Genomic DNA, 144,179 nt, shown 5'->3' with positions numbered 1-144,179 from the left:
TTGAAAATTTTCAGAAATTCTTCCATTCCATTCCATTGCATTTCCAAGTCGCCACCTTGCAAAATTCCTGGAATGATGTTGCAAATACATCAACATGCATGAAAATGCATGCAATAGTGCTCACTGTCTCCCATGGAATGAGATTGCAAATGCAAATGCATGGAATTTCCATGCATGGACTCCATTTTAAACAGCTTCCATTTCCATGTTGCTCACATTCCATATTCCTTTGCAACAATTTCAACTTCCATGGTGCTCACTGTCTTGCATGTTGTTCCCTTCACTCCTTGCTTCAGTCCTCCCAGTCGAGCTCACTCTAGCATACTGAGCCATTTTCGAGCACTCTATATTCTAGTTTGAGTGCTCGAATTTCATGCCCTAACACACCCAGCTCACTGCTCTCATTTCGAGCACTCGAGCTCCCTCTTCCAAGTGCTCGAACTCCCCATACAAACCACCCGCGCCTACTGTCTCCATGCAGAGCACTCGACCACCCCCTTGCGAGTGCTCGAAGCACCTCAACCCAACACAGGTACCTCAATCCATGTAGAGCTTTCGAATCACCAACCTCAACCCTCCTGCATGCATGCATGCACGCCCATGCATGCATGCCCCTCAACCAACCCAACCCATCTCCATCACCATCTCTCTCTCGCCAACACACCCAACACTCACCACCTCACCAACCTCACACAAACCATGCAGCCTTGTCTGCATCACAACCACCCCACCCTAACCCATGCAAAACAACTTCCACCTCCTCACCAACCCAGCCTCAACCATGACAACCATCCCAGCCACCCCCATGCACCAAAACCTCCACCAACTATCACATGCATGCATGCCCCACCAAACTCCATGCACACCCCATGCATCCATGCATGCATGCAACCTCCATGCATGCATGCCAAACCAAACTCCCTCACCATCCCACCCCCAAGCTCACCACCCTCTCGGCATTTACAACCCACCACAACCATCCCAGCCACCCCCACGCACCAAAACCTCCACCAACTAACCCACCTCCCAACCTCTACCAACTCATACAACCTTCCTCATCTCCTCTCGACATCATGCATGCACACCCCATGCATGCATGCCACCCACAACCCACCTAAGCCTAACCAACTTACCTCTCGGCACCACCTCTCTCAGCTACCCCATGCATGCCCCTCAACCAACCCCCCCAACCACTTCTCCACTCTCCACTCTCCACCACACAACCCACCCCTCCCCACCCAAGCATGCAAGCCATGCATGCTCCCCACCACCTTTCTTCCCCCAGCAACCAACCTCCTCTCAACCGCAACCCACACCAACCCACCTCCTCCATGCACACACCACACCAAACACACCCACACACCATGCAGCCTTGTCTGCACCCAAAACCACCACCTTCCTTCCTCCACACTTCACCACCCCACCATGCAACCCACACCAACTACAAAACCCACACCAACACACACCCAACCCTCTCTGCCAAATTTTCGAGCACTTGAACCCAAGCTTCGAGTGCTCGCAGCTGATTGAGTCCTCTCACCCCTCGGCTCCCAACTCTCTGCCCCATTCTAGAGCACTCGAAGTCTAACTTCGAGTGCTCGAACCAAGCCTTCCTCTTTTAAAACCCACTCCCCCCAACCACACACCAAACACCACCCCACCACCTTCCCCCTCCCGGCACCCAACCTCCTTCTCTCTCTCTCACAAGCACCCATCCTCAACCCAACACCCACACCACTTCTCACTCATCTCAATACCCCACCCCCCATCCTCTCACCTGCCTCTTCCTACCTTCCTTCTTGCTCTCGGATACCCTAAAATTCAGGTTTGTGTCCTCTTCATTTGTTTTTCTTTTCCTTTGTTCATTCATGGTGTTTTACAAGGAGGATGGGCTTGTAATGTTGGAGTTTGGTTCTGTTGATGCTTTGTTGTTGGTTTGTTGATAATAGGGCTTGTTTGTTTGTCAAAAATTTTGGGTTTCCTCCTCCTCCCCACTCATTTTCACCTTCTCCTTTTTGTGGTGCACGCCAGGTGTTCGCTGAAATTCCTCAACCAAGTCCACCTCTCTAAATGTCTCGTGCCGGTCCTTCTCGCCCTCCTCGACCCTCTTCAGGTGCCCGTGCTGTCACTCGTGAGCGACCACGTGATCCTTGGGATCGCAAACAACTCAACTACGAACTCTCATTTCCGCTCACGGATGCCTTTGACATTCTACCCACAACTTCGTGGGCTGTAGCCGAATTGACTAACCGGCGTCTGCAACACATTTGTGCACCCCTTGCCAGGGTTGCCTACCCCCGTGTAGTGCGCCTCTTCTACCAGAATCTCCAATGCCTTGAAGAGCCACCCATTTCTCTCACTACATCCATTGATGGCACCGCCTATGCTTTCACTATGACCGACATCATTCAGGTTTCTGGTTGCCCCATTGAGTGCCCCGATGACATTGTCAATCGTGAGAATCTCCCTTTATATGAGGAGCCGGATACATTAACTGTGGCGCAGATTGCTGCTGCCATTTGCACTATTGACGATCCTACTCGGCCCCGGTCTTTTATCCGCAAAACCAATCTTCCGGAACGCCTATGGTTCATTGACACTGTCTTCAAGCACAATGTCTGCCCTTTGGTGCATAGCACCGAGCGTCGGGGCCTATTTCTGCAAGCCTTATATGCCATGGACCAAGGCCAATGGTTCTCCATCCCAGAGCTCATTTGGACCACATTTATGAAGTTTTGGCATGATGCTCATAATACACGGGCTCCGCGAGTTGAAAATCGAAAATTACCTTTGCCGTTTTTCATCACTCGGCTCCTTCAGCACAAGGGTTTCGTTGTTCCTCCCCATAAACCAAGAGGCGACAAAATTAAAATTTTTACCCAGCGCCGGTGGATCAATGTTCTGAGCCATTCTAGTACCCCTCCGCCTCCTGCCCCCCTGTTCATCCACGCTCCACCTCCTCCTCCTTCTGAGGCAGTTTCCACCGCCGCAGCCACTGCGAAGGTAGAGCCTCCGGTCGACTCTCACCAGGACCAGGCTTTCATCCGGGCTTCCATTGCCGGTATTCATGAGCGACTAGATCGTTTTGAGAATTCTTTATCCGCGTGCACTCAGACTCTGTGTGAGACTTCTTCACGTGCTGAAGAAGATCGTCGTCTTGCTGCTGAAGACCGCCGTGTCGCTGCTGAGGACCGTCGTTTGGCTTCCGCTGAACGGCGTAAGACTCAATCTCTCCTCCATTCCATCCTCGCCCGTTTACCTTCTGGACAGTAGCTTGTTGCGAGTGTGGACCTTCTCTTTTTGTTTCATCTGTAACTATTTCTCTTGTATCTTTTGTTTTCCTTTTAAACTGTAAGAATTTGCTATGTATAGGTTGCTCTAGTCGACATGATCCCTGTACAACTCTTTTTGTCATCATGTAAACTCTTTTTGCAATGCAAATTCTTTCTGTTCTGTTAACTTTCGCTACATTCTTTTTCTGTATTTATGCTTGTGCTATTAATGTTGTGTGTGGTTGTTTCTTTTTGTTCTTTATCTTGCTCTCCAGGTTGCGCAGTCCAATTCAAGTTTGGGGGTTTTTGTCTCAAAATGCCGTTCCTCCCCCTGGGTATTGTTGTTCCTTTTATACTCTGTCATTTTTGTCTCTAACTTGCATCCATGTCCCACATTGAGGACACTGTGTAGTTTAAGTTTGGGGGTGCATCAAAGCATTCTTGGCATATTTTTGGTTCCATAATTTTTGCTAAGCAATGATAGTATAACTTGACACTTGTCGGAGATGAACCATATGTTTAATACCTTGTGTATAGAAGCAATTGAAATTTTTGAAAATAAAGAAAAATTTGAGTTGAAATGATCATGTAGATTCAAACTAGTCTGTATAAATGTTTTAATTAGATTCTTGCTGGATTTACACTCTTATAAGCTTCACAATGCACAGATGCACATTGGAAACTTAACTGTGAGGCATGCAGCTGATTAACCTTGACCTTGGCCTAGTTAATCTGATTTGATGGACCTGATAGATGAATATCTTTGGCATGATTTAAGTCAAAAAAAAAAAAAAAAAAAAAAAAATGAAAAATGACCAGTTGACGTTCGTAGCCTTTCCAACTCCCCTTTGGAGTGTCTCTACACTTAACACCCTAAAGCCGTCTGGTTTGGGAGTTGTTGGCCTAACGCTTGCTACAAGGATTGGTTAGAAAGCTTAAAGGACTTAAACATTGCAGGGTCATTCAAAAAAATTGTAATAAACATGGTATGCTGAAGTTCGTAGCCTTTCCAACTTGAGCTATTAAGTCCTTTGGAGTGTCTCTACACTTAACACCCTAAAGCCGTCTGGTTTGGGAGTTGTTGGCCTAACGCTTGCTACAAGGGTTGGTTAGAAAGCTTAAGGGACTTTAGCATTGCACAACCATTCTATGTTTCGCTTATGTGTTGAAATAAATTGTTAACAAGCAACAAAAGTTGTCTTGAAAATAAAATCATGCCTTAGGGACTTCATGTAAAAGGGAATTCAATGATTTGAAAACTTATGCTTTGGAATTGGAAAAGAAAGTAAAAGCCGCATGTTGAGAATCCAATTCACTTTCACTGAAGCTAGAGTTGATTTCCATTCAAGAGATGATAATTGAGTTATTTATATAGACTTTGATGTTGATGCATGTATGTGGAAATGTATTTAGCCAATTTTTGTGTCAATGCTTCATATATGCAAGGTAGTTTTCCCAATGACCCCATCTCCAGTTTTTGTCTGTTTCAAGTTGTGTTTGAGCTATGTATCTATCTCATTTTACCATGGATGATATTTTTGTAGTAGCATGCCCATGGTTGTCTTTTCATTGAAGTATTCATTGTAGTTTTGCTAAGGGACTAGCAAAATGTAAGTTTGGGGGTGTGATAAGCGCCGAATATTGTATATTCAAGCGCCCTAAATTGCATTAGTAAAGTCCGTTGTATGTTAATTTATGTAGATTATCTTCATTTCGATGTTTTTATGCATTTTCAGGTTCATTGGCCAAAATGGAACAAGAATAAGGCCTTGTGGAATCTTGAGCAACAAAAGGTGCCAATGCTGAATTCTGGCAGCAGTAGAACCTGGGCTTTGTCGCCATTTTCGACCTAGCAAACTCAAGAACTAGACTTCCATCATAACATGAAAGATTTAGATCTTTGAATCAGCTTTCCAAATCTTCAAGTGGTTCATCATTCGGAGTTCGTAACAGAGGTGTGCAGAACTGCCTGGCAGCACTGAAGTACTGCCTTTCTCCCCATTTTCGACCAACCAGACTTGAGAATTGGGTCTTCATCAAAACATGAAGTTTTTAAAGCACTGAATCAGTTCTCCAAATCTTCAAGTGGTTCATCATTCGGAGTTCGGGGTACAAAGTTATAGCAGTTTTACCAAAATAGGTCAGCGCTGAGCAAGAGGAGCATGTTGCACATTGCACTAAGTTAGAGTGCTCGAGATCACCAAGCGAGTGCTCGAAAATCAGGCAGAATGCCCTTCGGAAATGGCTCATTTCAGCCCACTTGCACATTGGTTTCCTCAATGCCATCTTCCTTCTTTATGAAGTGGTTGGAGGTGTTCCTTGGAGGAGAGAGGGTGTTGTTGGAGCATAAAAAGCTACCCAACGGCCACACATTAGGAATCTTTGATCTTTAGCAAGATAGAGGGGAGAGAAGAGAGCAAAGGAAGGAGAGTTCTTGGAGCAAGAAAGGGGAGCTCAAAAATGGAGATGAGGATCAAGCTTCTTCTTCAATCTAGGGCCACCATGGGTAACTAAACCCTCTTCTAGGGAGGTGATGAAGCCTCCCCTTTTGCTTATGTTCTAGATTAGGATCTATTTTGGGGATTAAGATGTATCATTTTTGGTCTTTTCATAATCTAGAGCATATTACTTCTTGTAATGAATTCTAATGTTTATAAATGATTGTTGTAAGTGATTTATCTTGTCTTAGATGATTTCTTGTAGTAATCATAATGCTTGCTTCTTCATGGTGACAATGGAGATAGGATTATGAATAATTTTCAAGGCATGTTGATAGAGAAAATGGATAGTCCATTGCTTAGGAACTTCCTTTGATGGGTCATGCTAGTTTCTTACCTCATGTGCTTTATCATTTGATTACAAACTTGATAGTTCTTGCTTGAGTGAGTATGTTGAAGGCTACACTTTAGTTTAGGTAGCTCAAATGTATTAATTTTTGAGGGATTATTCTTGTTTAATGATTTAATGAACTTCTCTAAGGGTATATGGTAATCTAGTGTTGCTATATATTCCGTGACCATTTTATACATTGTACTTCCCCAATTTAGCCTTAATCTAGCATGTACTTAGGGTGTAGTGTGGATTCATCTCCCTAGTCTTTTCTACTTGTATCTCACTCCTTTAATTTCCTTGTAATTTATTGTTTTATGCACTTCAATTACTAGCTTAGTGACAAACACACAAACCCTTTATAAACCCCTCATCACTCTATAAGAATTCTAGACGCTTAGGTTGCCTTAAACTAACGCAGTCCCAGTGGTTCGACTTACCCGACCAATAGCCCTATTTTACAATGATTCGTGCTATTGCGAAGGTTGATGTATAGTTAATCAACCGATCAATTATTTGGGAATTGATCTCTACACTAGTTTTTCTATGTTGGTTGCATGTCTATGTGTGATTAATTAAGGATCTAATGATGACTATGCATGGTTTTCATTGAATGGATTTGTCAATTAATTTGATGGATTATTCTTATGCTTGATGGATTGTTCTACAATTTAATTCATGCTTGTAGGTAGGTAGACAATCTTCACTTGATTTGATATTCCATGACTTATTATTGCAAATTCCATGATTCTCTAGATTGATGTATGCTACAATTGTGACTAGTTTGATAGGTTATGATTAGAATTGATGGGTTGTGCTACACTTAGTTTATTTGTTGGTTAGGTAGACGATTCATTATTGAATTTGATGGTCCATGCTAAATAATGCAATTGGTAGTTGCATTTTATTCACAAGAATGTTTTACGCAAATTAGTTAAAAGTGTGTGGTTTGGTGAACGAGCTTGGTGGCGATTCCAATACACCCCAAGACCTCATTTCTCATCTCTTAAATCCCTATATCAACTTATTTTATTTTAATTGCATTTTAATTTCTTGAATTTTACTGTAATCAAGCAATCAATCTCTCCTTTGCAATCTTGTGATCCACTAGAGTTGAAGTTAAATTTCAACACGTATAATCCCTTGTGACGATCCCTACTAACTCTTGTTACGTTAGTAGTAGTGGTTTTTTATAAATTTAAAGTTGACCTAAAAGGCTTTTCTTGAACCGCACATTCACTACATTATTTTGGCATATACAAGTGGCCATCGTCAAACCGAATGAGCCTCAGCTAAACCGGATTGGCCACCGGGGCCAAAAAAGGAGAGATATGTCAGTGGAAGATCTCATCATAAGCCCACTTGGTCGTGATTGACCGGGTAAAGAATGTCTCATCAAAAACTGACTCATGCGCCACTGAAAGGCGTGAATATCGACTCTTAACTTTGTTACAAACCATGCTGGGTTGTGCCGGTGGTGGTGCTAGAATATGTGAAGGAGGTAGATTGTGCTCGGCCTCCTAAGATAATGAAGATGAAGAGGCAAATAAAGAAGATAAAGAGTGCTCGGACTGAGTAGGAGCTGGCTCCTCAAACTTCTCTACTCGCTGCCTGACCCGGCGGTCATATGTCCAATAGGCTATGGTCTTAAACCGAGTCATGGTCTGCAAAAAGAAAGAAACACATGCAAATATAGTTAGTAATAGGAAACAGTGTATAAGATACAGAATTTAAAGCACAACAGATAGAAACATGGTTGTCAGATGAAGATAAACAACACAGAATATAAGTACATGAATCTATCTGTACAAGTGGTAATGCAGCCAAGTATAGACATTGAATGTTTAAATATGTGAAACATGCTAAACATGATAAGTATGGAATGCAACCAACGTGGAAAACACAGGCATTGGGCATAAACATAATAACATGGACACAAATGAGGGTGCAGGGGCATCAATATGCAAAAACAGTGAAGTTCGAACGATTAGAGAAAACTGTGATCGATCTAAGTTGGATCAATCATGATATGTATTGGATTGATCGTGCTCTGATCGATCAGAGCACTAGTGTGATTGATCGAACCTGCTAAAAATTGAAAAGTCACCCGTTTGTGACGTGGATGACACGGGGCAAGTCCAAATGGTCACTTCAAGACTCGTAACTCCCTATACACCTCAACAATGTAATTTTGGTAACTTAAAACAGCACGTCCCTCGAAATCAAATTTGGAAACAAAACAATATATATATATATATATATATACATATATGTATATATACACATGCTTTCAAGCTTAAAAATGGAAACAAAATCAAACATGGAAGCTCAAAATCGAAGCATTGCAACATATAACACTTGATTGAACATCAAAAATGGAAATAAATTAATAAATTACCGAAAATAGATGAGAGAAGAGCACTGTGTGTGTGTGTGAGAGAGAGAGAGAGTGAAGATCGAGATCGGAAATGGAGTTTTGAAGTGTTGGGAGGTCGTTGGAGTCTCGCCGGAGGTGGGGAAGACAGGGAAGTCGTCGGGAAAGAGAGGGAACTTTGGATCGATGTAGAAATCGATCCAAATGACCCTTGGGTCTCTTTTTTAAAAACTGGTCCTGACTTGTTCGATCGATCACATGGGTCAAAGGATCGATCATGAAGGTGCTCAGATATATCGAACCCAAAAAATGACAAAATATTTTTGAAATTTTTGGAATTTTAAAAAATTAAAAATATTTTTGGATTTTTGGAAATATATATATATATATATATATATATATATATATATATATATATTAATTTGTTTTGAAATTTGAAATTCGAAATTTAAAATTTAAAAAGAAGTCAAAGTCTAACGGAAAATCAAAGATCGATCGAACAATGATCGAGCAAAACTCGATCGATCCAATAGGTGAAAACCTATAGAGAACTTCGAACGTTACACAGAGAGATGATTTTTCAGAGATTCAAAAATTTTTCCAAGTATAGAACTAAGATTGATCCAAGGGAAAATTGGATCAATCGAGGGATACTTGGATTGATCGGAAAAAAAGTTCGCACGATACACAGAGAGATGAAATATGGAGAGAATTTTCATACCATGGAACAGAGACTTGAAAATATGCAGAGATAATGTTCGATCGATCAAACTTCTTTTGTGATCGATCGAACAGACACTAAATGCCTAATTTGAAGATGAAAGCACATGCATTGCTATCAAAGTCTTAAACAATGTATATGATCCCAAAGTATATCTAGACGGCGCAAGGAAAGAAGGTAAAATAGAAATGGGGAAGGAATAGGGTTGTAAACCCTACGAATCACTAGTGTTTAACGTCTCTAGCAAGACGTTGGGCTCTTTTAGCCTAGATAAAAAATCTTGTTATGCATCCCCTCTTTAATGGGGTGAAAAGAACTTTGAACCCCACCAACAAACGATTCCCTAAGGAACTCATTGGATTTGATTCAAATGGAATTGATGGTCCTTGGTCAAAGCAATTTTTGGGCTTCCATGCCCTTGCAACACTTGGTTTAAAAACATTTTTCCTTGAAATCTTTTTAGAAGACAAACCATTGGAAGTTTCAACATCAAGCAAAGACTCAATTTTTTCAAAATCATTTTCAAGGCATTTTTCAACAACATACACTTCTTCATGCTTATTCATGGAATTGGGGGTTGGATTGAAAATGTTTAACTTCACCTTCATATGCCCAAATGAAAATTTCATTATCCGTGTCCTATAATGTGATGACCCTGGTTTTTTAGGCCAGCGTGTCCTATGATGAACCGAAGATTGACCTGATAACGGATCCGAATGCGGAGGCGAAAACAGAAAACAAGATTCTAAGAAGTCAAAGTGACCTTCCATGAGGTCGTGGAACTCAACAAGAACTGATGCGGAAGCAAAAGATCAAAAATATGACAAATAAGCCCCCAGGGGCAAAATAGTCATTTTTGAAAACCGTAGATTTAGGTGCCATGGAGCACACCGCTAGAAGGACAACGAAAAACTAATCAAGATGGACTCAAGAATCGCATGATTCGAAGTCCGGACGAAGGAGAAAAGGCATGACGATGAAAAACGGACACTTAAAGCTTTAAGGGCAAACTGGTAATTATCCAAAAATATCCGGGTGTAACCGAGCACACCGTTGGATAGACGACGAAAAATTAATCAAGTTCAAAAAAAAAAAATTAACTTGAATCGGAGTCCGGATGAAGGAGAAAAGCCCAAAAGAAGAATTGACGTCGCGGCGGCCCAACGAGGGGCCATGACAGCCCCATGCGCAAGCCCATGCGCGCGCCCATGCACGCTGCACGTGCTCTGGGTGTACTATGGCTGGCAGCAGCAGCCCATAAAGCTGCTGTGGGGTTATTTTTCAGAAAAATCCAGAACAGAGGCTGAATTTGGAGGCCTAGATGAATTTTTTTGCAAAAACACAAAGAAGAAACCCCCCTCAAAATTGAGTTTTCTACGTGATGCGTGAAATTTTTTTTAAAAAAATGCAATGTAGAATGCCCGAAATGCCCCTCCATTAAATCTGGTCATGGAGGTCCAAAAAGCTGCTAAATTGAAAAACTAAGAGCTGAACTTCGTAAGCGATTTCTGATATCAAGACAACATTTTCTGGAAAAATATGGAAAAGAAACCCCCCCTAAAATCATGTTTTCTATTCAACCATATTGAAAGAAGAAAACAAAACTACCATGAAAAGTCTATAATGCCCCTAGATCAGAATATGCAAAAAAAGTGCGAAATGAATTCACAAGAGGCTCAAAACACAAATGATAAGGTTTTGCCCAGAAATGACCATGCACGCAAACATAACTTACCTATTTGGACATGGTACAATGGTCCATGACTTAAAAATACCACCGATACAAAATCCGACCCCCCAACGAGCAAAAAGGCAAAAATGGAACTTGGAATGAAAACTCGGAATCCAAAAATACAAAATGGGATCAAATGACCGTTTGGCCCTTAGACACACTTCAAACATGATTTATGAGACCCTATAAAAGAATGAGAATGGAATTCCCACACCCGATGCAACTATGGTGAAACAATAACTTGCGATTTTTCAAGATTTTCACAATATTTCATGAAGTTAAAAAGTACATAGAATACAATAAAATGGTCATTGGCCTCCGGCCTCATCTTATACATATCTAATACATTGAAAAGAGTGTACTTAAGTACATATTACATACATAGAATCAAATATACATATTTTGACGTATAAGTCTAAAAATTGACATTTCATGCTAACATTTGCATGAAATGGAAACTTGAAAGCTACACGACATCCAAGGAATGCTAGGCGTCACGAACCAAGTCTTCGTACATGAACTATGCCCCAGTATCGTAGGGGTGAGTAACGTAAAGCTACTCGTAGGAGATGAGCATGCATCGACCTAGCATTTTACAAATTTATCACCTTAAGGTGAAGCATGTTAAAGGGGTTCATGCCACCTAACGTCTACGTCCAAATGAGACTCAGGGAGCATCCTAAGCTACCTTAAAACATTTCTAGCATAATCACATTGTTCATGCAATTCAAACATGTAACGACCCAGAAATTTCCTTTCCTTTTCTTTTTCCTGAAATTTTACGGATAAATTTTTTCCGTTTAATTTTCCTTTCTGAACTCTGTTTCTTGTCATTTAGTGTCATCTTGAGTGCTTGGAAATGATTTCTGAGACTCTTTTCCATGGATTGACAACTTCCTTTGAAGATCGAGTCATTTTCACATTTTTCGTTTTCTGACACTATGCACTATTTCGTCCTTTTCCCTATTCTGTCTTTTCCCCGTTTGTCAGTTTTTGGCACAACCTCACTTTTTGTGCTCGGAGTTAGTTTTTGACTTCACATATCTTGATCTTGCATGGTTTCCACGAAATACGTATCTTCACTTTTTCAAGAAAGTATTATGGTTGTTCCCGGCGTCCATAGGGGCATGGATGCACAATTCTTTGGAATTCTTTTCTTTTCTTAGGGTGTTTTTCGTAAATATCTTTTGAAGATATTTTATTTCAGGGGTATCTAAGAAAATATATTTTGGAAGATATTTTCATTCTGTGGCAGTTTTACAGTTAACCCATTTTGTAGGAGTCATTGTGCAATTAACGAAAGTTATTGCAAAAAAATCTTTTTTGGAGCCTAGATCCTCGTACAAGATTCATTTTCACATTTCGTCGAGTCATGTACTCATAGAATTCCGTTCTGGTCGTTTTTCTCCAGCTTCAGAGTTCTAGACCCGGTTGCCGCCGAACTTGTTTGGGACATATCTCTCTACTCGGGACTCAGTTTTTGACTCCGTTTCTTCTGTTGTTCATATTTTCTCATTTGAAATCTTTTTCATTCATGGAGTTTTGTCGTTTGAGTGCGTCTACTCAAAATCCACTTTTCCAGACCTGGTGGGGCCCTTTCAAGGCACTTTTCGAGATTTTCTATAAATAGGAGGCCTTAAGAGAAAAAGTCAGATTTTTCTCTCTCTCTTCTCTTCTGGCTGGAATCCATGGCAGCCATGGCTGCCACCTTCTCTCTCTTCTTTTGGTCCACTTTTCCTTGGTAGAAATCCTTCGGCCTTAACGTTTATTGTTCCCCTCGACGTATTCTACCTTATGCCCTTATTAGAATCCATTTCCGACGATTTTTCGAGTTTGGGTTTGGAGTCAAGTTGAGATTTTCATGGGGTTTCTTGTGGATTCTTGTTCACGGTGTTGTCCCCGACAAAACCTCTCGGCATCGTCGAATTCAGAGCGCTTTTATTTCGGTGGGCCTTTGAGGGTTTCATCTCAAATCGAGGTAGGGGATGTTCTAGGTTTAATTTTTTGTTATATAGCATGATATTGATGCTTATACAACTTGATTACATGCTTAAATATGAAATCTAGAGATTTTATTATTTATTTTTCTTGTACGGGATCTGATTTTCCCGGTTGCTCATGACTTGGTTTAAACACGTAGTATGATATTATATTGCCCCTTGATATGCTCATTGTCGTGTATTAAATTTGGAACATTTGAATAAGTATTAAAGCTTTTATTTAATATTTATCTTAAGTGAAAGATTAATTCACATGGCCCTAATTAGCTTGAAATCAATGTGTGTTAGCATATTAAATTAGGCCCTAGCATGCTCTTCAACATAGATTAATTTAAGAGTAATCGGATGTGTTTTACAATCTAGTATTCATTAACTAATTTGATTAATTAATTTGCTCCGGGTGTACTATTCACTCCATTGGAATTCCGACTTGACATTCTTGATATGTATGCTATATGGTTTCACATATATTAAATCTAGAATATTTGATTAGGTTTTGAAACCTTTCATTTATTTATTTTCTAGTATTAAAGTTTAATACTCGGGGTCTTTTCTTGCATGGAATTCCCTTGTGTCGTGTTTTTAAATCAAGTCTTGGCATGTTGTATAACATATATTAATTTGAGATCATTTAGATGAATTTCAAAACCTAGAGATTTTAATTAAATGAAGTAATTAAAATCCATTTCATGGTTCATTGGTCTTGATTCAGTTTCTAACCTTGTATTCATGATTTTCTAGACAAGTTCATTCACGTGTATCAAATCGAGAATAATCGGATAAGTTTTGAAACTTATATTTAATTGATTTCTTTGTATGGAACTTAATTTACATGGTTGTATCTTTCTTAGAATGAACTTGTAACTTGACATTGGACTTGCCTTGTGCAATGATTTGCACGCTTCGCATTAAACATCCTTCATACATAGCGTGTAACGAATTGCACACTAAAGATTCAACATTCATCATATCATATTAATGCGAACTTAGGGCATGACTTGTATGTTTCAAAATCTTGGTTATGCATGAGACGTGGTTAATGTGTTTATAGTATTTTGATACAATCTTGACTTACACAACTTGTTGATTTTAGGACTTGGGATATCAATCAAGAATAGGGGAAAGTACCCTTGGGTGATAATCCCTAAAGTGATCCCAAGAATAGGGGAAGGTACCCTTGGGTTGATAATCCCTAAAGTGATCCCAAGACTAGGGGAAGGTACCCTTGGGCTGGTAACCTTAAAGTGATCCCAAGAGTATGGTTTTAATCCGGGCCATATCCAAGTTTCCACAATGGTTGATTTCACTCTTTAAATTTCAAGTTGCCATTCTTTGAAGATTTAAAACTTATTGTATTATGTGGAATGCTCCAATCTTGTTAATTGCATAGATATTATGCCTCATTCGTGATTTGAAGTATACTTCATGTCATGTAAATTGGTATAGTCCAACCATGTAAATTGCATTGATAACGCAATTCTTATTAACTTATATCCAAGTATACTTATTGTCGTGTTATATGGAATATTCCATCCTTGTTTACCTGCATAGATAGTATGCCTTGTCCTTGATTCCATATGTTACCTCTTGACGTGTTTTATGAAATGCACAAACCTTGTTAATCGCATAGATATTATGCCTTTTTCCTAATTTCATGTATAACTCTTGTCTTGCTAATTGGATTATCCCAATCTTGTTATTTGCATAGATATTATACCTTATTCGTAATTCAAGTATACTTCTTTTCGTGTTTTATGGAGTGTTCCTTCCTTGTCTACTTGCATAAAATCTTGTTAATTTCATAGATATTATGCTTCGTTCTTGATTTCAAGTATACTTCATGTCATGTATTCTATCCTTGTTTACTTGCATAGATTTTATGCCTAGTTCTTGATTTCGAGTATGCTTCTTGTCGTGTTCTTGGGTTGTCCCAAATCTTGACTTGTTTCATATGAGTATATATCATGATTCTTGTTGTTAGTACTCTAGGGTAGCTTAGGATGCTCCTTGAGTCTCATTGTGACATAGACGTTAGGTGGTATGAGCCCTTTAACATGTTTCACCTCAAGGTGCTATAAATTGTAAAATTCTAGGTCAATGCATGCTCATCTCCTACGAGTAGCTTTATGTTGCTCACCCCTACGTTACTGGGGCATATTTCAGGTGCAGGACTCAAGACTTGAAGATTTCATTGCTTGGGTGATTTGTGGCTTCACATAACAAAACTTGTATTCTTGATTCTGTGTATATAAAGTGTACATAAGTACACTCTTTTTAATGTATTTGACATGTATGACATGATGCCAAGGGTCACAAACCTTTAAGTTCGTATGTATGTAAATTAAACTTCAAGTTTTGCCATTAAAATGTATTTTGTCAACTTTTGAGGTTTGACATGTCAAATTTTGTAAATGGGATGTAATGAGGCCATAGGCCATTGTAACAGGTTTAAATATCCATATTACACTTGCGTGCATGTTCACATCATCACACACTTGCATATAGTGCAAATTGAACATGCCAGGGGGGATTCCAGGTAGACCTTCAGCTTTGAGTGCATAACATGAAATTTTTGCACCTTCTCGAGTCATTTCGGTCGACCGAACGAAGCCTTTTGGTTTTTGATTGAACTTCAAAACATGCATTTCCAGTAGCTATTTTCACTGTTTAGGGCCATTTCGGTCGACCGATGGCTTATTTCGGTCGACCGATGGTTCATTTCGGTCTACCGATACAACCAAGCCTTGAAAACATGATTTCAGCACAAAATTAAGTCATTTTGGTCATCCAGTGGGTTATTTCGGTCAACCGAAATAGCTTGATCCCGAGAGTAGCCTCAGTTCAGTTTCAGCACTGCTGCTCCGACTTTGAATGGCCATAACTTCTTCGTTTCTAACCCAAATGGGGTGATTCTTGAGCCTAAATTCATGAGCTTGAAGTCAGATTTCCAATGACACCAACCATGCATTTAAAATCCAATTTTGGTGAGAGTTATTCATGTTTTAGTGAGAGCGTGTCAATTTTTACGTCAACCGGGAAGGGGCATTTCATGGGATTCTTGTCCAATGTTCTTAGAACCTCTTGGAATGTTGTAAAATAATTGGATTAGGTTGTGTGGACCTCATTTGACTTGTTTAGAGTCAAATCTCCCCTTTTTAATTGAAAATTGACCACTTTGCCCTTGATTAAAGGGTTTTGCTTGTTCCTCTTCATCTTGTTGTTTCTCCTTCATTCGGACTCCGAATCATGTGATTCTTGAGTCCATCTTGATTAGTTTTTCATTGCCTTTCTAGTGGTATTCTTGGTGACACCTGAATTCATACTTTCAGAAATGACTACCTTGCCCCTAGGGCTTAAATTGTCATTCTTCTAGTCCTTTGCTTCCGCACCTTGTTTCTTTGAGTTCCATGACCTCATGGAGGGTCATCCTAGGGTCTTAGAGGTGTTTTATGCCTTGGAAGACCATCGTTTTGTCTCTTGCTTCCGCATTTGGATCCGTTATCGGGTCAATCTTCGGTTCATCACTGTAGTACCGGGTTGAATCCAAACCCGGGTCGTTATAAAACAACATGGAAACATGTTATACAAAGCAACAAGATATAGATTCTCAATGTCTTCAACTTGAAATCTAAGATACGAAAACAACAAGAGTGGGTCATGCCACCTAACGTCTATGTTCAAAGTGAATCTATAGAATCATTTATAAACTACATTTAAATATCAAAACATGAATTATGATATCGATGCAATTTAACCAACATTGGAACTTCCAATACAACGCTTAAAGCATGATTTCTCAAGGTTAACATCTTGCAACTTAAAATGGGAAATCAAACAAAGAACAACAAGTTACGATATCATCTAGTTATCAACTTGAAATAAAATACGAAATCAAACAAAGTGGGTACTCGGACGTCACGCCGGATCAGACCGACAACATAGTTACTTTAGGGTTACTAGCCCATGGGGAACCTCCCTATGTGCACACTAGACTATATAGAGGGACAATCCCCCGTACTAGAACCAAGTCCTAGCCGTAGCCAAACAACGACATCCCCAAGTTTCCAAAATCAACAAATTGTGCAACAACGTATATATATCAACATGTATATACAAGATATCAACTATTTACCAAGCACAATCCAATTTTGGAAGCATATACAATACATGCTCAAAGTCTATAACTACTATGGCATGAAAGATGTCAAATACACGGTGCGCAATTCCTTACACATAGCGGCAATATATCCAATAAGGAAAACATATTCTTATGAATATAAAAATAACAACTATGTTATCCAATGCTCAAAAGTAATCAAGTGAGCATACACCGAATTCAAATCCATGATTTAAATATAGAAACAACTTCCAAAATGCAATTAAATCCATGGAGTAATAAAGTAGAATTTAATTAAACATAAATAGTTAAATTCTCTAAATTCCAAGTTAATCCCAATTAACCTTAATTTAATATATATTAAAGGACATGTCATGGTCATCACATATGTAACATCAAATGACAAGTTAAGTGATTAAAACACTTAAAACAAAATTAATCAAGCTAATTAATTTATTTCCTCTAGATTTTTAAACAATTCCAAATGCCCTCAATTTAATCTATGTTAGAGAACATGCCAAGGCCTATCCAAATGTCACATTACGTCATGATTTCATGCTTGCTATCACCATGTGAATTAAATTTTCACAAAAGATAAATATTAAATAATTTTTGTAATTCTTATCCAAATGCTCCAAATTTAATATATGTTAATCAACATACTAAAACTTAATTTCCTAGCATGCCATAATTTTATTCCATGTTATACACAAAACCATATGAATTAAATCTCAAATATAGAGATTAATTAAATTAAATTCTAAATCTTAAACAAAACATGCTCACAAATTGTATATGCTCATATAACAATCAATACAACATAAATATAATCCTAAGACACCCCCCTACCTCAATTTGAGATGAAAATCTCAAAAGCCATCAAAACGAAACGGCTCCGAATCCTACAATACTTCGGGGTTTTATCGAGGACAACGCCGTGAACAAGAATCCCAAAGAAGCCCCACGAAAATCACTACTTGAACTCAAAACCAAACTCAAAATTTGGTCGGAAATGGGTTCTAATAAGGGTAAAAGAAGCGCGTAGTCAACACGAATATAAAACGCAAAGGCACTTCAACTTTTTAACAAATGGAAGAGGGTTTAAATGGAAGTAGAAGGGTGGCAACCCCTTTTGGAAGCCATGGGAGCTGCCGATCGTGGATCAAGGAAGGAGATGGCCAAAAATGAAATATCTCACTTCCCTTTTATAGGAAAATCTAAAAAGTGCCCCGAACGGGCCCCGTCGGGTCCGGAAAAGTAATATTTGAGCAAACGCGCTCAAATGGCAAAACTCTATGAATGAAAAAGATTCACAATAAGAAAATATAAACAACGGAAGAAACGCCCAGAAAGTTATGCCCCGAACAAGTTCGGCGGCAACCGGGTCCAGAAATTCTAAAACTGGAGAAAAACGACCAGAATGGAATTCTATGAATTTACAAGTCAACAAAAAGTGAAAATGAATCCCGTACGAGGATCCAGGCTCCAGACGAGACATTTTGCAATAACTTTCGTTAATTGCACAATAGCCCCTACAAAAAGGGTTAACTACGAAACTGCCCCAGAATGAAAAAATCTTCCAAAAGATATTTTCTTAGATGCCCCTGAAATAAAATATCTTTAAAAGAAATTTATGAAAAACACCCCAAGAAATGAAATTAATTCCAAAGATTTATGCATCCATGCCTCTATAGGCACCGGGAGCAACCAGAATACTTTCTTGCAAAAGTAAAGATACGTATTTTGTGGAAACCACTCACGATAAGGATACGTGAAGTCAAAAACCAACTCTGAGCACAAGAAGTGGGGTTGTGCCAAAAACTAACAAACAAAGATAAGACGAAATAGGGAAAATGACATAATAGGGAAAAGACGAAATAGCGCATAGTGTCCAAAAACGAAAAATGCGAAAATGACTCGGTCCTCAAAGGAAGTTGTCAATTCACATGAAAGAGTCTCAGAAACCAATTATGAGCACTCGAGATGACACTAAGCGACGAAAAACCATCCACAGAAAAGAAAAGACAACGGAAAAAATTTATCCGCAAAATTTAAGGAAAAAGGAAAAAGGAAGAAAATGATTGGGTCATTACAGTACTAGAAAGAGATAAAAGGATAAAGCCACTTTCATAAGGAACGTGATTCCATTTAGCATATGCAACAAGCCTTTTGAACCCCTAGGTTACCCCTAGTCGACGAGTGAAGTCTCTTGAGGGTTTTCAAAAATGATACCTATAAACATTGAGCTCTTTCTCATAAGAGAGGCACCAATATACAAAACAAGCATTGGGAGAAAACTACCTTAAGTATGCAATTTTTTAACCCTTTCCAAGCAATCTCCCAAAATCTCAACATCAAACAAACAAATATGGTCCTCCACACATCAAGACAATGATTTTGAAAATCAAAACAACTCTAGAATCCTTTTCAAGTGAACCGGCATCAAATATGTTGCTATCTAAGCCAACCAAAGAAATAATCACATCTGGCCTCAAACTAGCAATCCATGAGGTCGAGTGTCAAGTCAATGACTCCCAAACCGGACGGCTTTAGGGCATTAGTTGTTTAAACACCCCTAAAGACTTATAAGCTCAAATCAACTAGGCTATAAGTCAAAACAACCTCCATCTAATCATTTCCCACTTCTCACCGTTTGGGAGAAGTCCTCACTTTTTTTATTTGCTTTTACAACAAATTTTTTTTTTTTTTTTTTTTTTTTTTTTATCAAGTTATTAACCTAGAGTTTGGGCCTTTTACCTTTTAGCGTGAGAAATTCAGTGCTTGATGAGGCTAGAATCCCGGCTACTTAATGGAAATGGTTTGTTATCCATTTTTATCAAGAATGAAAACTTTTAATGCACTACTAGCTCAATTAGGATATAACTAAATCAATAGTCAACAAAACATGTACCCCACAAATGAATGCTAGTGTGCACCTATGCTAGGGTAGAATCCTAGAGTGAATCTCAAAACAATCACAAAATCAGGATGATGTGGACCACAAATCCAAGCAAGATATCAATCTTTCAAAAAATTTACTCCTAAATGGCATATCCACAAAGCATACAAGGAGTATTGGACGCTCAAGTCAAGCAATTTTTAAATTCTAAGTATCATGATCCTCAAAAGATCAAAATCATAGCCCAGACTCTCAAATCATACCACATGCATAGAAAGTAAGTGCGACATGTAAAATATGCTAACACACCCCCAAACTTAATCTATGCATTGTCCTTAATGTTCAAAGAAGCAACAGATAATGGAAAGAGTATACCAAATGGGTGAAGCAAAAGGGACCCGGTAACGAAAGCTTAGCATTGGAAGGCGCACCCCCAAACTTAGATTTCAAAAACCTGTTTGAAAATGGTCACACTAACAACTATCAAAGCATATGCATCAATGATATAAATGAGAGGTGAAACTGAGAACTGGGCAAAAATCATGGCATATAGCAGTATAAAGTGTAGAATATCCAACACTAATAACAAAATCCCAAAAATCCATAGATAACAGATAAATCCAAAACCAAATATCCAAGATCAATGTATAGCAAGTATAGTGCAGTAAATAATATCCAAAATCAAAAATATCCAAAAGAATATCCAAAACCAGTGCTAGTGTCAAGATGGTGCAAAAATATCCTGGTCATAACAGTGCAGATATCAATGATAGATAATAAGTAAGAGATAGAGGATAGTAGAGTCAGGTAGTAGGATTTAGAGTCATCATATCGGCAATGTGCTGCAACATATCGGACATCTGGGTGCTGTGGTGAGTGAGAGAAGTGGTAAGGTCAGTCCTCAAAGTGCCAAACTCATGCCTCACCTCAGCTACCTCAGCTCTCATCTCATCAGATCACTTGACTAAATTATCGTGTCTCCCCACCAAGTTATCATGTCGCCTCACCAGGTCATCATGCCACCTCGTGACATCTTCGTGTTATCTAGTTATATCAGCTCTAAAGGAAATGAAGTCCGTGTGCAGCTGAGCAACCTCAGATATGTAACTAGAATTAGTGCTAGTATGGTGGGAACAAGTGTCAGTCTATGGTATTGGGTCAGCAGAAGGGGCATGTTAAGGGTCAGCCTGCTGAGATATAGTAGGTACATCCGGCTATGAAGTAGAACCTGAAGTGGTAATGCGACGCCTCTGTCTGGGAGGAGATCTATCTGCTGTGTCATTTGCAGCGTCATCTGCTGCTGCTCTATCTCTCTCAAGCTACCTCTTTATATTATGTTCTTCTGGCAAGAATTATAAGTCGTATTCCACCTGGGTGTAAGCTTGCCTCTCTCTATTTACATCAGTCTCAGGAATCTCATCCGGGTTAAACTGGTAACCCTGATCGAGGAGCAACTATGTAATCAGATGGCCAAAAGGTAATAGCCAAGTCGTAGCTCTAGAATTATGCGTATTTTGCATATTTTTCCAGAACTTGTGAATAAGCTCCCAAATCAATGCAGGAAAGAAATCTAGTAGCCCTGGCTCAAACAGTAAAGAGCCTAAAAAATCCCCTCGTGCCTCTGAGTGCCATGGCCTGATGGAAAGGCATTGAGGTGCAACACTGAATCAAAGAACCAATATCGGGGATTAATCTCAACCCGGTCTGCAAAGCTGTGGCCCTTAAATGCAGCATGTGGCGATAATGTATCTACCATGGTTGTCTCAGGGGGAAAAGGTGGAGTAGTACAATATAGAGGATCTTGAGAATCAACAACCAATGGGGATGAGTAGGGGCATCGGGTAGCAGCAACTATAGCCGGGAGAGAAATATCAATCTCCAGACCGTCAAGAAGTCAGTCATCCGGATCCATCCGGAGGTGCAGGTAGAATAGGGTAACCAACCGGGGATAGACAACAGTGTCTGCCGGCGTCATAATAGCATTAATGCCCCTACGCACAAGCTCATCATAGGACCACTTGGTTTGGTCTAATGCGAAGAAAAGATCACGGTCAAATCTATACTCGGTCTCCCACGCCTTCTGGGAGTAAGACTCATGAGGAACCTCTCGAATAATAGCCTGCTCGGCATCCAAAGAAGATGTCTTAGAATGGGCTGATGCAGAAGATAAAAAAGACTCTGCAACTGGAAATGGAGGAAGTTGTGGCACTCTGTGTACTCTTTTCCTAGCAAGAGTCTTCCGTCTGCGTTGTATCTACAAAAGCAAGAAGAATAAATCAGTGCACAGGTATAAGATAAGGTAAGCAACTAATAAAAAACACAAAGCATGCCTGAGTCAGATAGAAACAAAGAATAGACAAGAAGGATCATGCTTGTGCAAGAAGTGATTAAGAAAGCTTCAATATCATTATTCTACATACTTCAGCTAAACAGAATAGATTAAATATACAATGATGGCATAGAGGGTAGAAAAGTCACATGTGGAACATTTTAAGCAATTATATGATAATAGGGCAAACATAGGCTATAATGTACATAAATGAAGCAACGTGCATTCACAAACCTAAAACTTATGTAGATGTTGCAATGACATGACAAATAGACCCTAGGATGACATCGTATCAATTCCTATGCAAGAATGTCTACAAGTGCAATGTTAAAGATTAAATAGAGCAAGCAGGATAACATGGAGCATATAGTCATGGCAAATATCAACCTAGGACTCAAGAATTAGGCATATCATATAATAAAGACTAAGTAAAATGCACGGTTGCAAAACACTACAATCCAAGGCATGTTATGACTGGCAAGTTCAAAAAGAATCCTGGACATGGTATGTAACTGGATGGCATATATCAGAATGATGCACAAATATAAACAAAAACTCCAGATAAAGAAATATCCTGAACTGCAATGCAACAAAATCAACATCCTATGATTACTCATGGCTCGTGACCTTCTCTAATACTTAAATGAAGTAGAGAATGGTCAAATATTGAGAATACAAGAAGCTTACCAATATGGAATCAAAATCTAGACTGGAAAGAACCTCGGTCAATAAGAATGGATCACAAGTGTATAAGATCAAGGACATGGCATTCAACAAACAAATATCAAGATCAAGGAAACATATTCCGAAACTTGGTTTAAATTGCATTTCAGAATTCAAGTGAAGCTCAAGAATTGATACCAAGCCAAAGAACAGAAGCATCATCCAAATCATGTATTTTAAACTCCAAGAATCCATAACACACCCCCAAACTTAGTTAGAAATCAATTCCAAGAACATAGGCTCAAAGGATGCACAAAAACTCCCAAAAACTGTTAATGTTATATAGGTGTGCGCAAAATGGTGTATATACAAGCAACAGGTTGCAATAAATGCACACAATTATTCAAAAGAGATCATATTTGACAAGTTTCAAAGTCATTTAAGCAATAATGTAATCATTTGACTTTAAACAGTAGGGTTGGAATGGCAATTCAACTCAAATTTGTAAGAGAAGATCAAAAATCATGATAAGGAAGGTCAAAAGACATCAAACTTGTGCCCTAGCATGGCAAGAATCAAGAATTACATAACAAACAAGTTCAAAGGCACCTAGAACATGCAAATGGATGGAAAGGAATCAAATGGAACAACCTTCAACTCAAACAAGGGCATTTTGGTCAACTTTAGGATTACTCTACACTTTTGGGGCAAAATTGGAGTTTTTGAAAACTTTGGGTCCAAGACATTCAATTGCATTGTAGAAAAACTTCATGACAATAATCATGCAATAAATGAACAACAAAAGAAGTAATCATGCAACTCGACTTTTCATTTTTCCAACAAAGTTCAAAAAAATTTCTTTTTAACCATTTAAAACCAACAAGTGTGATCACAAAGCATTTCAACATTTAGGTTCATTTTACCAATACAATGCACTTGATTCAAGAGCAAAAGATAATTGAAGATCAAAGAAGTCCAATTGAAACACAATTAAGCATTTGAAACAAGACTTAGAATTTTCAATTCCAAAGCACAAAATTCAAGTCAAGATATGCTTGCAAGCAATGAGGACAACCTAGAACACATCCATGCATTTCACATCTAAGACAAACAAATGGAATAGGATAGGACTATGCTCACAACATTTCAAATTTTCAATGCCATTAAAGGTCAAAAATATATCAAGTCCAAAGAAATTTTCCTTTCATTCAAAATATCAAGACAAGAATTCCAATTTGACATTCAACTTTGCAATTTAAATTAACAAGCAATTTTTGATCAATCAATACATTGCCAAAGTCAAAAACTATGCATGTCAAAATAATTTGGATTTTTAAAACAATTTAAAATTTATTTCTTTTCAATCCAAATTCAATATCTTAACTTTGAAAATTATTTTCAAATTCCATCTCAAGTCCCAAAAACAAATCACATGCCCTTTTTGAAATTTTAAAATAAAGTTCGAAAATTTTATGGAAATCTGGCATTGTTTCCCTTTAAAAATAGACATCCTAAAATTTTTCAAACCCAAGAAATATCAATCAATAATCAATTTCAATAATCAATAAGGGACACCGCCCACTATCAATCCACAATATCCAAGTAAATCATATCCGTTCTCATTCTATCAACTACAATAACCACAATCCATCACCTATTTCTATTTTGTTCCCATCAACATTCAACTAATACCTAAGGTCAATCCAAATCAAATGTTCCCAATTTTTTTGTTCTTTAAACAATATTTTTGCATTTTTGCATTTTTACTTTTGATTTTGATTTTGATTCTTTTTTAATTTTTATTTGTTTTCAATTTTTACACAAGCATAAGACAGTAAAATGAATAATACAAAATAAAATAAAAATTATCCACAAGCATATGAAAATAAAAATGGATAATGCAAAATAAGAACAAAATAAAACAAAATAAAAGAATAAAATAAACAAAAACAAAAAGAATTAAAAAAAAAAAAGAAGATTTAGAGGTTACCGGTTCCAAAAAGAGAAGGAGAGAGTGAAACTAAGAGATTTGGATCAAAACAGGTGTTTTCAAGCCTCGTCGGTGTCGGAGGAGGTAACCGGAGTCTCGCCAGAATTTCAGAAATTGCCAGAGCTTGGAACTGAAATCTCCTTGGCCTAAATCGCCCGGAGATAAAGACTATGATGGAGATTGAGAGATTGGAGAGCTAAAGATAAACAAGCTTGGCCGAATGGTAAAAAGCTTCGCCAGCTTTAATGGAGGTCGGCGGCCGTCTTGGGCCATTTTTGGGTTTGCCGGCGAGAAAGAAGAGAGGTGGGGTTGGGTTTGGTTATGGAGAGTGAGAGATTAGGAGAGAGTTTGAGAGATAGTGAGGTGGATTGAAAGGGAGACGAACAATCAGGGAGAGAGAAAGCGAAGAGAATGAGAGGGAGGAAGAGAGAGAAGAAAGAAAGAAAAAGAAAAAGAAAAATAGGGGAGGAGGAAGAAAAGAAAAAGAAAAAGAAAATAAAATAAGGGTTAGGGGTTGAAGTTGAACGGCCAAAGGCATTTTCTAGAATTTGAAAAGACGTATTTTCGATCGATCGAAGGACTTCGATCGATTGAACATTTATCTTCGATCGATCCAGAATGAATTTTGATCGATTGGAATGGACTTTGATCGATTGAGATGGATTTCGATCGATCGAATTCGAATGGGAAGAGTCCTCAATTCAGTGGGTTTGATTGATCGACGTGGAATTTCGATCAATCGAACCTGAGTTCGATCGATCAAAACCTCACTAGAAGTGCACAAAATGCAAAAAAAATTCTGAAAACTAGATTTTTCAATTCAACACATATCTCGGCGACGCAAAAACATATAAAAACATAAATAAGGTAGGAATAGGGTTATGAACCCTATGAAACGCTAGTCTTTAACATCTCTAACAAGACGTTGGGCTCTTTTAGCCAGGATTAAAAATCTTAGTATGCATCCCCTCCTTGGCGGGGTGATTGGAATTTTGAATCCCACCCAACAAATTGTTCCCTAAAGAACTTGTTAGATTTGATTCAAATGAAATTGATGGTCCTTTGTCAAATCAATTATTGGGCTTCCATGCCCTTTCAACACTTGGTTTGAAAACATTTTTCTTTGAAATCTTTTTAGAAAACAAACCATTGGAACTTTCAACATCAAGTAAAGACTCATTTTTTTCAACTTCACTTTCAAGACATTTTTGAACAACACACACTTCTTTATGCTTGTCCATGGAATTTGGGGTTGGATTGAATATGTTCAACTTCACCTTCATATGCCCAAATGAAATTTTCATTATCCCCAATCCTACAATTTAGGCATTAGAGGTTGCCAAGAAGGGACGGCTAAGGATAACGGGAATTTGGCTCTTAGGATTTAGGACCGGTTTTGTGTCAATTTTAACGAAATCAATCGGGAAGAAGAACTTATCAATTTTAATCAAGATATCCTTGATAATACCCTGGGGTTTTTTGATGGATCGGTCGGCTAGTTACAAAACTACCGACGTCGGTTGTAAGTCTCTTAAGCCCAATTGAACATACACCGAATATAAAAGAAGGTTCACACTTGCCCCTAAATCAAGAAGAGCCCGGTTAATGACATGGTCACCATTGATGCAAGAAGTAGTAGGTGAACCGGGGTCTTTGAATTTCAAAAGAGTGTTATGTTACAAAATGGAGCTTACTTGCTCGATCAATACAACTCTTTTTGGTGCTTGGCTCTTGTTCTTCCTCTTTAGGGTGCAAAGATCTTTCAACAATTTGGCATAAGCCGAATTTGTCTAATTGCATCCAAGAGAGGAAGATTAATCTTCACTTGCCTAAACACTTCAATTATCTCATTACCTTTGGTTTGTTGTTTTTCAAGAGAATTGGATCCTTTTAAGGCATTCCGGAAATGGAGCCTTTAGCTCAAAAACTTTTTCAAATTCCTTTTTGGAAGCATTTTCAACACAAGAATTTTTCAAATCATTTTTCAAATCTTTCCCAGCAAAGGGGTCATTCACATGCAATGAAGAAGGAATAGGATGTGAGACGAGATGGGTGTTAACCTTTGGTTGCACCAGTTCACTCTCTTAATTTTGAATACCACTTCTCAAGGTTGTCACTGCATTGACATGTTCAATTGTATGACCTTCCAAGGAAGAATTGGTCTCTACAACAAATTGTTGCTTTGGTGGTGGATTGAAAAGCATTTTCCCTTTTTCCCTAGCATTTAATGTACTAGCTATTTGCCCGACTTGGGTTTCTAGCTTTGCAATGGATTGGGAATGAGAATAAAGTAATTGGGTATTTGCCTCCAAAGTACCCAAAGCGGTCAAAACTTTTTCCTCAAAAGCGGGACTCCCAGAATTTCCTTGAGAATATGAAGATTGATTAGGAAAACGAGAATTTGAAAATTGCACCAATTGCCATTTCAAAATGTCATGATGTGGACACTTCCTAAGCAAATCATTTAGGCGCTCCCATGCCTCATGAAACAATTTCCCATCCCCTTGAGAAAACTCTCAAATTGAGGTTCTCATTGCATTGATCTTTTAAACTAGATAGTACTTTTTCAAGAACTGTAGTTACATTTCTGCCCAAGAAGTTATTGAAAAAGGCCTAAGATTGTTTAACCAATATTTTTCCTTATCTTTAAGGGTGAAAGGAAAGAGTTTTAATCGTAAAACCTCTTCGGGCATGTCTGTGTATTTCACGATGGAACACACTTCAAAAAACTCATTCAAATGATTGTAAGGTTCTTCACTTGGAAGTCCATGATAATTAGAAAGCATTTGAATAGTTTGTGTTTTGATTTCAAAATAGTGTGATCTAAACGGGGGAAGTTGAATGCATGTGGGTGCATTATATTTATTTGGCACATAATGATGTCTCAAAGCAAGAGGAGGATTCACAACTGGTGACACTACATGAGCACCATGGTTGCCTTGAATAATGGGAGGTTGTGGTGGAACAAAAATTGGCCGAGACATTCCGAATGGAACATGGCATTGGCATGCCTAATGGTACTTGAATGTTGTCGTAATGCACATTAGGGTGGAGGATACCTTGTTGGTCGATGTGACCAAGGTCCTCCACATGGACCTCATTAATATCTTCCATTGATGAAATGGAATGACAAGAATTACCCCTTCCCTAAGGATTGCGAATAATAGATTCAAGATTCACATTAAGTGGGATAAGAGTAGGATTTAACAACCAACGATTATGCATGCACTATCAAAACAAACAACAAGTCAACAAGCATATAATAAGCACTTCTCCTTCGCAACAAATCAATCAACAAACCTCTACATACATTGAAAAATAAAAATTGCCTCCACGCGGGCTCACGAGCTATCTAAGAAAAATAAAAATTGCCTCCACGCGGGCTCACAAGCTATCTATGAAAAATAAAAACTTGTCTTCACGTGGATTGACGATTTAACTAAGGATAGAGTTTAGAAAAGCTCACAAAGGGTCCTTAAGCAACTTTAATTTATTTTTCAATTTTTTCTTTGCCTTGCCTTGCTTTGTTTTACAAATTTTTTTACTTTTTGCTTTTTATACTTTTGCTTAGCTTTGCTTGGCTTGCTTCTTTTGCTTTAGAATTTTCCCTTTGCTTCACTTTCTCGGCTCAATACACCTAACTAATCAAGAACAAACGCAATAAGTAACAAAAATAAAATAAAAAATAAAGACAAGATCAAAAGAGTACTAATTTCTAATTGATTTCCAAAATACGACGTTACCAAAATCCCCCGGCAACGGCACTAAAACTTGGTATGGTCGAGTCAAGCAATAGTTGCAAAAAGAAGTGTGTAGTGTGGCTAAGTTTATATTTGCAGATTGCCACTACCACTACTAAATATTAAAGTAGCTAAAGTGAGTAAGTGTGACGGCCCTGATTTTTCAAGCCAGTGCGTCCTGTGATGAACCAAAGATTGATCCGATAGCAGATCCAGATGTGGAAGCAAAAGATCGAAAAAAATAACAATTAAGCCCCCAAAGGAAAAATAGTCATTTTACATGGAAATAATGTGATACCCCCGGATTTCCGGATGCGGGTTGGCCAGGCCCACGCCCAATTACCCGAGGATATCAAACCAATTAGCATTACTCGAACACAGAATACAAATAAGAAAAACAAGAATAAATAAATTGCTGAAAAGAAAACTAGAATAATAATCCAAAACCTCAGAATAAAATTTAATTAACAAAGAATGATTCTGATACATCCTACTTCTCCATTTCTATTACAACTCGGCAATCCATCTAGTGGACCTCTAAAATATCTCACTGAACTCAAAAGATTGGAAATAAAACCCAAGTCTAAAATATGAAATAAAACCCTGGTCATCGGTGGAGTGAATAACTGTATCTGCTCAGCACGATCCAGCTCCAAGTCTGGAACTAACAAACACCTGTAAAAATAAGAGTGGGTCAGGCCCACATGTAAATTCTTCTCTAACTACAATCCAAACAGTGACTAGATACGCAGATACACCCTAGATATCTCAACAATAGCTATCTAGTCCATACATATAGATATATCCACACTAAGGGACATTCACTGGACTACAGTAGGGGTCTCAACCTGAATAGAAGGCAACATGCGAAAACGCACCCAAAGGTGGGCATGAGTACCTAGACCTAACAGGGTACACCTCAACTACTATAGCTAGCTATGCATCCACTGCATATACGCACCCTAACCAACGAGTCTGAGACTCAAGCTCACCTCGTGGTACCATAAACATATATATAAAGTCTGTCCAGAACCAGGGTATGTAGTTCAAATATTTATTGAACTGACATACAATAAACCAGCTAGTTAGTCTCTCAACTTATTCAGTTGATATGACTTAACTATCATCCATTAATCCAGGAAGTCACCCAACTTGATTACAGCTGATCTGACTTAGTCACAATTAGGATTCGATATCTTTTAATCCATTCCATTAATCCATTAGGTTAGGTTTATGCGTTTTGAGCTAAACCGTCCCTAGTATGTCACCGTCCCATACCGGTACATATAATCCTCCATATCCATGTAAATTACAACATATATAACAGTTCAATAATTTACAGACCCAAAAACCACCATCCAAATAATTGCAGAAAAATATTTAAAGCTTCAGCAATTTAAATCTAAGCATTTACCTATATAGTTGCAGGAGACTATTTAATAAATCAACAACTAACATACAGAGCATCCATAGAGCAAATTTAATATGTCAGGGACTCCATCATGCATGTGAATAGGTTAAAGAATCCTATTATTATCCAATAAATTGCTAAAACAACTTCAGAAGATTGTTTAATATTCCAGCAATTTAAATCCAAGCATTAACCATATAGTTGCAGGAAACGATTTAATAATTCAGCAACTAGCCTCCTAAGCATGCATAGATCAAAATTAATAATCAAATGACCTTATCATGCACTTGAATGCATTCTAAAACAAGTTTTATAAACACATTATATTCCATCAAATTGCTGAAATTTAATTCAACAATTAATTTATCTTCCATTTGTTAACAACATAGGGAGTGTCCTAATTTTTACACTGTTTGTCCCGACAATTTAGAATTAAACCCTAATCAATTTAAGGTCCTAAGAACACCCAAATTCAACCTTCTAAACTCTCTGTGGAACCCCAGACCCAACAGATTTAAAACCCATGCACCAATAGTAAGCACAGTACGTAGAAAATTAAAAAAAAAAATTAAAACAAATCATAAATTAAAAAGGGAGCATCCCTAAGGTTGTTTACAATAACTGGGACCAATTACAGAGGTTAGATTTAGCCATTAAACTAGCACGTTTACAGTACGAAACTTAAGCTAACTTGCACCGTCCATTCCATTCTAACTCCTATGTTCCTCTTTAGCCCTGAACCTAAAGATCTTATATCATCATAGTAACATCCCCATGATTTATTTACAGAGGTTAAAGGCAATTACAAAGACTAAAATTGCTTAACAACATAACATGCTTAAAAGAGAAAACTGATCAAGGCTTGAAACAAGCTTGCACGCATTATACCATAATCAAATTTAACACGTAAAGATCATCAATATATTATATAGCAAGCATGTAAGTTCCGATTTAAAAATTAATTAAACCCTAGAGATTATCTAGGTGCACAGAACACAAGCCAGAGGGAAGGAGGAAGAGAAGAACTTGCCTGTGATTTCAATAATGAAATTTCAGCGTCGTCTCTAAGTTTCCAGCAACTGCTAGCTTCCTTCAAGCCTCCTATGGGTTTGACTTAATCCACCACAACCCTCCCTTGATCCACTCTATTCTTCTCCTTGGTAGCTCTTATGATTTCCTCTGTTCTCTCAACTCTCTCTTTGTTCTGTTTATTTCCACTGTGCCGTAAATAAGGTTCTCCCAACCCTCAGTAAAAACTCATACACGTATATATATAGGCACTTAGAAAACCCTAATTAAACTAGAGCTAAGACAGAAACCCTAATCAAACTAGAGTCTGCCGATAAAAATCATAATCATATACATATATAACAGATACCTATATGACGTCCCAATAAAACCCTAATCTTAAATAAAGAAATGAAAACAAATAATTAAATTGAAATAGTAAATCAAAGAATTAAAACTACATCATTTAAATCAACTTACCAAATAAACCAATTCAATTAAATCAAATAACCAACTAAATTACACAATTAAATCAAATAACCAACTAAATTACACAATTAAATCAAATAGTGAAAGAAAACAATTAAACACCCAAGCAACTAATCACATAAAAATGAAATGAAAATAATTAAATTTTAATTTTATCATTTTTAAAACTAGGGGTATTACATTCTTCCCCCCTAACAAACGGAATTTCGTCCTCAAAATTCACGAAACCTTGAATTATTTTAAAATTCATTTCCGTTTCGTTGTGGACTCTGCCTCTGTGTATAGCCTCCCCCACATTCCAAATCTTCCAAGAACAATTTATGGGTCCAATATAAAGGAAACACAAAAATTATTCAACACTTAAATCGTATGTAGCAACTACGCATTCTGACCCAAATTTTCATATAGGGTAAATATCCATATTCTGCCAAATTCCATAGCATAGATGTGTAAAACTTCTATGCAGCCCATCCCAATGTTGAAAACACTAACCAATAGGCTACCGCATAAATGAAGAGAAACCATCAATGAGAAGGCAATTTAATTAATACATAAGAACTGACCTTCCTTAATAACGCTCCTTGCTTTCGATATGGAAGACATTCCAAATCAACTGTTTCCTGATAGGAAAAACTATAGTGTACAAGCGGAACTAGTTACCACATCCTACTACCGCCTCCAAACTGCGCGCAATCCAACATAAAGAAGCGTATATCTCTCAAACGTATCATTAAATGAAGTTAGGGTCTAATTGTATAACCCCCGCTTCCATGTCAAACCAACAGGTAAGAGGTCTGCACCATATAAAATACAAAACCTTCTACGTTGTCATACTATCCTCCTTGTGCCAACAATATGAGAAGTGAAATAAGCACTTCCAACTTCCCATAAAAACCTAGGATACCTATCCCAAGTATCTCCTCCATGATTGAATATACATTCCCGATTCAATCCCTCGTCGAGAGATATGAAGCACAGCTATACCTACGTTATAAAGGCAATGTAGAACTAATCCGAAATACCAAAGTGAACATTACGAGTATTAGGTCTAGCAGCAAACTTGCTCTATCCGCCACTCTTAATTCGTATGGAATTAAAATTCCAATAAATACCGACAAGTTCTACCAACCTTCCACTTCTGATTAGTCCTACTCCCATTTTAATTTAGGCAATGGCAAAAATCACTAATGAGATTTGGTTATCCATTTACTAGAACCGACATTTGATGTCTTGATGTTCCTTATAACCGTCCGTGTGCATCGAGAAAATTTCTACGAATTTTATACCTCAGTCACTCCCGATAACACTCACCGAGTCAACGAATCCTACCCTAGTACCTTAAGCTCTTTTCTAAATAAGGTAACACTGCCTCCAGGGTCAGCTCCGACATTGGAGGTTGACCCCCCCTTAATTTCCCTGATAAAAGCAAGTGTCATTAGTTCACAAACTAAGATCCCCAACTCCTAATGTAACAACTAACGACAAACTCCTATCGGTTGTTACAAGCATCCTCATCCATGTTCCTTTCCACCAGACAGAACTTAACGCAAAGTGTGAATCACCACGTTGATGCATCTAAGTCATCTTGTAATCCCCTCTATTCATTTGAACTAATAGTTCACTAGTTCGAAATAAACAAGATCTGAGCTGAATTAATTTATAACTCAACCCTTGACAAAATCTGTAATGATGTTCTATCATTTCCACCTCAGTACAGAAAATAACTGCAAGGATTTTGTAATCTCTGATGATCCATCTCGACCATCTAATTTTGTTAGACTAGAAGAAAACCACTTTGTCCCTCCTCCTGACCCTTAAAAACTGCTTTAGACCATGAGTGCATCATATTATCTGCCAGAATGAAGAAAGAACTAAGTGTTGTAACCCTCAGTCCTTGCATCGTCCTTCTATCCTGCCTACCGAAAGTAGCATTAGTTTGGTACCACCAGTTTTCGTCTGCACCCATTATATAAATTGGAGCATCTACCAAACTAACTCCGCAAACAAACATGTAGATACGGATCCGTGATAACCTTACCGATATAGAAAATCAATCGGTAATTCTGTTCGCTAATAGTCAACTAACTATGACTTTTTCATGCACATCGTGTACCGCTCCCTTATGATAGGTGACCGGTCTCACCATCCTATCTTCGACACACCCTACCTTGGTACCATAAGTAGTGTCAATTTGACTCCTTGTCCCGCTTCTAAAACTTATGAAACTTTTTCCATCCTCCATATAGTCATCAATGTCCTAGCAACAACTAATTGTTGCCAATTATGACCCTAAAAATTTCAACATTTTATATAGTGTAGAAACTTTGGTTCCTCCTCCAAGTGGAACACCAACAACTCCTCCAAATAATGCCCTCATGAATAGTGTCATTACTACGAATAGGCTGATGAAGATTTAATCAATTCCACTATCCTTTCTCGGCGTCATTCTAATAAGTACCTACCAGCACAAAATCCTCCATCCGAACCATAATGGCATTACAGTGATCTTCACCTACCACATCCTCACGAATCCCCCAAGACATTCACAACCACCATTCTTATAGTGTTGTAAAAAAAACAAATCCCTAACTAGCGTAGAATATATCCAACTAATCATTGCAAATTATTGGACTCGTATTGGTAGTTAAGCTATCCCATCCTAATTAAGGTACCCTATTGACGCACATCCAAGTCCAATAGATTGGCTAGGAGTTTGTGTTTCTACCCAATCATATGACCATTTATTTACAAATCCAAGCGTACATAGCGCTATTATCCACGTCATCAAAATAATAATTGGTTGATCACATACTTGTGTCCCCAACCACTTCATACTCCCAATCCGGACAAATTAACAAAAATAAAACACGCAACAACAAAATGAAACATATCATAGTAAAATGCAACACAATATAACAAAATTAAACACATACATACACACAATGCAACAAAACAACCAAAATATAATTTCTTAATTAAAACATCCTCCATTCCAGAGAAGAAAACCTCATTTGAACTCAAGTTCACAAATTATGTTGCAAAAGTTCATTTCGTAGTTTCGTTGGTAATCATCTAACCTTGAAACCTATCTGTAACTATAGCTTAAAAGCAACATTCTTTTGCCTAAGCAAATACCAAAGGCTTACCCCTTATCCTCCTTATATGCGGAATGTAAACCTTCTATCGTGGTTTTACAACGTACCATAGAACGTCACAACCTAATCCCCATTCGCTCCAGAATGTGATATAAAATCATGTTTTTGTTCTAATAAGAACTCTATCCGATTTCCAACTGCCTAAAGAGTACTGTTTCAATTGACGCTCCGAGAGACGACAAAAATTTATCCACATGTAGATTGATCTACTCCAATTCTACTAGTATCATTCACCATACTGCTGCTGAATGAGATCACCTCCGTGCGATCCTTCATCTTCAAGCTTTAACATCCCCTTTCTTGGAGACACTAAAATTTCCTCCCTTAGGACCCTTTTCAGAATCCTACTCTTCGATTGTCTCCTTTTTGAGAATATCTGAAATTATGTTGGTCCCGATAAGTGGTGACCTAACACTTACACCGTAATCCTTCCATAGTGTATACTTTCTAAGTAATACCAACCTTGGAACAAAACCTTCCATCCCAAGTTCTGCTTCTCGCAAAGAACTCGATAACCTCCTTCTTTACTCCGTTGGGTCCATATCGCTTTCGCCCTGAACCCGATCCTCCTCCTAGTGTCAACCATTCCTTAACTATGGAATATAATTGACATTAGCTCCTCCTACCGAACCGTAACAAGAGTACAACGAATCCTAATATGGCTCTAAGTTTTTAAGAGATGCAACGCGGAAGTCTTATAACGAAAACACTCCTAAGGACACTAGAACCTGGAGTGCTCTGATACCAACTATGATACCCCCGGATTTCTGGATGCGGGTTGGCCAGGGCCACGCCCAATTACCCGAGGATATCAAACCAATTAGCATTACTCGAACACAGAATACAAATAAGAAAAACAAGAATAAATAAATTACTGAAAAGAAAACTAGAATAATAATCCAAAACCTCCGAATAAAATTTAATTAACAAAGAATGATTCTGATACATCCTACTTCTCCATTTCTATTACAACTCGGCAATCCATCTAGTGGACCTCAAAAATATCTCACTGAACTCAAAAGATTGGAAATGAAACCCAAGTCTAAAATATGAAATAAAACCCTGGTCATCGGTGGAATGAATAACTGTATCTGCTCAGCACGATCCAGCTCCAAGTCTGGAACTAACAAACACCTGTAAAAATAAGAGTGGGTCAGGCCCACATGTAAATTCTTCTCTAACTACAATCCAAACAGTGACTCGATACGCAGATACACCCTAGAAATCTCAACAATAGCTATCTAGTCCATACATATAGATATATCCATACTAAAGGACATTCACTGGACTACAGTAGGGGTCTCAACCTGAATAGAAGGCAACATGCGAAAACGCACCCAAAGGTGGGCATGAGTACCTAGACCTAACAGGGTACACCTCAACTACTATAGCTAGCTACGCATCCACTGCATATACGCCCCCTAACCAACGAGTCTGAGACTCAAGCTCATCTCGTGGTACCATAAACATATATATAAAGTCTGTCCATGTAGTTCAAATATTTATTGAACTGACATACAATAAACCAGCTAGTTAGTCTCTCAACTTATTCAGTTGATATGACTTAACTATCATCCATTAATCCAAGAAGTCACCCAACTTGATTATAGCTGATCTGACTTAGTCACAATTAGGATTCGATATCTTTCAATCCATTCCATTAATCCCTTAGGTTAGGTTTATGCGTTCTGAGCTAAACTGTCCCTAGTATGTCACCGTCCCATACCGGTACATACAATCCTCCATATCCATGTAAATTACAACATATATAACAGTTCAATAATTTACAGACCCAAAAACCACCATCCAAATAATTGCAGAAAAATATTTAAAGCTTCAGCAATTTAAATCCAAGCATTTAACCATATAGTTGCAAGAGACGATTTAATAAATCAACAACTAACATCCAGAGCATCCATAGACCAAATTTAATATGTCAGGGACTCCATCATGCATGTGAATAGGTTAAAGAATCCTATTATTATCCAATAAATTGCCAAAACAACTTCAGAAGATTGTTTAATATTTTAGCAATTTAAATCCAAGCATTAACCATATAGTTGCAGGAAACGATTTAATAATTCAGCAACTAGCCTCCTAAGCATGCATAGATCAAAATTAATAATCAAATTACCTTATCATGCACTTGAATGCATTCTAAAACAAGTTTTATAAACACATTATATTCCATCAAATTGCTGAAATTTAATTCAACAATTAATTTATCTTCCATTTGTTAACAACATAGGGAGTGTCCTAATTTTTACACTGTTTGTCCCGACAATTTAGAATTAAACCCTAATCAATTTAAGGTCCTAAGAACACCCAAATTCAACCTTCTAAACTCTCTGTGGAACCCCAGACCCAACAGATTTAAAACCCATGCTCCAATAGTAAGCACAGTACGTAGAAAATTAAAAAAAAAATTAAAACAAATCATAAATTAAAAAGGGAGCCTGCTCCAAAATTTGAAGCAAGCTCTTTTTAGAGCATGGAGCCGGCTCTAAACATCATAGAGCCGGCTCTTTTAGATGGGGGAGCCGGCTCCTTCCATTGTGGAGCCGGCTCTCTCCTCTTTGAGAGCCTACCGTCCGTCTGTTCTTCGTTTCAGTCTGTTTGCTCTGTCTCTGGACCATCCCTACCATTCTGTTGATTTCTAAAACTCATCTTAAGAGTCTTATTTAAGTCTAGAAGCATCCCTAAGGTTGTTTACAATAACTGGGACCAATTACAGAGGTTAGATTTAGCCATTAAACTAGCATGTTTACAGTACGAAACTTAAGCTAACTTGCACCGTCCATTCCATTCTAACTCCTATGTTCCTCTTTACCCCTGAACCTAAAGATCTTATATCATCATAGTAACATCCCCATGATTTATTTACAGAGGTTAAAGGCAATTACAGAGACTAAAATTGCTTAACAACATAAAATGCTTAAAAGAGAAAACTGATCAAGGCTTGAAACAAGCTTGCACGCATTATACCAAAATCAAATTTAACACGTAAAGATCATCAATATATTATATAGCAAGCATGTAAGTTCCGATTTAAAAATTAATTAAACCCTAGAGATTATCTAGGTGTACAGAACACAAGCCAGAGGGAAGGAGGAAGAGAAGAACTTGCCTGTGATTTCAATAATGAAATTTCGGCGTCGTCTTTAAGTTTCCAGCAACTGCTAGCTTCCTTCAAGCCTCCTATGGGTTTGACTTAATCCACCACAACCCTCCCTTGATCCTCTCTATTCTTCTCCTTGGTAGCTCTTATGATTTCCTCTGTTCTCTCAACTCTCTCTTTGTTCTGTTTTATTTCCACTATGCCGTAAATAAGGTTCTCCCAACCCTCAGTAAAAACTCATACACGTATATATATAGGCACTTAGAAAGCCCTAATTAAACTAGAGCTAAGACAGAAACCCTAATCAAACTAGAGTCAGCCGATAAAATCATAATCATATACATATATAACAGATACCTATATGACTTCCCAATAAAACCCTAATCTTAAATAAAGAAATGAAAACAAATAATTAAATTAAAATAGTAAATCAAAGAATTAAAACTACATCATTAAAATCAACTTACCAAATAAACCAATTCAATTAAATCAAATAACCAACTAAATTACACAATTAAATCAAATAACCAACTAAATTACACAATTAAATCAAATAATGAAAGAAAACAATTAAACACCCAAGCAACTAGTCACATAAAAATGAAATGAAAATAATTAAATTTCAATTTTATCCTTTTTAAAACTAGGGGTATTACATTCTTCCCCCCTAACAAACGGAATTTCGTCCTCGAAATTCACGAAACCTTGAATTATTTTAAAATTCATTTCCGTTTCGTTGTGGACTCTGCCTCTGTGTATAGGCTCCCCCACATTCCAAATCTTCCAAGAACAATTTATGGGTCCAATACAAAGGAAACACAAAAATTATTCGACACTTAAATCGTATGTAGCAACTACGCATTCTGACCCAAATTTTGATATAGGGTAAATATCCATATTCCGCCAAATTCCATAGCATAGATGTGTAAAACTTCTATGCAGCCCATCCCAATGTTGAAAACACTAACCAATAGGCTACCGCATAAATGAAGAGAAACCATCAATGAGAAGTCAATTTAATTAATACATAAGAACTGACCTTCCTTAATAACGCTCCTTGCTTTCGATATGGAAGACATTCCAAATCAACTGTTTCCTGATAGGAAAAACTATAGTGTACGAGCGGAACTAGTTACCACATCCTACTACTGCCTCCAAACTGCGCGTAATCCAACATAAAGAAGCGTATATCTCTCAAACGTTTCATTAAATGAAGTTGGCGTCTAATTGTATAACCCCCGCTTCCATGTCAAACCAACAGGTAAGAGGTCTGCACCATATAAAATACAAAACCTTCTACGTTGTCATACTATCCTCCTTGTGCCAACAATATGAGAAGTGAAATAAGCACTTCCAACTTCCCATAAAAACCTAGGATACCTATCCCAAGTATCTCCTCCATGATGGAATATACATTCCCGATTCAATCCCTCGTCGAGAGATATGAAGCACAGCTATACCTCCGTTATAAAGGCAATGTAGAACTAATCCGAAATACCAAAGTGAACATTACGAGTATTAGGTCTAGCAGCAAACTTGCTCAATCCGCCACTCTTAATTCGTATAGAATTAAAATTCCAATAAATACCGACAAGTTCTACCAACCTTCCACTTCTGATTAGTCCTACTCCCATTTTAATTTAGGCAATGGCAAAAATCACTAATGAGATTTGGTTATCCATTTACTAGAACCGACATTTGATGTCTTGATGTTCCTTATAACCGTCCGTGTGCATCGAGAAAATTTCTACGAATTTTATACCTCAGTCACTCCCGATAACACTCACCGAGTCAACGAATCCTACCCTAGTACCTTAAGCTCTTTTCTAAATAAGGTAACACTGCCTCCAGGGTTAGCTCCGACATTGGAGGTTGACCCCCCCTTAATTTCCTTCATAAAAGCAAGTGTCATTAGTTCACAAACTAAGATCCCCAACTCCTAATGTAACAACTAACGACAAACTCCTATTGGTTGTTACAAGCATCCTTATCCATGTTGCCTTCCACCAGACAGAACTTAAAGCAAAGTGCGAATCACCACGTTGATGCATCTAAGTCATCTTGTAGTCCCCTCTATTCATATGAACTAATAGTTCACTAGTTCAAAATAAACAAGATCTCAGCTGAATTAATTTATAACTCAACCCTTGACTAAATCTGTAATGATGTTCTATCATTTCCACCTCAGTATAGAAAATAACTGCAAGGATTTTGTAATCTCTGATGATCCATCTCGACCATCTAATTTTGTTAGACTAGAAGAAAACCACTTTGTCCCTCCTCCTGACCCTTAAAAACCGCTTCAGACCGTGAGTGCATCATATTATCCGCCAGAATGAAGAAATAACTAAGTGTTGTAACCCTCAGTCCTTGCATCGTCCTTCTATCCTGCCTACCGAAAGTAGCATTAGTTTGGTACCACCAGTTTCCGTCTGCACCCATTATGTAAATTGGAGCATCTACCAAACTAACTCCGCAAACAAACATGTAGATACGGATCCGTGATAACCTTACCAATATAGAAAATCAATCGGTAATTCTGTTCGCTGATAGTCAACTAACTATGACTTTTTGATGCACATCGTGTACCGCTCCCTTATGATAGGTGACCGGTCTCACCATCCTATCTTCGACACACCCTACCTTGGTACCATAAGTAGTGTCAATTTGACTCCTTGTCCCGCTTCTAAAACTTATTAAACTTTTTCTATCCTCCATATAGTCATCAATGTCCTAGCAACAACTAATTGTTGCCAATTATGACCCTAAAAATTTCTACATTTTATATAGTGTAGAAACTTTGGTTCCTCCTCCAAGTGGAACACTACAACTCCTCCAAATAATGCCCTCATGAATAGTGTCATTACTACGAATAGGCTGATGAAGATTTAATCAATTCCACTATCCTTTCTCGGCGTCATTCTAATAAGTACCTACCTGCAAAAAATCCTCCATCCGAACCATAATGGCATTACAGTGATCTTCACCTACCACATCCTCACGAATCCCCCAAGACATTCACAACCACCATTCTTATAGTGTTGTAAAAAAAACAAATCCCTACCTAGCGTAGAATATATCCAACTAATCATTGCAAATTATTGGACTCGTATTGGTAGTTAAGCTATCCCATCCTAATTAAGGTACCCTATTGACGCACATCCAAGTCCAATAGATTGGCTAGGAGTTTGTGTTTCTACCCAATCATATGACCATTTATTTACAAATCCAAGCGTACATAGCGCTATTATCCACGTCATCAAAATAATAATTGGTTGATCACATACTTGTGTCCCCAACCACTCCATACTCCCAATCCGGACAAATTAACAAAAATAAAACACGCAACAACAAAATGAAACATATCATAGTAAAATGCAACACAATATAACAAAATTAAACACGTACATACACACAATGCAACAAAACAACCAAAATATAATTTCTTAATTAAAATATCCTCCATTCCAGAGAAGAAAACCTCATTTGAACTCAAGTTCACAAATTATGTCGCAAAAGTTCATTTCGTAGTTTCGTTGGTAATCATCCAACCTTGAAACCTATCTGTAACTATAGCTTAAAAGCAACATTCTTTTGCCTAAGCAAATACCAAAGGCTTACCCCTTATCCTCCTTATACGCGGAATGTAAACCTTCTATCGTGGTTTTACAACGTACCATAGAACGTCACAACCTAATCCCCATTCGCTCCAGAATGTGATATAAAATCATGTTTTTGTTCTAATAAGAACTCTATCCGATTTACAACTGCCTAAAGAGTTCTGTTTCAATTGACTCTCCGAGAGACGACAAAAATTTATCCACATATAGATTGATCTACACCAATTCTACTAGTATCATTCACCATACTACTGATGAATGAGATCACCTCCGTGCGATCCTTCATCTTCAAGCTTTAACATCCCCTTTCTTGGAGACACTAAAATTTCCTCCCTTAGGACCCTTTTCAGAATCCTACTCTTCGATTGTCTCCTTTTTGAGAATATCTGAAATTATGTTGGTCCCGATAAGTGGTGACCTAACACTTACACCGTAATCCTTCCATGGTGTATACTTTCTAAGTAATACCAACCTTGGAACTAAACCTTCCATCCCAAGTTCTGCTTCTCGCAAAGAACTCGACAACCTCCTTCTTTACTCCGTTGGGTCCATATCACTTTCGCCCTGAACCCGATCCTCCTCCTAGTGTCAACCATTCCTTAACTATGGAATATAATTGACATTAGCTCCTCCTACCGAACCGTAACAAGAGTACAACGAATCCTAATATGGCTCTAAGTTTTTAAGAGACGCAACGTGGAAGTCTTATAACGAAAACACTCCTAAGGACACTAGAACCTGGAGTGCTCTGATACCAACTATGATACCCCCGGATTTCCGGATGCGGGTTGGCCAGGGCCACGCCCGATTACCCGAGGATATCAAACCAATTAGCATTACTCGAATACAGAATACAAATAAGAAAAACAAGAATAAATAAATTGCTGAAAAGAAAACTAGAATAATAATCCAAAACCTCAGAATAAAATTTAATTAACAAAGAATGATTCTGATACATCCTACTTGTCCATTTCTATTACAACTCGGCAATCCATCTAGTGGACCTCAAAAATATCTCACTGAACTCAAAAGATTGGAAATGAAACCCAAGTCTAAAATATGAAATAAAACCCCGGCCATCGGTGGAATGAATAATTGTATTTGCTCAGCACGATCCAGCTCCAAGTCTGGAACTAACAAACACCTGTAAAAATAAGAGTGGGTCAGGCCCACATGTAAATTCTTCTCTAACTACAATCCAAACAGTGACTCGATACGCAGATACACCCTAGATATCTCAACAATAGCTATCTAGTCCATACATATAGATATATCCATACTAAGGGACATTCACTGGACTACAGTAGGGGTCTCAACCTGAATAGAAGGCAACATGCGAAAACGCACCCAAAGGTGGGCATGAGCACCTAGACATAACAGGGTACACCTCAACTACTATAGCTAGCTACGTATCCACTGCATATACGCACCCTAACCAAAGAGTCTGAGACTCAAGCTCAGCTCGTGGTACCATAAACATATATATAAAGTCCGTCCAGAACCAGGGTATGTAGTTCAAATATTTATTGAACTGACATACAATAAACCAGCTAGTTAGTCTCTCAACTTATTCAGTTGATATGACTTAACTATCATCCATTAATCCAGGAAGTCACCCAACTTGATTACAGCTGATCTGACTTAGTCACAATTAGGATTCGATATCTTTCAATCCATTCCATTAATCCATTAGGTTAGGTTTATGCGTTTTGAGCTAAACCGTCCCTAGTATGTCACCGTCCCATACCGGTACATACAATCCTCCATATCCATGTAAATTACAACATATATAACAGTTCAATAATTTACAGACCCAAAAACCACCATCCAAATAATTGCAGAAAAATATTTAAAGCTTCAGCAATTTAAATCCAAGCATTTTACCATATAGTTGCAGGAGACGATTTAATAAATCAACAACCAACATCCAGAGCATCCATAGACCAAATTTAATATGTCAGGGACTCCATCATGCATGTGAATAGGTTAAAGAATCCTATTATTATCCAATAAATTGCTAAAACAACTTCAGAAGATTGTCTAATATTTCAGCAATTTAAATCCAAGCATTAACCATATAGTTGCAGGAAACGATTTAATAATTCAGCAACTAGCCTCCTAAGCATGCATAGACCAAAATTAAAAATCAAATGACCTTATCATGCACTTGAATGCATTCGAAAACAAGTTTTATAAACACATTATATTCCATCAAATTGCTGAAATTTAATTCAACAATTAATTTATCTTCCATTTGTTAACAACATAGGGAGTGTCCTAATTTTTACACTGTTTGTCCCGACAATTTAGAATTAAACCCTAATCAATTTAAGGTCCTAAGAACACCCAAATTCAACCATCTAAACTCTCTATGGAACCCCAGACCCAACAGATTTAAAACCCATGCTCCAATAGTAAGCACAGTACGTAGAAAATTAAAAAAAAAATTAAAACAAATCATAAATTAAAAAGTGAGCCTGCTCCAAAATTTGGAGCAGGCTCTTTTTAGAGCATGGAGCCGGCTCTAAACATTATAGAGCCGGCTCTTTTAGATGGGGGAGCCGGCTCCTTCCATTGTGGAGCCGGCTCTCTCCTCTTTGAGAGCCTACCGTTCGTCTGTTCTTCGTTTCAGTCTGTTTGCTCTGTCTCTGGACCATCCCTACCATTCTGTTGATTTCTAAAACTCATCTTAAGAGTCTTATTTAAGTCTAGAAGCATCCCTAAGGTTGTTTACAATAACTGGGACCAATTACAGAGGTTAGATTTAGCCATTAAACTAGCATGTTTACAGTACGAAACTTAAGCTAACTTGCACCGTCCATTACATTCTAACTCCTATGTTCCTCTTTACCCCTGAACCTAAAGATCTTATATCATCATAGTAACATCCCCATGATTTATTTACAGAGGTTAAAGGCAATTACAGAGACTAAAATTGCTTAACAACACAACATGCTTAAAAGAGAAAACTGATCAAGGCTTGAAACAAGCTTGCACGCATTATACCATAATCAAATTTAACACGTAAAGATCATCAATATATTATATAGCAAGCATGTAAGTTCCGATTTAAAAATTAATTAAACCCTAGAGATTATCAAGGTGCACAGAACACAAGCCAGAGGAAAGGAGGAAAAGAAGAACTTGCCTGTGATTTCAATAATGAAATTTCGGCGTCGTCTCTAAGTTTCCAGCAACTGCTAGCTTCCTTCAAGCCTCCTATGGGTTTGACTTAATCCACCACAACCCTCCCTTGATCCTCTCTATTCTTCTCCTTGGTAGCTCTTATGATTTCCTCTGTTCTCTCAACTCTCTCTTTGTTCTGTTTTATTTCCACTGTGCCGTAAATAAGGTTCTCCCAACCCTCAGTAAAAACTCATACACGTATATATATAGGCACTTAGAAAACCCTAATTAAACTAGAGCTAAGACAGAAACCCTAATCAAACTAGAGTCAGCCGATAAAATCATAATCATATACATATATAACAGATACCTATATGACGTCCCAATAAAACCCTAATCTTAAATAAAGAAATGAAAACAAATAATTAAATTAAAATAGTAAATCAAAGAATTAAAACTACATCATTAAAATCAACTTACCAAATAAACCAATTCAATTAAATCAAATAACCAACTAAATTACACAATTAAATCAAATAACCAACTAAATTACACAATTAAATCAAATAATGAAAGAAAACAGTTAAACACCCAAGCAACTAGTCACATAAAAATGAAATGAAAATAATTAAATTTCAATTTTATCCTTTTTAAAACTAGGGGTATTACATTCTTCCCCCTAACAAACGGAATTACGTCCTCGAAATTCACGAAACCTTGAATTATTTTAAAATTCATTTCCGTTTCGTTGTGGACTCTGCCTCTGTGTATAGGCTCCCCCACATTCCAAATCTTCCAAGAACAATTTATGGGTCCAATATAAAGGAAACACAAAAATTATTCAACACTTAAATCGTATGTAGCAACTACGCATTCTGACCCAAATTTTGATATAGGGTAAATATCCATATTCCGCCAAATTCCATAGCATAGATGTGTAAAACTTCTATGCAGCCCATCCCAATGTTGAAAACACTAACCAATAGGCTACCGCCTAAATGAAGAGAAACCATCAATGAGAAGTCAATTTAATTAATACATAAGAACTGACCTTCCTTAATAACGCTCCTTGCTTTCGATATGGAAGACATTCCAAATCAACTGTTTCCTGATAAGAAAAACTATAGTGTACGAGCGGAACTAGTTACCACATCCTACTACCGCCTCCAAACTGCGCGCAATCCAACATAAAAAAGCGTATATCTCTCAAACGTATCATTAAATGAAGTTAGGGTCTAATTGTATAACCCCCGCTTCCATGTCAAACCAACAGGTAAGGGGTCTGCACCATATAAAATACAAAACCTTCTACATTGTCATACTGTCCTCCTTGTGCCAACAATATGAGAAGTGAAATAAGCACTTCCAACTTCCCATAAGTACCTAGGATACCTATCCCAAGTATCTCCTCCGTGATTGAATATACATTCCCGATTCAATCCCTCGTCGAGAGATATGAAGCACAGCTATACCACCGTTATAAAGGCAATGTAGAACTAATGCAAAATACCAAAGTGAACATTACGAGTATTAGGTCTAGCAGCAAACTTGCTCAATCCGCCACTCTTAATTCGTATGGAATTAAAATTCCAATAAATACCGACAAGTTCTACCAACCTTCCACTTCTGATTAGTCCTACTCCCATTTTAATTTAGGCAATGGCAAAAATCACTAATGAGATTTGGTTATCCATTTACTAGAACCGACATTTGATGTCTTGATGTTCCTTATAACCGTCCGTATGCATTGAGAAAATTTCAACGAATTTTATACCTCAGTCACTCCCGATAACACTCGCCGAGTCAACGAATCCTCCCCTAGTACCTTAAGCTCTTTTCTAAATAAGGTAACACTGCCTCCAGAGTCAGCTCTGACATTGGAGGTTGACCCCCCTTTAATTTCCTTGATAAAAGCAAGTGTCATTAGTTCACAAACTAAGATCCCCAACTCTTAATGTAACAACTAACGACAAACTCCTATCGGTTGTTACAAGCGTCCTCATCCATGTTCCCTTCCACCAGACAGAACTTAACGCAAAGTGCGAATCACCACGTTGATGCATCTAAGTCATCTTGTAATCCCCTCTATTCATATGAACTGATAGTTCACTAGTTCGAAATAAACAAGATCTGAGCTGATTTAATTTATAAGTCAACCCTTAACTAAATCTGTAATGATGTTCTATCATTTCCACCTCAGTACAGAAAATAACTGCAAGGATTTTGTAATCTCTGATGATCCATCTCGACCATCTAATTTTGTTAGACTAGAAGAAAACCACTTTGTCCCTCCTCCTGACCCTTAAAAACTGCTTTAGACCATGAGTGCATCATATTATCTGCCAGAATGAAGAAAGAACTAAGTGTTGTAACCCTCAGTCCTTGCATCATCCTTCTATCCTGCCTACCGAAAGTAGCATTAGTTTAGTACCACCAGTTTTCGTCTGCACCCATTATATAAATCGGAGCATCTACCAAACTAACTCCGCGAACAAACATGTAGATACGGATCCGTGATAACCTTACCGATATAGAAAATCAATCGGTAATTCTGTTCGCTGATAGTCAACTAACTATGACTTTTTCATGCACATCGTGTACCGCTCCCTTATGATAGGTGACCGGTCTCACCATCCTATCTTCGACACACCCTACCTTGGTACCATAAGTAGTGTCAATTTGAATCCTTGTCCCGCTTCTAAAACTTATGAAACTTTTTCCATCCTCCATATAGTCATCAATGTCCTAGCAACAACTAATTGTTGCCAATTTTGACCCTAAAAATTTCTACATTTTATATAGTGTAGAAACTTTAGTTCCTCCTCCAAGTGGAACACCAACAACTCCTCCAAATAATGCCCTCATGAATAGTGTCATTACTACGAATAGGCTGATGAAGATTTAATCAATTCCACTATCCTTTCTCGGCATCATTCTAATAAGTACCAACAAGCACAAAATCCTCCATCCGAACCATAATGGCATTACAGTGATCTTCACCTACCACATCCTCACGAATCCCCCAAGACATTCACAACCACCATTCTTATAGTGTTGTAAAAAAAACAAATCCCTACCTAGCGTAGAATATATCCAACTAATCATTGCAAATTATTGGACTCGTATTGGTAGTTAAGCTATCCAATCCTAATTAAGGTACCCTATTGGCGCACATCCAAGTCCAATAGATTGGCTAGGAGTTTGTGTTTCTACCCAATCATACGACCATTTATTTACAAATCCAAGCGTACATAGTGCTATTATCCACGTCATCAAAATAATAATTGGTTGATCACATACTTGTGTGCCCAACCACTCCATACTCCCAATCCGGACAAATTAACAAAAATAAAACACGTAACAACAAAATGAAACATATCATAGTAAAATGCAACACAATATAACAAAATTAAACACATACATACACACAATGCAACAAAACAACCAAAATATAATTTCTTAATTAAAACATCCTCCATTCTAGAGAAGAAAACCTCTTTTGAACTCAAGTTCACAAATTATGTCGCAAAAGTTCATTTCGTAGTTTCGTTGGTACTCATCCAACCTTGAAACCTATCTGTAACTATAGCTTAAAAGCAACATTCTTTTGCCTAAGCAAATACCAAAGGCTTACCCCTTATCCTCCTTATACGCGGAATGTAAACCTTCTATCGTGGTTTTACAACGTACCATAGAACGTCACAACCTAATCCCCATTTGCTCCAGAATGTGATATAAAATCATGTTTTTGTTCTAATAAGAACTCTATCCGATTTCCAACTGCATAAAGAATACTGTTTCAATTGACTCTCCGAGAGATGACAAAAATTTATCCACATGTAGATTGATCTACACCAATTCTACTAGTATCATTCACCATACTGCTGATAAATGACATCACCTCCGTGCGATCCTTCATCTTCAAGCTTTAACATCCCCTTTCTTGGAGACACTAAAATTTCCTCCCTTAGGACCCTTTTCAGAATCCTACTCTTCGATTGTCTCCTTTTTGAGAATATCTGAAATTATGTTGGTCCCGATAAGTGGTGACCTAACACCTACACTGTAATCTTTCCATGGTGTATACTTTCTAAGTAATACCAACCTTGGAACTAAACCTTCCATTCCAAGCTCTGCTTCTCGCAAAGAACTCGACAACCTCCTTCTTTACTCCGTTGGGTCCATATCGCTTTCGCCCTGAACCCGATCCTCCTCCTAGTGTCAACCATTCCATAACTATGGAATATAATTGACATTAGCTCCTCCTACCGAACCGTAACAAGAGTACAACGAATCCTAATATGGCTCTAAGTTTTTAAGAGACGCAACGCGGAAGTCTTATAACGAAAACACTCCTAAAGACACTAGAACCTGGAGTGCTCTGATACCAACGATGATACCCCTGGATTTCCGGATAAGGGTTGGCCAGGGCAATGCCCGATTACCCGAGGATATCAAACCAATTAGCATTACTCGAACACAGAATACAAATAAGAAAAACAAGAATAAATAAATTGCTGAAAAGAAAACTAGAATAATAATCCAAAACCTCAGAATAAAATTTAATTAACAAAGAATGATTCTGATACATCCTACTTCTCCATTTCTATTACAACTCGCAATCCATCTAGTGGACCTCAAAAATATCTCACTGAACTCAAAAGATTGGAAATGAAACCCAAGTCTAAAATATGAAATAAAACCCTAGTCATCGGTGGAATGAATAACTGTATCTGCTCAGCACGATCCAGCTCCAAGTCTGGAACTAACAAACACCTGTAAAAATAAGAGTGGGTCAGGCCCACATGTAAATTCTTCTCTAACTACAATCCAAACAGTGACTCGATACGCAGATACACCCTAGATATCTCAACAGTAGCTATCTAGTCCATACATATAGATATATCCATACTAAGGGACATTCACTGGACTACAGTAGGGGTCTCAACCTGAATAGAAGGCAACATGCGAAAACGCACCCAAAGGTGGGCATGAGTACCTAGACCTAACAGGGTACACCTCAACTACTATAGCTAGCTACGCATCCACTGCATATACGCACCCTAACCAACGAGTCTGAGACTCAAGCTCATCTCGTGGTACCATAAACATATATATAAAGTCCGTCCAGAACCAGGGTATGTAGTTCAAATATTTATTGAACTGACATACAATAAACCAGCTAGTTAGTCTCTCAACTTATTCAGTTGATATGACTTAACTATCATCCATTAATCCAGGAAGTCACCCAACTTGATTACAGCTGATCTGACTTAGTCACAATTAGGATTCGATATCTTTCAATCCATTCCATTAATCCATTAGGTTAGGTTTATGCGTTTTGAGCTAAACCGTCCCTAGTATGTCACCGTCCCATACCGGTACATGCAATCCTCCATATCCATGTAAATTACAACATATATAACAGTTCAATAATTTACAGACCCAAAAACCACCATCCAAATAATTGCAGAAAAATATTTAAAGCTTCAGCAATTTAAATCCAAGCATTTAACCATAGAGTTACAGGAGACGATTTAATAAATCAACAACTAACATCCAGAGCATCCATAGTCCAAATTTAATATGTTAGGGACTCCGTCATGCATGTGAATAGGTTAAAGAATCCTATTATTATCCAATAAATTGCTAAAACAACTTCAGAAGATTGTTTAATATTTCAGCAATTTAAATCCAAGCATTAACCATATAGTTGCAGGAAACGATTTAATAATTCAGCAACTAGCCTCCTAAGCATGCATAGATGAAAATTAATAATCAAATGACCTTATCATGCACTTGAATGCATTCTAAAACAAGTTTTATAAACACATTATATTCCATCAAATTGCTGAAATTTAATTCAACAATTAATTTATCTTCCATTTGTTAACAACATAGGGAGTGTCCTAATTTTTACACTGTTTGTCCCGCCAATTTAGAATTAAACCCTAATCAATTTAAGGTCCTAAGAACACCCAAATTCAACCTTCTAAACTCTCTGTGGAACCCCAAACCCAACAGATTTAAAACCCATGCTCCAATAGTAAGCACAGTACGTAGAAAATTAAAAAAAAATTAAAACAAATCATAAATTAAAAAGGGAGCCTGCTCCAAAATTTGGAGCAGGCTCTTTTTAGAGCATGGAGCCGGCTCTAAACATCATAGAGCCGGCTCTTTTAGATGGGGGAGCCGGCTCCTTCCATTGTGGAGCCGGCTCTCTCCTCTTTGAGAGCCTACCGTCCGTCTGTTCTTCGTTTCAGTCTGTTTGCTCTGTCTCTGGACCATCCCTACCATTCTGTTGATTTCTAAAACTCATCTTAAAAGTCTTATTTAAGTCTAGAAGCATCCCTAAGGTTGTTTACAATAACTGGGACCAATTACAGAGGTTAGATTTAGCCATTAAACTAGCATGTTTACAGTACGAAACTTAAGCTAACTTGCACCGTCCATTCCATTCTAACTCCTATGTTCCTCTTTACCCCTGAACCTAAAGATCTTATATCATCATAGTAACATCCCCATGATTTATTTACAGAGGTTAAAGGCAATTACAGAGACTAAAATTGCTTAACAACATAACATGCTTAAAAGAGAAAACTGATCAAGGCTTGAAACAAGCTTGCACGCATTATACCATAATCAAATTTAACACGTAAAGATCATCAATATATTATATAGCAAGCATGTAAGTTCCAATTTAAAAATTAATTAAACCCTAGAGATTATCTAGGTGCACAGAACACAAGCCAGAGGGAAGGAGGAAGAGAAGAACTTGCCTGTGATTTCAATAATGAAATTTCGGCGTCGTCTCTAAGTTTCCAGCAACTACTAGCTTCCTTCAAGCCTCCTATGGGTTTGACTTAATCCACCACAACCCTCCCTTGATCCTCTCTATTCTTCTCCTTGGTAGCTCTTATGATTTCCTCTGTTCTCTCAACTCTCTCTTTGTTCTGTTTTATTTCCACTGTGCCGTAAATAAGGTTCTCCCAACCCTCAGTAAAAACTCATACACGTATATATATAGGCACTTAGAAAACCCTAATTAAACTAGAGCTAAGACAGAAACCCTAATCAAACTAGAGTCAGCCGATAAAATCATAATCATATACATATATAACAGATACCTATATGACGTCCCAATAAAACCCTAATCTTAAATAAAGAAATGAAAACAAATAATTAAATTAAAATAGTAAATCAAAGAATTAAAACTACATCATTTAAATCAACTTACCAAATAAACCAATTCAATTAAATCAAATAACCAACTAAATTACACAATTAAATCAAATAACCAACTAAATTACACAACTAAATCAAATAATGAAAGAAAACAATTAAACACCCAAGCAACTAGTCACATAAAAATGAAATGAAAATAATAAAATTTCAATTTTATCCTTTTTAAAACTAGTGGTATTACAAATAATGTCCCTAGAATATATATCATTCCCGAGACACATCCGTGACTTCCCATAAAGTCGCAGAACTCAAAAGTAACGAAAGCGGAAAGCAAGAAAAATCGGACAAAAACAGTCCCAAGGGCAACATAGTAATTTCTGAAAATATGGATTCGGATGCCACCGAGCACACCACTGGAAAAACAACGACAAACTAATCAAGATGGACTCAAGAATCGCATGATTCAGAGTTCGGACGAAGGAAAAACGGTATGACGAAGAAAAACGAGCACTTAAGGCAAAAAGGGTAAATTGGTAATTATATAGGAAGATTTGGGTGGAACCGAGCACACTGTTGGAAAGACAGCAAAAAATTAGTCAAGTTCAAAAAAAATTTCACTCGATTTGGATTTTGGGACGAAGGAGAACGAGTGAAAACAAAAATCGATGTCACGACGTCGAGATGGGGCACCACGAGCACCCCACAAGCATCCCATGAGCATCCTGACAAGCATCATGACATGCTAGAGGGAAAAAAATTCAGCCAGAACTAAAAGCCGAAACGAGGTCTGAAACGAATTCTTCTGGAAAAACATAAAGAAAAAATGTACACACCAAGTACGCTAAGCAATATTGAAATGGAAATGCGATTCTTGGAGTGTACATTTGGAACATCAATGCCGAATTACCTCAATGGAAGGTACACACCAAGTATGCTAAGCAATATTGAATTGGAAATGCGATTCTTGGTATGTACATTTGGAACTAGTAATGACAAAGGAGAACTTGTGTACTTGTATATATGTAGTATTTCCATTTCAATATTGCTTACTGTACTTGGTGTGTATATTTGTATATAGATGATTTACCTTCCAAACTACAAATTAAGCAACAATACAACATCAATGCCTAATTACCTCAACGGAAGCATAAAGGGGAATTTAATTATCTTAACTAATTAAATTCTCAAGATTACAAAGCAATTTCAAATATTCTACAAATCATATATGTCAAAGGTCATATCAAGGCCTATCTTAATTTCATGTTACAAGTTAATTCTACACTAGGCATCACTAGGTGAATTAAACTTCATACAAGGAAATAACTAAACAAAGTATTCAAGGCTCATTCAAATATTCTCAATTCAAGGTATGTTAATGAACATATCAAGGCCTACTTTAAAACCACATTACAAGTTAATTATACACTAGGTACAACTAAGTAAATTAGATTCAATGCCAAGAAAATAAATAAACAAAGTTCTCTAAACTTATCCAAATATTCTCAATTTAGTAAATATGATAGTACATACCAAGCTCATCAACAATATCAAGTTAAAAATCCATTCAAGTGACTAAAACACTTAAAATAAAATTAATTAATCTAATTAATTAATTTTCTCTAAATTTTAAAACAACTTCAATTCCTCTCAAATTAACATAGGTTAATGTACATACCAAGGCCTATTTTAATATCACATTACAAGTTGATTTCATGCTAGTTACAACCATGTGAATTAAACTTTCATACAAGTGAAAGATTAAATAAAAGTTTCAATACTTATTCAAATATTCCCAATTTAATATATGTTAACAAACATATCAAGGCCTAATTTAATAGCATGCCACAATTTAATTCTAAGCTATATACAACCATGAGAATTAAATCCTATATAAAGAAAATAATTAAATTAAATTCTAGATAAAATACTTAGGCAAGCATTCAAGTTGTATAAGCATAAAATACATTCAATACAACATCCCCTACCTTAATTTGAGATGAAATCTCAAATCCCCACCGAAAGAAAAGTGCTCCGAATCCGACGATACTCCTAGGTTATATCGGGGACAACGAAGGAAGCAACTTTAACCTTTGAGACACCATTAAATTTTAAACCTAAACTTAAAATCCAAACTCAAAAATGGTCAAAAATGATTTCTAATAAGGGAGAAAGGTGCACCTCGCTAAGGCCTTCGATAAACACTAAGGCACTACGACATTTTACACGAGCGAAGAAGATAGAAAAGAAAAAAAGAATGTGGCAGCCCCTTGGGCTGCCAAGGGGCTGCCATGGCTGGTCTAAAACGTGGGAGAAGAAGAGGAAATCATGTGATTTAATTTTATAACCCCCTGTTTATAGTAAAACCCTAAAAGTGCCTAAAAAGGGCCCCGCCGGGTCCGGAAAAATGGAATTTGAACAGACGCGCTCAAACAACAAAATTTCATGAACGAAAAAGAACTCCAATGAAAAAAGATGAACAACGGAAGAAACGGCATCAAAGACTGAGCCCCGAGCAGAAAGATAGACCCTAAACAAGTTTGGTGCTAACTAGGGCCGAAAACTCGAAAACTGTAGTGTTCGACCGCAAGACAATTCTTAGAGTACACGACTCGATGAAATGTGAAAATGAATTCCGTACAAGGATCCAGGCTCAAAACGAGGTATTTTGCAATAACTTTTGTTAATTACACAATGGCCCCTACAAAAAGGGATAACTACAAAACTGCCCAGAATGAAAATATCTTCTATAAAAGATATTATCTTAAAAACCCCTGAAATAAAATATCTCCAAAAGATATTTACGAAAAACATCCCAAGAAACAAAAATGTTTCTGAAGAACTTTGCATCAGGAGCAACTAAAGTACTTTCCTACAAAAGTAAAGATACGTATTTCGTGGAAACCACTTAGGATGAAGGTGCATGAAGTCAAAACTCAACTCCGAACACGAAAAGTGAGGTTATGCCAACAAAGTGACAAACGGGGAAAAGACGAAAAGTGAATAGTGTCCAAAAAGTGAAAATGTGGAAATGACTCAGTTCTTAAAGGAAGTTGTCAATCCAAAGGAAAGAGTCTCGGAAACCATTTCCGAGCGCTCAAGATGACACTAAGTGACGAGTAACCGTACTCAAAAAAAAAAAATCAACAGAAAAAAAATTTATTCGTAAAAATTTGAGAAAAAAGAAAGGAAAGAAAATGACCGAGTCATTACAACCTACCCTCCTTAAGGAAATTTCGTTCCCGAAATTAGGAACATAATTGGAATAACTGAACAAGGACCGAACACAAGGTGACACCGAGGAAAGGATCATAAAGCACTAAAGGACAACTCCGGAAGCCCCAAGATCCAACTGAAGGAATGCGAAACCACGAACTGAAAGACAACACCTTACTAAACGAATTGACATACAACTCAACGTCAACCTCCCAAAGGAAACCAAGGCAACAACACGACCAGAAGCAACATGGCAGCACGAATAACGACTAGAACCCACGCACAACGTACTTAAGGTGCGGTAGCATCGACAGCGTCTAATGCCCGCCCACACTTACATTACTAGCTAGGTAATGCAAGGCAGCATCGACAGCAACTAGCACTCGCCCACTATACATAACTTGTACGGTAACATGACAGTATAAAGCCCTAATTCATCACCTACCCCAAACAAGATTACTCGTGAAACCTACCGATACAAATGACATCAATGTCAAAACGATCATTACCAAAAGCACAATGAAAACCAAGCATTTTCTGAGAGTTAAGATATGGTCCAAGATGTCCGACCAGACCATCCTAGCCAATCCCAAAACTCTGACAACAATGCCATAGGTACCACTAAACTTAAGGCCCCAAATCCTCAATACCAGAAAACTGACAAACCCAAGTCTCAAAACACTATTGTCAACAACACCAGTTACAAATCCAAAGCCTGATAAGTCTGTGCCCTCAAGCCAATGGATCGAAATTTACGAAATCAAACAACATCACCATTGCCCTAGTCACAACGACTTTCAACAAGGAAATCAACCCAAAATCTTCTACGTCGTCCTAAAGCTGACCTACTACAAAGCTACGCCTAGGAATCAAGACACCGGATCAAGCTCACACATGCAATACCGACAACCAGGGTCACACAACCCCAGGCAAAGTACAAGAATGATAAAAGCATGAACTAAACAAAATAATCAGTCATAAGACATACATATATAAGGTGACCATGTCACGACTCATAAAATCAAATCATAAAAACCAGATCGCACCATACAACTAAACACATAGTGTACCAGGGCAATCAAATATGTTACCTATCACATAGGGGTCAAGCATCAGAGACACACTACATATCGCCTACGGTGCTAGCATGCTAAACAAATTTAGTAAATGGAAAATACATCATCTATATCATCACATAACTACCAGATAGTCACGTATCCTAAACATGTTTCTACGGCATCCTAAGGCATACAAACATGTAAAAAGGACTATACAAATAACAATCCTACAAGTCAAAAGCAAGAAGGGATGAAATGCCTCTCAAAAGGATGAACTCACTGAAAGTTAATCCCAAAAACCAGGGTGGTTCCAATCTCTCACCGTAAGGAAATGAGTCATCTCCTAGAGTGAGCACTAAGGCTCTCGAAACAAAGAGTTTACAAGTCTTTCCTAAGACTAGCTCAAACCCAAGATAGAATCCCAATGCCATACAAGACGAAACAATGACGCAATGGATAGTTCCAACACTAGCCATTACGAGGCATCAATAGAGAACTCAACTCAAAATGCCAACGAGTTCGATAAGAACTGGACAGGATTCTAACGGAACCCTAAAACACCACCCCAAGTCTTAAATGATAAAGGAGATTAATTAATTGCACTAATGTAATTAATTACACAAAACCACGCACACCCCAACAGTAGCTCGTAAGAGCTATCCGGGGCAACACCAGAAGGATCCTAGGTTAACACACCTATCCAGATCCCGAAACCATCACCCTAAGAAGGTAAGACATGAGAACCTCACCGCTGAGGCTCACAAGGCAACTTCCCAAATCCCCAAGGAAGGACTCGAGTCAATCCTGACTCATCGCTCCATGACGATTGAAACAAGACCCCAATGACCTCATCACATCCAAGTCACCACGAAATCCCAAGAGTCGAAACCAACACCCCGGACACTCCCTGACCACATTATGAAGCCACGAAGAAAAAAAGAAATGAAACGGTGCCTCCCTGGCCTACGTCTCACTCCTCCAGGCAAGGACTGCAATTCTACGCTCACATGAGTCTTACTTGCATCAACCATCAAACAAAGGTCTAGAAATAACCAAACCGACAAAAGGGACAAAAAGGTTCCCATCGTGGGTTCCTTATAGAATGAATTTCTTTTGCCCAAGGAAGAAACTCCTCAAAACAAGAATATATCCAAGGGATACGATAGACCCCAATAATCTCTACCAACCACACTAGAGCAATATGCAATGTCAAAACAAGACATAAAAGTAAATGGCTAGTATACAGCATAGCAACAGGCTACCTACTCACACAATTAGAAAAAATCACATAAGGCATGTCAGTTGTAATGACCCGGTCATTTTCCTTCCTTTTCATTTTCGGCAAATTTCTTTTTTTCATCTTTGTCCCTATTTCGTCCTTTAGTCATTTTTCATTTTTCCTAGCATAACCTCACTTTTTGTGCTCGAATTTGATTCCAACTTTGCATACATCCATGATATTTGAATACTATGATATCTACATTTGCACTTTGTAGAAAAACATGTTAAATGTTTACTTTCATTGTAAAGGGCATAGATGAATAACTTTTGGTAATTCCTTAAACTTGAGGGGTTTTTGTGTAATTAAGTAAAGTAATTATTTTTCGTCTCAGGGACCATTTTGCAATTTAATTTGGAAGATATTTTCAAAAATGACCTTTTTGCAATTTCCGAAAATGTGACAAGTGTCACATTCCTAAGGTGCCACTTGTTGGCTTGGTTGTGAACCCACTTGGAGCCATTATCCCTTGACATATGGAGGGTAGAGATCCACCCATTTGTTGGCCTAGGATTGGAGCACATGTTGGCTTAAATTCATGACAAGTGTAGGCTAGGGATTTAGTGTAGGGAGAGACCTTGGATTCATGACAAGTGTAAGCACAAGATTAAGTCTTGCAAGTGTGTGTGTGAGAGGTAGTACAAGAGCACCTAGTGAGTGGAGAAGCCCACCACCTTATTTAACTTAAGGTTTGTATTTCTTCTTGCATATTTCATCTTTTCCTCTCAAACCCTAACTTGACCACCATTAGAGCAAAGCTCGAGTCATGGTTTAAAGCTTCATTTTGGTGCCCTTCCATTTGCCTTAGATCATTGAGCTTGGAATACAAAAGCCTTGCCTCATCATCATCTTCATAACCCTAGAAAGAGAACTTGAATTTCCTTTGCTTTCATTGGATTCAAGAGGGTCAATCCTCTTATGAGATAAGGGGTGTTCTAATGTTTATTTTTCAAGTAAATTATTGTCTTTTTAGTGATGTATTAATTGTATACATGTCTAGTACTAACTTGAGAAACTGAGGGTTTAATTGTAGCTTGCATATAAATCACTTTAAACCTTGTATATGGCATGATCATGACTTTAACCATGATATATATCAAGTTGGCATGATTTGAATAATCTTTTAAATCTAGAGAATTAATTAGTATGAATTGGTTTAAATACTACTTAATTGTATCATACTTGAATTCCATCCTAGACTTGAAATATGGCGTGATCATGACTTATTCATTACTATATATTTAATTGGAATCATTTGGACAATTCTTGAAATCTAGAGAAATTACTTAGTTGGTCTATTTAATTTCTATCATGTTGATCTTATGATTAAATCATGGAAATTATTGTGTGTTAATACATATTATGACTTGTTGCTCTATATGTTGATTTTGGGAACTTAGGATATCATCAAGAACTTGACATGGCTAGAGCTTGGTTCTAGTACGGGGGATTATTCTCTTAAACTATAGTGCGCACTAGGGGAAAGGTACGCATGGGTTAATATCCCTAAAATGATCTCAAGAGTACGGTTTTAATCCGAGCGATGTCCAAGTATCCACCTTAATTTGATTTCACTCTTTAATCCTTAGACTTGATAATCTTGTGATATTGCATTTTAATGTGCCATTTTAAAGTCTCAATGTCATTTTAATAGCATGGACCAAATACTATTAAATTGCAAACTTTGTAATAAGTTAATCATGTGCATGCTCATCCCCTACGAATAAACTCGTTAGACTTGTTTATTCACCCCAAAGTTATTGGGTGTTATGCAAGTAAAAAAGCTTTGTTGTGGGATACACAACACTCTTAGACATGCTAGAAGTCTTGAAGTATTTTTGATGACATTGAATATGCACATGTTAGCATATCATGTTTACTTTTGTTTATTTTAACAAAACTTGTACTTATTGTCTAAGTCATGTAAGGTGCACTTAAGTGCACCTTTTGACACTCTTTTGATATGTATGTAATGAGGCCAATGGCCAAAGATACTTTGATGCCATGTATATTATTTCATCTTAATAGTTTGTATGTGGAATTTAAGGGATTTCATCCATTGAAGGGTCATATTTTGCATACGACCTACCATGAGGCCGTAGGCCGTCCTAGCGCGACTAAATCATCATTTTACACATGCGTGCATGTTCATATCTTACAAAATACATTAATTCAAACTTTTGAACTATTTTTGGAGGATTTTATGAATTTTCATGAAAAAATTCATGCATTGGGCTTCATTCAAAGTTCTCTTTTGATTTAGCATGCAAAGGTTGTTCATTTAAGGTCCAATGATGTTTTGAAGCTTGTTTGAATCAATTAGAAAGCATGCATAACCTTAGAATTGATCCTAGTATCTTTCCCTTGGATTACAGTGAGTTATAGCAGACATTTTTGCAGCAGCAGGGTCCATAGGTCGGCTGATGGCAATCATCAGTCGACTGATGAATGTTTCGTAGCATTCCAGTAGCCATTTTTGAGAAAAATGGAGTTTCAGCCGACTGATGATTGGGTTTAGCCAGCTAATGATGGAGTTTCGGTCGACTGGTACTAAAGCACCAGCTGGCTGATCCTCCCTGAAGCATGGTTCACTCTCAGCATCTCAGACATAATTTTTGGGTCAACTTCAGAGGGACATAACTCCTTCATTTATGATTCAAATTAGGTCATTCTTGAGCCTAAACTTAAAATCTTGAAGTCAGCTTTCCAATGACACCAAGAACACTCAAAAAATCCATTCGTACTGAAAGTTATGACTATTTTAGTGAGATAGGGTTGTGAAATCTCTAAATCGGAGAATGCTTCTTATTCTAAAATTCATATCTTTTCCGTTCGGACTCCAAATTAGGTGATTCTTGAGTCTAAATTCATTTATTTTTAGTTGTTTTTCCAATGGTGTACCTGGTAGCATTCAATTCTAGGTGAAATGACCATTATACCCTTGGTCCATTTCTTATAGGATTTTAAAGTCTTTGTTCTCTTCTTACTTCCATTGAGTCTTGGGACTTCTTAGGAAGCCATCCTAGTGTCTTAGGGATGATGTAAATCTCTAGAGGCCATATTTGACTTTAGCTTCCGTATTCTTGATTCATTCTTTGATTTTCGTTCGGTTTAACATAGGATGCACTGGCCTAAAAACTAGGGCCGTCACATCAGTGTATGTAGGAAAAAGACATGAAGTGTGATGATATGCTGCATATAATCATGCTAAGATGAACAAACACATATGACACGCTAAAGCAAACAAGCATATACAACATGCTAGGCAGACAAACGTAAATAACATGATAACATAGACAAGCATGGACAATGTACTAAAGCCTATAAGCATATGCAGTATGCTAAGGCAAACAAGCATATACAACATGCTATAATAACTAAGCATATATTATATGCTAAGATAGATAAGCATAAATCATATACTAAAGCAGTTAAGGTAAGTTTCTAAACAAGTTGCCGCAGAAGCAAACAGACAGTTCTCAAGAAGCAATTAAACACATAGAGCATGGCAACACAAGCATGATATGCACCCAAAACCCGTCGTCTAAGATATTCGAACCTAGGAGCTCTGATACCACCAGTGACCACCCTAGTTTTTCAAGCCAATGCATGCTGTGATGAACCAAAGATTGACCCAATAGCGGATCCAAATGCGGAAGCAAAAGATCAAAAAAAATAACAATTAAGCCCTAGGGGTAAAATAGTTATTTTACATAAAAAGGACATCCCTATAATGTATATCATTCCCGAGACACATCCGTGACTTCCTATAAAATCGTAGAACTCAAAAGAAAGTACCAAAAGCGGAAAGCAAGAAAAACCAAACAAAAATTCCCCAAGGGCAACATAGCCATTTCTAAAAATATGGATTCAGATGCCACCGAGCACACTGCTGAAAAAACAACAACAAACTAATCAAGATGGACTCAAGAATCGCATCATTCGGAGTCTAGACGAAGGAAAAACTGCATGACGAAGAAAAACAAGCACTTAAGGCAAAAAGGGTAAACTGGTAATTATTTAGGAAGATCCGAGTGCAAGCAAGTACACTGTTGGAAAGAAAGTGAAAAATTAGTCAAGTTCAAAAAAAAGTTCACTCGATTTGGAGTCCAGACGAAGAAGAACGAACGAAAACAAAAATCAATGTCACGACGTCGAGATGGGGCACCACAAGCACCCCACGAGCATCCCATGAGCATCTTGACATGCACCATGACATGCTCGGGGAAAAAAAATTCAGCCAGAACTGAGAGCCAAAACAAGGTCCGAAATGAATTTTTCTAGAAAAACACGAAAAATAAAACCCGCCCCCCCCCCCCCCCCTAAAATTTAGTTTTCTACCTGATTATGCAAAAGAAAACAAAAAAAAAAACTCATTGTGAAATACCCAAAATGCCCCTAGATCAGAAGAGGGTCAAGAGGGCAAAAAGCTACTACAGGATCTGTCCATAACTGAGAGCAAAAATGGGCTAAATTTTTTTGGAAAAACATGAAGAAGAAACCCTTCCCAAAATCAAATTTTCTACCTAGCTAAGCGGGAAAAAATAAAAACACACTGTGAAATGGCCAAAATGCCCCTAGATCAGTAAAGGCTTAAAAACTCAAAAAATGCAACTTTGCACCAACTATGCATTTGACCCTAAATGCATTTCTAGGTTGAAACGAATGTGCACCCAAGTGTAATAAATGATTTTAAGCATGCAGGAATGGTCCGCGGCTCCCGAGAAGCCCCGACTCAAAATCTGACCCCCCGACGGCCAAAAATGATAAAAATGAACTTGGAATCGGAATTTTGAAAACTAAAAATAAAAAATGGAGTCAAATTACCGTTTGACCCTTGGCCATACTTCATACATGATTAATGAGACTCTATAGAAGAATAAAATTAGAATTCCCACACCCGATGCAACCATGGTGAGACAATGACTTTGTGATTTTTCAATATTTTTATAATATTTCATGAAGTTAAAAGTTACATAGGATACAAGATACATGTCATTGGCCTCCGGCCTCATCTTATACATGTCAAATACATTACAAAAGGTGTACTTATGTACACATTACATATATGGAATCAAGGATACAAGTTTTGACATATAAGGCTACAAAATAACATTTTCTGCTAGCATTTGCATGAAATGGAAACTTAAAAGTTACAAGTCATCTACAGAATGATGAGCATCACGAACCAAGTCTTCGTACCTAAAAAATATCCCTGATAACTTTGGGGTGAGTAATATAAAGCTACTCGTAGTAGATGAGCATGCATAGACCTAACATTTTACTATTCATTAAATTGATATAAATCAATATATAAGGTCCATGCCACCTAGCATCTATGTCTAAGGTGAGACTCACGGAGCATCCTAAGCTACCTTAAAGCATTTCTAGTATAAACCACATCATGCATGTAATTTAAACAACGTAGAAGCATACGGTACATGCAATAAGGTAATTAATATACAAGTATACGTACACAAGTATATAATCAATATTGAAATGCACTTAAGACAAATATACATGACACAAGTATACTAGGTTATCTAGAAGGTAAATCATCTATATACAAATGTACACACCAAGTACGCTAAGCAATATTGAAATGGAAATGTAACATATATACAAGTATACACTCATAAGTATAATAAGCATTTTTTATTTACGAGGCATAAAAGTATACAAATCCAAGTATACTAAGCAAAAAATGAGGTATCATGCATCCTAGCACAAGTTAAAAGCAATCCAAGATTTCAACTAGGAATTGAATACGAAATCAACAATTGGAGAAAAGACAAAAGACATAAAGTCTCAATGACTAAGCAAGTGGTTCTGGGTTACCAACCCGTACGATACTACCTAGTGCACAACTAAACCCGGACTAAAACCGTTATATTGGTGATTTTGGGTTACTAGCCCTCAGGATACCACCTGGTGCGCACTATATAAAATAGAGGGAACTCTCATCCCCCGTACTAGAGTCATGCTCTAGCCGTAACAATTTCCAATGTCCATACAAGCCTTCAAAAAAATCATTAAGTTGTGCAACAAGTATATCACATATACACAATGCACCAAAATCAATTACCACGCACAACCAAGTCATAGAATACACATATGCCATACCCTAGGCATTCAAGTTACAATGGCATATTAAATGTCATATAAGTAAAATGTGTATACTTACAAATTAAATCATAACTTCAACTCATGCAATACTATCATGCAATCATATTACAAGTTACAAACTACAAATTAAGCAAGAATACAACATCAATGCCTAATTACCTCAATGGAAGCATAAAAAGGAATTTAATTATCTTAAGTAATTAAATTCTCACGATTACAAAGCAATTCTAAATATTCTACAAATCATATATACCAAAGGTCATATCAAGGCCTGTCTTAATTTCATGTTACAAGTTAATTCTACACTAGACATCACTAGGTGAATTAAATTTCATACAAGGAAATAATTAAACAAAGTATTCAAGGCTCATTCAAATATTCTCAATTCAAGGTATGTTAATGAACATATCAAGGCCTACTTTAAAATCACATTACTAGTTAATTATACACTAGTTACAACTAGGTAAATTAGACTCAATGCCAAGAAAATAAATAAATGAAGTTCTCTAAACTTATCCCAATACCCTCAATTTAGTAAATCTGATAGAACATGCCAAGCTCATCAACAATATCAAGTTAAAAATCCATTCAAGTGACTAAAGAACTTAAAATAAAATTAATTAATCTAATTAATTAATTTTCTCTAGATTTTAAAATAACTTCAATTCCTCTCAAATTAACATCGGTTAATGTACATACCAAGGCCTATTTTAATATCACATTACAAGTTTATTTCATGCTAGTTACAATCATGTGAATTAAACTTCCATACAAGTGAAAGATTCAATAAAAGTTTCAATACTTATTCAAATATTCCCAATTTAATATATGTTAACACACATATCAAGGCTTAATTTAATAGCATACCATAATTTAATTCTAAGCTATATACAACCATGAGAATTAAATCTTATACACATAAAATAATTAAATTAAATTCTAGATAAAATACCTAGGCATGGATTCAAGTTGAATAAGCATGAAATACATTCAATACAACATTTATATAAACCCAAAACATCCCCTACCTCAATTTGAGATGAAATCTCAAATCCCCACTGAAAGAAAAGTGCTCTGAATCTGACGATACTCCTAGGTTATGTCGGGGGCAACGAGAGAAGCAACTTTAACCTTTGAGGCACCATGAAAATCCAAACCTAAACTCAAAAATGGTCAGAAATGGTTTCTAATAAGGGGGAAAGGTGCACCTCGCCATGGCTTTCGATAAACGTTAAGGCACTACGACATTTTACACGAGGGAAGAATGTGGAAAAGAAGAAAAGAAGGTGGAATCCCCTTGGGCTACCATGGCTGGTTTGAAACATGGGAGAAGAAGAGGAAATCGTGTGATTTAATTTTATAATCCCCTATTTAAAGTAAAACCCTAAAAGTGCCTCGAAAGGGCCCCGCCGGGTCTGAAAAAGTGAAATTTGAGCAGACGCGCTCAAATGGTAAAATTCCATGAACAAAAAAGAACTGTAATGAAAAAAGATGAGTAACGGAAGAAACAGCGTTAAAAACTGAGTCCCGAGCAAAGAGATATACCCCAAACAAGTTTGGCGCTAACCGAGGCCGAAAACCCGAAAACTATAGGGTTCGACCGCAAGACAATTCTAAGAGTACACGACTCAACAAAATATGAAAATGAATCCCATACGAGGATCCAGGCTCAAAACGAGGTATTTTGTAATAACTTTTGTTAATTGCGCAATGGCCCCTACAAAAAGATATAACTGCAAAACTGCCCAGAATGAAAATATCTTCCACAATATATTTTCTTAAAAACCCCCAAAATAAAATATCTCCAAAAGATATTTATAAAAAACATCCCAAGAACAAAAATGTTTCTGAAGAACTTTGCATCCATGCCCCTATGGACACCAAGAGCAACCAGAGTATTTTCTTACAAAAGTAAATATACGTATTTCGTGGAAACCACTTAGGATGAAGGTGCATAAAGTCAAAACTCAACTCCGAATATGAAAAGTGAGGTTATACCAACAAAGTGACAAACGGGAAAAAGATAAAAATTGAATAGTGCCCAAAAAGTGAAAATGTAGAAATGACTCGATCCTTAAAGAAAGTTGTCAATCCAAAGGAAGAGTCTCGAAAACCATTTCCAAGCACTCAAGACGACACTAAGTGATGAGTAACCGTACTTAGAAAAGAAAATTCAACGGAAAAAAATTTATCCGTAAAAATCTAAGAAAAAGGAAAGGAAGGAAAATGACTGGGTCATTACAGTAGGGATCATCCCAAGGGAAATTAGAGTGTATTTAAGCATGGAAATCAATTTTGGATTAGTATGTCGAGTGATCAAAAGATGGTTTGATTGATTAGTTAACCTAATATGTAATTAAAACAATGCAAGAAAACAACAATCTAGAAATTAGGGAAAGATATAAGAAAGAGAGGTCTTAGGGCTTAGAGTTCACCATTAAGCTTCACTTCACCAAACACTAGCAATTGTAAATTAATGGGGAAATTTAAGTTGTAACTTGTGTGTGTGTGCCACTAATTGAAAACAAAGCATGTATGATAAATAAGCATAGATTGTCTAATCATTCTAGTGAGTAGCACAAACTATCAAATGAACCCATTATCCATTCAACTAAACCATAATTAGTACACACACAAATATCTAGAGACATGCACTTTTTGCATTCATAAGTATGGAACATCAAACAACAAGAATGGATTGTCCACCTACCTAAGAAGTTAAAGCAATTACACTACAACTAAGCTAGAGACATGAAAATTAAACTAATTAAACTAGAGATGTGGCACAATTCATCAAGAAATAAGTATGAACCATCAAATAAGCCATAAGAGTGTTCAATTAAGCACCATGCCTTGATTATCACTACATTAACAACATGAACACATATAGACATGCATCAATTTCATTAACTCTAGAGACATAAACATGAACATTAATTCTATACATATGGATAGAACTAAATGGTCAATTGAAAACATTAATCCATACAAATCAAGTAAAAATTACAAGATCTATATTTATTTATGATCAAAACATCTATTACAACTAAAATCCCCAAAAATAAACAAAAGCTAGGTTTAAGAAGCAAGCCTAAGGGCTATCTCTAGACCCAAGAGAAGGATTTAGCCACTCATTGTAGTGCTCATGAAACCCTCAAAGACTAGCTTAGAGGTTGGCATCATCATCTTCATCCTTGTTTTCTTCCCAAAACCCTAGTTCTAGAGAGAGAAATAATATTTCTATAATTGGTAATATCTCTATGATGATATTTTTTACAATAATGGTTCCATGAATCAATTAAATCCTACTCTGAGTAGGCACCAAGTCAAAAAAAATAGCCTATGATTGGAGAAAATTCGCAGCTACACAAGTTAGGTAGAAATCGGTGCGCTCGGGAATTAGACAGCTCACTGCCAGCAGCATTTTCGATCGATCAAAGATTCTCGATCGACCCAATACTTAGCTTCGATCGATCGAAGCTGACGTGGCATCAAAATATCTTTTGGGCCTTATCCACTTTGCTAAACTGGCACTGCCTCATTTCGATGGATTATAAACCTCTTCGATCGATCGGGATTCCCTTCGATTGATCAAAGCTCCTTTAGTGCATTTTTTTGGCTTCTTTCCAACTTTGCTCCTTAGCTCCAAAATTGAGCTAAATGGCTCTTATTAGCCTGTTTAAACTTTATTAACCTGAAATAGGCAAAAACATAAATAAGTATCTAAGACATGAAAGTAAGATAGATGAATGGACTAAAATACCCTAACTTAGGTGCTAAAATGCGTCACATTTGAACACTTATCAGTGTGATACCCCCCGATTTCCAAATACGGGTTGGCCAGGCCCACGCCCGAATACCCGAGGATATCAAAACAAATGGCAATAAATGAACACAGAATACAAAATAGATAATAAAAATGAATAAATGACTGAAAGAAACTAAAATGATAATCCATCAATAAACCTTAAAATAAAATTTCATTACTAAATTCTTCTGATACAAATAATCATCCAACTTATACAACTCGGGAATCCATACTATGTGGACCCCTAGAAAACCAAATATACCCAAATGACAGCAGAAACTGTCAACATCATAAAACTAAAACATAAAGAAACTCCTAAGTAACATAATTCGAAAGAGTGAAGTAGATGATCCCTACTCATCATGAACAATCCCTACTCCTGTCGAATACCTGAGAAATGATGGTGGGTCAGGCCTACAAACAAGTTCTATTCTAACTACAGTCCAAGCAGAGACCCGATACGCAAATACATCCTAGATAACTCAGCAATAACTATATAGTCCATAACTATATATATACATATCCACACTAAAGAACTTTCACTGGACTATAGGCCGGTCTCAACCTGACTAGTAGGTAACATGCAAAACGCACCTGAAGTGGGCATGAGTACCTAGACCTATCAGGGTACACCTCAAACCATCATAGCCAGCTACGTATCCTACTGCATATACGTGCCCTAACCATCGACTCTGAGACTCAAGCTCATATCGTGGTACCATAAATATATATTTAAATTCTATCCAAATACAGAACATAAAAATAACAAACATCTGGTATGTCATTCAACTGTTTTAGTTGACCTGACATGAAAATATGTAGGTTTTAACTTTTTAGTTAATCCATTACGTTATGTATGAATAAGAAGGAATTAGTGTTTTGATCTAATCCAACCCTAATATGCCATCGTCCCATACCGGTGCATATAATCCACAAAATCCATAAATGATGCAACATTCAAAGTAATACATCAAATAAAACCACAAATCCAGGAATTGATGCAACAATTAGTATGAACATCAAATACATCAAGAAATAAGCATAATGGAAGTCAGATATATACAGGATCCTATTATGCAACCACTATATGATTATAATCATATGACCTCCGTTTAAATTACAAGAGTAAAAATAAACAATTTAAATCATCCATATCGAATAATTGATAGGCTAAAATAAAGTAACTCATCAATTAACATCCAGAGAAGAGTATAATAAAAATCAGATACTTAACTAAGTATATTATACCGTAGTTTATAATAGTAAATTTATATCCCTCCATTTAACTTGCTAACATAACGACAAGCAATTTAAATCCTTCCAAGCCATTAACAGCATGCAAATTTAATTTTAGATCTCATGCTGTTCAAGTTCATAGCATAGATTATTCATTTTTGGACTTTATCATGCCTATTCAAACCATTTAAAACCATCCATACAAGTTCCAAACTACGCTGGAGCCCTTGAAATCCCAAAAATTAACAAAAACACACCCATAGGTGTTTTCCAGCAAGGGAGCCGGCTTCATTAAAATGTAGAGCCGGCTACATTACAAAGGAGCCGCCTCTTTCTAGTGTGGAGCTGGCTCCACTTCAATTGAGCCGCCTCCATTGAAGGGGGAGCCGTTTCCACTCCTCCCAATCTCCACTTCAATTGGCTACTTTCTAACTTTCTGATTACCCTTGTTAAGATTCCTAACCCTCTCTTCTAAGTCTTAAGTAGTCCCAACTAATTATAGAAAGTAATTATGCAATACTTACATGAATCAAAACAAGTTTACATTTAAGGAAAATCAAGAATTAAATCAAAAGCACATGTTAATTATCCAATAGTTTTAATTCGATTAAATACAATTCAACTCCATTCAATTCAAGCATGATTAAAAGATCAATTTTAATGTCCGTTAATATCCTGGAGACTACCTAGGCATGCACAGAACACAAGTCAAAGGGAAAGAGCAAGAAATAGAACTTGCCTCTAGGTTTCGAATTGAAACCTTTAACTTCTTCTTCCTAGTTTCTTTCCGGCTATCTTTGGCCGCCGTCCAAGCCTCCTACTACCCTGGTCCTAACCCTCGAACAGTCCTCGACCTTTCTCCTCGGTCCGGCCTAATTATTTTGCCCAAACCCTCTCTCCGATCTTAGGGTTTCTCTTCTCTCCTCTCTGTTCTTTCTCTTAATTCTCTGTTACCACTCTCGTCTATAAGGGGGCACGAATAGGGTTTATGAACCCTAAGGCAAACAACACTACAAATATATATAGGTTTAAACCAACCCTAATCCCAACCCAATACTAAGTCGGCTAATTCTAAAATAAAAGAAAATAAAATAAAAATATAATTACATATACATATACTACCCTATACATATTAACCAATTATATACATATAATTTCTCATTAATATATATATATAACCTAGTAACATAATAATACTACTATTCTCATTAAAATAAATAACGACCAATAATAATCATCTATATTCTCTAATATATATACCCAAGTATATATATATACAACCAACCATTTATGGGAAGTGTTCATACCCATCTGCAACCACTATTCAAGTAGTCCATGAGACTTACTGTTGGTCCATTACTACTATCCAAATCCATCCTTTTAAACTAAAAATAAAATAAAATAAAATACACATCAAAATCAGATAACAAATAATTTCATTCAATGCTTAATGTAAACAAAACACTTAAGCACACACAAAATTAAACAATTAATTCAATGACACATATATCAGGAAAGCATATCAACGCATAGCCATATAAGCACCTAAAATACAATAAAATAAAACAATTAATTTCCAATTATATCCTTTTGAAACTAGGGGTATTACAATCAGCCTCCTCAGAAGAGCTTACAGAAGTGCGCGGACGCTTAGAAGCAGAACCAAAAGCCATTTGAGTGAAGAAATTTGGTTCAAGACTTTTGTCATACACGTGGTGTGCAAGACTGAAAAAAAGGGAACAAGTATAAAGATTAGAATGATTTGAACCCAAAATTTATGAACCTAGAATGGAAACACAACAAATCCCCACACAATAGATAAATCCTCCACAAAATCAAGCCCTAACCTCCATGAAATACTCATGAATTGAAAGATAGAACAGAAAAGAACTTACCTCAATTTGGAACTCCAAATTTTTGCCCTTTTTTATGGAATAATGATGATGGAAGGTGATGATTTGGTGATTAATGGAGATGGTGAAAGAAGAGATTAAGAATGTGAGGAAGGTAGGGTTAGGAGATGGAAAACATAGAGAGAATATAAAAGATAGGAAGTGAAAATAATATAATAGGGGAGCAAATTATCGAGCCCATGCTGGGCTCGGGTTATACCTGGTGGGCCTTAGCGTTCGGATGCGAGACATGGCGTCCGGACGCGAGATGCTGATGGCTGTGCGCTGGAAGGTGCTTTACGCACGCTATGAAGCTATATGGCATGGCGTCCGGACGCAAGAAGTGGCATCCGAATGTGGAAGGTCCTAATAATTGGCGTTTAGATGCGGTACATGGCATCTGCATGCGAGTGGAGTAGGTGTGGGCATCTGGACATAGGGGATAGCAGGTTTTGGCGTCTGGACATAGGAAGTGGCGTCTGGATGCGAGTTTGGCCAAAGATTAGCGGCCGGATGCAAAAAAATGGCGTCCGGACGCAATTATACCCAGGTTTTTGTATGGATATGAGCTTGAAAATTCCCGAAAATATTACAAAAACCATATTATGACTCTAAAAACCCATGATAACCACTGAAATTGAAATGTAGATGATTCATGAAGAATGCAAAGTGGAGTTTCTACTTAGTCATTTTCAGAGATTTTTGGTTTATAGTAACAAAAAATGAAGGAAGCTTGGAATAGAAATAATTGCTTCCTTCGAATACTAAATTTAACGTCGATAGCTAGACGATATGGGAATCTAACTAGTCCTTATAGATTTGATCCATCAAGATGGAATCCACATATCCGACTGGGACTAGGTTGTCAATGTAAGACTTAAGCCGCTGGCCATTGACTTTAAAAAGATTCCCATTCTTTGGATCTTGCAACTCAATTGCACCATGGGGGGAAAGCAGAAATGATAAGGAAATGACCCTCCCACCTTGAACATAGTTTCCCAAGAAAGAGTTACAATCAGCAATTGAAAAGTCAAACTTTCTGACCCGAAGCAAAGACTTTTTAACGATATGCTTATCATGGAATGCTTTAGTCTTTGCTTTGTAAATTTTGGCACTTTCATAAGCCTCGTTCTAGATTTTCTCTAGCTCATTAAGCTGTAATTTCTAGTTAGAGCCGGCCTGATCAAGATTGAAATTGAACCTTTTTATGACCCAAAAGGCTCGATCCTCTAATTCAACCGAGAGGTGACATGCCTTATCGTAGACAAGCCGGTATAGAGACATGCCAATTGGCATCTTAAACGTAGTTCGGTAAGCCCAAAGCGCATCGTTTAGTCATAATGACCAATCTTTGTGGTCCAGTCTAACCGTCTTTTCAAGAATATTTTTGATTTCCCAATTTGAGACTTCTACTTGACCACTCGATTGAGGATAGTATGGCATGGCAACCTTATGAGTGACAGAGTACTTAAGGAGGACGGATCGAAGATAGTGATTACAGAAATGAGATCCTCCGTCACTTAAGAGTGCTCTAGGTGTACCAAACCGACTGAATATGTTAGTTTGAATGAACTTGACCACTGTATCATGGTCATTGGTTATAATTGCCTCAGCCTCTATCCATTTAGATACATAATCCACCGCTAAGAGAATGTAGAAATAGCCATAGGAAGATGGAAATAGTCCCATAAAATCTATTCCCCATACATCAAAGATTTCAACAATTAAAATTGAGTTCAATGGCAACATGTCTCTTTTAGACATAGCCCAAGCTTTTGATATTGCTTACAAGACTTGCAAAAATTATAAGCATCCCTGAATAATGAAGGCCAATAAAATCCACTTTGAAGGAGTTTAGATGAAGTCTTTTTAGCACTGAAGTGTCCTCCACATTCAAGAGTGTGGCAAAATTTTAAAATATTTTGGACATCATTTTCAGGAATGCATCTCCGGATTATTTGATCCGGGCAATACTTGAATAATTCCGGGTCTTCCCAAAAGAAGTTTTTGATTTGGGCAAAGAACCGATCTTTCTCTTACTTAGACCATTGGGATGGAATTTTGCCAACTGCAAGATAGTTGACAATGTCAACAAACCAAGGAAGCAACACATGAGAAATCTGAAACAGTTGTTCATCCGGAAAAGAATCATGACCTGGAGAAAAATCAAAAGTGTTCTCAATGAGAAGCCGAGAGAAATGGTCTGCTATAACATTGTCAGTGCCTTTCTTGTCCTTAATCTCAAGGTTGAACTCTTGGAGTAAGAGTATCTAATGAATGAGTCGAGGTTTAGTCTCTTTCTTTGCAAGCAGATGCCTTAACGCGGCATGATCCGTGAAGACAATGACCTTGGATCCAAGAAGATATGAACAAAATTTGTTCAAGGCATAGACAACAGCTAGCAACTCTTTCTCAGTTGTCATATAATTCAATTGAGCATCTAAGAGGGTTGTTGTGTCTAATTTTACCACTCATAATAGAATGATTCTGTGTAGGATAGCTCTATATAAAGAGGATGTCGAACCCACGGGGAGATGAGATTTATGTTAAGTTTTTACTTTAGTTCTAATGGTCTACAGGTAACTGGTTGAAAAGTTTGATTGGTTGTCACGATTAAAAACAAACTAAAATTGAAACAAAATATTAAACTAAATTAAATTAAGTGATCAGAGAGAGAAATCTTAGGGCTTTGACTTCACCACAAACATCATACTATGGTTAATTGAATCAACTCTGGGAATTTAACAAATTTTGTTTTTAAATGAATTAAACTTAATAACATTCGTTCAATTCGAGTTTTAAAGAAAGATGTTTTATAAAGTTCAGTTAATTATAACCTATCTGCGGTTAGCATGGACTATCCACCTACCTACTTTAACTATTCTAACTACTTTAACTACTTTGCAAATAATCCATCTTTCCTAAGCATAGACTATGAAAACATTCTTTTATAAAAAAACATTGGAACACCATTATATAACCTCTATTCTCATGTCCAGCAAGGCTCTGCTAGATACCGTCCAATAAGATAGGTTGAGAATAGAAAACAAACAATTATATCTAAGACAAAGTAATAGAGTTTGTAATCTATTTAAAGCATGAAAACCAATTGAGTTGTCTCAATTGCTCATAGTCATATAATCAAAACATAATATACATTAAAATAATCCCATAGTTAAGAACAATCAAACCATAATACTAGATTGGGTTACATCAGTGCCCTAAGAGAGGAATTAGCTACTCATGACAATGTCGGATGTCATCTATGTTGGAGTTGTCTCCATTGTCATGGACAGCACTTCTCTTCTCATGATCTTCACCTTCTAAGGTTCTGGAAACCTTAAAAGCCACCACCACAGTATTAGCCTTCTAAATTAACACAAGAAAAAAAAACTTCTTCTATCAAGGCTTGTGCATCCTTTTATAGAAGAAAATAAAGGCTTGGTGGGATTTTAGGTCTTCTGGCTCATCTAAAATGAGATACGACTTGTAAAGAGAGAAATCCAGTAACTTAATCTAAAATGTCATGGAAGGCTCGAGCTTTAGGAACAAAGGCTCGAGCTTTGAGGCTCAGGCTCGAGCTTAAGGAACAAGGCTCGAGCTTCTCCAGATTGATGCTCGAGCTCCAAGGTTTGGTGCTCGATCTTCACTTTAATACTTAGCCAAATTTCTTCAACTATTTTCTAAAGCGTCTTTTTCTTTAACACTTAGAATATTCTCGGGCTTCATCTCTTTTAACATTGCTTGATCCAAGTTTCATGGGCTCAAGCACTAGGTACCAGGCTCGAGCTTTAGGTACTCAAGGTTCGAGCTTTGGGGAATGGTGCTCGATCCTTGGGGTGAAGCATAAGGCCCTGGGAGCTTAGTTTTCCAACAAATTAACTCTTCAAATTCCGATGCCTTGCGCTCGAGCTTAAGGGTCAAGGCTCGAGTACCCTATGGTCAGGCTCGAGCACCCTTTTGTTAAGGCTCTAGCCTAAAGGTGCAAGGCTCGAGCTTTAATGCCTTGTTGACTTTTCTTCTTTGGCTTGTAAGGCTCGAGCCTCAAGACTTGGGCTCGAGCTTTGGATCTTGAATTCCTCCAAACTTCACCATTTAAGCTCTCGACTTGCTCTGGATGACCGGCAATGACTCTGTAAGCTTCGATATCAGTCTTTCCATCTTAAAATTCTAGTTTTAACCATTTCTCTAGAAAAGTACCTATAAACACACATTAAACATAAATCAGTCTAACAATAGATAGAAGTATCACTTTAGGCCTTAACATATGTATATTTAAGGGCTCAAATATACAAATATTCAGCGCTCATCAAAAGTCTTGCTAGAGTAATAAATGGCATGAGGAGCTTTATCCACACACTGGCCCAAAACAGCACCTAATACATAATCGGATGCATCACACATGATCTTAAAGGGAAGAGACTAGTTAGGTGGTTCTATGATTTGGGCAGAAAAAAGTAATGAATGGAGCTTCTTAAAAGCTTCCAAACATGCTTCATCAAAGTTGAAAATAGTGTCCTTAGCAAGAAAATGGCACAAAGGCCGAGATATCTTGCTAAAGCCTTTGATGAAGCGGTGATAAAAGCCAGCATGGCCAAGAAGAGATCGAATTTGTCTCACCGAAGAAGGAAGAAGAAGGTTGTGAATTAATTTAACTTTTGCTTTATCGAACTCAATCCCTCTTTTAGAGATTATGTGTCCCAAGCCAATCCCTTATTGTACCATGAAGTGACTCTTTTCCCAACTTAAAATCAAACTGGTCTCCTTACATCTTTGAAGCACAAGAGAAAATTTATGGAGACAGGAGTCAAAGACAAAAAATCGTCCATAAATACTTCAAGAAATTTTTTGACCATATCAAAAAATATGGACATCATACATCTCTGAAAAGTGGCCGATGCATTACATAACCCAAAGGGCATGCGACGATAAGCGAAAGTTCTAAAAGGATAAGTGAAGGTGGTCTTCTCTTGATCTTGAGGATCTATAGCCACTTGGTTATAGCTGGAATAACCATCAAGAAAACAATAATAACTTTGTCGGCTAGCCTTTCTAGGATTTGATTAATGAATGGAAGTGGAAAATGATCTTTCCTAGTTGTAGAGTTTAGTTTTTGGTAATCTATGCACACACGCCAACCAGTAGTGGTGTGTTATGGCACAAGTTCCCCCACCGAATTTTTAACAACGGTGAGACCGGATTTCTTTGGAACAACTTAAGTGGGGCTTACCCACTTGCTATCCGAGATAGGATAAATGATTCCCGCATCTAATAGCTTGATTACCTCTTTCATGACAACCTCCTTCATGTTAAGATTCAACCGGCGCTGCACCTCTCAGGGAAGTGTCGTATTTTCCTCCAAAAGAATGCGATGCATGCAAATAGACGAGTCAATTCCTTTTAAATCAGCCACCGACCAACCAATAGCTTATTTTTGCTCTTGTAGCACCGCTAAAAGGCTGTTTTCTTGGTCTTTGGAAAGATTCGATGCAATAATGACCGAAAGAGTTTTATTTATACCAAGAAATACATACTTGAGATTAGCTGAGAGTGGCTTTAACTCAAGTTAAGGTGGAGATTTCAGTGAAGGAATAGGAGGAGTACTAGAAATTAATTGAAGAGGTTCCTTTGGCAACTTCCAAGAAGGAAAGTCCCAGATTACATTGGCCCCAAACAAAGAGTTAACTTCACGAATGGATTGATCAATATCATAATCTTCAAAACCAAAATGAGCCAAGCAAGTTTCAAGAGGATCTTGACCTAGAACGAATAGGAGAGATTCTTTGACCATTTCATCTATGATGTTAAAAAAGAAACACTCATATTCTTCCGGAGGATGATGAGAAGCACTAAAGATATTGAGCTTTACTTTCATATTTCCAAAAGAAATGTCCATCACACCAATTCAGTAATTAATTGAAGCATTAGCCGTGGCTAAAAAATGCCGACCAAGGATCACAGGAATGTATCTTTTGGGATCGTGAACTGGTTCAGTATCTAGAACCAAAAAGTTTACTGGAAAGTAGAACTTGTCCACCTGAATAAGTACATCCTCTCTGATACCATAAGGTTATTTGACAGATCTATCTGCAAGTTGCAAGACAACCATGGTTGGTTTGAGTTCTCCTAAGCCAAGTTGCAAGTATACTAAGCAAGGGATCATATTTACATATGATCCTAAGTCAAAGAGGGCCTTTTCTATCTCATTGTCGCCAATGACACATGAGATTGTCAGGACCCGGATCCTTAAACTTCAAAGGTGTATTATGCTGAATGATAGCACTTACTTGCTTAGTTAACCTCACCTTCTTAGGAGTATTACTCATTGAAATGCATTTTTGAGTACACAGATCTTTGAGAAATTTAGCATAAGGTGGAATTTGCTTAATGGCATCAAGGAGAGGAATGTTGATCTTTACTTGCATAAAGACTTCAAACATTTCTTGAATTTTATCGCCCTTTTTCCCAAGTGTGTAGACTCTTTGAGGCGTTAAGGAAAAGGAGCCTTGGGCTCATAAGATGTCTCAACATTTAAGATGTCTCAACATCAAGGAGAGGAATGTTGATATTTACTTGCTTAAAGACTTCAAACATTTCTTGAATTTTATCGCCCTTTTTCCCAAAGTGTGTAGACTCTTTGAGGCATTGAGGAAAAGGAGCCTTGGGCTCATAAGATGTCTCAACATTTGGGATTAGCGAATTTGGAATTTCTAGACTCACATTCAGATTTTTGGGTGAAAAACTTGAATTCTTGGGAGCAAGAGTTTCAATTCTTTCATCAACCTTATTGTCCACAATTCTTTCACTCTGAAGTGTGGTGATTATTTGAACTTGTTCAAGATTTGAACCATTCGGAGGAGTGATTTCATCAATCATATATTGCCCTTTCGGGTTCACCACAGGTTGAGCTAGAAGTTTTCCCGTGTCCCTCTTGTGAAACTGGTTCACAAAAGTAGCCAATTGTCCTAGTTAGGTTTCAATGTTGGCTATTGATTGGGAATGAGTATTAACCAATTGCACAGTTGATTGTATACCACTAATGGCAGTCATTATTTACTTATTGGAATTCAATACCTCATCCAATTGAGATGGGGAAGGAGCAACAGGATTTTGATTAGAAGAGCTCGCATTATAGGAAGGAGGACGGTAGCTTGAAGAAGCTTGGAATGGTCGGTTCACGGGCTGAGAATTAGACTGAGTTGATTACCTATAACCTTGAAATGATGAATTTTGTGGGGCTTGTTGCCTCCGTGAGAAATTTGGATGATCTCTCCAACCCGGATTATAAGTATTGGAATAAGGATTCTTTCCGAGGTAAGAGAACATGGCATTGGCCTGTTCTGGCATACCTCCAGAAAATTGCTCCGGTGTGGGGCAATCTTCTTCATTATGAAAAGTGCTTGTGCAATGTGCACACACAGCACTGGACGAAGAATTCTGAGAAGATGAGAGATGTGGTGCCATAATCTGAAAAAATTTGTGGGGTATGGCATCCACTTGAGAGGATTCTTCCCTAAGAGTCCGTGGTTGTCACAGATTAAAGGTTTCACTACATTTGAAGTAGAAACTCTACAAGAACTATGTTGCATAGAATGTTTGCTTATATTCTCAAGTAGAGTCCAAGCATCATCAGGATTTTTAGACATGAATATACCCCCACACGAAGAATCGATTAATTGTCTATGTGGTTTTATTAAACCATCATAGAAGGCTTGCACCAATTACCACTTTGGAATTTGGTGGTGCCAACACTTCCTTAGAAAATCTTAAAGTCTTTCCCATGTCTCATAAAATTTTTCCCCATTAATTTGGGGAAAGCTAAGAATGAATCGATGCATTTGATTGGTCTTACTCATAGGGTAGTACATTTTAAGAAATTCTTGTTGCAATTGGACCCACGAAATGATGGAATTTGCAACAAGAGAGTTCAACCAATACTTTGCTCTTTGTCTTAGAGAAAATGGGAAGAGAAACATATAAAGTGCATCTTGGGGGAAGTCCCTCATCTTGATGGTGGAGCAGATTTCCAAGAACTCATCAAGATGTTTATAAAGATCTTCATTATCAAACCCATGATAAATTGGAAACATTTGGATTGTGGTAGATTTGATCTCATAATGATGAGCCTCAACATTGGGCATGACAATACATAATGGAGATATATATGTGGAGGGTACAAAGTGATCCCTTAGAGTCATTGGGGCTAAATTTTCATTTTCAGCTCTAAGATTTTTAACTCTAGCATTTTTTAGATTAGCTTGTTCGAGATTATCTTGTTCATCAGCCATATTGTCTACTTCAATTTTAAGTTCTCTTATAGTTTCAGGTTCCCTAAGGTTCCATCTTTGTTGCCTAAAAGTCCTTTCCAGTAAAGCAATATTGATGAGTGCTCAAATGTGACGCATTTTAGCACCTAAACAAGGGTATTTTAGTCCATTCATCTATGTTATTTTACCTTTTAGTCTAATTTCATGTTATTTCCCTTTTCAGGCACTTATCCCCAAAATAAGTCAATTCAGCTAAATTAGAGCATAAAAGATGCAATCTCAAGCTTAGTGGAAAAAATGAGCAAAGTGGAAGCAAATTGGTGAAAAACAGCATTCTTTGATCAATCAAACCATGCTCTGATCAATCACACAGTGATCGTTCCAACCACACCATGATGAATCGAGCCTTTTGTCCTTATCCTCAAGAAATTTCCCTCTTTGATTGATCCAACATTCCTTCTGTGACGGCCCAGGTTTTTAGGCCAGTGCGTCAGTGATGAAGTGAAAGGATGATCCGATAACAAATCCAAAATCAGAAAGAAAAAACAGAAAACAAGACTCTAAGAAGTCAAAGTGACCTTCCATGAGTTCGTGAAACTCAATGAGAATTAATCCAAAAGCAAAAGATCGAAAATATGACAAATAAGCCCCCATGCGTAAAATGGTAATTTTTTGAAACTATGGATTCAAGTGCCACCAAGCACACCTCTGGAAAGACAACGAGAAACTAATCAAGATAGACTCAAGAATCGCATGATTTGGATTCCAGACGAAGGAGAAATGGCACGATGAAGAAAAACAAGCACCTAAGGCAAAAAGGGTAAACTAGTAATTATCTAAGAAGATATGGGTGTAACCGAGCATACCGTTGGAAAGACAGCGAAAAATTAGTGAAGTTCAAAAAAAAGTTCACTCGATTTAGAGTCCGGACAAAGGAGAACGAGCGAAAATAAAAGTCAACGTCACGACGTCGAGATGAGCACCCCACGAGCACACCATAACATGCACCATGACATGCTAGGAAAGAAAACAATTCAACTGAACTGAGAGCTAAAACGAGGTATGAAACAAATTTTTTTGGAAAAATATAAAGAAGAAACCCCCCCCTCCCTAAAATCGAGTTTTCTACCCGACCGCGCAGAAAGAAATGAAAAAGACACACTGCAAAATTCCCAAAATGCCCCTAGATCAACAGGAGGGTAAAAAGCTGCTACAGTAACTATCCACATCTGATATCAAAAACGGGCTACCAAACGAACTTTTATGAAAAAACACGAAGAAAAAACCCCTCCCAAAATCAAATTTTCTACTTGGCAAAGAGAGAAAAAATGAAGAAAAAAAAAACTCGCTATAAAATCCCCAAAATGCCCCTCCATGAAATCAGGTCATGAGAGTTAAAAAGCTGCCAAAATGCAAAACAGAAAGCTGAACTTTGCGAGGGATTTTCGGAACCAAGATGATATTTTCTGGAAAAACACAAAGAATAAACCCCCCCCCCCCCCCTAAAATCACGTTTTCTAAGTGACCATGTGAAGACTGGAATTTATTTCTCGAATGAAAACCCCAAAATGCCCTAAAATTAGATTATGCAAAAGAAATGCAAAATGAGTCCATAGGAGGCTCAAATCACCAAGGATGATGTTTTTCTTGAAAACGATCATACAACATAACTTACCTATTTAGATGTACTACAATGGTCCACGGCTTAAAAATACCGCTGATGCAAAATCCAACCCCCCAACGGCTAAAAAGGCAAAAATGCAAATGAAATGAAAATTTTGAAATTTAAAATTATGAAATGGCTTTAAATTACCATTTGGCCCTTGGCCACATTTCATACATGAAATGGAATTCCCACACCCGATGCAAATATAGTGAAGTAAAGACTTAACATTTTCCATTATTTTCATAGTGAACCTTGAAAATGAAAGTTCATAGAATACAAGATACATGTCATTGGCCTCCAACCTTATCTTATACATGTCAAATGCATTGAAAAGAATGTACTTATGTACGCTTTACATATATGGAATCAAAGATACAAGTTTTGATATACAAGGCTACAAAATGACATTTCATGCTAACATTTGTAATGGAAATTCAAAAACTACATGTCATCTAAAGAATGATGAGCATCACGAACCAAGCCTTCGTACCTAAAACAAATCCCCAGTAACTTCAGGATGAGAAACATAAAACTACTCGTAGGAAATGAGCATGCATGGACCTAGCATTTTACAAAGTTATCACCTTAAGGTGAAAAAATTCAAAGGAGCTCATGCCACCTAACGTCTATGTCAAGATGAGACTCAGGGAACATCCTAAGCTACGTTAGATCATTTCTAGCATCAATCACCATCATTCATGCAATTTAAACAACATAGAAACATGTTGTAATACCCCTAAATTTTTAAAGGCTTTCATTTATTTATTTTATTTCAATTTATTTATCTACGTGGCTATTTAAATTGTTTGTGGAATGTCTATTTATTTTTATTTTAGATGTTAATTATTTAGTCGGTATTTTATTTTATTTGTTTATTTATTTGGTTGTTTGAATTGTGGGTGAAATTTGTTTTCTAATGTCTATTTAATTATAATTTTTATGTCATTTATTTAGTAGTTAGTTGTTTTGGAAGGTTTTTATTTATTTAGTAGTTTTTGTTTTATTATCTATGCTAGTTATTAGTAAAATAATTATATAAATATATATATATATATATATGAATAGATAAGTGTTGGTGGCAGACGTGACATGTCCTTAGTATTGGTGGGAATGTGGTTTTGTGTTTTTTTTTTTAGATCTGTTAGTGGGGAAATAGGGTTTTATTATATTATATATATATAGTGAAGTATCAATAAAACTGGTTATTGAGAAAAGCAAAACAGAGATGAAAAATACTTGGACGGCAACGAGCAAGAGAGAAAAGAGAAGAAAAGAAAGAGAGAAAGAGGAAGAAAAAGAGAGGAAGGAGTAGAGTGGTGAGGCCGGTTATTCTGAGCGATATTCGGAGTGCAGAGGTAGACAACGGTGACCCGAAAACCGCCGGCGTCAAAGGGAAATCGGAGAAGAACAGTGTAGAGTTTCGGCCTGAAACTCTAAGGCAAGTCCTTGTTCTATTCATTCTCTTACATTTCGTGTACGGTTCATCTCTAGAATGATGCTAGGATTTAGCTACAATTAAGGATTTATGAATTTCATGCCAAACGGACTATAACAGAGAGAATGAAATTTTGTGGGTATGTATATATATATATATATATATATATATATATATATATATATATATCGATATATATATAATAATGAACCTAGTTATTATTTTCTGAAATTAGGTGTATCTATACATATTTTTGTTGCATAATTTTATCTTATCAAGCTGATTTATGAATTTAGGAACATTCTAGCCATATATATATATATATATATATATATATATATATATATATATATATTCATGTACATGGAATTATTTTTAAAAATTTAGAAGCATTTGTGTATGAATTAGTTAATTTAAATTTATTTTACCCATCATACTTGTGTGCTTGGTCTTCTTTGACTAGGGATACAAATAGCCCTTGCATGAAGTGGCGAATCAGTATCTAAGGCTTGTATTATGCTATTGTTTGTTTGTTGTTATGAATTAAGAAACCATTCATTCAAGGGAAAGTTTCAAGTCAATTGTTGGGTTTATTGATTTTTATTTAATTGAATGGACTATATAATGTATAGAATATGAAAAAGGTGGTTATCATGTTGGGATATGATGCAGTTTAAATCCTACTTGAGTTATAGGTTATTTATAAGTTGATTTTTATGTTTGTTTATTATTATTATTATTATTATTATTATTATTGTTATTATTATTATTTATTTTATTTTACGTAGTAATTATTATGGATGATAGTATGGAGTAATATGGCTTTATTTGAGTTATATGTTAATTATTTGACGTCTATAAATGTCTATATTGTTTTATCAACTGTTTTGGATAATAGTATGATATAATCACGTATGTAACCGCATGTGTATATGGGTTTGCATATAGTTGGATATACGTTTTATTGGAGGACCATTGTCAGGATATGGTCTTAGAAGCACCATTGTTAGGATATGGCTTGCTGATACCTCTGTGAGCTGGCTAATACGCCTAGACTCATACATTTTGTCATACTATTGTCAGGATATAGTTATGACTTTAGATTGTGCCATTGTCAGGATATGGCTATAGTTACTTACATAAATATATTTCTATTGGGTACCATGATACGAGCTTGAGATTTTGTAATCGATGGTTAGGATTGGCGTATATTGCCAGATAAGATGGGTAGCTGGATCTAGGGATGTGTGTGCCCTAGTAGAAAAGGTACTCGTGACCACCTTGTGTGCACTTTGATGAGAAGTACTTTTCATATGCAATCAGAACAGCTATGAAGAAGTAGTTCCTTAACTTAGACCAAGGGAACATGACAGTAGCAGAGTATGAGCAGCAGTTTACACGCTTATCTATATTTACTCCAAAAGAGGTGGATACCAAGATGAAGAAATGTACTAGATTTGTTAAGGGGCTGACCTGGTCTATTAAGCGAGTTATTCTGGGTAATCCAGCCTACACTACTTATGCTCAGGTGGTGGATGCCGCTTTATAGCTTTATTAGCTAAATGTGGACTTTAGACAGACTAGAGGTGAGAAGTAGGGTGACAGAGACTCTTCCAATCAGCCAGCTGAGAAAGGGAATGGCAACGGGCACCGACATAATGATAAAGGCAGATTCCAGGGATAGCAGCCTTGGAAGAAGCACAAGAATGGTTCAGATGCTCAGAGAGATGGGGCACCTATTCAAAGGCAGCAGAATGGGGCACAACAAACAGTACAGAGTCAACCTCAGGGTAACCAGCACAAGAAACAATTTGGTCCTTTCGGAGGCTTTTGTTATGGTTGTGGAGAACTCGGACAAAAAGCCAAGAGGTGTCTTAGGGTTATGCAGGGACATCATGTACAGCAGGGGTAGCGACCACTATTTCCCTTACCTGCTCCACAGGTGCCACGCATTCAGGGACAGGTGTTCCCAGCTTTACCAGCGCCACCGCCACCACGGGGGTAGGCACCGCAGCAGTTGCATTATGGCAGGGTGTATAACCACATGCCACAAGATGTTCAGACTCCTCAGGCTATTGAGGGTATGTTTCCTATACACGGTAGATATGGGCGTGAAATGCCAGTCTTTCTTCAATGCTTGCTACAGAATGGAATGCTTTGAGGACTGTAGATGAGTTGTCTGATTCTTTTGTGTCGTGCATAGTAATTACACCTACTATCATCCACAAAGTACTAAAGGCACAACTTATGGATCAGCAGTGCATTGATAAAGTTACGGAGTTAGCTTCTGGTGATGTTCCATTTTACTCTGTTAGGGCAGATGGAGGCTTAAGGTATAAAGGACGCCTAGTAGTACCTTCTGCTGATGATTTGAGAAAAGATTTGATGACGGAGGTTCACAAATTTGGGTTCTTTATCCATCCCGGTGGAGATAAGATGTATTAAGATATGAAGTGACAGTTTTGGTGGGCAGGTATGAAGAGGGATATAGCCATCTTTGTCTTCAATTATAGTACCTGTCAGATGGTCAAGATTGATTATCAGAGATCGCCTGGTTCTTTGTAACCACTTCCTCTGCCGGAGTGGAAATAGGAGAGTATCTCTATGGATTTTGTTGAGTGATTACCCAATTCCAACAGGAATCACAATTCTATTTGGGTTATTGTTGATAGGTTGACCAAATCAGCTTATTTCTTGCATATTCGCACTGATTTCACTTCAAAACAGTTAGCGAGGCTTTACATTACAGAGATTATGAAGCTGCATGGCATATCGATGTCTATTATATCAGACAGGGATCTGAGCTTTGTATCGAGATTTTAGGGGAGTTTCCAGCAGGCTTTAGGTACTGAACTACATCTTAGCACTATTTATCATTTTCAGATTGATGGGTAGACCAAGAGGGTCAATCAGATCATGGAAGATATGCTTTGTTCCTGTCTCTTTGATTTTAAGGGCAACTGGGAAGATTATTTGCCACTTGCAGAGTTTGCCTACAATAATAGTTTTCAGAAGACTATTGGTATGGCACCGTTTGAGGCATTGTACGGCCGACCATGTCGATCTCCTATTTGTTGGTTAGAGGTCGGTGAGAGCAAATTTCTAGGTCCTGAATTTATTAAGGATACCTTTGAGAAAATTATCTTATTCATGACCGTATGCGCACTGCCTAGAGTAGGCAGAAGAGTTATACAGATCATCGTACTCACAGTTTAGAGTTTCAGGTGGGGGATCAGGTGTTGCTTAAAGTGTCTCCCATAAAGGGTGTAATGCGCTTTGGGAAGAAGGGGAAGTTGTCACCATATTTTGTCGGTCCTTTTATGATTACGGATCGAGTGGGAGCTGTAGCTTATCAGTTAGCACTTCCAGATCATCTACATCGGGTCCATAACGTCTTCCATGTGTCCATGTTATGAAAATTTCTACGAGATGGGAATCGCTATCAGCATATAGATGTTGGCGAGATTGAGTTGCAGCCGGATGTGACGTATGTTGAGCCACCGTGTCGTATTCTTGATCGCCGTGATCAGGTGCTTTGCAATAAGACTATTCCTCTTGTGCGTGTATAGTAGAGCCATCATAATGAGGCCGAGTCCACTTGGAAAAGGGAAGATGTCATCCGTTCAAAAGTTCCAGAATTGCTGCAATAAGGTAAAAGATGAATTCCGAGGATGGAATTCCTTTTGTTAGGAGAGAAGAATGTAATACCCCAAAATTTTTAAAGGCTTTCATTTATTTATTTTATTTCAATTTATTTATCTACGTGGCTATTTAAATTGTTTGTGGAATGTTTCTTTATTTTTATTTTAGATGTTAATTATTTAGTGGGTATTTTATTTTATTTGTTTATTTATTTGGTTGTTTGAATTGTGGGTGAAATTTGTTTTCTAGTGTTTATTTAATTATCATTTTAATGTCATTTATTTAGTAGTTATTTGTTTTGGAAGGTTTTTATTTATTTAGTAGTTTTTGTTTTATTATCTATGTTAGTTATTAGAAAAATAATTATATATAAATATATATATATATATATATATATATGAATAGATAAGTGTTGGTGGCAGACGTGACATGTCCTTAGTATTGGTGGGAATGTGGTTTTGTTTTTTTTTTTTTTAGATCTATTAGTGGGGAAATAGGGTTTTATTATATTATATATATATAGTAAAGTGTCAATAGAACTTGGTATTGAGAAAAGCAAAACAGAGACGAAAAATACTGGGACGGCGGCGAGCAAGAGAGAAAAGAAAGAGAGAAAAGAGAAGAAAAGAAAGAGAGAAAGAGGAAGAAAAAGAGAGGAAGGAGTAGAGTGGTGAGGCCCGTTGTTGTGGGCGATATTCGGAGTGCAGAGGTAGACAACGGTGACCCGAAAGCCGCCGGTGTCAAAGGGAAATCGGAGAAGAACGGTGTAGAGTTTCGACCCGAAACTCTAAGGCAAGTCCTTGTTCTATTCATTCTCTTAGATTTCGTGTACAGTTCATCTCTAGAATGATACTAGGATTTAGCTACAATAAGGATTTATGAATTTCATGCCAAACGGACTATAACAGAGAGAATGAAATTTTATGGGTATGTACATATATATATATATATATATATAATAATGAACCTAGTTATTATTTTTTGAAATTAGGTGTATCTATACATGATTTTGTTGCATAATTTTATCTTATCAAGCTGATTTATGAATTTGGGAACGTTCTGGCCATATATATATATTTATATATATTCATGTACATGGAATTACTTTTTTTAAATTTAGAAGCATTTGTGTATGAATTAGTTAATTTAAATTTATTTTACCCATCATACTTGTGTGCTTGGTCTTCTTTGACTTGGGATACAAATAGCCCTTGCATGAAGTGGCGAATCAGTATATAAGGCTTGTATTATGCTATTGTTTGTTTGTTGTTATGAATTAAGAAACCATTCATTCAAGGGAAAGTTTTAGGTCAATTGTTGGGTTTACTGATTTATATTTAATTGAATGGACTATATAAAGTACAGAATGTGGTAACGGTGGTTATCATGTTGGGATATGATGCAATTTAAATCCTACTTAAGTTGTAGGTTATTTATAAGTTGATTTTTTTGTTTGTTTATTATTATTATTATTATTATTTATTTTATTTTACGTAGTAATTATTATGGATGATAGTACGGAGTAATATGACTTTATTTGAGTTATATGTTAATTATTTGACTTCTATAAATGCCTATATTGTTTTATCAACTGTTTTGGATAATAGTATGATATTAATCACGTATGTAACCGCATGTGTATATGGGTTCGCATATGCTTGGATATATGTTTTATTGGAGGACCATTGTCAGGATATGGTCTTAGAAGCACCATTGTTAGATATGGCTTGCTGATACCTCTGTGAACTGGCTAATACGCCTAGACTCATACATTTTGTCATACTATTGTTAGGATTGTGCCATTGTCAAGATATGGCTACAGTTACTTACATAAATATATTTCTATTGGGCACCATGATACGAGCTTGAGATCTCGTAATCGATGGTTAGGATTGGCATATATTGCTAGATAAGATGGGTAGCTGGATCTAGGGATGTGTGTGCCCTGGTAGAAGAGGTACTCGTGACCACCTTGTGTACGCTTGCATGAAACCTACTATCCAGTTGAGGCTGTCTTATGATCCAGTGAGAGTCTATAGTGTGTATACTTATGTATATTGACCTACATAGCTATTGCATGAGTCGGACTAGGATGGATTGTTATCGGGTCTTTATTTGGGATGTAGTAGAAAGGGCTTGTTCGTGGGTTTTGACCCACCTTTGTTGTATCTTTTCAGGTCCTCAACAATTCCAAACGTAGAGTCAGTTCCTGCAGAGCAGAGGCCAGACTTCATCACTCTTCCGGTGTCATAGATGTAGGACCTCCACTATGTTTTCATTATTATTTATTATTTTTGAGTTAGACATTTATTTATTTTGTCTTTAGTTGGGATTTTTATTAGAGGTCCACATTGTATGGATTCCCAAGTTATACTCTGGAGGTTTTATTCTTATAATGAGAATTTATTGGAGATTAATATATTAGAGGATTTATTATTTAATTTTTAATTTAGATTTTCCTTTCAGCGTTATTTATTTATTTAATTTTTATTCCTCTTGTATTCTGTGCTTGTTTATTATTGATTAACTAATATCCCCTAATTTTATGCGCAGCCCTGATCAACCCGTGTTCCGAAATTAGGAGGTATCACATATGTTATACAAAGCAACAAGATATAGGTCCCCAAAAGTATCAACTTGCAACTTAATATACGAAAACAACTAAAGTGAGTCATGTCACCTAGCGTCTATGTTTCAATGAGTCTAAGGAATCATCCTAAGCTACCTTAGACCGTTTCTAGCATAATCACGTCGTTCATGCATCTCAAATAACTATGGAAACATATTATACAAAATATCAAGATATAGATTCTCAAAGCCTTCAACTTGAAATTTAAAACACGAAAACAACTAAAGTGGATCATGCCACCTAACGTCTATGTTCTAATGAATTTATAGGATCATTCCTAAGTTACATTTGAACATCAAAACACAAATCACAATATCGATGCTATTTAACCAACATTGGAACTTCCAATACAACGCATAAAGCATGATTCCTCTAAGTTAACATCTTGAAACTCAAAACGGGAAATCAATTAAAGAACAACAGGTTACAATATCATCTAGTTATCAACTTGAAACGAAATGTGAAATAAAACAAAGTGGATACTTGAACATCACGCCAGATCAGACCGACACCATAGTTACTTTACGGTTACTAGCCCATGGGTAACCTCCCTATGTGCACACTAGACTGTAGAGGGACAATCCACCGTACTAGAACCATGTCCTAACCGTAGTCAAACAACGACATCCCCAAGTTTCCAAAATCAACAAGTTATGCAACAACGTATATATCAACATGTATATACAAGATAATCAACTATCTACCATGCACCACCAAATTTGGAAACACATACAATACATGCTTTAAGTCCACAACTACTAAGGCATGACAAATGTCGAATCTTCAATGTGCGATTCGTTACACGCTATAACAATATATCTCAACATTGAAATCATAAACTCATGAATCTAATACAAGTCTAAAACTATGATTTAAACATATAACCAATATCAGACACATGATTAAATCATTAACACTATAGAAACAAAAATTAATTAAATAAACTAATTAATTTCTCTAAGTTTCAAATCTCAATCAAATAATCTATAATTAACACATGTTAAACAACATTGCATGGCCATTACATACATCCATTCAAAATCTTAATTAAGCCAATGGAATAACAAAGTAGAATTTAATTAAATCATGATAATTAAATCTCTAACTTCTAAAGCAACTTCAAATGGTCCCAAATTAATATATGCTAGTAAATAAGTCCTAGTCATTTCAAATATCAAGTTTAAAACTCAATTAAGCCATTGGAACATTTAATTAAAATCTCTAGATTTTCATACTCATCCAAATGCTCAAAAATTAAGTATGTTAAAGAGCACGCCAAGACTTAATTTAATAGCATATCACAATTTAATTTCATACAAGGTACGGAAATGGAAATTAATCTTTCACAAAAGAAAAATATTAAATAAAAGTTGCAATTTTTATTCAAATGACCCAAATTAATATAGTCAATAACCATACCAAGGCCAAATTTACTAACATGCTATACTTTAATTCTAAGTTATACAGATCCTTGAGAATTAAATCCTATACAAGGAAAATAATTAAATTAAATTCTAGGATTAATACAAAACATGCATACAAGTGGTATAAGCTTATAAAATCATTAATATAACATAAATAAAACCCTAAGACATCCCTTACCTCAATTTGAGATAAAAATCTCAAAAGCCACCAAAATGAAATAGCTCCGAATCCGACAATACTTCGGGGTTTTGTCAGGGACAACGTCGTGAACATAAAACTCCAAAGAGGAACTACCAAAATCCTAACTTGACCTCAAACAAAAACTCAAAAATTGGCCAAAAATGAGTTTAATAAGGGAGAAAGATGCGCGTAGTCAAGACAAACACAAAACACAAAGGCACTACGACTTTTTAACAAAGGGAATGAGGTTTAATTAGGAGAAGAAGGGTGGCAGCCCCCCTTGGGCTGCCATGCCAGCTTCTAGTTGTGCATGAAAAGAGGGGAAGATAACTTTTAATTTTATAACCCCTTATTTATAGGAAAACCCAAAAAGTGCCCCGAAAGGGCCCCGCCGAGTCCGGAAAAGTGAAATTTGAGCAGATGCACTCAAACGGCAAAACTCTATGAACAAAAAAGAACCAAAATGATAAAATATGAACAACGGAAGAAACGGTCTCAAAAACTGAGTCCCGAGCAGAGAGATGTGCCCCGAACAAGTTCGGCAGCAACTTGGCCAGAAACCCTGAAACTGGAAAAAAAAAACGACCAGAAGAAAATTCTAAGAACACATAACTCAACAAAATGTGAAAATGAATCCCGTATGAGGATTCAGGCTCAAAACGAGGCATTTTTGCAATAATTTTTATTAATTGCACAATGGCCCCTCCAAAAAGTGAAAACTGCACTAATGACCCAGAATGAAAATATCTTCCAAAAATATTTTCTTAAAAACCCCTGAAATAAAATATCTTCAAAAGATATTTATGAAAAACACCACAAAAAAAGAAAAAGATTCTAAAAAACTATGCATCCATGCCCCTATGGACACCGAGAGCAACTAGAGTACTTTACTGCAAAAGTAAAGATACGTATTTCGTGGAAACCACTTAGAATGAAGATACGTGAAGTCAAAAACCAACTCTGAGCATGGAAAGTAAGGTTATGCCAAAAAGTGACAAACGGGAAAAAGATAAACAGGGAAAAGGACGAAAAGTGAATAGTATCCAAAAAGTGCAAATATGGAAATGACTCGGTCCTTAAAGGAAGTTGTCATTCCAAAGAAAAAAGTCTGGAAAATCATTCCAAAGCACTCAAGATGACACTAAATGACGAGAAACCGAACTCAAAAAAAGAAAGATCAACGAAAAAAAATATCTGTGAAAATTTGAGAAAAAGGAAAGGAAAGAAAATGACCGGGTCAATACAACCTACCCTCCTTAAAGGGATTTCGTTCCCGAAATTAGGAATAGACAAAAGAGAACCGAACAAGATCAAACCAAAGGACAAACCATAAGGTGCTAAAGGACAACTCCAAAAGCCTAAAGGTCACCCGAAAGAACGCAAAAAGAACTCGGTGACACTTCCCGAACGAATCGGCATATCAACTCAAAGTCAATCACTAAAAGAATTCCCAAGACAATGACAAGTCAAATCATGACAGATGGCTAAAAATGATATGGCAGTACGAACAATGACCAGAACCCGCCCACACTTAATTGTCAGTAAGGTAGCATAACAGTATATAAGGTACTAGTTCATAACATGCCCTCAGCAGATCAACCCAGAAGGAAACTTTTCGATACAAATGACATCAAGGTCAAAAATGATCATTACCAAAAGCACTACGGAAACCAAGCATCTGCAAAAGTTGGGTTAGCTAATCCCAAAACTCTAAGAACAATGTCATCGGTACCGTTACGCTTAAGGCCTTAAATCCCTAACGCTGGCATAATTAATGACCCCCACATCTAAAAATGCAACAACAACAGCACTAGTCCCGAATCCACAGCCTGACGAGTTTGTGCCCTCAAGCCAATGGATTGGACCCACAAAACCAAAAACCTATGCACCGATCTGAAGTAGACCTACCGTAAGGCTACATGTAGAAGACAAAATGCTGGGTCAAAATCCCTATAGTGGACAGCTAAAATCTCAAAATGCAAGTCTACAACGTAGCTCACACATCTCTATCCCAACAACCAAGGTCACAAAACCCAACATAAGTGCAGGAAAGATGAAACAGTATAAACCAAATACTCACATAGTGCATACTCACAAAAATTAAATGACATAAATCAAATAATATCATAGTAAGGTAAACCAAATAAACCACCTATCACATAGGGGTCAAATAAATAGTGGCGCGTTATACCCTACTTACGGCATAAACATAGTAAGCAGATACTATATAAGCAACGTATCATATACATCCTCATACAACTACCACATAATCATAAATCATATACATGTTTCTAAGGCATGCCCATAAACAATGGGGCTCATAAACATATAAAAGTGATCATACAAATGGCAAGTTCATAAAATCAAAAGAAATGAATGAAATGCCTCTCAAAAGGAACAACCTTTCAGAAAAGGTAACACAAAACCTGGATGAGTCCAATCTCTCACTACGAGGAAAGGAATCAGTCCCCCTAATGACCACTAAGGTCTCCTAAACATAGAGTCAGCACGTTTTTACCAAGACCATCTCATACCCTGATGGAATCCCAACTACACGAAACAAGGCAACAATGAAATGGACAGCCCCAAGGCTAACCGTTACAAGACATTAATGAGAAAACCCCCAAACCAAGATGCCAATAAGCTCGATAGGAACTCTACAGGATTCTACCAGAACCCTAACACAACGCTCCCCCCCCCCCCCCCAAAGTCTCCAATGACAAGGGAGAGTAATTAATTGCACCAACGCAATTAATTACACGAAACCACTCACATCCCAACCGTAGCCCATAAGAGCTAACCAAGGCAACACAAGAAGTATCCTACGTCAACACACCATCCAAATCCTGAAACCATCGCCCTAAGAAGACAAGACACGAGAACCTCGCCCTGAGGCTCACAAGGCAACTTCCCAACTCCCTAAGGAAGGATTCGAGTTAGTCCTGACTCATCATCCCATGATGCTAGAAATAAACACCTCAATGACATCATGACATCATGACCACTATGAAGTCCAAAGAGATGACACCGACACCTCCAACGCCACCATAACCAAATCATGAAAACACAAAAGAAAATAAGACAAAACGGTGCCTCCGTGGCCTACATCTTATCTCGTCAGACAAAGACTACAACTCTACACTCACCTGAGCTTTAACGAGAAGACTCTTCACGAGTCAAGACTATGACGCTAGATGCGTTAAAAGGAAACGAGATCAATAATAACGCGAGTTATTATGATCGAATGCAACTCACATTATGAATGCATCAAACAAATAGCACGCCAATGTATGTAACAGACGGTCATACTAAAGCAATCAAAGAAACCTATTTAAACAATTAAGCACTTAAGCAAATAAGCGTATATGTCAAACAAGGATGCTTTTAAACACATAAGCATATAAGCATAGAGACATGTCATAATACCAAACGTGTTATCAAGAAACACATAAACATGTTATAATACCGAAACATGTTAATAAATAGCATATACACACGTATAACAAAGCAACAAAAACGTGATATGCACTCAAAACCCGTCATCCAAGGTATTCAAACCGAGGAGCTCTGATACCACCTATGACGGCCCTGGTTTTTAGGCCAGTGTGTCAGTGATGAACCGATAACAGATCCGAAATACGAAAGTGAAAACAGAAAACAAGACTCTAAAAAGTCAAAGTGACCTTCCATGAGGTCGTGGAACTCAATGAGAACTAATGTGGAAGCAAAAGATCAAAAATATGATAAATAAGCCCCTAGGGGTAAAATGATAATTTTTTGAAACTATGGATTCGGGTGCCACCGAGCAAACCTCTGGAAAGACAACGAGAAACTAATCAAGTTGGACTCAAGAATCGTATAATTCGGAGTCCGGACGAAGGAGAAACGGCATGACGAAGAAAAACGAGCACTTAAGGCAAAAAGGGTAAACTAGTAATTATCCATGAAGATTCGGGTACAATCGAGCACACTGTTGGAAAGACAGTGAAAAATTAGTCAAGTTCAAAAAAAACTTCACTCGATTTAGAGTCTGGACGAATGAGAACGAGCAAAAATAAAAGTCGATGTCACGATGTCAAGACGAGCACCCCACGAGCACACCTACAAGCACCATGACATGCCAGGAAAGAAAACAATTCAGCCAAAACTGAGAGCTGAAACGAGGTCCGAAACGAATTTTTCTGAAAAAACACAAAGAAGAAACCCTCCCTAAAATCAAGTTTTCTACCCGACTACGTGGAAGGAAATGAAAAAGCCACACTACAAAATTCCCAAAATGCCCCTAGATCAGAACTGGATAAGAAGGCATAAAGCTGCTACAGTAACTATCCACGTTGAGATCAAAAACGGGCTACCAAATGAATTTTTCTGGAAAAACACAAAGAAAAAACCCCTCCTGAAATCAAATTTTCTATCTGAGAAATCTGGAGAAAATGAAAAAAAAAAAAACTCACTGTAAAATACCCAAAATGCCCCTCCATGAAATCAGGTCATGAGGGTTAAAAGCTGCTAAAATGCAAAACAGAAAGCTGAACTTTGCGAGGGATTTCCGACACCAAGACGATATTTTTTGGAAAAACACAAAGAAGAAACCCCCCCCCCCCTCCCAAAAAAAAAAAAATCACGTTTTCTAAGTGACCATGTGAAGACCGGAATTTATTTCTCATAGGAAAACCCCAAAATGCCCTAAAATCAAATTATGCAAAAGAAATGCAAAATGAGTCCATAGGAGGCTCAAATCACCAAGGATGATGTTTTTCTTGAAAGCAATCATGCACACAAACGTAACTTACCTATTTGGATGTGATACAATGGTCCACGGCTTCAAAATACAACCGATGCAAAATTCAACCCCCCAATAGCCAAAAAGGCGAAAATGCAAATGAAATGAAAATTTTGAAATTTAAAATTATGAAATGGTTTCAAATTACCATTTGGCCCTTGGCCACATTTCATACATAATTAATGAGACCTTAAGAAAGAAAAATAATGGAATTCCTATACCCGATGCAAATATGGTGAAGCAAAGACTTAACATTTTCCATTATTTTTATAGTGAACCTTGAAAATGAAAGTGCATAGAATACAAGATACATGTCATTGGTCTCCGGCCTCATCTTATACATGTTAAATACATTGAAAAGAGTGTACTTATATACGCTTTACATGAATGGAATCAAAGATACAAGTTTTGATATACAAGGCTACAAGATGATATTTCATGCTAACATTTGCAATCCTAGGGGAAGGGGTAGCTCTCATCACTCCATTTCATCAATGGAGAACATTAATAAGACCATTAATGAGGACCATGTGGAGGACCTTGGTCACATTGTCCAACAAGGTATCCTCCACCCTAATATACACCATCATGACCACATTCAAGTACCATTAGGCATGCCAAGGCCCTTCATTCCACCACAACAACAAGGCTATGTTCCATTGGGAATGCCTTGGCCAATTTTTGTTCCACCATAACCTCCCATAGTTCAAGGAAATCAAGGTGCTCATGTAGCACCACCGGTTGTGAATCCTCTTCTTGCTTTGAGAGATCATTATGTGCCAAATGAGTACAATGCACCTACATGGATTCAATTACCACCATTTTGAACACATCACTATGAAATCAAATTACAAACTATCCAAATGCTTTCTAATTATCATGGACTTCCAAATGAAGAACCCTATAAACATTTGGATGAGTTTCTTGAAGTGTGTTCCACCGTGAAATACACGGACATGCAGGAAGAGGTTTTGTGATTAAAACTCTTTCCTTTCACCCTTAAAGATAAGGCAAAATATTGGTTCAATAATCTAAGACCTTTTTCAATAACTACTTGGGCAGAAATGCAACAAGAGTTCTTGAAAAAGTATTATCCGGTTTCAAAGACCAATGCAATGAGAGCCTCAATTCAAGAGTTTTCTCAAGGGGAAGGGGAGATGTTTCACAAGGCATGGGAGCGCCTAAATGACTTTCGTAGGAAGTGTCCACATCACGACATTCCTAAATGGCAATTGGTCCAAATTTTCTTTGAAAGTTTGTTAGATAATCATAAAGGAATGGCAGATGCTTCTATGGGTGGTTCATATCTTGATAAGCATAAGGATGATGTATGGCGTCTTTATGAGAGCATGAGTAAGAATTCAATGCATCGATCCTTGTCTTGGTAGAACTCTAGGTGGAAGGAACAATGTCGGCTTATATCAAGTTGATAATTCTAATGACATAGTCGCCAAAGTCAAGTCTTTATCTCAAAGGTTTGATCAATTTTTGATTAACCAAAATTCGGTGAATTAAATGTCTTCCTCCCCTAACCATTCTCATCATAATTCTAATAAAGCTTGAATGACTTGTTCTAATGTCTTACATTCTACTTCCAATTGTCCCTATGGACAAGTGCAAAGTGAGAACCATGAAAAAGTGAATGCCGTATTTGTCAACCAAGGGAATAATCCCTATGGCCTTCATTACAATCCTGGGTGGAGGAACCATCCAAACTTCTCTTAAAAAAGCCAAGGGGAAGGGTCAAACCCTCCCCAAAGTGGTTTTCAAGACAAGTATGTTCCGCCCCCAATGCAAAGCCAAGGTTCCCAAGGTTATAGATCATCATATTAATCATCACATAGAAACCAATTTTTAAATACTCACTTTCCAAATCAATCTCTATATGCTCAAGGGAATTCTAGGAGTCCCGCATTTGAGGAGAAAGTCTTAACCGCTTTGGGTACTTTAGAGGCAAATACCCAATTACTTTATTAATCTATTGCGCAGCAAGTAAGCCCTATTTTGCAACATAACACACTTCCAAAATTCAAAGACCCCGGTTCACCTACTACCTCTTGCATTATCGGTGACCATGTCTTTAACTGAGCTCTTCTTAATTTAGGATCAAGTGTGAACCTTCTTCCATATTCGGTGTATATTCAATTGGGCTTAGGCGATTTAAAACCGACGTCGGTAGTTTTGCAACTGGCCGACAGATCCATCAAAAAGCCCCAGGGTATTATTGATGATGTGTTGATCAAAATTGATAAATTCTTCTTCCTGGTCGATTTCGTAATCATAGACACCGAACCGATCGCAAATCCCAAGAGCCAAATTCCTGTTATCCTTAGCCGTCCCTTCTTAGTAACCGCTAATGCCAACATAAATTGTAGGACGAGGATAATGAAAATTTCATTTGGGCATATGAAGGTGAAGTTGAACATATTCAATCCAACCCCCAATTCCATGGACAAGCACAAAGAAGTGTGTGTTGTTGAAAAATGCCTTGAAAGTGAATTTAAAAAAATTGAGTCTTTGTGTGATGTTAAAACTTCCAATGGCTTGTTTTCCAAAAAGACTTCAAGGAAAAATATTTTCAAATTAAGTGTTGCAAAGGCATGGAAGCCCAAGAATTTCTTTGATCAAGGACCGTCAATTCCTTTTGAATCAAATCCAGCAAGTTCCCTTGGGAATAATTTGTTAGGTGGGGTTCAAAGTTCTTTCCGCCCCATTAAGGAGGGGATGCATAACAAGATTTTTGATCACGGCTAAAAGAGCCCAACGTCTTGATGGATACGTTTAACACTAGTGGTTCGTAAGGTTTTCAACCCTATTCCTCCCTCATTTCTATTTTACTTTCACTTTTTACATCGTCTAGATATATTCTAGGATAATACACATTGTTTGAGATTTTGACAGGGAATACATGCACTTTCATCTTCGAATTAGGCACTTAGTCCCTATTCGATTGATCACAAAAGAATTTTGATCGATCGAACACCATCTCTACATATTCCCATCTCTCTGCTCCATTATGCAAAAACTCTCTGCATATTTCAGCTCTCTGTGTATCATACGAACTTTTCACCAGATCGATGTAATGACCTAGTCATTTCCTTCCTTTTCTTTTTCCTCGGGAATTTCACGGATGAATTTTTTTTGTTGAAATTTCTTGTCTGAGTTCAGTTTCTCGTCACTTAGTGTTGTCTCGAGTGTGCTCAGAAATGGTTTCTGAGACTCTTTCCTTTGGATTGACAACTTCCTTTGAGGACCGAGTTATTTCTACATTTTTCATTTTTCGACACTATTCACTTTTTGTCCTTTTCCCTGTTTTATCCTCTTCCCTACTTTGTCTTTTCCCCGTTTGTCACTTTGGGGCATAACCTCACTCCTTATGTTTGGAGTTGGTTTTTGACTTCATATATCTTCATCCTAAGTGGGTTCCACGAAATACGTATCTTTACTTTTGCAGAAAGTACTCTGGTTGCTCCCGGTGTCCATAAGGGCATGGATTTATAGTTTTTTAGAATCTTTTTCTTTTCTTGGAGTGTTTTTCATAAATATCTTTTGAAGATATTTTATTTTAGGGGTATCTAAGAAAATATCTTTTGGAAGATATTTTCATTCTGGGGCAGTTTCGCAGTTAACCCTTTTTGTAGGGGCCATTATGCAATTAACGAAAGTTATTGCAAAATATCTCATCTGGAGCCTGGATCCACGTACAGGATTCATTTTCATATTTCATCGAGTCGTGTACTCTTAGAATTTCCTTCTGATCATTTTCCTCCAATTTTAGGGTTTCTAGCGCTAGTTGCCGCCGAACTTGTTCGGGGTATAACTCTCTGCTCGGGACTTGATTTTTGACGTCGTTTCTTCTGTTGTTCATATTTTCTTATTTTGAATCTTTTTCATTCATGGACTTTTGCCGTTTGAGCGTGTTTGCTCAAATTTCACTTTTTCGAACCCGGCGGGGCCCGTTCGGGGCACTTTTTGAGATTTTCTATAAATAGGAGGTTATAAAATTAAAAACCCATCTTCTCCTCTCATCAAGCACGACCAGCAGCTCCCATGGCTGCCCAAAGGGGGCTGCCACCCTTCTTCTCTCAAGTAAACCTCCTTCCCTTTGTTATAAATAGGAGGTTATAGTGCATTCGCGTTTTGTGCTTATATTGACGGCGCGCATCTCTCACCCTTATTAGAACCCATTTTTGGCCAAATCTTGAGTTCGGGTTTGAAGTCAAGTTGTGATTTTGATGGGGCTTCTTGGGGGTTCATGTAGATCGTGTTGTCCCCAACAAAACCCCGAAGTTTCGTCAAATACGGAGCGGTTTCATTTTGGTGGCTTTTGAGATTTTTATCTCAAATTGAGGTAGGGGATGTCTTAGGTTTATATTATTGTTGTATTTATTATTTTACAAGCATATACAACTTGTGAGCATGCCTTGTTCAAGTTTTTAGAATTTAATTTATTTATTTTCTTTGTTTAGGATTTAATTTAATAATGGTATATAGTTTAGAACTAAATTGTGGCATGCTAGTAAATTAGGCATTGGTGAGTTTTGTAAAATATATTAAATTTGGAGTATTTGAATAAGAATTGCAAAACTTATTTAATAATTATCTTTTATGAAAGATTAAATTACATAGTTGAAACAAGCATAAAATCAACTTGTATTATGATATTAAAGTAGGCCTTAGTGAGTTCTTTAACATATGTTAAATTGAGGTTATTTGGATATGTTTGAAAATCTAGAGAAAAATTAATTAATTAGCTTAATTAATTTTATTTTAAGTGCGTTAGTCACTTAAATTGATATTGGATGTAATAGGTTGATAATTCCTTGGAATGTAATCCGTTTAATTACCTTACGAGCATGCTACTAACTTGTTGTAGAATTAGTACTTGTGGGCTCTAAAGATGGTGATTTGATTTAGCATGATATGTGATATCATTGTCTTGAATAGCTTGTTTAAATATATCTTGTGGAGGTATATAGCTTGTTAGAATATTACAATTGTTTACCTTCAAAGCTTGTTGCTAAATTGAAGCTTATTTAGTACTTGTGGCTTAGAATGGTGATGTGGATCAATTGTTGTAAGATATTCTTGCTTTATATATAAATTACATATTGAGGACATGACATGTCATATGCTATTTAGACTTGAATTCTAGGACATGGTTTGTGTGGATTCAACCTTATTTGTGTATGGAATGTGGTAACTTGCATTTGATTTTGTATAAGTTTTGAACTTATTGATTTTGGAAAGTTTGTGAGGACATAATTTATGTGATGGCTAGGGTTTGGCTCTAGTACGTGGACAAGTGTCCTCTAAGTCATAAGTGCGCACTAGGTGGTACCTTATGGGTCGTAATTACCCAAAAATACTTGCTTGGTCTAGCGACCGCATGTCCTAGTCTTTCCACTATTTGATTTCACATTTAATTTCAAGTTGTTTATCATGGATTACTTGTAGCTTGAGAATTGATGCTTACTTTGGGTATTTGAATCCTATTTTGTACACTTGAAACTGTATACTTTCTTCTTGTATTTAGATCTTATTTAGTATACTTGAAACTGTATACTTGTCTTGTGTATTTAGATCTCATGTACCATACTTGAACTTGTATCTTTGGTTGTGTATCTAAACCCTCATTAGTATACTTATACATTGTATGTTTGATTTGTGCAATCAGACTTCATTATGTGTACTTGTGTCGTGTATGCTTGTCTTATGCGTAATTCATTTAGCTTAGTATACTTGTGCCTGTATACTTGATTTATGAGTTTTCCATGTTAATTGTATGTTTGTATATGCATGCTTAGACAATGTATAACTGTTTAACATGATTTAGGGTACTTGAGCATGTATGCTTGTATGTCGTGTATCATGTTTTAATACGATTTAGTGTACTTGAGCATGTATACTTGTATGTCGTTGTTCATTTCAATTACATGAGTAGCTTATGATGATCCCTGAGTCTCATTTTGACATAGATATTAGGTGGCATGAGCCCCTTTAACATGTTTCACCTTAAGGTGATAACTTTGTAAAATGATAGGTCGATGCATGCTCATCTCCTACGAGTAGCTTTATGTTACTCACCCACGTAGTAGGGACATTTTTTAGGTACAGGAATCAAGGTTCGAGATTCTCATATTACTTGGATGATTTGTAGCCTTGAAGGTTTCAATTCTTGTAAAAGTTGGCATAAAATGCCATTTTATAGCCTTATTTGTCTAAATTTGTATTATTTGATTCGTATATGTAAAGTGTACATAAGTACACTCGTTTTAATGTATTTGACATGTATAAGATGAGGTCGGAGGCCAATGACATGTATTTGTATCCTATGCAACTTTTAACTTCATAAAGTAATATGAAAATATTGGAAAATGCTAAGTCATTGTCTCTTAACTTTTGCATCGGGTGTGGGAATTTCATTCTGTTTCTTTCACGGAGTTTCTATGATTATGTATGAGGTGTGGCCAAGGGCCAAATGCCATTTCATTCTAAGTTTTGTATTTTAGTTCCATTTATAGCATTTTTAGGCATTTATGGCCGTTGAGAGGTCATATTTTGCATTGGGGTCATTTGAGGCCGCGGACCATTGGGATGCATCTTAAATGTCTTTTTACATTTGCGTGCATGTCCACATTGCATAAAACTCTTGATTTTCAACTTTGGAACTATTTTTGGGTGATTTTTATAAGTTTTTATGCAAAAACCTTGCATTAGGGTGTCAATTGAGTTCCTCTTTGGTTTGGCATATTTTAGATGCTTGAATGAGGCTAGGAAATGTTTTGAAACGTGTTTGGATCATGTAGAAAGCATGTAGAACCATGGAAATGGACCAAGCACCATTTCCACACATTGCAGCAGCTTTTCATAGCAGCAGCAGGTGTGTCGGTCGGTTGATGGAGCTTCATCGGTCGGCTAACGAATCCCTCAAGACCATTCCAGTAGCCATTTTGGGATTTTAGGCATTTCGATCGACTGACCATGGGGGTTCAGCCAGCCAACGGTTGAGTTTCAGCCGGCTGATGGTTACATTTCGGTCGACTGATTCTCCTTGGAACCACCCCTTCTCAGCTTCTCTTGGACAGCCTTGTTGTTCCAACTTTGGAAGGCCATATCTCTTTTATTTCTTATCCAAATAGGTTCATTCTTGAGTCTAAGTTCAGGAGCTTGAAGTTAGCTTTCCAATGGTACCAACTATTCATCAAAACTCCACCCGTAGTGAGAGTTATTCTAGTTCTAGTAAGACAGTGTCGTGGTAAGTCTTAAACGGGAAAAGCCACTTTGTTTTAAATTCATATCTTTTCCGTCTGGAACCAGAATTAGGTGATTCTTGAGTCTAACTTCATTCATTTTTTTTTGTTTTGCCAATGGTATACACAGTGGCACCCATTTTAGTTTGGAATGACCATTTTGCCCTTGGTTCATTTCTTTTCGAGTTGGCATTCTTGCTTCATTTGTTGGCTCAACTAAGTTCCGTGGCTTCAGGGGGAGTCACTTTTGTGCCTTAGGGAGGACGTACATCTCTTAAGGCTATTTTGCTTCTTTCGCTTCTGCATTTCAGATCCGTTATCAGGTCATCTTTTGGTTCATCACAGGACACACTGGGTTTAAAAATCCAGGGTCGTCACAATTGATCTAAGTTTTCTCGATCGATCTAGTTTCCCTTTCAATCGATCTGTGTTCTATACTTAGAAAAAATTTTAAAACTCTGAAAAATCACCTCTCTATGAATCGTTCGAAGATTTCTGAAGGTTTTCACTTGTTAGATCGATCGAAGTTCGATCAATCAATCTTTGATCAATCTGTGTGCTTCCATTTGATTTTAACTTTTAAATTTCAAATTTCAAAATTCAAATTTTATTTTAAAAAAAAAAATTCCAAAAGTCCAAAAATATTTTAAATTTCCGAAAATTCAAAAAAAAAATTCAAAAATATTTTGCCGTCTTGTGGGTTCGATCGATCTAAGCACCTTCATGATCGATCTATGTTCGATCGATCTATTGACCCATGAGATCGATTGAACATGTCGGGAATAGTTTTTTTAAAATATGACCCAAGGGTCATTTGGATCAATTTCAACATCAATCCAAAGCCCTTCCTCTCTCCCAGTGTCTCTCTTTCATCTTCCCCACCTCCGGCGAAACTCTGGCAACATCTCCATAGCTTCAAAGCTTCCTTCTTGATCTCCTCTCATCTCATCTCTCTCAATCCACTTTTCTCCTCTATTTTTGGTAAGTTTTGTAATTTCCTTTTTCATTTTTGTTTCATTTTTTTTATGTTAAACATGTTGCCATGCTTAGATTAGAGCTTCCATGTTGATTTATTGCATTTTTTAAGCTTCCAAGCATGTCTATATATATGTATATATGTGTATATATCTTTTATTTTCGAATGTGATTTCGGGGGTATAGGGGGTCACGAACCTTAAAGTGACCATTTGGATGCCCCCGTGTTGTCTACGTCACAGATCCGTGATTGTCCATATTTTTCCACAGGTTCGATTGATCACGTCATAGCTTAAATTGATCAGAGCTAGATCGATCCAATACATCTCATGATCGATCCAACTTGGATCGATCATATTTTTCTATGATCGATCGAGCTTCACTGTTTTTGCATATTGATGCCCCTGCACCCTCATTTGTGTCCATGCTATCATATTTATGCCCAATGCCTGTGTTTTCCACATTAGATGCATTCCATACTTATCATGTCTAGCATGTTTCAGATATTTGAACATTCATTATCTATACTTAGCTACATTACTACTTGCATAGATAGGTCCATATGCTTACACTCTGAGTTATCTGTCTTCATTTGACAAACACGTTTCTATCTATTATGCTTTCAATTCTGTATTTCATATACTTTTTTCCTGTTACTGACTTCAATTGTAAGTGTTTCTTTCTTTTTGCAGACCATGACTCAATTCAAGACCACGGCCCACCGGACATATGACCGCAGGGTTTGGCAGTGAGTAAAGGAGTCTGTGGAGCCAACTCCCACTCAGTTTGAGTGATCCTTGTCTTCTTCATCTGCCTCTTCATCTTCATCATCTTAGGAGACCGAGCCCATGCCGCCTCCTTTACCCATTCTAGCACCACTACCGGTACAACCCGGTATTGTCCGTGACAGGGTTGAGGACAAATATTTGCGCCTTTCAGTGTCGTACGAGTAAGTGTTTGATGAAACTTTCTTTACCAGGTCAGCCACGACCAAGTGGGCCTATGACGAGATTTACCGACGCAACATTTCTCCTATCTTGGCCCCGGTGGCCAATCCAATTTACCCGAGGCTCATCTGGTTGTTCTACCAAAAGCTCCAGCCGGCTCCGAGTAACCTGGCTAACTTACGGACTTCTATAGATGGACATCCTATTCGCATCACTATCGAGACTTGGCGATAGCCTCTCAGTGCCCACACTTATGCCCTCCCGGTGTAAACTATCTGATTTTGCAGAGGCCCTCTGATGTAGACATGGCCACAGCTCTTACTAGCCCTGCTAGTTTTGGTGACACTTTTGCCATCAGGACCTACTTGCCCGACTGCCTATGGTTCTTTGATTCGATTTTATACCGAAATATTTTATGGCAGGGCATAAGATTCAGAGGCGGCAGACTTTTTGGCAGCCCTATATGCTTTCAATACCGATCATTGGTTCTCAGTTCCAGCACTCTATTGGAGTGTAATGATGAAGCTTTACACAGACTATATCAGCAAGAGCCAGCCCAAGCGGGCCAAGTTCCTCCCTTTCGCCCATTTGATCACTCAGATTCTCAAGGACTAGCATTATCCTTTTCATCTGCAAGAGCAACCTGTGATTGGGGCTAGAATAAGAGCTACAAGGATTCTATTAAGAGTTTACAAGAGGAGACAGTCTTGGCAGCTGAGGAGGAGCAGCAGCAGCAACAACCGAGGATCCGGCAGACGTATCGGTGGCTGAGGGTATATTCATGGATATTGACCTGGAGCAGAAGCCTCTAGAGGAGTCACCACATCACTCTCCAGCGGGGTCACCACTTCATTCCCAGGAGCAGAGTCAGGGTGAGCATCAGTTTCCCGATCCCGCCATTCCTAACGCTCCAACTCAGACACCCAATTCTTCCACTTCTCAAGGTTGTCACCTCATTAACATACCCAATTATGTGACCTTCCGACAAGAGATTGGTTTCCACAACAAATTATTTCTTAGGTGGTGGATTCATCGATAGGGACTTAGTTCCTCATGGATATGATAGCAACATCAAGGATTAAAGAAGAAGAAGATTCCCCTCCTTGCTCCATTGCTACAAAACTTAGCATAAACCCTAAGGAAAATCTATCTCCCTCTCTCTATCTTTTTAGAATCCAAAACTAACTAACTCAATCCAGCCCTCTGCCCCCTCTTAATCCCAAAATGAGTTTCAAAAAAAACCAACTCATCAAAATTCAAATTCTCACTTAAAAAGGAATAAACTTTGACTTATCCAAAATGGGGGCCCGTAGGCTGGCGTCCAGACGCGAGGTGTAGTTGGATGGCGTTCAGACGCAAGGCTGACACTTGGCTTGGCTTAGCTTTTTTCTTCTCTTATGCAGTGCTGAATACATCCATTGAATATTTGGGTCATCTCTTCTTGAATATCACTTGATATTTAGGCCCGATATGACTTGTTCTTCAAAAACCTTTAAAACCTTATTTTTATTTCTTTTTAGTAAATAAACCTGTAAAAACACAAAAATAAAGATAATTTATATACAAAGATCAATTAATGGACTTAACTAATGCAATTAAGGGCACTTAAATATGCAATATTCGGCGCTTATCAGCTGCCCAATCCATAATAAAACATAAATAATAAATGGCTTAGCCCAGCAATGAGCAAACTAAAGCTACAAGCCCATCTCTCTGAAAACTTAACTATTATGGTGTAACTCATGTTTCCTGAAAGGCTGAAAATTTTGGAACATTCCCATCTGGGCCATCTCTCCGAAAATGCTTCACTCAACTCTATTCTCTCCTTCATTTGTAGCAGTACGTAGATAAAACCCTCCCATCTCAGTATTTCCATTTAATTGTTTTATTTTCACTACTTTGCCTCTGTTTAAGATCATCAATGTGTCATATATATTTTTGGATATAGCCTTTTGATTTACAAATTGAGTGGATTAGAAAGTTGGGTTTTTTATTTAATGGGCATAATATATTACTAGTCTTAAAGGGGTCTAAATAAATTTGGGTTATGATTGTTTATGGTGCATGAATTGATTTAACTAGTTGTTGATGAAATTTGAAGTAGCCCCAAATCAATTTATCTGGAAATATAGCTTTGGATGGGATTCTGGGAACCAAAAGAATTTATGCAATAACTGAAAAGGTTTTGGATCACTCTAGAGACTAGATTCATATATATGTGTGTGTGTGTGTGTGTGTGTGTTGATAAGAGCTGAATATTGCATATTTGAGCCCCTAAATACGCATATGTTAAGACTTAAAGTGATATATCAATCCTGTTTTATACTGATTTATGTTTATTTCGTGTTTTTAGGTGATTTCCAAAAGAAACGGTTAAAACTGAGCTTTTATAATGAAAAGATTGATAATGAAGTTTGCCGCGTCATTGCCGGTCATCCGAAGCAAGCCGAGAGTCAAAATGGTGAATTTTGGAAGAGTTTTAGCTTAAAAGCTCGAGCCTCAGTTCTATGGCTTGAGCACAAAACAAGAAATTCCACCAAGGCAAGAAAGCTCGAGCTTTGAACTCAGAGCTCGAGCCTAACTTAAGGGTGCTCGAGCCTTTGCCTAAAAGCTCGAGCACATGATGCGTCGGAATGTGAAAAGTTAATCCAAGCTCCCAGGACCTCGTGCCGAGCCTCAGGGATCGAGCACTAACACCTAAAGCTCGAGCCCACAGCCCCAAAGCTCGAGCCCAACACCTTGGGATCAAGCACCATGAAGAGAGGATCGAGCACCATCAATAAAAAATACGTTTTAGAACAATTTTGCTCCCAAAGCTCGAGCCCGAACTTTCAATCTCTAGCCCAAATCAGAAAGCTCAAGCACAAACACTCCGGGCTCGAGCATTGTTGAAAACTCTAAACCCGCTTTAGTATTTTAGGTATAACATTTGACTTGGAACTCCAAATTAGCAAATTTAGTGGCTCTAGAAAGAAGACTCGAAGCCTGATATTTTTGTCTCTAATATCCATCTCGAGATTTGCGCTCTAAATGGATCAAAATCACGTTACAAAGTCAGAATAAGTTACTGGCAGGTGAAGCTCGAGCTTGGGACTCTAGAGCTCGAGCCTTAACATCCTGGAACATAAAAATACATGACCAAAAATCATCTTTCTTCAATTCCTTAAGAACCCAATTGTTACCAAAAGCTGTAAAACCAATCTAAAGGAGAGGAGAAGTCCACAGAAAATAATATCTCTTTTCTAGTTATCATTCCTTCCTCTCACGGCGGCTTTTACGGTTTTGAAGGGAAGTCCCCAAGAGAGAAGTGCAGACCTTGGCGATGAAGAATACACCAACACAGATGATATTTAGCATCGTCATGAGTGGCTAATTCCTCTCTTAGGGCATTGATGTAACCCGATCAGATTACTATGGTTTGATTGTTTATACTTTGGGAATTTAATGATTTATATACTTTGATTATATGATTTTGAGCAATTGAGCCTACTCAATTGGTGTTTTAATGAATTAATAGTTCCTGAATAGTTATTACCTTGTCGTAGATATAACTGTTTATAAACTGTTCTCAACTCATTCTTATTAGACGGTATCTGGCGGAGCCCTGCCGGATATTAGAATGAAGATCATGTAATGGTGTTCAAACATTTTTTGTAAATGGATATTTTGATAGGCTATGCTTAGGAACGATGGATTATACTGTAGAATTAGTTAGAAGTAGGTAGGTGGATAGTCCATGCTAACTGCAGATAGGTTATAGTTAATTGAAATTTCTGAAACATCTTTCTTTAAAACTAAATTAAATGAATGTTATTGAGTTTAATTCATATGGTATATAAATTGTTGAATCCCAAGGTTGAACAGTTGACCATAGTAGGAGGATAGTGGTGAAGTCAATCCCTAAGTATCTTTACCCTTGATCTTTATTTTTACTTTATTTATTTTCTGTTTATATTATTGCACCATAACAAATCAAATCTTCTTTCTTAATTAAAATAGCAATTAATTGAAGACTCGATAAACCACCACAGTCCTTGACGTTCGACACCCTCAACATAGCCCTATCCTACAAGGATTCATGCTATTGCGAGTGGTATTTTATTATTAATAAATAAAGACACACATCAATTTTTGATGCCGTTGCCAGGGACTGTGTCACAATTTTATTGAGTTCGATATTAGTTCTGTTTTAATTTGTAGTTTAGGACTTTGTATGTATTTTTCTTTTGGTTTCTTTTTGTTTTCAGGTGTAAGATTTTAGGCGCGGGAACAACAAAGTAGAAGGAATATAATTTTCTGAACCTTTTGTGAGTTTTTCTTACTCTTATCCTTGCACTTATTTTTGTTGTATATTATTATTTTTATTATTATTATTTTTTTTATGTTGAAGAGGATTGAGCGTGAATGGAGGAATTTTTAGATACAGGTTATAGGGACCATTACATCCCTTCTTCTTATAACCCTCCATCATGTTTTATTCCTTATGAAATTGGGTCCAATTCACTACAAGCATCACCATCTTACTATGAACTTGATTACTCTTTTTATCCTCCTTATAACTACTACCCTCCCCAACAATTCGATGTAGAACCAACTCCATCACCTTCTAGGTACTCGCCTGGATTTGAAGATAAAGTTTTAGCTTTGTTAGATAAGCTCGAAGCAAGTACCCAAATTTTTCATTCTCATTCTCCATCTATTGCCCTGCTAGAAAATCATGTTGAGAAAGTAGAAGTTCATGCTAAGCAAATAGAAGTTCATGTTGGGCAAATACTGAGTACTCTATCTCGTCAAGAGAAGGAGGAAGTGCCTAATCTGCCAATGGCCAATTCAATAGAGCACAACGTGATTTATAAGGATATTCTTTGTAATTTGGATCATGAAGTCATTGAGGCCACCTTAGAGAGTAAGGAAAAGGTGATTCATTTAGAGGAAGAGAAAAATGAGGAAGAGAGTGAGTTCCCTAAAGATCCAATAGAGTTTTTAAAAGACACTACCTTGCCAATAAACAAAGGATGTAATTCTTTTAATATACTTCCAGAGCACAACAATGATGCAAGGTAGACTACTATTGCTTTTGTCTTCAAGACCGTGGATGAAGGGAACGATATTAAATCTTCCATTTATTTTCCTACTATTCCTTTGGAGGATAAATTCACTATTGCAAGTGAGGAGGTAATGGGAAAAATTGATAAGAGATTAAATGTGGATGTTTTGTATCCCGTTTTTGATAGTTTTGACTAGCGAGTCGCCCCCATGTCTGCTAGAGACATTAAACTTAGCACTTTAGAATAGTTATTATTCTTTTTCTTATTTATTTTTTTATTTTTATTTTTTTATAGGTTATTGTTTAGTATTTTTCTTTTAGATTAGTTTATTTATATTTTTCTTTTTCTTTTTATTCTTTTTAGTTTTTCTAGGTTTTTAGTTTATTTGTGTATTTTTCTTTTATTTTTAGATTAGGTTGATTTAGGTTTGTTTTGATTAAAAAACAAAAAAAAAGATTAGGTTTGTTTATTTGTGTATTTTTCTTTTATTTTTCGATTAGGTTAGTTTAGGTTTATTTTTACAAAATAATAATAATAATAATAATAATAATAATAATAATAATAATAATAATAATAATAATAAAATTTGATTAACTTGTGCATAATGATATATATCTGTTTTACTCCATATACTTTATACTCTGATATGTGATGTGGAGTGTGATTATTTTGTCAGGTACAAAGGACTAAGTTTGGGGGTGAGGTGACGATTTCATTCTTCTGAGCTATCAATTCTTGATCTTTGCTGGTTCTGCGTATTTGGTAATATCTTTCTAACTCTACATCTATTTTCACACATTGAGGAAAATGTGCATCCTAAGTTTGGGGGTAAAGCAGTGTCTTTTAAAATTTTGTTGTTGATATATTGTGCACAAGAGGATGCAATTTAATTGTTTAAGCATGATTTTAAATCTATTGATTGTTGTGATATCCATATGTAGTCTGATATTGATTAAAGATGGCTTGTATGTTGAATTCATGTTAAATAGGGATTTTTAAAAAAAATTATATCAGTTAATGGCCTGTGGTCCACTTTGTCAGGATAATTACAATTTGATGATTTTGATTTCTAGAATACTTCACTTTGCACATGTTCATACTTACATGCATTCTGTGGGGTATAAACCTGAAATCTTATCCTGATTTGTGTTAAACTGAAATGAGCAGGTGAATTTGATGATTTTAAAAACCAAGGTATAAAAAAAATAAAAAAATAAAAAATAAATGATGAAAGAAATAATATGGTATGTATGCAATGAAAAAAAGAAAAAAAGTTCTTCACCAATGTGAAAAAAAATAATAATAATAAAAAAATAAAAATAAAAAAAATAAGTGAAGAAAAGAAGTAGAATGGTTAAGTTCAGGTCTGTACCTAGATTGCTTGAGTAATTAAGTCCTTAGGGGTGTGTTCTGACACCTAATGCCCTAAGACCATCTGGTTTGGGAGTCATTGACTGAAAGCTTGTTACATAAGGGGTTTAGGTTGCTTAGATTACTTGAACAATTAGGTCCAGAGGGGTGTTTTATCACTTAGTGCCCTAAAACCATCTAGTTTGGGAGTTATTGGCCAAAAGTTTATTACAAGGGTGATTTAGAAAGCTTAATAAACCTGAGCATTGCACAGTATCCTTTTTGAAAAATGCATACTTGTAGAAAATTAGGAAAAATACCTTGGAGATCAGAATTTGAAAGGTTTACTTGTGAGTTAAGGAATAAAATAAGTTAGATATAAGTATGGATAGTAAGCCACATATTTAAAATTGTAAGTTCACTATTAAAAAGGATTTTGGGGATCAAGATTGTTAAACATGTGATTAAACTGACATATGAGGACTATGGCTGCTGATATGATATTGAGAGTTGGAGATTTTTCCTGTTTAATATAGTTCCTTATACTTGTAGTTGACTGATTGATACACTACTGGGACATTATGATATAAAAATAGGTTTTAATGAACTTACCGTGCAATTAAGGCACTAATTTAAAGTTTGTGGGTATCTTCACTGGAAACCCTCACGAGACTACAACTCGTCCACTAGGGATAACCTAGGGGTTTAAAGGCTTGTTGCATGAGCTAAATGCAACCGTGATTCCTATGAAAACGGCTTTTTAGTTCTGTATTGCTAAGGGACTAGCAATATGTAAGTTTAGGGGTGTGATGAACGCTGAATATTGCATATTCGAGCTCCTAAATATGCATATGTTAAGACCTAAAGTGATATATCTATCCTGTTTTATACTAATTTATGTTTATTTCGTGTTTTTAGGTGATTTCCCAAAGAAACGATTAAAATTGAGCTTTTATGATGAAAAGATTAATAATGAAGTTTACCGCGTCATTGCCGATCATCCGAAGCAAGCCGAGAGTCAAAATGGTGAATTTTGGAAGAGTAGAAGTTCAGAAGCTCGAGCCTCAGTTCTATGGCTCGAGCACAAAACAAGAAATTCCAATAAGGCAAGAAAGCTTGAGCTTCGAACTCAGAGCTCGAGCCTAACTTAAGGGTGCTCGAGCCTTTACCTAAAAGCTCGAGCATATGATATGTCGGAATGTGAAAAGTTAATCCAAGTTCCAGGACCTCGTGCCGAGCCTCAGGGATCGAGCACTAACACTTAAAGCTCGAGCCCACAGCCCCAAAGCTCGAGCCTAATACCTTGGGATCGAGCACCATGAAGAGAGGATTGAGCACCATCAATAAAAAGATGTTTCAGAACAATTTTGCTCCCAAAGCTTGAGCCCGAACTTCAAAGCTCTAGCCCGAATCAGAAAGCTCGAGCACAAACATTCTGGGCTCGAGCATTGCTAAAAACTCTAAACCCGCTTTAGTATTTTAAGGCATAACTTTTGACTTGGAACTCCAAATTGAGCAAACATAATGGCTCTGGATAGAAGACTCGAAGCACAATATTTTTGTCTCTACTAGCCGTATCAAGATTTGTGCTCTAAATGGGTCAAAATCGCGTTACAAAGTCAAAACAAGTTGCAAGCAGGTGAAGCTCAAGCCTAGAACTCTAAAGCTCGAGCCTTAACATCCTGGAACTTAAAAATACATGCGGGAATTACCAAAAATCATCTTTTTTTACTTCCTTAAGAGCCCAATTGTTACCAAAAGCTGTAAAACCAATCCAAAGGGGATTGGGACTTGTTCTCCCTTATAAAATAAGAGGAGAAGGCCACAGAAAATAATATCTCTTTTCTAGTTATCATTCCTGTCTCTCACAGCGGCTTTTAGGGTTTTGAAAGGAAGTCCCCAAGAGAGAAGTGCAGACCTTGGCGATGAAGACTACACCAACACAGATGATATCTGGCATCGTCATAAGTGGCTAATTCCTCTCTTAAGGCATTGATATAACCTAATCCGATTACTATGGTTTGATTGTTTATACTTTGGGAATTTAATAATTTATATACTTTGACTATATGATTTTGAGCAATTGAGCCAACTCAATTGGTGTTTTAATGAATTAATAGTTTTTGAATACTAATTACCTTGTCTTAGTTATAACTATTTATAAACTGTTCTCAACCCATTCTTATTGGACGGTATCCAGCGGAGCCCTGCTGTACATAAGAATGGAGATCATGTAATGGTGTTCAAACATTTTTGTGTGAATGGATATTTTCATAGGCTATACTTAGGAAAGATGAATTATATTGCAAAATTAGTTAGAAGTAGGTAGGTGGATAGTCCATGCTAACCGCAGATAGGTTATAGTTAATTAAAATTCATAAAACATCTTTCTTTAAAACTGAATTAAATGAATGTTATTGAGTTTAATTCATATGGTATATAAATTGTTGAAATTCCAAGGTTAAACAGTTGACCATAGTAAGAGGATCGTGGTGAAGTCAATCCCTAAGTATCTCTACCCTTGATCTTTTCTTTTCCTTTATTTATTTTCTGTTTATATTATTGCACCATAACAAATCAAATCTTTTTTCTTAATTAAAATAGCAATTAATTGAAGACTCGATAAATCACCACAGTCTTTGAGGTTCAACACCCTCAACATAGCCCTATCCTACAAGGATTCGTTCTATTGCGAGTGGTATTTTATTATTGATAAATAAAAACACACATCATGTGTGTGTGTTGGGTAACTTAGGTTTATTCCTTAACATCTTTAGTTTTCGAGACATTTTGAAATTTGTTGTCAGAGCTTGGAATCTTGATATACATTATTGTAATTTTGAGGTTGCATTTATTGGAAACTTGTGGGAGATCTCTATATGTATGTTAATTTGCTTACTTCGAAATAGTTAAAATTCTATTATTATTTTTTTTAATATATCCTTAGACCATGGATGACACACTATTTTTTCTTTTTCTTTTTCCTGTTGTCAGCTCTATAGGTGATAGGTAATTAGGCATGCCCTTTATTTTTGTTTGTTGAAACACTACAAGGTAGGAATTTTCCACCCTCAAGATGAAAATTTTGTTTTCATTTTATAAACGGAAAGATTATAAATTAGAAATTGGGGCAGCTTCTATGAGTACAAGTACCTGTCCTAAGACTACAAGCCCTAATGAGCAGCAGCAAGAGCCTCCTTCAAAAATTCCAATAGGTGAGCAAACGGAGGTTGATGATATGTCTTTTATACGAGATCCTGGCTTGTGGCTTCAAATATGGAAACACCCCGTTAATGAACGTGATGAGCTTTGATGAAATTATATCTTAAGGGGACCTTATCAACCAAATCTCCCTGGGTTTCCTTCCACTCAAGTTAGAACTCAATCTCGTCGATTTCAAAGTATTTGGTATGAAAAATTCACTTCGATTGAGTATTCTCCTAAGAAAAATAAAGCATATTGTTTGCCATGTTTTCTCTTTGAAACTAATCCACCATCTCATCTTGCTTTTACTGTTGAGGGGTTTAATAGTTGGAAAAGGGTTAATGATGGATCTAGGTGTTTGCAACATGTGGGAGGTCTTAATTCATTTCATTTGTGTACCATAAGAGCTTCAGATGCTTTAATGAATCCTTTGCAACATATTGACAGAGTGTTGAATGTATCAGCTAAAGATGTGGTGAAAAAGAATCAATTATGCCTCAAGACAACAATTGAAAGTGTTTGGTGGCTTGCATTCCAAACATGTGCATTTAGAGGTCACAATGAATCTGTTGAATCTTTGAATCGTGGCAACTTTATTTAATTAATAAAGCATTCAGCAAAGTTAAATGACAAAGTTGCTAAAGTTGTCTTAGCGAATGCACCAAAAAATGCAAAAAAACCTTTCGCCAATGGTTTAAAAAGAGGTTTTACATATTCTTAGCAATAGGGAGAGATGTAAGATTCATGAAGAAGTTCGGAATGCAAAATTTTGTATTTTGGTTGATGAAGCACAAGATTTGTTAATAAGAATAGTTTGCTTAGAGAATGATTTTTTGGAGTTGTACGCGTTAAAGACACCACTACCTTAACTCTTAAAAACGAAATATCAGATGTCCTTACTCTTTATGATCTCCAAATTCATAACATGCGAGGCCAATGGTATGATGGAGTGAGCAATATGCGTGGGGCGTGGAATGGATTACAAGCGTTGTTTCTTAAAGAATGTCCATATGCATATTATGTACATTGCTTTACTTACCAACTACAACAAGCATTAGTTGCTGCATCTAAAGATGTGCAAGATATATGGCTATTCTTTTCAAAGTTGAACTCTATTATCAATCTTATCAGTGCTTCTCCTAAGCGTCATAGCGAGTTACAATCAACTCAAGTGATTTTATCCGCTAATAAGTTGGCTACTGGTGAACTTGAGAGTGGTAAAGGAGCTAATCAGGTTAAGACTTTGCAATAAGTAGGTACCACTCGATGGAGCTCTCATTTTAGTATTGTTAGTAGCTTGATAGACTTATTTGGTCCATCTCGTGTAATTATTGAAAATCTTTCAAAGAATGGATCAACTAATTCTATACGTGGGGAAGCAAAAGATATTTATCTTGCAATGCTATCATTTGAATTTGTATTTATCTTGCATTTGTTGTGTGAGATTATGGGAATTACTGATATACTTTGTCAAGCATTGCAATGAAAAACTCAAGTCATTGTAAATGCTATGAACCTTATTTCAAGTACGAATGCACTTCTTCAAAATTTAAGAGAAAATGGGTGGCATACTTTCTTTCAAAATGTGGAATCATTTTATAAAGAGCATGACATTGTAGTACTTGATGTGAGTGCTTCTTATATGGTGGGTACAGGTCATTCTTGTCAACAAAATGATAGTACTACATTTAATCAGCACTATCTAGGTAATATTTTCAATATGCTATAGATTTTCAATTGATGGAGTTAAATCAGAGATTCTCTGAAAGTACAATGGAAGTCCTTATTCTTGGCATAACTTTGGATCCTAAAGATGCTTATATATCATTTAAAGTTGATGATATTTGCAATCTTGTAGGGAAATTTTATCTTAAGGATTTTTAAGATGAGATGCATGCGTGCTTTGAGAAGCCAGTTGGAGTATTATAAGATTGATGTACTCCATCATCCAATTTTTCAGAATTTATCCACCATTTCTGATTTATGCAAAATACTAGCTGAAACAAGAAAGAGAGAAACTTATTATCTGATTGATTAATTGGTTTGTCTCATATTGACTCTTCCTGTTTCTACAGTAACAACAGAACGAGCTTTTTCAGCAATGAAGCGTGTCAAAATTAAACTTTGCAACAAGATGGCTAATGAATTTCTTGCAGATTGCATGATTCTCAACATTGAAAGAGAACTTGCTGAAGATATTGATATAGATTCGGTAGTTAATGAATTTGACTCTCTTAAAGATCGGAGGATTCATCTTTAATAACTTATGTTCATCTTCAGTAGGTTACTTAAGAGAATGATATATATGTTTTTGTATCTATCTATGATGTACTTGATTTGATATATGAGAACATCATCGTTCTTTTATTATTATTTTTTTTTTTTACTATTTTTAAATATATAAAACATATCTTTGTCATAAGAATTATTGTGTTATGGAAAGAAATTTCCCCACCAGTCATAATGCACGACGCGTCCATAGAATAAGAAAGCCCAATTCCAAAGAAGTTAGCTCGGAAGCCCAATATAGTTCAGAAGCCCAAATAAGAACGATGATAAGAAGGCCAAAGCGGCTGATGAGTGCTGAATGTTGCATATTTGAGCCCTTAAAAACGCATATGCTAAGACCTAAAGTGATATATCTATCCTGTTTTATACTGATTTATGTTTATTTCGTGTTTTTAGGTGATTTCCCAAAGAAACGGTTAAAACTGAGCTTTTATGATGAAATGATTGATAATGAAGTTTACCGTGTTGTTGCCGAGCATTCATAGCAAGTCGTGAGTCAAAATGGTGAACTTTGGAAGAATTCAAGTGTCAAAGCTCGAGCTTTGAACTCAGAGCTTGAGCCCAACTTAAGGGTGCTTGAGCCTTTGCCTAAAAGCTCGAGCACATGATGCGTCGGAATTAAAAAGTTGATCCATAGCCCCAGAGCTCGAGACCAACACCTTGGGATCAAGCATCATTAATTAAAAGACCTTTCGAATAAATTTTGCTCCTAGAGCTCAAGCCCAACTCCAAAAGCTCGAGCACAACCACTCAGGGCTTAAGCATTGTTGAAAACTCTAGACCTGCTTCAGTATTTTAGGTATAACTTTGGACTCGAAACTCTAAATTGAGCAAACTCAGCGGTTTTAGAAATAAGACTCAAAGCCTGATGTTTTTATCGCTAATAGCCATCTTGAGATTCACGCTCTAAATGTTTCAAAATTGTATTACAACGTCAGAACATGTTACTGACAGGTTAAGCTAGAGCCCTGACTCCAGAGCTCAAGCTTTGGCATCCTGAAGGTTAAAAATACATGCGGGAATTACTTAAAATCATCCCTCTTTATTTACTTATAGGCCGAATTGTTACCAAAAGCTGTAAAACCAATCCAAAGGGGATTGGGAATTGTTCTCCACATAAAAAGAGGAGGAGAAGGCCACAGAATATCTCTCTCTCATATCTCTATCTCACAGCGGCTTTTAGGGTTTTGAAGAAGAAAATCCTAAAGGAGTTTTGGCAGTCCATAGCGATGAAGACCACAACAACACAGATGATACCTTGGGTTGTCATAAGTAGCTAATATGAGATATTATTTATTTTTTTGGCAATTATCGTAGACATAACAAGTCCAAGTTGAGTTGTAATTTAAATTACTTGTTCTACAAGTCATCAAGTTCAACAGGGATTGCACAACTGGGAAGGAGTTCAAACTTACCTTACTTGAAGAGTTTGTGATGAAAAGGGTAAGGACACTACATTACGAAGGAATATGAACAAGGTTGGACATTCTACATTTTCCATGTTAGTATATAATTTCCGTAGAATGAACCAAGGCTGAAGGAATTCGAAATCCCAGTCTGCCAACCTTGAACCGGTTCAGCTTCCTTGAACCGTTTCAAGATGTTCAAGTTTAACACACTGCCAAACTTGAACCGATTTAACTTTCCTTGAACCGGTTCAAGACCTCCTGTTTGCAATACAACTTTAGTTTCCTTTTTCTAATTAATTTCCCAATTGGTTTAGAATTGTACCAAATCCTATGCACAAAATTTACCTTATTTTCAGAGGGATTAGGTCATTCTATAATCGATATAAACCATGTCATATATATTGGTTTATTCACAGCTTTTACATTATAATTCAGAAATTATTCGAAGCCTTAGGAAGTTTATTTCTCTCAGAAAATCAAAATTAATTTTTCTGTTGTCTTCCTAGAACCCATATATATTCACCTAGTGAGTCTAGAGTTGTGGTGTTTGAATCCTGATCTTGATTATACAGTTGTATTAACATCAATCAGATAAAACAGATCTTATTCTACAGCATTCAGACGATTGAAGAACAGAAGTAAACGCAGCCACACTTTGGAAGGATTGGAGCATTTGCAGAGTGCTGTCTGATCTACCTGCTACTCTTCTACAAATATTAAATGTAAGCCTGAGATCAAGTTGCTGTTGGACGGGAAGTCGCAAAGCCAGAGGATCGTCAGCGGTTGGTATGGTATAGAACAATAGGGTGTGAGCCAGAGTCAAAGTTCAGTATACTTTGTTCTAAGCATAGTGGATTGGTTTACTTTGGACTGCACGAGTTCACGAGGTTTTTCCCATAACAGTTGACGTATTTTATCAACTGGGGTTTCCTCACTAAAATCCTAGTGTCATCTCTAACTTTATACTTTGCTTTATTTTATCTACATGTGATTAACTGTTTAATTGCTAAAATATAAAATAAGTAAAGTCGTTAAGGACACAGATCTGTTTTACAAAACCTAAAACTTTCGGGTTTACATTCCGCTGTGTACGACTCACAATTTGGTATCAGAGCAGATCTCTATACACTGAGTTGATCCTTGTTGGAAAGTTTAGTTTTGTTGTGTTTTTCAAAAATTGTTTTCAACATCATGTCTTATGCGTTAAAAGAAGGTGGTTCTAATCAATGTGGTCCTTTATTTGAAGGAGATAATTACAATTTTTGGAAATCAAAGATGTGAGCCTATTTGCAAAATTCTGGGGGTAAAACTTGGTCAATAGTTGAGTCTTGCTATACACCTCCAACAGTAGATACAACTGTGGATGGTAAAATAGTCAAAGAGTTAAAAGATACTTTTGTTTTTACTGCTATTGAAACTGAGTGTAATGATGTTAATGGCAAAGCTTTATATTCAATTATTAATTCTGTTATTCCATCTGAATATGCTAGAATTTCTTATTGTAAAACTACTAAAGAAGCTTGGGATATTTTACAGGTTACTCATGAAGGAACTTCAAAAGTGAAGTTGTCTAAAATTTGGTTGCTCTCTCATAAATTTGGTAATATCGTGATGAAAGAAGATGAATCCTTTTCTAATTTTTATTCTAGTCTTCTTGAAATAATTTCTGAATTACGTCATTTAGGGAAAAAAAGTTAATGATAAAAAAATCTGTGAAGAAATCTTAAGGTCTTTACCTAAAAGATTCCAGATTAGGGTTAAAACCATCTCTGAACATTAGGATTTGACTACTTGTCAAGTTGATGACATGGTAGGTTCACTAAAAACTTTTGAGATGCAGAATTTTGATTTAAATCAGAAGGAGAAAAATCTTGCTTTAAAATCTACACAGGTTGAGAATTCAGTGAATGATGACTCTGATGATGACATTGCATTCTTGTCAAAGCAATTCAGTCAGATTTTGCAAAGGCAACAGAGGAGAAGGAATAGCAACAAGGCTAATCCTCAAAATTTTGACAAAATGTCAAAGTTTAGATTTAATGAAAAGAAAGTAGAAGAATCAAAAGAAACAGAATTTACTTGCTGGAATTGTGGTGGCAAAGGTCATACAACCAATGTTTGTCCTAGTCCTAGGAAGGAACAAAAGGATAGGAATAGAGGAAAAGCAATGAAAGTTTCTATGGTTGAAAATTCTACTTTAAGTGATAGTGATTCTCCTCAAGATGATTCTAATGATTTTTCTTATGTTGCTTTTCTTGATAGGGGTCCTCATGTCGTTCGTTTATCTGACTCTGACAGTTCAGATAACGAAGAAACTAAAGTTCATGATGAACAGGTTGAAGAGGCTAAAAAGGACGATAAAAAATTGAAAAAGATGGTCAAAGAAACTATTGAAACCAAACAGGCAATCAATAAGCTAGCAAAGGAGCTTATCCAAGCAAAAGGAGAGAATGAAGATCTAAAGAAACAGATTGCTGGAGGCAAATAGAAGGCTGTTGAAAGAGAGTCAGCCATCACTGAGCTTGAGAAACAGATCATCATTCTTGAGGATAAGGTAAGTGTTGCTAACTCATTAAAGGAATGTCTTGCTTTGAAAAATGATTATCTTGAAATTGAGTTGAAATCTGAAAGAGATAAACTGAAAGGGTTCAATATGAGTCAAAACAGTTTGAATAAGATAATCAACATGGGTAAGGATGTGAATGATAAAACAGGGTTAGGATTTGTTAAAGGTTCTCCTAGTAATCAAGGTAAAATAATGTTTGTTAAACCTGCTATTATGCCTAAACCATGTTTGCCTGATGCATCACATTCTGCTATGTCTTATGTTCCTAAATTGTTGTATTGCACTATAACTCATGCCTTGTTAGGAAAAAGAAAGATTTTTCTAAAATTGAGTCTCAAAATTTTCATGCTAAGAACAAGGTGCGTTCTAAAGGGAAAAAGAAATTGTCACCTAAGGTTTTTAGAACTGAAATTTTGCCTAAGAAAGAGGTAAAGAGAGAAAAAGAATTTCAGGAAGTGAGAGTGAGAACTGTGTGAATCAAAAAGTCTGATTTGATCAATTATGTGCCTGTTGAGTCCTTGGAATAAGTTTCCAAGAGGACTTTACCCTCAAACTGAGTTCTACAAAACTCAATGATCATGGCATGTGTTTAAAACAAAAAATTTGTTGCCATTGGATCATTTGTTAGGGTTTGGTTAGGGTTTGATTTTCTGATCATGATCTTCTTTGTATACACGTGAAAGTTCTTTTGAAGAATTTATGATCTATCTTTGAATGCAAATAGAGACACATGATAATATGAATAAAAATAGATTCTTGGTTTGTAATCTATACAGTGAAAGATGATTTGCATTGTTTAGGGAATTTTTAGATTTGAATCTCTTAAGTTCATAAACTTTTGTGCACTAGTCCATCTTTAACAAATTTGGTTGAAAATCTTTTGATCTGTTGACTAGGGTTTATTGTTCACAAAAGTTATAAAGGTTATTGTTTTAAAAAATAGGAGCTAAAAACAAAAATAAAAAGATTGAAAAAAATATTTAGCTTGAAAGAAAAAGAAGAAAAAAAAATGCTGAATAAATTGCTAAGGAAAAGGCTACCTATTGAGATTGGATCGAAAGCTCCCATTAAACTGTGAATTGAAGTGAAAAGTGGAGATAAGTTGAGTTGGGGAATTGATGACTACTCTTTAGTGTGAAAGCTGCCTTGATTAAAAAAAAAATTGCTCAAAACAATTTTATCTTGATGTTTTTTGATCAATAAGGTTTAGACAATAATCTGTTGAAAATTAACTGAAGATTAGATTGGATTTCACACACACACATGAACTTGCTAGATTAATTTCTAAACTTTTCAGTAAATTTTGCAAGTTTGATTTCATGTTGTGATTACTTTCTGAGATTTGAAATTATTTGAAAAGTATGTGGAGTCAAATATTTGTTCTCTGAGATAATCTTAAAATTCTCTGAAAGGGTTTTGAATCGTGTGTTAACTGGATGATTTTAATAATTGGTGATTTTATTTTTAGTTGATTTATAAATATATAAAAAACAAGAAAAAAATTGAAAAATTTTGAAAAATTCAAAAAGATTTTGGTTTTTAGGTTTTTAGTTTGTTTTTGTTGCTAGTTATCACCAATGTGTTAAAAGTTTCTGGAATTGAAAAAGTTTTTCATAAATACACTGTAGTTTCAAGACTGGAGGTCTTGAATCGGTTCAATAAGGGATGAACCGGTTCAAGCAAGTCATTTGGCCACGATCAAGTGACTGCCCATCTTGAACCGGTTCAAGTCTTGTGCACCATAGTGCACTGCCCTTTTTGAACCGATTCAAGAGGGCTGAACCGGTTCAAGAGCACGGGATTTGGTTTTTTTTTAAACAAGCTTCTGGCCTCCTTTGTTTGCTACATCACTTTATCTCTCTTGCACTCTCTCACTCCTTCATACATACACATATATATACATCATATATATTACATCTTTGTCATCATTCCATGCTATAACATTGATCAGTACATGATAGTTTAAGATTGATAACACAGATTGAAGAAGTTGTGTGAAAGTTGAAAATTCAAAAATGGGTTTAATGAAGTTTGTGGAGTTTTGGTTTAAAACTTAGAGGATTGGTTAATCTTTTGAGTTGATTGAAGAGATTGAAGCTTGATTATACTTGGCGAAAGTATATTTGCATTATGTTGATTGATTTTGGGGTGATTTGAAGATCAAAACAAGGTTTTCTATAAACACTTTTGGGGTTGCACACCAAGTGTTTGATAACATTCCTGAAAGAGTTACAAGCTTCAAAATGAGAAATTTTCTAAAGAACATGCCTCCTAAATTGTCTAGAGAATCTAAAGGAAAAGGAATTGAGTCATCTAGACCACCAAAGAGGTCTAGAACTAGCATCACCATTAAGAACCTCAAGGCGGTTCTCAAGCTCCAAGCATGGCTTCTATTCGATATCCTTCAGTTTCTAGCACTGGAAGGATTGAATTTATAGCATCATATTTTTATAATGAAGAGGCTTGGAAAGTGTATAACTCTATATACAAGGATGGTCCAATAAAGACAGAAAGGAATGTGAATCTTCAGAAACTTCAAGACACCGCAGGATATAAGCTAGTGAATTACATCAAATCTAACAATTGGCTTTACTTCACTAAGCTTGGCAAAGGTAATTATTGTCCGGATATGATTAGCTATTTCTATGCTAATATTCGTGAAGTTCATGACACTTACTTCATTGTTTCTCTATTTGGAGTTGATCATACTGTTGAAAAGGAGGATATTGAAACTATCCTTGGTCTTCAGGACAGTCGTCTTTTTAGTGGACATACTCTGCCTTTGATAGTCTCGGGTCCTGATTTTTCCTAGATTGTTCCAAAGATATGTGTACCGAACTCTTCACTGAACTGAGATAGTATTCCAGCTCGATTTCTGACAAATGAAGCTGCTTTCTTCACTCTGTTTGCTATGGCAAATCAGGGCTACTTTGGGAAGAAGGATGAACTCTCTCTTGAGCGCGCACAAGTGCTTTATTTTCTTGCTAATAATGAGTATATTATGCTTAGAGAGTTTATTGTGTAGCTTATGATAACTCATTACAAGAAAAACTCGCGCAAGTACTCTTCTCCCTTTCCGATGATTATCATGGAGATTCTAAAAAAGAAAAATGTGTCAATTCCTCCAAGGGCTAATCATAAGCATATCATGACTGAATTAGATCCTCGAGCTTTGAACAAATCAAAGACTGCTAGGGAGAATGCTAGAAAGGCAAGGAGATCTGTTGATGAGGGGCCATAACAAGTTTCAGATATTTCTCAGCTATTTTCTCCGAAAGGAATTTTCATGAAAACTGATGCCAACCTCATGTATTCCTATCTACTTCAACATCAGAATTCATTATTTGAGAAGATGATGGTTGAGATCCGAGATCTCAAATTACAGGTCACTCAGTTGAAAGGACAGCCATCTGGGGTTCCAGATGAGGATGTCTGCAGACCTATGCCTCCAGATCTGTCTCTACAAGCTGAAGATGAGGGAGATGATGAAGATAAGGTTGAGTATACAGATGAGGATGCGGAGGATGAGGATGCAGAAGAGAGTAGTGAAGAGGATGCAGAAGAGAGTAATGAATACTAGAGATAATGTTTCTTATCTCTGAGTAGTTGAGGAGACATGGTGCTGTTTGTATTTGATTATTTATCATGCATCCTGACATTATGTTTTGTTTAATTATTGCACCACTTGTCTATGGCTTTGGATATTCTGAGAATATACTTTCTTAGACTTTATTATGCTTATCTGAATTGTGCTTTAATTGACTTCTTTGAATTGGAATTTACTGTTCTAGTATTATTTTCACTCCTTTATCAATTTGTTACAAAAAGGGGGAGTCCACTTGTCAATATCTAAAATGGGGGGAAGAAATAATTGGATATTTACTTCAGGGGGAGTTTTTAAGTTTTTATTTATTAAACTTCACTGGTAGTTGTTGCTTGATAGTGTGCAGGAAACAGGTCAAGTTATGAATCCAAGAAGAATAGTGTTCCTATTATCTTTAAGCAAATCATGTAATTTACTTTTCTGTTTTGGGTAGATTGCAAATATTGTTTTTAAAGTTTTGCCACGAAATTGCCAAAAAGGGAGATTGTGAGATATTATTTATTTTTTTGGCAATTATCGTAGACATAACAAGTCCAAGTTGAGCTGTAATTTAAATTACTTATTCTACAAGTCATCAAGTTCAACAGGGATTCCACAACTAGGAAGGAGTTTAAACTTACCTTACTTGAAGAGTTTGTGATGAAAAGGGTAAGGACACTACATTAGGAAGGAATATGAACAAGGTTGGGCATTTTACACTTTTCATGTTAGTATACAATTTCCGTAGAATGAACCAAGGCTGAAGGAATTCGAAATCCCAGTCTGCCAACCTTGAACCGGTTTAGCTTCCTTAAATCGGTTCAAGATGTTCAAGTTTGACACACTGCCAAACTTGAACCGGTTCAGCTTTCCTTGAACGGGTTCAAGACCTCCTGTTTGCAATACAACTTTAGTTTCCTTTTTCTAATTAATTTCCCAATTGGTCTAGAATTGTACCAAATCCTATGCATGAAATTTATCTTATTTCAGAGGGATTAGGTCATTCTATAATCTATATAAACCATGTCATATACATCGGTTTATTCACGGCTTTTACATTATAATTCAGATATTATTCAAAGCCTTAGGAAGTTTATTTCTCTCAGAAAATCAAAATTGATTTTTTTGTTGTCTTCCTAGAACCCACATATATTCACCTAGTGAGTCTAGAGTTGTGGTGTTTGAATCCTGATTGTGATCATACAGTTGTATTAACATCGATCAGACAAAGTAGATCTTCTTTTACAAAATTCAGACGATTGAAGAACAGAAGTAAACGCAGTCACACTTTGGAAGGATTGGAGCATTCGCGGAGTGCTATCTAATCTACCTGCTACTCTTCTACAAATATCAAGTGTAAGCCTGAGATCAAGTTACTGTCGGACGGGGAATAGCAAAGCCAGAGGATCGTCAACGGTTGGTGTGGTGTAGAACGATAGGGTGTGAGCTAGAGTCAAAGTTCAGTATACTTTGTTCCAAGCATAGTGGATTGGTTTACTTTGGACTGCACAAGTCCATGAGGTTTTTCCCATAACAGTTGACGTATTTTATCAACTGGGGTTTCCTCGCTAAAATCCTGGTGTCATCTCAAACTTTATACTTTGCTTTATTTTATCTGTATGTGATTAACTGTTTAATTGCTAAAATATAAAATAAGTAAAGTAGTTAAGGACACAAATCTGTTTTACAAAACCTAAAACTTTCTGGTTTACATTCCGCTACGTACGACTCACAGCTAATTCCTCTCTTAGGGGATTGATGTAGCCCGAATCCGAATACTATAGTTTGATTGTTCTGTACTTTGGGAATTTAATATATTATGTATTTTGATTGCATGATTTTGGGCAATTGACTTAATTCAATTATTTTTTAATGATTACATAGTTTTTGAATAATTAATACGTTGTCTTAGATTTAATTGTTCTTAAATTATATTCAACCCATTCTTATTAAACATTATTTGGTGGAGGCCTACCGAACATAAGAATTGAGATCATGTAATGGTGTTCAAACGTTTTTCATGAATAAATGTTTTCATAGTCTATGCCTAGGGAAGACGAGTTATACTGTAAAATTAGTTAGAAGTAGGTAGCTAGAAAATTCATGCCAACCGAAGATAGGTTATTATTAACTGAAATTCATGAAGCATCTTTCTTTAAATTTGAATTAAATGAATGTTACTGAGTTTAATTCCATATTATGTATAATTGTTCAAATCCCAAGGTTGAACAGTTGACCATAGTGTAAGGCTTGTGATGAAGTCAATCCCTAAGTATTTCTTCTCTTGTTCTCAATCCTTTTATTCTGTTTATTTTCTTTTATGTTATTAAATTGCATCACAACACAACAAATCAAATCTTCTTTCTAAATTAAAATAGTATTAATTAAAGACTCGATAAACCACCACAGTCCTTGAGGTTTGACACCCGCAATATAGCCCTATTCTGCAAGGATTCGTTCTATTGCGAGTGGTATTTTATTATTGATAAATACAAACACACATCAGTGGCCCACTCGATAAAATAAAACCCATTCAGTAAAAACACAGACTGAGAAATGGCCCAAGTCAAACACATTCAAAATGTCATCACTCCATAACATCCACAATGAAGGAAATGGTGTAAAACAAGGGACCCTGAATACCCACATCCGAAAACAAACTGTCAATAACAGCTCCATGAAAAGCTCTGTAAAAGCAAATAAATAAAGCATGAATGAGAAGAGAAATCCATCGAATTCCAATCATATTTCTTCTGTTATCAATTTCATTTAGTTTCAGTCACAATTACTTGTTTATATTTTTTGTATTTTCTCTTAAGTGTTCAGGTATAAAAATTTGCACCTACACTTTTGCGCCGTCTGTCGGAAGCGTTTACAAAAATCCTTTTCACTATCACTTTCATGCAACATCACTCCGGAATGGCGACAGGATCAGATGTCGCACAAGTAAAACAGCAGGAAATCATTCAGAAGATGTGTGAAGAGATGCAAACGCAGTTTGACTTCCTTCGGTGAGCTAATGAGGCTAGTAACGAGCAGATCAATGCATTGAAACATGCTAACGAAGCTAACATAGCTTAAATCAACGCTCTGCATTAGGAGAACGAAGGATTACGGGTCACCGTTCAACAGACCAATCCACCGATCGCCCCTCAACCAAAGTGCCAGAACGAGCCTACAGATTCACCTACAGCGCCTGGACTTAATAACCCTCCTCCACAGCCAAAGGCTCCACGGCTACAGTTCAACGTCCAACACGACACTTTAGACTGAAATGATGGCGAAGGGATAACAAGTCAATCTCACGTCATGGCGGACTCCACAGTGGGAAAACCAAGAACCACCAAAGTCCCGGCCTCAGAAGATCATGCTAAGTAAGGAAGAAAAAAGTATGTGGGTCCCGGTCGGCTATCAGCAATCACCAGGGAGTGATTTCATTGCCAAATTCCGAAGGGAAATCGATGAGTGTATCAAATGGCTGAATCCCAAACACCTGAGGACATGGCAAGGGAGTTCACCACTTTTATAAACTCCCTTCACGGATGAAATAGAACAGGTCAAAAGACCCAAAAAATTCACGATGCCAAAGTTCATCAAGTTCAATGGGACTGGTGATCCCCTCCAGTACTTAGATCATTATACACAAGAGATGACCTTAGAAGCATGAAATGATCCATTTATACGCAAAATCTTTCCATCCAGTCTAGCAGGAGTAGCCTTGGAAAGGTTCAAGAACCAACCACACAAATCAATCTCAAACTTTGAGACACTATGCACTGCTTTTTTAACCTAGTTTGCAAAAACAATAAGCAGAAGAAGACCATTTCCACTCTCTTCACAATTCGGAAAATAAAAGGGGAAGGCTTTTAGACTTTTCTCACTCGGCTCAACATGGAGTCCTCAGGCATTCCGGACTGTAACCAAGATACGGCCATAGAGGCAATAAAGATAGCCATGGTATAAGGTACACGTTTCCACTCTTCTATGGTAAAAAAGACTTGACGTGTCGGAATTAAATGTAAGAATGCAAAATTACATCAGACTCGAAGAGAACGAGATGAAAAGGTAGCAGAAGGCAATGCTTGTCACAGTAGAAAGTCGACCGAGAGAATGGCTGAACACCTCAAGAGCTCAACGGGAATCCCTGAGCATTGAAGGAAGAGCTCTTGAGAAAAAGTCACGAACAACAGAGAAGATAACACCTCTCAAAGTCACAATGGCAAGATTGTATTAGGAGACGAAGGGCAGGAAAATTTTCGAAATCCCCCCACCAATCAGGCAATCGATGCAACAAAGGGACCAAAGTAAGCACTGTGCATTCCACAAGGATTTTGGGCACCTAACCAATAATTGCAAGAGTCTAAAAAAATAAGTAGAAGCATTAATAGCCAAAGGTGAATTAGCTGAATATCTAACCAACTCAGGCCATTAGAGGCAATCCGAGTGAACCAGACCGGCCCCAAAGGTTGTTATAGACAGTCAACCCATTCGGGTCACCAACATGATCCATGGTCATCCAGAAGAGGACGAATAGCCAAAAAATTCCTACAAGATTCAACTCAAGCAAGCGCACAAACTATGAAGAATCGGGGAAGTCAATGCAATAGAATGTAAGTTAAGCTCAGCGCAGATTTCCTTCCACAGAGGAGACCTCAAGAGAGTGCAACATCCACACGAAGACCCTAAGGTAATTAGCCTATTGGCAGCAAACTGCTTAGTCAGGCGTGTTGTGACGGCCCTGGTTTTTTAAGCTAGTGCGTCCTGTGATGAACCGAAGATTGACCCGATAATGGATCCAAATGCAAAAGCGAAAACAGAAAAAATAAGACCCTGGAAATACAATGCATCTCTAAGAAGCCAAAGTGACCTTCCATGAGGCTACGGATCTCAATGAAAACAATACAGAAATGAATGATTAGAAAAAAAGACTAAACAGGCCCCCAAGGACAAAATAGTCTTTTCACATAGAAACAACATCCTTGGGAATGTACATCATTCCTAAGATACATACGTGACTTCCAATGAAGTCACGAGACTTAAAAGAAAGTAGCGGAAACAAATTAAAAGAAAACCGGACAAAGTTAACCCCAAGGCAAAATGGTCATTTCTGAAAATATAAAATCGGGTGCTACCGAGCACACCACTCGACAGGGAATGAAAAATTAATCAAGTTAGACCCAAGAATCATTTGATTTGGAGTCTGGATGAAGAAGATATGAAACTCTAAAGTTTCATAAAAATCAAACTTTTGGGTTTGAAATCAGTACGGCAAGGGTACTTTACAAGGGGTAAAATGGTCTTTTTATACAAAACTAAATGCAACTGAGTATACCATTAGATAGATAAGGAAAAATTAATAAATCTAGACTCAAGAATCACTTGATTCGGAGTCCAGATGAAGAAGATATGAAACGTCAAAGTTTCAAAAAAACCAACTTTTCGATTTAAAATCAGTGCGGCAAAGGTACTTTACAAGGGTTAAAATGGTATTTTCAGATAGAATTGGATGCAACTGTGCATACCGTTGGATAGATAAGCAAAAATTAATAAACTTAGACTCAAAAATCACTTAATTTGGAGTCAGAACAAAAAAGATATGAAACGTCAAAGTTTAAAATAAAAAAAATAAAAAAACTAACTTTCTGGGTTAATTTTCTGGGCAGGAATAGTGTTTTCACAGTAAGCACCATTTGATTTTTTTTCCTAGGCTAAAAACGGACCCTTAAACGAATTTTTCTGGAAAAACACGAAGGAGAAACCCCCCTAAAAATCACGTTTTCTACTAGACTAGGCAAAAGGAAACAAAAAAAACCTGCTATAAAATACCTAAAATGCCCCCTAGATCAGCATAGGTTAAGAGAGTCCAAAAAGCTGCTACATATATTTTTTTTAGAATCTGTCCACAATTGAGAGAAAAAATGGGCAATCAAACGAATTTTTCTGAAAAAACACAAAAAAGAAACCCCTCCCAAAATCAAGTTTTCTACCCAGCAGCGTGGGAGAAAATGAAAAAACACAGTATGAAAAGCCCAAAATGCCCCTAGATCAATAAAGGGTCAAAAACTCAAAAAATACAACTTTGCACCAAGTATGCATTTGGCCCAAAATGCATTTCTAGGATGAAAAGAATGTGCACGCAAGTGTAATTAGTGTTTTCAAGCACGCGGGAATGGTCCGCGGCTCTCGAAAAGCATCGACTCAAAATCCGACCCCCCAACGGCCAAAAATGAGAAAAATGGAAAATTTGAAATCCAAAAATGTGAAATGGTATCAAATTACCGTTTGGCCTTTGGCCACACTTCATACATGATTAATGAGACCCTATGAAAGAATAAAAACGGAATTCCCACACCCGATGCAAACATGGTGAAGCAATGACTTGGCATTTTTGAATATTTTCATAATAAAAATTGAAAATGAAAATGCATAAAATACAAATTTGATGTCATTGGCCTATGGCCTCATCTCATACATGTCAAATACATTGTAAAGTGCGTACTTATATACACATTACATGTCTATAATCAAATATACACATTTCGACATATAAGGTTATAAGTGGCTTTTCAAAGCCAACCTTCGCAAGAATTAAAACTTCCGAGTCTACAAATCATCCAAGGAATGATGAGCATCACGAACCAAGCCTTCGTACCTAAAACAAATCCCCAGTAACTTTGGGGTGAGTAACATAAAACTACTCATAGGAGATGAGCAAGTATAGACCTAGCATTTTATAATTTATCACCTTAAGGTGAAACATGTTAACGGGGCTCATGCCACCTAACGTCTATGTCAAAGTGAGACTCGAGAAGCATCCTAAGCTACCTTAGAGTATTTCTAACATAAACCACATCATTCATGCAATTTAAGCAACATAGAAGCATGCAATACACACAACAAAATATTCAATATACAAGTATATGTACACAAGTATACAATCAATATTGAAATGCACTTAAGACAAGTATACAAGACACAAGTATACTAGGTTATCTAGGAAGTAAATCATTAATATGCAAGTGTACATACCAAGTGCACTAAGCAATATTGAAATAGAATACAATATATATATTCAAGAATACATTTCTAAGTATACTAAGCAATGTTGTCATACATGGCATACAAGTATACAAATCCAAGTATACAAAACATTTTTGATATATAAGGCGCACAAGCATACAAATACAAGTATACTAAGCAAGAAATGAAGTGCCATGCGTCCAAGCACAAGTTAAAAGTAATCCACAATTGCAACTAGGAATTGAATGCAAAATCAACCAATGGCGAAAAGACAAAGGAAATATGGTTTCAATGACCAAATAAGTGATCTCGGGTTACTAGCCCACAAGGAACTACCTAGTGCGCACTATATGTTGTAGAGGGAACTCTCATCCCCCGTACTATAGACATACTCTAACCTTAACATATTACAATATCCATACAAGCTTTCCAAAAAATTATCAAGTTGTGCAACAAGTATATCACATATACACAATGCACATTGTCAATTACCATGCACAACCAAGTCATGGAATACGTACAAGATATGCTCTAGGCCTTCAAGCTACAATGGCATATTAAATGTCATATAAGTGCAATGTGTATATAACAAGTTAAATCATAACTTCTACTCATGGATACCATCTTGTAATGATACACCAAGTTGCAAATTATAAGTTAAGCAAGAATATAACATCAATACTTAATTACCTCAATGAAAGCATACAAATGAAACTTAATTAAATTAAATAATTAAATTCTCAAGATTACAAAGCAACTCCAAAAATTCTAAATATATTATATGTCAAAGGTCATAGCAAAGCCTAATTTAATTTCAAGTTACAAGCCAATTCTACCTTAGTTACAACAAGGTAAATTAAGATCAATGCCAAGAAAATAATTAAATAAATTTCTCAAAACTCATTCAAATATTCTCTATTTAATATATATGAAAGAACGTGTCAAGACATTGTTTAAAATCAAGTTACAAGTTAATTCTACACTAGATACAACAAGGTGAATTAAATTTCATACAAGAAAATAATTAAATAAAGTTTTCCAAACTCATTCAAATATTCTCAATTTAATATATATGTTAAAAAACATACCATACTCATTACATATATCAAGTCAAATGTCAATTTAAATGAATGTAACACTCGAATAGAAATTAATTAAACTAACTAATTAATTTCACTAGAATTTAAATCAATTTCAAATGACTCCAAATAATTATATGTTAATGGTACTATCATGGTAATCACATATATCAACTCAAAAACTTAATTAAGTAAGTGGAATAATTAAATAGAAATTAATTAATTTTAAATATTTAAATCTCTAGATTCTAAAACAACTCCAAATGACTATATACTAATATAAGTTATAGATCAAGTCATGGCCTTCAAGAATATCATGTCCTAGCTTAATTTCATGCAAGATACTACAGCTTATTAATTTAAAAATTAAGTATAAGACATGTAAACAATTTATTGTAAGCTATAAAAATAATTAAAACACTTAGATTAAAAACCTAAATCACCCCCTACCTCACAAGAGGATTGTTCCTCTTGAATCCAAAGCAACGAAGGAATTTTTGAATTTCTTTCAAGGGTTATAAAGAGGAAGGTGAGGCAAGTATTTTGTGTTCCAAGCTTTTAGGTCTAAGGTGAGTGGAAGGAGATCAAAACCAAGGTTTTAAGCCTAGGTTAATGGTTTCCTTCAATGGTGGCTAGGGTTATAAGTGAGTAAAAAGAAGTTTAATGTGTAAAATAAAATAATTAAAACACCTTAGTGTATTCCTCCACTCACTTGGTCAACGAAAGTCAAACACACCTAGTCTTGCACCATCCCCTCACACACACAAAAGCTAGAGTTTAATTAGAAGCCTACACTTGTCATTAATCCAATGGTTCATTCTAGGCTTAATCTAAAGCCTACACTTGTCAACAATCCAAGCAACAAGTGCACCAATGCTAGACCAACAAGTGGGTGAATCTCCACCCTCCACATGTCATCATCCAAGGCTTCTAAGTGTTAACTAATGAGATACTTACAAGTGGACCAATGAGAGCGCGACACTTGTCACACTTTTCGGTAATTACAAAAAGGTCCTTTTTGAAAATATCTTCCAAAATAAATTACAAAAAGGTCCCTAAGAAAAAAAATAATTACTTTCTATAATTACGAAAAAACCCCAAAAGCAAATAATGTTTCCAAAGAAACTATGCATCCATACCCTTTTACGTAAAAGTAGACAACTAGCATACTTTTTTAGAAAAGTAAAAATACCCAAAGCATGTAATTTAAATATCATGGATGCATGCAAAATCGGAACCAAATTTGAGCACAAAAAGTGAGGTTACGCGAAGAAAATCATTCTCGGGAAAAAGACGAAAAGTGAATAGTGTCCAAAAAATAAAAAATGTGGAAATGACTCAATCCTTAAAAGAAGTTGTCAATCCAATGGAAAGAGTCTCGGAAAACCATTTTCGAGCACTCAAAACGACACTAAGTGATGAGTAACCGAACTCAGAAAAGAAAATTCAACGGAAAAAATTTATCCATAAAATTTCAGGAAAAGTTAAGGAAGGAAAATGACCGGGTCATTACACGTGTCCTTATCGACCTAGGTAGCAGTGTCAACATTATAACTAGGACATTTGACCAGCTAAAACTGACTTCGGATTAGGTCTGCCCCACTGGAAAACCCTTGGTGGGATTCGATGGGAGAAGAATAAAGCCCATAGGCATAATCACACTATCAGACACAATAACCAAAAGAACTTTAAAAGAAAACATTGTGATTGTAGACATCCACTCGTCCTACAACCTGTTTATGCGTCGAGGTTGGATCCATCGAATGGAAGGAGTCCCGTCAACCCTGCATCAAGTCATAAGATGCATTGGTCCCAATGGGTGAACGGTTATAAATATTTGGGGAGATCAAGTGGCAGCGAAGGAATGCTACCATACCACTATTAGAGATGATAAAGGAAAGCAATTGCTGAAATAACAATTACCAAGCTCTTCTTTTTCTCGAGGAGAATGAGGAACCCAAAGAAGAACACCCGACTGTTTGCCTAAATGATAGCTTCCCACTCTCGAAAATCGATCAGATGGTGGATGCTACGATTGGGTATGAGAGGTTAACATTTCTTGATGCCTATTTGGGTTACAATTAAATCCTGATGGACCCATCGGACGAAGAGAAGACCTCTTTCATTACCAAACGTGGTACCTAGTGCTATAAGGTAATGCCCTTCGGACTGAAGAACGTAGGGGTGACTTACCAGCGACTGATCAATAAAGTGTTCGAAAAGCAGATCAGAAGAACAGTCGAGGCTTATATAGACGACATGGTCATAAAGAGCAAAAAAAAAAAAGAAAGATTATTTACATACAACATCTGCAAGATGTATTTGATACTCTCAAGAAGAACAAGATGAGGCTAAATCCAGTGAAATGTTCATTTGGGGTATCCTCAGGCCAGTTCCTAGGCCATTTGGTGAACAAGAGGGGGATAGAAGCCAGCCTTGCTCAGCTGACAAAGCTACTTCAGAGCAAAGAACCTCAGACAATGAAAGATGTCTAAGTCTTTATTGGGCGAATAGCAGCTCTCAGCCGTTTCATATCCAGACTGTCAGACAAATGCAAATCGTTCTTCGACGCCATCAAATCAAGGAAGGGGTAGATATAGGGAGCAGAACAGTGTGAGGCTCTCATAAAACTCAATGAGTATATGACCAATCCCCCAATCATATCTGCCCCTGAGCCCAAAGAACCGTTGCACCTTTACCTTGTAGTATCTCGGTCGGCAACTAGTTCGGCCCTAGTAAGAGAAGTGGGTAAAAAGCAACACCCCATTCTTTACTCCAGTAAAACCATGATGGAATCAAAGAACAGGTATTCGATGGCTGAAAAAGTTATCCTCACTTTAATCCAGGCAAAAAGGAAGCTCTGACACTACTTCGAGGCTCACCGGATAATAGTCCCTATAACACATACAATTAGAGCAATCCTCAACAAACCAAACATCTTGGGCAGAATTACTAAATGGGCGATCGAGTTAAGCTCTTTTGATATCCAATATGAACCACACACCGCGAAAAAGGGGCAGGTGGTTGCAGACTTCCTCTTGGAAACTAACCTAGGAGAAAAACAGCCAATCGCAGAAAACCCCCTTTGGGAATTATATGTAGATGGCTCCTTAAGCCAAAATGGGGTTGGAGCAGGGTTAGAGATCAGAACTCCCGAGGGGACCAAACTCCAGCAAGTAATCCGATTAAAGTTCCCAGCCACAAATAACGAAGTAAAATACAAAGCACTATTGGCAGGACTTAGATTGGCCAAAGAGCTTCAGGTAAGATACCTTCGAGCTCATAGTGATTCACAACTCGTCACTAGACAAATGATAGATGAATACACCCCCAGAGAAGAATGAATGAATGCATACAAAGAAGAGGTGGAAAAGCTAGCAAAAGGCTTTGACATGATAGAATTCTGGCAAATCCTGAGGGAAGAGAACCTAATTGCCGATCGCCTGACCTGCGCAACCTCAGCAGCAGATAACTCAATGATAAAAATTGTCCCCATAGACATTCTGGATGCACCAAGCATCACAAAGGGATTACCAGTGTTGGTCATACTGAGGGAACCAAGTTGGATGGACCCAATTTTTGCATATCTAGAAAGAGGGGAACTCCCCAATTCTAAATAGGCAGCTCGGTAATTAACAACAAAAGTTGCAAAATACTCAATCATAAGTGGACAACTCTTCAGATGCTCATTCTTAGGACCTTACCTCAAATGCCTGACTTCCACGGAATCAAGAAAAGTCCTTTAGCAAATGCACGAAGGAGAGTGTGGAAACCACTCTAGGGGCAGATCGTTAGCTCACAAAGCCTTAACCCAGGGTTATTTTTGGCCTTACATGGCAAGAGAAGCGGAAGAGTATTCCAGAAGGTGCAATAAGTATTAAAGGTACATTCCTCTCATCCATCAACCTCCAGAAGAGTTACACATAATGAGCAGCCTATGGCCTTTCGCTCAATGGGGGATGGATACAGTGGGACCCTTGCCTACAGTCGCATCACATAAGAGGTACGTCCTATTTGCCACTGATTATTTCACCAAATGGGTGGAAGCAGAAGCATATGCAAGCATAACTAATGTGTGGGTGAGGAAGTTCATCTGGAACAACCTAATATGTAGGTTTAAGATCCCAAGATTAATCATCATGGATAATGGCATGAACCTGAGTAATCAATATACTCAGCGATTCTTTGACAAGTATGAGATCAACCAAAAAATGTCAGATGTGTATCATCCACAAGGTAATGGGCAAGCAGAAATAACCAACAGAATAATTTTTGCTTATATCAAGAAGAAGCTTGAAGATAAGAAGGGAAAATGGCTAGACGAGTTACCAAATGCCCTCTGGGCATACCGGACCACCCATACGGGACTAAAGCTATAATCCCAACCGAGGTGGTTGCTCCAACCATCCGAAGCCTGACATGGAGGCAAGAATCAAATGATAATTTTCTAGAGCACAATCTGGACCTTCTGGAAAGGAAAAGAGGGCAGCAACCATTCGGTTAGCGGTGTATCAACAAAAGCTGACGAACAGCTATAATAAGAGGGTCAGACACAGAAGCTTTAACTCAAGGGACTTTGTGCTCTTCAAATCAGAAAAATACATGGGAAAATTGGAACCAAACTGGGAAGGTTGTGACAGCCCATGTTTTGAAGAACTCGCTGACACACCGAGAGTGAACGTTCATACCTGGGCACATTTTGTATATTTTTCTAAAACTACAGAATTTCATATCTTTTTCATTTTAACTCCAAATCAAGTGATTTTTGAGTTAGAATTTATTAATCTTTCGTTGTTTATCCAATGGTATGCACAGCAGCATCCATTTCTATTTGAAAAGATCATTTTACCCCTAGTGGTTCACCGTATCCATTTTAGAACCCTAGCTTCCGGATTTGCTTCCTTTGAGAAGGAATTACTTGCCGTAGTGTATGCTCTTGACAAATTTCGGTCCTACCTCTTAGGGTCAAAAGTCATTGTGTATCTGATCATGCTGCTTTAAGGCAGTTTTTGACTAAGAAGGAAACAAAGCCTCGTTTAATAAGATGAATTTTGCTTCTTCAAGAATTCAATTTTGAAATCAAAGATAAGAAAGGTACCGAAAATGTGGTTGCTGATCATTCATGATTCATTTCCAGATGAACAACTATTCCAAGTTTCTAATGGACAAATGCCTTGGTTTGCCGACATTGTGAATTTTCTGGTAATTGGCAAACTTCCGACCAATTGGTCAAAGCAAGCGAAGAAGCGTTTCTTTGCTAACATTCGGAATTATTATTGGGAAGATCCTATTTTGTTCCTATATTATCCAGATCAAATTGTAAGAAGATATATTCCAGAGAGTGAAATTCTAAGTATGCTTGTGTTTTGCCATACCCTTGCATGTGGTGGGCATTTTAGTGCGAAGAAGACCGCCTTGAAGGTGCTTCAAAGTGGGCTATTTTAGCCTACCATCCATAGAGATGCCTATAATTTTTGCAAGCAATGCAAGAGATGTCAAAAAATGGGATCGATGTCAAGAAAGGGCATGATGCCCTTAACAAATATCCTTGTGGTTATAATCTTTAATATTTGGGGCATTGATTTTATGGGTCCTTTCCCTATGTCTTATGGATATCAATACATTTTGCTTGCTGTTGACTATGTTTCTAAATGGGTGGAGGCTTGTGCTACCAAAACCAATGACCACTCCGTGGTTATCCAATTCATTAAATCCAACATCTTTACTCGTTTTGGTATACCAAAAGCAATGATTAGTGATGGAGGAAAGCATTTTTGCAATTAATTTTTAAGGAAATTATTTCTTAAGTACTCCGTTACTCATAAAGTCGCCACTCCCTACCATCCTCAAACAAGTGGGCAAGTAGAAGTGTCAAACTGGGAAATTAAGCATATTCTTGAGAAAATAGTTAACACAACCCGGAGAGATTGGTCACGCAAATTGAATAATACTTTGTGGGTTTACCGAACGGCATACAAGACTCCCATTAGCATGTCTCCTTATAGACTTATTTGTGGAAAGCCTTGCTATCTTCCAGTTGTGCTAGAACACAAAGCTATGTGGGCGGTTAAGAAGCTCAATTTTGACCTTGACAAAGCCGGAGAGAATCATTTACTACAATTGAATGAGTTGGAAGAGTTGAGACATAATGCTTATGACAATGCAAAACTTTACAAAGAAAGAACCAAGGCTTTTCATGATAAACATATTGTGAAGAAATCTTGTGAACCAGGACAAAAAGCATGGCTCCTCAACTCTAGGCTTAAACTCTTTCCCGGGAAATTACGTACCAAATGGGAAAGTCCGTATGAGATCATCTCTGTTGCGCCTCATGGGACAGTTAAGATTCAGAGCCTAAAGAATGGTAACACATTCAAGGTGAATGGGCAAAGGTTGAAACCCTACATTGAGGGACAAGTTTTTCAAAGGCATATGGAAGCTGCCCTTTTGGTAGATCCAATCTATGAAGAGATTTAGTAATACATTCAATGTTTTCAATGAGATATTCGAATTCTTCCTTAATTGTTCCTGTTCGAATTCTTCCTTAATTGTTCCTGTTCGATCGATCTTGGAAAAAGTTCGATCGATCTAACATCATCTCTACATCCAATCATCTTTCAATCCCATCGATCTAGAATTTCCTACATATTTCAGCTCTCAGTGTATTGATTAAACTTCATTTCAGATCGATCTGAGTCTTCCAAGATCGATCAAACTTTTTCTTCGATCGATCTCAGTTCCATACTTAGAAAATTTTTGGAGCCCTACATATTTCAGCTCTCTATTCCATCGTTCGATGATATCTGCAGAATTTCAGAGGTTCGATCGATCTAAGCTAGATCGATCTACGCTCGATCGATCAGGATGAATAAAAAATAAATAAATAAATGGATGATGATTGTTTTTCAAAGCAGCATTCCGTCTTGCTAAAGACGTTAAATTTAGCACCCATTTTGTATAAACTTGCTTTCATAAAAAAAAATAATAATAAAAACCTTTTTACCATTTTGCCCTTGTGTGTATTCGTGCTTTCATGTTTATTGTAGGGCTTACTCTAATATCTCTCTTTCACCTTGTGCTATATTATCTTAGAATGCATGATTCGATTATTCTTATCCCATTTGACATTTGATGTGAGTTTGTTAGTGTGGTTATTCAAATAGGTTGTTGATTCCAAGTTTGGGGGAGACCCTTTTCATATTGGATCATTATCGGGCTTCATGTCTTTCACCACCACGGTATACTCTTTCCATCTTTTTTATTGTTCTCATTGCACATTGAGGACAATGTGCAGTTTAAGTTTGGAGGTAAGGTGACTTTGTTGCATTCTACATAAGTTTGAGACTTTAAATGCATGATTGAGATTTGAGATTGATACTAGCTGTGATTTTAATCTTTTGAGGACTATACTGCTTAAAATTTAAAATTGCGTGACTTAGGAGTCCAATACTCCTTGTATGTCTTGTGGATGCCATTTAGGAGTAAATTTTTTGAAAGATTGCTATCTTGTTTACACTTGTGGTCCACATCATCCTGATTTTGTGATTGTTTTGAGATTCACTCTAGGATTCTACACTAGCACAGGCGCACACTAGCATTCATTTGTGGGGTACATGCTTTGTTAATTATTGAATTGGTTATATCCCAATTGGGCTAGTAGTGCATTGAAAGCTTTCATTTTGATAAAAGTGGATAACAATCCCTTTTCATTGAGTAGCCAGGATTCTAGCCTCATCAAGCATTAAATTTCAAGCGCCAAAATGTGGAGAACCTAAACTCTAGGTTAATAATTGAATTATGAAAAAAATAAAAAATAAAAAATAAAAAAACCAAATAAAAAAAGTGAGGACTTCTCCCACAAGGTGAGAAGCGGAAAATGATTAGATGGAGGTTGTTTTGATTTGTAACCTAGTTGATTTGAGCTTGAAAGTTCTTAGGGGTGTTTGAACACCTAGTGCCCTAAAGCCGTCCGGTTTGGGAGTCATTGACCTAACGCTCGACCTCATGGATCGCTAAAAAGCTTAATAGATCAACACATTGCACCATGCTTCCATCTTTGATCCTTAGGATTAAAAAAAAATAAAAAATAAAAATAAAAATAAGCACACCTAGAACAATAAAACTTTAATAAAAGGTCCACTCTTTGTCTTGATAATCAGTACTAGATTTGTGTGCAAGCTTGAGGGTAAAGATGTGATCATTTCTTTAGTTGGCTTAAATAGTAATATATTTGATGCCGGTCTACTCAAAAAGGATTCTAGAGTTGTTTTGATTTGCATGATCATTTTCTTGATGTGTGGAGGACCATACTTGCTTACTTGATGTTGAGATTTTGGAAGATTGCTTGGAAATGGTTGAAAAATTGCATACTCGAGGTAGTTTTCTCCCAATGCTTGTTTACAATATTAGTGTCTCTTTAGTGATGATAAGCTTAATATTTGTAGGTATCATTTCTGGAAACCCTCACGAGACTTCACTCGTCAACTAGAGGTAACCTAGGGGTTTAAAAGGCTTGTTGCATATGCTAAATGCAATCGTGTTCCCTACGAAAGTGGCGTTATCATTTCATTGCTTTTTAGTTCATACTTGTATAGTCATTCATTTCATTCATTTACTTTGTAGTTCATTGTTAGGGACTAGCAATATTTAAGTTTGGGGGTGTGATGATTACTGAAAAGTGCGCAATTAAACCCCTTAAGCTTAGGTATTCTAGGACTTTTATCTATCTTACTTTTCCGTTTTAGACTAATTTCATGTTATTGCCCTTTTCAGGCACTTATCCCAAAAATAAGTTAATTCAGCCAAATAAGAGCATTAAAGAAGCTAACTCAAGCTGGATAGAAGAAATGAGCAAAGTGGAAGCAGAATGAAATAAAGTGTGGGAATCAGCAAGTTCGATCGATCTCAACATCACTTTGATCGATCGAAGCAACATCGATCTAGACACTTCTAGATGGATCCAAGCCCTTATCCTTATCTAAAAGATTCCACAATGTTCGATTGATCCAACCATTATTCAATCGATCGAACATATTTGATCTTATCCACACCTACCACCCCACCTACCACTTTTGTCTCTTTCCCAAAATATCTCAGAGATTTATCTTTATTCAAAAAGGCGCCACCAATGATAGATCGATCTCTACAATATTCGATGGATCTCAGCATAGTTCGATCGATCTTATAATAGTTCGATCGATCGAACCTCCTCAAGTCCGAAAAAAAATAAGTTCCAGCTCATTAAAAGTGGCTCATAGTGCAATCATTGCAAGGACCCTAGTGCACGAATCCAGACCATTGGGTGTGACACTTGACCTACCTATATAAGGATTTTGAGCCTCTTTTACATATATATCTCATATATCATTTCATAGACTTAGAAACATTCTTATAGAGGAAGAAAAGAGATGAGGAGATGCTTGAGACACATTCTTGGGAGTTCTTCCATTCTTCTAGGGTGTCTATCAAGAAGGAGGTCATTCCTACCATGGAGATAGTCCTTGAGGGTTGGATGACTACTTCAATGAGTGGCTAAACATCTTCTTGGGGCTAGAGTTAGCCCTAAGCATGCCTTCTAAACTCTAATGCTTTGTATTTTAAGGGGATTTGTATTGTAAACTTGTCTTGTCATTTATTTTATATATGAATCTTGTTTATTTAATGATTTGTGTGGTTTAATACTTCCAATTAATTATTTCATTATATCCATATGTCTATGTATGCTAGAATAGATGTTCATGTGTTTATCTCTAGTTTTTGTGTTATTGATGCATGTCTATGTGTGTTGATCTAGAGAGTGTCAAGGCATAGTGCTTAATAAAATACTATTGTGGTTTATTTAATGGTTCATACTCATGTCTTGATGGATTTTGCCTCTCCCTTAGTTTCTTTAGTTTAATTTTCATGCCCTTAACTTAGTTGTAGTGTAGTTGCCTTAGTTGTTAGATGGGAGGACAATCCATGCTTGTTGTTTGATGTTCCATGCTTATGAATGCAAGTAGTATTATTCTCTAACCATGTGATGTGTTTGGATTGTGAGCTTAAAGGAATGAGTTATGACGACCCTGGATTTTTAAACCCAGTGTGTCCTATAATGAACCAAAAAATGATCCGATAAAGGATCCTAAATGCAGAAGCGAAAGAAGCAAAATGGCCTCAAAGTGACTCCCCATGAAGCCACGGAACTTAAATAAGCCAAGCAAATGAAGCAAGAATGCCTATCCCGAAAAGAAATGAACCAAGGGCAAAGTGGTCATTTCGCACTAAAATGGGTACCACTGTGCACACCATTGGAAAGACAACAAAAAAATGAACGTAATTAGACTCAAGAATCGCCTGATTCAGAGTCCGAATGGAAAAGTTATGAACTTAAAACAAAATGGCCTTCTCCGTTTAAGAATTACCACGAACCTATCTCACTAAAACTGGGATAACTCACACTATAGGTGGAGTCTTGATGAGTAGTTGGTACCACTGGAAATCTAACTTCAAGCTCTTGAATTTAGACTCGAGACCGACCCAAATTGGATTTAAAACAAATGAGATATGATCTCCCAAAATTGGAATAACAAAGCTGTCCAAGAGAAGCTGAGAAGAGAAGGTCCAAGGGAGGATCGGTCGACCAAAAGTACATCATCAGCCAGCCAGAACCCCATCGTCAGCTAGCCAAACCCCTATGGTTAGCCAACCGAAACGCCAAAAATCCCAAAAAGGCTACTGGAATGGTCTCGAGGGCTTTGTCAGCCGACTGATGGAGCTTCACCAGCCGACTGACACATCTACTGCAGCTATGAAAAGCTGCTGCAATGTGTGGAAATGGTGCTTAGGCCAATCCTAAGGTGCTACATGCGTTTTACATGATCCGAACAAGTTTCAAAACATCCTATGGACTCAAACAAGCATCCAAAACGAGTTTAAACGAAAAGGAACCTCAAATGATACCCCAATGCATGGTTTTTACATAAAAACTTATAAAATTGCCCAAAAATAGTTCCAAAGTTGAAACTTAAGAGTTTTATGAAATGTGGACATGCACGCAAACGTAAAAAGACATTTAAGATGCGTCCCAATGGTTCACGGCTTCAAAAGAACCCCAATGCAAAATATGACCTCTCAACGGCCAAAAATGCCTAAAAATGCTATAAACGAAACTGAAATGCAAAACCTAGAACGGAATGGTGTTTGGCCCTTGGCCACACCTCATGCATGATCATAGAGACTCTACGAAAGAAAAAGAATAGAATTCCCACGCCCGATGCAAAAGTTATGAAGCAAAGACTTAACCTTTTTCAATATCTCCATAGTGAACCTTGAAACAAAAGTGCATAGAATACAAGATACATGTCATTGGCCTCCGATCTCATCTTATACATGTTAAATACATTAAAAAGAGTGTACTTATGTACACTTTACATATATGGAATCAAAGAATACAAGTTTTGACATATGAGCTACTAATAGCTGTTCATGCTAACATTTTCATGAAAATGATACTTCGAGTCTACGAAACTTCCATGGCATAGTGTGCATCCCAAATCAAGGTCTCTGTACCTGAAAAATGTCCCCACTATGTGGGTGAGTAACATAAAGCTACTCGTAGGAGATGAGCATGCATCGACCTAGTATTTTACAATTATATCACCTTAAGGTGAAACATGCCAAAGGGGCTCATGTCACCTAACGTCTATGTCAAAATGAGACTCAGGGAGCATCCTAAGTTATTCATGCAATTGAAATGAACTATGGCATGCAAGTGCACATGCTCAAATACACTAAACTATATAAAAACATAATACATGACATACAAGCATATATGTTCAAGTACCTTAAATCATGTTAAACAAGATAAGCAATATCTAACATACATACACAAGTATTCGACATATATAAAGTACTCATAAATCAAGTAAACCCACACAAATATACTAAGCTAAACAAAATGCATATACGATAAGTATACATGGCACAAGTATACTAAATGAAATTTAAACTCACGGAGCAAGTATACAAATTCAAGAATACTAAATAGGATTCAAATATCCAAAGCAAGCATCAATTCTCAAGCTACAAGTAATCCATGATGAACAACTTGAAATTAAATGCGAAATCAAATAGTGGAAAAACTAGGACATGTGGTCGCTAGACCAAGCAGGTATTTTCGGGTAATTATGACCCACGAGTACCACCTAGTGCGCACTTATGACTTAGAGGACACTTGTCCACGTACTAGAGCCAAACCCTAGCCATCACATAAATTATGTCCTCACAAGCTTTCCAAAATCAATAAGTTCAAAACTTATACAAAATCAAATGCAAGTTACCACATTCCATGCACAAATAAGGTTGAATCCACACAATTCATGTCCTAGAATTTAAGTCTAAATGGCATATGACATGTCATGTCCTCAGTATGCCATTTATACACAAAGTAAGAATATTTTACAACAATTGAACTACATTACCATCCTAAGCCACAAGTACTAAATAAGTTTCAATTTAGTAACTAACTTCCAAGGTAACAATTATAATATTCTAACAAGTTATATACCTATACAAGATATATTTAAACAAGTCATGCAAGTCAATGATATTCTATATCATGCTAAGCCCAATTCCTTGATTTAAACATAGAAATACTTTCTAAGACATAATTAAATCCATGGAACAAGTATATAGAATTTAATTAACTAAAATAATTAAATTCTCTAGATTTCAAATCAATCCCAAATAGGCTCAAATTAATATATGTTAAAGGTTATAACATGGTCTTCACATATATTATACCCAAAATCAATTTTAGCGACTACAACACTTAAAATAAAATCAATTAAGCTAATTAATTAATTTTCCTCTAGATTTTCAAACATATCCAAATGTCCTCAATTTAATATATGTTAAAAAACTCACCAAGGCCTACTTTAATATCACATTATAAGTTGATTTCATACTTGATACAACTATGTAGATTAATCTTTCACAAAAGATAAATATTAAATAAATTTTGCAATTCTCATTCAAATGCTCCCATTTTATTATATGT

General features: G+C 36.8%; 1 pseudogene; it reads left to right on the top strand.

Moving 5' to 3' along the window:
• The first annotated feature begins 27,356 nt into the window (after positions 1–27,356).
• LOC132315414 (small nucleolar RNA R71) lies at positions 27,357–27,455 on the top strand (annotated as a pseudogene).
• The last annotated feature ends 116,724 nt before the right edge of the window (positions 27,456–144,179 follow it).

The sequence above is a fragment of the Cornus florida genome, unplaced genomic scaffold (assembly GCF_030987335.1).
Source record: "Cornus florida cultivar Cherokee Brave unplaced genomic scaffold, ASM3098733v1 CherokeeBrave_3.0.0_Hap2_Chr06, whole genome shotgun sequence".
Lineage (NCBI taxonomy): Eukaryota > Viridiplantae > Streptophyta > Magnoliopsida > Cornales > Cornaceae > Cornus > Cornus florida.
This window is presented reverse-complemented; position numbering and strand designations above follow the sequence as displayed.